The 144,179-nt window shown below is 40.5% G+C and overlaps 1 protein-coding gene, 1 long non-coding RNA gene and 1 pseudogene across 4 annotated transcripts; 2 read left to right on the top strand and 1 right to left on the bottom strand.

The window, feature by feature from the left end:
• Window positions 1-27,322: 27,322 nt before the first annotated feature.
• Window positions 27,323-64,630, bottom strand: LOC143681704 (uncharacterized). Of its 3 annotated transcripts, none has more exons than XR_013174791.1 (3): window positions 64,365-64,630; window positions 63,992-64,084; window positions 27,323-27,428 (listed from the first exon to the last, which is right to left on the bottom strand). It is a non-coding gene; the product is annotated as an uncharacterized LOC143681704 (long non-coding RNA). The 3 variants fall into 3 exon arrangements; XR_013174792.1 differs by lacking the exon at window positions 27,323-27,428 and adding an exon at window positions 36,814-37,089 and having other exon boundaries at window positions 63,995-64,084; window positions 64,365-64,629; XR_013174790.1 differs by lacking the exon at window positions 27,323-27,428 and adding an exon at window positions 36,814-37,089 and having other exon boundaries at window positions 64,365-64,628.
• Window positions 64,631-65,201: 571 nt separating this feature from the next.
• UBL3 (ubiquitin like 3) lies at window positions 65,202-143,379 on the top strand. The gene is made up of 5 exons (XM_077158952.1): window positions 65,202-65,637; window positions 131,529-131,637; window positions 135,298-135,384; window positions 140,241-140,318; window positions 140,649-143,379. The coding sequence occupies exons 1-5, from the start codon at window positions 65,611-65,613 to the stop codon at window positions 140,699-140,701; spliced, it is 354 nt and encodes a 117-aa protein (XP_077015067.1). The 5' UTR covers window positions 65,202-65,610; the 3' UTR covers window positions 140,702-143,379.
• LOC143679676 (BTB/POZ domain-containing protein 1 pseudogene) lies at window positions 95,217-131,508 on the top strand (annotated as a pseudogene).
• Window positions 143,380-144,179: the final 800 nt, after the last annotated feature.

Below are 144,179 nucleotides of genomic sequence, written 5' to 3'. Positions count from 1 at the left end.
ATGCCAGGAAGTTCTTTCTCCTGTGCAAACACATTAAAAAATGAGAGGTTCTATTACTACGAAGGATTAACTGGATATTGGAGCAACAACTAGCCGTCAACAAGAGTTGCCAAATCCCCTGCACACATCACGCTCAATGACTGAAATGCCACGTCTCCAACAGAAATATTCAAGAGGTTTCTATCAGACAGCACTTATCAGATTCTCTCGGTCTCACATCATCAAGTTCTCTGGTGATGGTTCCCATTCCAGCCACTGCTGAGATGACCAGCTCTGCCTGTCTGTGACCAGCTTTTCAATGGTCTGCCCATGCCTCACATCCTGGCTATGCATGAACAATTTGATGGTGCCACGTGCACTGCCAAACCTAGGGCTTCTCCTGTTGAGCCACCACGTGAGATACCAATGATCACATGATGTCCACACATATGCCACCAGGAAGTGAGGAGGAGTGAAAGCCAGTGGTCCAAACCAGTAGCCAGTGGAAGATGGGAGCAGGTGGGTAAACTCTCCCCATCTCTTCCCTACAAAAGGGCTGGGCTCAGATGCAGTCGTTCCTGTAGAAGCCAGCCTTAAGGACTTCATCAACAGCTGAGCTGAAAAGCATGCCCTGGCCAGCTCCATTAGACACCTTCTCATTGTCACTCTCCCTTTCTCTGCCTTTTCTCCCTCTTTCCTCACTTTTGTTTCCTTGGAATCATGCCCCCTAATATAATAATACCACATAAGCTTTTGCCTCAGGCTCTGCTTTCTAGGGAGTCCAAGCTAAGACAGATAATGTGCCAGTGAGTCTCTCTCCTCTGTCCAAACTCTCTTTCCCCAACCCCCCTGCTTCCTGGTGGCCAGCTTGGCCTGAGGGCATCTGTTTTAGAAATGTTCGGGAGACTATCTCAGAATAGAAACCAGGCTTGGCTGATTTCAAATGGAGGTCTGCATTGTCTAAGGTTTCCCAATCTTTCCAGCCCAAACAAAAAATCAACATCCCACATTTAACCAGTTTTCTGAGTAATTTAGGTAAAAAAAGAAAGAGTGCGAGAGAAAGCAAGAGCTTCAAAAAATTTTTCAAAAAATACTTTCCAGTTCTTTATGAAGAAAATTCAAGAAATAACAGTTGCTTGTACTTAAGGGGATTACATAAATTAATAGCCTTGAGTTAAGAAATGTATGTGGAAGTACTATGCACGTAAGGGGCATGATGTGTGCAATTTACTTCCAAATGTTTAGAAAATACATAGTTAAATGATGTCGATAGATGACAGATAGATGAAAGAAAGAAAGAGAAATAGAGAGAGAAAGATTTGGCAGATGCACCAAAATGCTAAAAGTTGGTGAATCTAGGTACCTGGTCTTTCATTAAATCTTTCATTATGTGCCTGATTGGCTGGACTCTAATTTCACAATAAAACTGAGTACTTTTTTTTCTCTAAATTTGTTTTCTTAAGCTGTAATAGGACAATTCAATTCCTACCCATAGTTCTGAGTTTGTGTATTTGTTGTATGTCATTCTACTTATTTATTTTATTAAAGAAATATTTTTATTGAGAAATCTTTACACACATACAGTCCAGATATAGGTTACAATCAATGAGGGCCCACAATTTCACCACATAATTGTGTATTCATCACATTCTAGCTAAGTCTATCAACCTAGCACTAGTTTAACAAGTTATTTCCTTAGGCAAAGATGTCCTTGAGACACGTTTTGGATTTAAGCTGTACCAAAATTGAAGGGCTTACTGAACTCTTCTAAGAAAACACTAACTTTATATCTTCCATCTTCCAGATCTAAGGATCCTTAGACACCATCTTAATTACTGCCATCACCCGAATTAGCTTATATATTAATTATAGGTAACTTCAGGTATGCAAAACCGTCCCCTAAACTCATGAAGCACCCTTCAATTACAGCTTTGTAATGACTTTCAGGTTGAAGATCTTGGGTCTCTACCAAACTGTGCCCGGTCAGTCCGCGTGTGTTCAGTGCATACAGTGTAAACAGAAAATTGCCCCAGAGCTGCCCCGCTGAGGGTGTGTCTTACCGCAGTGGCATCAGATTCATTCCAGGCTTGGGAGTTGAGAAAGAACAAGCTAAAGCAACATCATCAAGGGTAATAGGGTAAATTCAGCCTCTACTTGGGTTCTTAGGAGGAAAAAAAAACATCACTTCTCCTCCCTTGGCTCCCCTGGGCTGGTGTTTTCCTGAACCTGAGAAGCATATTTGCTCTTTAAACTCCCACCCTAAAGCAGTGTTGCAACGCAGCCAGATTTTCTGCTGAGCAAACACCAGGGTCCATGGCAACCACCCACCTGTGTGGCGCCTTCTCCAGCCTCCTCCGGGAGCATTAGCCACACACTGCATTTCCCAAAGCATGGCCCACACCCCCACTGCGTACAGGGACTGGAGCCCATGGCACCCCTGCCACAGGCAGCAAAGCTCCAGAGAGGAACGAAGCCTGGATTTAAACCCACCCACCCAGGTCTCCGTCTTCAAGGATGAAAGAAGGATGCCTTTATGGGAAATCCTGCTGCAGTCTTAGCTCCATGCCCATATTATTCCAATTCTCTTACTTCATGGAAAGAAAACACTTTGTTGAATTAATGCCAGAGATCTGGGAACTACAGAGAGGTGGATCCTAATTAGCCAAGCCGAGTTTCCATTTTGCAGAAAGCTTGAAAAGGAAGGGTCTGGGTTAATCCTGTACCGGAAGCCGTGAGAACCCAGAAGACTGAGCTGTCAGGACACGGAGGTGCAGTTCTGTTGTCAGTCAGCGAGAGAAGCACAGAAGGAGATGTGAAACCAAGGCAGAATGTCTGAGCAGAAATTTAGCTCAGGGACCTTCTTGTGGTCTCCACTCTACCAGCCTCTAATGTAACGTGATCAGTCCTGGGCTTCCTTTTTCTATCCCATGAGGGTTTGGGACTTGTGGTTTTGAATCTGCTAGTTCCCAGATTGCATGACTGTAAAAGGTGTGTCAGTATTTGATCAGTTTCAGGAGGTCCCCACTGAAAAACTGGGTTAAAAATCATTAGGAAGCCTTGTGGCATAGCTAAGGAAGGTAACGGAGAATCCAGAGAGGAGAGAGAGGGATCTACCCACTAAAGTGTGATAAATAAATATTTTAAGGAACAGAGGGTAAGCCCTAACAGAACTGTAAAGTAGCCAGAATTTATATCCGCCTCTTATGTAAGCCCTTTTTCTTATCAGTCTCAGTAAAGGATTTAAAACCAATGACTTCCTGTTTAGATGGGTTTGGAGAAGCCACCGTTTCTTCATCAAAGAGATATAGACAGCTAAGTTTAATTTTCTCTGGTGGAGAGAAAGCCTTTATTTTATTATTCCCCTAAGGCAAGCATTGTAGGCCTGGCCAGGTGGAGGGGTGAGGGGAAGTGTGGACTGAGGGCAGCCTCAATTTCTGATTTCCTTATTTCTGGTGCCAGGGTCTCTGTAGACCTTGGAAACATCTCTCTCTCTGTCTCTTTCTCTCTCTGTCTTTACGACTAATAGCTTGTGCTTTTCTGATGTGCATAGCATTATCCACAACAGCAAAAGATGAAAGCAATGCAAAGGTACATAGATGGGTGGGTAAACAAAACGTGGTATGCACACGCGAGGGAATATTACTTAGTCATGAGGAGAGAATGAAGCCTGTAAACTTGCTACCACGCACATGAGCCCTGAGCACATCAGGCTGGCTGAAATGAGCCAAACACAAAGAACTGCACGATTCTACTAAAATGAAATGCCTAGAATAAGCAAATTCATAGAAGCAGAAAGTAGATTAGAGATTACCAGGGGCAGGGGCGGGGCTGGGGCATTTTGTTTAATGGCTGCAGTGTTTCTGCTCAGGTGATGAAAACATTTTGGTAATGGATAGTGTGATGGTAACTCAGCCTTGTGAATGCAATTAACACCGCTGAATTGTACACTTAAGAATGGTTAAAATGTCCAATTTATGTTATATCTATCTATATATATACATACATATGTATACAACTGCAATTAAAAAAAAAAAAAAGCCGTGCACGCGTCTGGGGCCACACCTTGCTCAGTGGTCCTGCAGCACAGATGGCGCAGGTGGGCGGCGGGGGCGGCGGGCACTGCCCGGGGAAGGCTGCCCCGTCCTGCCCTGCCCGCGCAGCGCTGCAATGGCGAGGCCCTCTGCTCCCCGGCAGACGAGAGGCAGCTGGCCGAGGCCACCAAGGCCTCAGCTGTGCAGGAGCAGAGTGTGGCCACAGGCTCCGAGGTGCTCAGAGCCGACGCAGGCCACGCGAGCGTCACCGGCCCCCAGCCAGGGATTCCATCCGTGCCGGCGGCACCCAGGGGGTGTGGGGAAAATGCCCACTCCACCCCACTCCCACCTCCTAAACGGATTTCCTTCTCCCTTTGCGAGCAAGGAGCGGCGGAGGGGAATGAGAAAGTCATGTCCCCCCCCCCCCCCCCCCCCCCCCCCCCAGGCCCGGGACCTTTCTAGAAGCCCGGCTGGAGAGGAGCAGGAACTGGTCTCCAGCAGGGGCGCTGGACTGCCCTGTGCAGCAGAGAGGAAGGGAGCAGGGGAGGGCCGGCTTCCCAGCCCCGGGAAGGACTCCAGGGCCCTCGTGACTCAGGTGCTGTTGTCGCTGAGAGGTGTTCATTAGAGGAGCGGCTAAGACAAGAGAAATCCCAATCATGCTAGGCACTTAGGCGGCCACGTGCCTCCATAATCACACCCTCCGTCAGCCTGTGCCCTGAGCCATTTCCTGATGTAAAGCAAATATTTGCGTTTGAAGAGCTGAGTGAAGCGGCAGAGTGTTTTATGGATTTTTCATCCTCTCTGCTGCAGCTCGAAGTCTTGGCGAGTCCTGTTTGTGGCGGTCAAAACCAGCGCCTCCTGGCCTTCAGCAGTTTGCCGGTGACTTCATGCATTGGCAGAGCCTTGCCTGGCTGGTCCCGCTGTTGTGTTTGTGTATCAGGTGGCTAGGCAGGATTTTCAGCGGCGGCCACGGAAACTCTCAGGGCCAGGGGGCGTGTGCCCCAGCCGCAGCCCCCTCTCCGACCCTGAGGCCGCGTGCCCCCAGCCTGTGTGCCCAGCTCAGGGTGGCGCAGGTGGGGGCCCAGCTGCAGGGAAGCCCAGCTGCAGATCCCGTCCCCGGCAGGACATGCGAGCTGCAGTCAGTTGCTGCGTCTCTCTAGACAGTGTTCATTTCCTGAGCAGTAAAAATCCTCCCCAAGGTTCTGTCTGACTAAACGTTTAGCTCCTGGGGGGCTGGGTACGCCCAGGGCATTTGGGGTGGTGGGGTTCAGAGTCTGGTCCAGAGGTCGGCACCCTCTTGGGACTGTGGGGGGCGGGGGGGGGGGTGGCTCTGGAGTGGACGCAGGGAGTCCTCAAAGCCACCGCGCAAAGACACCGGGGGTGGAAGTGAAGTTCTCGAGCTTACCGGAAAAACAACAGCTCCGAGAGACTACCCAGAACTAGACAAGTTTAAAGTCTAAGACAACAGGGAAACAGGCTGAATGCCTTGGTACGGCTACTTCACGGCAGTCACCTTGCCATCGGACGTGGGTTTTCCCAACCCCATATGTCTAACCACCCCCCACACACACACACACACACACCCTCCTCGGAAAGCACACTTCCCCTGCCTTTTGGCATTATCTGCTGTGTCTCAAATTTAATCAGCCTTTTTTTTTCCTTCTTGGCAACAGAACCACCAGGTTCAACTAAAATTACATAAGTTCTATAGCCCAAAGAGAGAATTGAGTCAGCAGCACATCCCTGAGTAAGCATTCCCATGTTCTCTGCGGTGGGGCCAATTCTGCAATCCTTATTTTGGCGTGATTCCCACGGAAATTCAATGCCCAGTAAGAATTATGGGCTGTATACATATAATTATGAAGAAAGGTTTTTGAAAGGCTAAAGGGCAAGAGGTAGGTATCTGTATCTCTCTATCAGCAATAACCCTGTGTCTGTTATTATAATAACCCATCTGTCTGCAGAGGCAGGTGGACCATTCCAGACGGTGCCCTCCCCAAGACCCCGCCACTCACGGAGTGGGGTCCACATCCCATAATAGGCGCAAGTGGGCAGAGAGAAATGGTGGGACGGAAGGATTTTATGTATTCTTCATCCCCCCTCTGCTTACCACCAGGTTGTGTTTTTATTACTTAGCATGTTTTAAGTATTATCTTGAACAAATGCTTTACTCTTATGGGAGTAAAGGGGGAAACACCAAGAAGCATTAAAACTGCTGCCTCATCATGGCAGGGTGGAGGGAATGACTGTTTGTGGGTTTAGACAACAAAGTGAAACATTACATCACTGGGTGTTAACACTGGGATATTCTAGAGATTGGTTCCACCAAGGGTACAGCCCTTTGGTGTGGAAATAAAAGCTCTCAAATGACTTGCAGGGGCTTTCAGGCCAGACTCTAAATGAGAAGCATTTAGGAAATTAAAAAATAGTGGGGACTGGGCCCCCATCAATTGGAGCAGAATTTGGGGACGATTAATCCAAGCACCAATGTTTTGAAAAAGATTGCCAACAAGTCTTTTGAAAAGAAACCTGGTTTACCTGCACAGAACTGATTAATTCTGGGAGATCATTGAAGACTTGAAATGGGTTTTGTGGGTGTGGAATGAATGATGAGAATTTTCGTGGGTCCTTCTTACTGTAGGATTAAAATCAAGTCTACACTGTGTGATTGTGAAAACCTTGTGTCTGATGATCCTTTTGTCTACCTTATCAACAGACAAGTAAAACATATGGAATAAAAATAAATAATAAGGGGAACAAATGTTAAAATAAAGTTAGATTGAATTGCTAGTGATCAGTGAAAGGGAGGGGTAAGGGATATGGTAGGAATGGATTTTTTTTCTGTTGTCTTTTTATTTCTTTTTCTGAATTGATGCAAATGTTCTAAGAAATTATCTTGATGATGAATTTGCAGCTATGTGATAATACTGTGAATTACTGATTATATATGTAGAATGGAATGATCATAAGAATGTTTGTGTTTGTTATATTTTTAAAAAGTTAAAAATTAATTTAAAAATTGATATCAAAATTTAAAAAAATTAAGTCTACTTAATTTATCAAGTCATGTTCATGTCCTGATTTTATATGCTTGTATCTATCAATAAACATTGTGATACTGGGGTGGGGGGAGAATGTTGCCATATGATTTTGATGCATGGTGAGAGCTAAGAATATCAAAAAAGAGACAGCGCTGTCTTCTTCACCTAAAAAGGAAGTTGGGAGGTACTCCCAAAGCTGGAAATGGACAGTTTTAGGATTAAGTAAAACAAGGTGTGGTTTTGATAGCAGGTTGGTAGTCATAGCAACCAGCACCTATTGTGTACCAGGCTGTGCCCTAAACACTTTACTTGTGCATGCTCACTTAATTCTGATGATGTGTTATCATATACCCCATTTTACAGCTAAGAGCACTGAGGCTTAGGGAGTCAGTAGACTGAGCTCCCATCAGTGAAAGCTCTCTATGTCCAGTGGTTTGAAAAACACAAAGATGGATAAGACATGGGTCAGACCCTCAAGTCACCAACTGCTATTAGACAAGCAGAGACATACACATAAATGACTAAAAGTCAAAAGCAGGATGTGACAACCGTCAGAGAAACAAAGTGTGATGGACCCATGAGAGAGGCAGGTTAGTGACATCTTCATGGAAGAGATGGGCTGAGCCTTGACAAATGAGTCTTAGATTCTGATAAGCCATAGGGCCAGGGTTGAGAGGGGAGCAGGAAGTCTCAGGGAGAAGGTGGTGTGCATAAAAATGGCAAATAGCCCAGTCTGGTTAAGGATTAAAAGGAGACGTGTATAGGACAAGTCTAGAAAGGTGAGTTGCCCTAAGCTTTGGGACTTTAGATGATCCCATAGGGAGCGTGTGCTTTGTCTAGGAGGTAATGGGAAGTTCCAGAGGTGTCTGACCAGGTGTGTGGTGGCACTATGTTTCAGGGTTAGGTGTGCCCGGAGGCCTTGGGGAGGTCCTCTGCAGGTGGGTGAAGCAGACCCAAACAACCGGCCATCAGTGGGTCCAAGGAGAAGTAAAGAATGCCATTTCAGTTTCCCAGGCTGCTTAAAGCAGATACTATGAATTGGTTAGGCTTGAACTAAGGAAATTTATTAGCTTACGATTTGAGTCAGAGAAAATGTTCTAATCAAGGCATTATCAGTGTGGTGCTCTATTCCTGAAGATCAGCTCCCGGCAGTCCTTGGCCCCTCTGACACATGGCAAGGCACGTGGTAGCATCTGCTGGTCTCTCCCTTCTCTTCTGGGCTTCGTTGTTTTCAGCTTCTTGCTTCCATGGCTTTCTCTCTGTGTATTCATTCTGTTTATCAAGGGCTCCAGCAATCAGATTAAGCCCCATCCTAAATGAGGTGGGCCACACCTGAACTGAAATAACCTCATCAAAAGATCCTATTTACAGTGAGGCTACACCCACAGGAATGGATTAGATTTACAAGCATGCTTGTCTGGGGTATATTCAGCTTCAAACCACCTCAGGTACCAAAAACATGAGGCCAGGGTACCTGGCAGATAGCCCTAAGGTTCTTTGTTTGTTTGTTTGTTTTGAAATTTAAAATATATATATTTATTTAAAATAAATATATATATATGTGTGTGCGTTATGTATATGTGTATACTGTTACCTCCCAAATTGTTAATGCCACCACCCATTTAGGTATCCAGCTTATTAAACTTTGGGATGATTAAACCAAGAAAAAATTAGAAACGGCAGTTTTCTTTTGTTTCAAAAGCAAATCCCTAATAATTTTTTTTCCTTTTTATGAAAGACAGCATATGTATAAAAAAGGAACCAATTTCAAAGCGCAACACAACAATTAGTTGTAGAACAGATTTCAGAGTTTGCTATGGGTTACAATTTCACAATTTTAGGTTTTTACTTCTAGCTGCTTTAAGATACTGGGGACTAAAAGAAATATCAATATAATGATTCAGCAATCATACTCATTTATTAAACCCTAGCTTCTCTACATAACTCTACCATCACTTTTGAGCTTTCTCCCACTGTTAAGGGGTATTTGGGCTATGCCCATTCAAATATTTTCATGTTGGAAGGGACCATTGATAATATGGGGTAGGGAGATGGAACTAGCTGATGTTCTGGAGAGGCTGGGCTGGATTTCAGGACTTATCTGGTCCAGGGACCCTTCTGGAGGTTGTAGGTTTCTGGAAAGTTACCCTAGTATATGGAAACTTTGTAGAATCTTATATAATGCCCTAAGTGTTCTTTAGGATTGGCTGGAATGGTTTTGGTTGGGAGCCCTAAGGTTTCATCTTGCCAGCATTGAGTTCCTTCATCCTCTCCCACAAAACTTGCTTTGTTGACAGAGCCACATACTGGGCCTGGAAAACCACTGAACTGACCCAATGGGCCATTTCTCCTTTGGTATCTGTAGTTGTTAGAGTTTTTAACATGAAAGAGAGGGAGCACAGCTATCTTCTCTACATATTGTGGGTTCCTGTAGTCCATATATAGTATTCAGATTGTACTTTTTCTGAATGCCTATGATGGCACATATTTGAGTTTTCCATTAAGAAAGAAGTGAATAAAATAAGAATAGAGGATTCTGGGCCACGTGTGACTCCTTTAGGCTTCCATTAGGCAGAGTTTCTCAAACTTTCCACTGAGAACTTCTATTGGTATTTGGAATTCAAAGTGGCGGGAGGGTGTCTAATTGTGGACAACCAAAAGCATTCATTTCTTTGCCATCTTGTGTTTTCTTAGAGCTTTATGTAACTTCTGTGTTCCCAACCCTTCCTGTGACAATGTAGCAAGTTTAGCCAGTACAGGAAGGTGTGCCCAGCCTCTCCTGAGACTCTGAAGACAGCCAGCTCACCACCACTGAGTTTAGTCAGTTTGCCCTGAGTCCTGCCCCTTTGGTTCACTTGGACTGAAAGAGGGCCTTTCTCCTCACCAGTTCCTGGCAGTGGATTCATCTCTCCAGGACAAGGCTGGGTTTGGCAAGTTCCCCTTCTCTGGGGAACCGAGAGGCTCCTTCCCACCAGAGCCTTCCCGCCTGGGGACCCCGCCAGGCTCTTCCTGCCCCAGGACCTCTGCTTGTCCACTTCTCTTTCTTGCTCTCTAAGTGACCAAAAATCATGGGGACCTCCTTGGTGATGATTAGGGTTCGTTCTAAATATTCTTCTTTATGTTCCAATGGCCAGCCCATCCATTTCGATCCTCCGAGCTAACCTAAAACAGATTAGTCACTCATTAAATATTTCTTGATTCTGATATGCATCTCTCAGAGAATAGTAATCACAGAACCACTTGAGCATGAGCCAAGAAGAAAAAATTTTGTGGCAGCTGCCCAGTTCTAGGCTCTGGTCATCCGCTTCCTGTTTACTGAGGAGGGTTTGATGGACCTGTCTCTGCTCATTGCCCAGGGCAGATGAGAGCCACCAGACCCCCATGGAAGGAAAAGAATTGCTCTCCTTCGCCCTTGGAGACAAGCTTAGGACCAACACCTGCCAGGGTTTTGTCCTGCCCCAAGGAGCAGGGAATGAGCTAGAAGGAAGGCAAAAAGGAGAACACATCTATATCTGAGACATTCACATGAACTATCTCTTTACCTGGGAAAGTTTACAGTGAAGGAAACATCACTAAAGAGAATTGTCATTTGCTGGGTTTCCCTAAGCTTAATAAACTGTCCTGAAAGGGATTTCAGGGGACATCCTGGTTAGTGGATGCTATAGGCTTACGTTGGGTGTATTTACTGAAGCCAGGGCTGAGGTATAAGAGAATGGTTGAGTGGCAGGAGTGGAAGCAGGAGGGAAAAGACTGTTTCCTGGGAGAGGAGCTCAGGATGTGGGGAGAAGATAAGGAGAAATAAATAGTCCTGGGTCAATCTGAAAAAACACAACTACCCCAAGGCCCATGTCTTTGGTGGGTTCGGGTGTGGGCTGGTATCCTGGCCCTAACCCTCCAGTTCCTTGCAGGATGGGAGCGAGCCATTCCAGCATCTCCTGATCGCTGCATCTCAGCACCTGGCCCGGGGCTGCTCACTCAAGCAACAAGAACAGGGAAGCTGCAGAAGGTCCATGATGACCTTGGCACGATAGCAGGCTGCAGGAGAGGAGCGGCAGAGCTGGACCAGGCCAGATTTTCCTGAGCCCCCTTCCCCACCAGCTCCCAGAGTTCTGCTCATGGCAGTTGAAAAAACGATTTCCAAAGATGTAATGGGATGGAAGCTACATTGTTACCAGTTTTTCTAGAAAGCAACTTTAATGTTTTCTATCCAACAATGGAAATTTGTGAATGGTGGTTTCTTTCCAGAAGCAAGTGTGATTTCTTGAGGAGTATAGTCAAACCAACAAAGCTTTGTTTCTGGTTCTGGGCTTTTTTTTTTTTTTTTTTTGCTGGATAGGCTAGCTGAGTGAATTACATCAGGGAAGCCATTTAGCAAAGGCTCCGTTTATGAACACTCTGCATGAAAAGGGCCCTGAAATCACATTGTACAAAGAGTTTTTGAGGAAACCAGGCCTTCACTGATGCTGGCTTGGATGACTCACCATCCTCTACATGTGAATGGGATTTCTTGTTGTCTTGGTTACAGTTCAAAGTAAGAGTAATTCAGTTCAGCATAATGACATACGTACTTCAGTGGTGATGTCAGCTTTGACCCCTTTGTGTCTGAAAAGAAACACTAGTGCCTCTATTTTTGAGGTCCCTTTAGGGCATTATGAAGTCTTATGCAGCTTTAGGCTTTCATACATTCATTTAATTCGTACCTATTGGCAGACATGAGGCTGGCACTGGAGATAAGGAATGAATAGCTCAGTCCTTGCCCTTAGGGAGCTTAGAATCTGGTAGAGAAAATAAAACCAATTGGTCTTCCGCACAAAGTAAGGGTATCATGACCTGGAAGGCACGACAATGACCAACACGGAGGGAGTACACTTGTTCAAATAAGCAGGCCTAGTTCGTTTGAGTGCATTCATCTCCCATTGCTACTAACAGATCATCACAAACTTAATGGCTTAAAACAACACAAATGCATTATCTTCCAACTCTATTGGTTAGAATTCCAATGTGGGTCTCACTGGGCTAAATTCAAGGTGTCACACAGGGCTGGGTCCCTTTCTGGAGGCTCTAGGGGACACTCTGTTTCCTTGCCCTTTCCAGCTTCTACAGACCACTATGTTCCTTGGCTCATAGACCCCTTCCTCCATCTTCAAAGCCAGAAACATTACCTCTCTCTGACCGTTCTTCTGCAGTCAAGCTCCCTCTGACCACAGCTGGAATATTCTCCCCTGCTAAGGACCCAGGTGATTACATCTGACCCACCTGGGTAATCCAGGATAATCTTCCCATCTCAAAGCTCTTAACTTAATTACCTCTTCAAGACCCTTTGGCCCTGTAAAGTGATGATAGATTTATAGGTTCCAGGGATTAAGACATCCACATCTTCGGGGGACCAATAGTCTGCCTGCCACATTGAGAAAAATCTTGCCACCACAGACACCCTACACATTTCTTTTGTTTTGGATGCTGTTTTTGCCTTCGTTTTTCTAGGTATCGCCCATTGGAGATGCTGTTTGGTATCAAAAGACCCTTATCAATGGTGGTGGTGTGGGAATCAGATGGGCAGGGGGTAGGAGTGTGGTGGGGGTGGACGGCACAGAGGAGATTGCTTCAAAACCTCCTGGGCAGAATTCGAGTTTGGGACAACTCAATATTATAATATATTTAGAGTCATGTTCCCAGAATACAAACTACAGAAAGTAAAGCTCACCCAGATTTTCCTGTTCAGTGGAGCCATACAAGGAAATGCACTACCTCTGGTAATGCATGACTGGGAGCAGGATGGGAGAGGTGGGGCGGGTTAAAAAGGACAATTGCTTGGGGGGTTATGTCAAGATCATTCCAGAAAGGATTGCAAAGCACTTAGATAGGCTGCTATAAAAGGCTTCTAACTAACTAGTGTCCCCCACCTCCATGCTTTCCGCAATATGACCTGCTTTACATTCTCCCCTAACCCACCCCCAACCTGTGCCCCTTTGAAAGACCCCCCAAGCAACATGTCTCCTTCACAGCTGCAGCTCCCAAGCTAGTATTGGCAATGCTTGGGACAGGGCAGGCCAGTAGTGTTTGACGAATGAATCAGAAATTGCACGACTGTGACTCCCTTCACTCCCACTCAGAAAACTGCCCTCATTGCCCGTTATTGACTGAATAAAATCCAATTGTTTCAAACATGCCCCTAATTCCCTTCTGTTGCTGGTGCTTCCTTGCATATACTCTCCCCATGAACACATGCACACACGCTCACACACACGCTCACACACACATGCACACACGCTCACACACACGCTCACACACACATGCACACACGCAGCCGCCCTAGCAGTCCCATCTTTCTTCTGAATCGCCACGGCATTAAACGCTTTTCTCATGAGGCTTAGCACTTTTTGCCCTGAATTATATTTAAGGGGCAGGCTTTATTTCCTCTGCTGGAATATAAACTCCTTGCAGACAGGCTTTATCCCTAATTAATCTCTGCACCTCTCTCATGGCTTGCCAGCGTGCCTTGCATAGAGTAGATGCTCAATAAACATCTGATGAATGAATGAAGTCAGTGAAGGTAAGTATGAAGGAGGCACTTGAATTTAGGATATTCAGTGTATTACAGATGAATTCATTTCTTTCTTGGAAAAATAGTTCTTAGAGCACAAGGAAGCAGAATCATGTGAAAGTTGGTAATTAATAGATGCTTTCTGATAAGGCTAATGATGTCCATGAAAAAATCAGACTCGTTTCATAGTGGCACAATTGGGCAGATGATGGAGAGACAAAAGAGAATGTGAATCCTGCAGTTCAGAACACCAGTTCCAGTGCTACAATGCTTGGACTTGATCTCGCTTTGTGGCCCTGGAAAGGTTATCTGTGTCTCAGTTTCCTCCTTTACTGATTAAGGACAATAAATCTGCCCACCTCACCAGCTCTTGTGGCACTTAGAATTGTGTCTGGACTTAGCAAGCCCTTGGTGAATGTTAGCTCTTATTATTACCAGAGAGTTCAGGTGTTTTTAAAGAGCCACCTCTTCTGCCATTCATTCCTTACTCCTTAAAGGGGGATTGTTATATTTCAGTGCATACATATGACTATTTCTTCCAAAACATGACACTTCCACCCAAGGATCTGCAATTAGAGTGTGCATCATTCTCCTTTATTCATTTCTGGACATTATGTGGGGGATGCAGGTAGAGTTTGCTTGCGTAGTGGGTGGGTCTTTGTGAGATGTGACAGCCAAGTCCCTAATTATTCTTAGAAATGTCAAAACTCACTGGAAGCAATTGGGCTTGACAGTTCAAGGGCTAATTAACTCCCAGCCCTGCTTCTTGCATTGCCTCATTTGCAATTCCTGGTCACTGATTTTCTTAAGTCTTTTTAAAAATTCCCTTTGCAGTTTTGTAGGTGAGAATGCTGCGTGCAACCGATCGATGGGGAGGGGCTGCCTCAGACAGATGTGGGGCCTATACAGACAGGCGTAGGGGAGTTGTGGGTGTTTGGAGGTCCCTGTATTGGTTTGCTAATGCTGCTGGAATGCAATATACCAGAAATGGATTGACTTTTATAAGGGGATTTATTACAAATTACAATTCTAAAGCCATGAAAATGTCCAAACTAAGGCATCCAGAGAAAGACACCTTGACTTTGAAGAGAGGCCTCTGGCACCTGGAGCACGTCTGTCAGCTGGGAGAGCACACAGCTGTTGGTCCTTGCTTCCAGTGCACAGCTTTCAGCTTCTGATTCCAGTGGTTTCCTCGTTAGCCACCTGCAGGTCTTTACTTACCTTCTCCGGAGCAGACGCTGGGTTTCATCTCTTAGCTCAGCATCTCCAAATGTCTGTGTCACTTGGTTTCCTCTCTGTGCCCTCTATGTCTGCTCTGAGCTCTCTCTCTGTCCTCTGCCTTTTATTCGCCTATAGAGGGCTCTAGTGACAGGGTTAAAACCCACCTGGAATGGGTGGGGTCTCATCTCCATGGAAACAGCAGCTTCTGAGGCCTGACAACCAGCCACTTCGGAAGATTGACCTGGCACCTTATGGCCCCCGGGGAATCCCCAGCCTTTCACGGCCCACAGTCTCAAAGGGAAGTGGGGGGAGAAGTGCAAGCTCCGCCAGGCTAGCGAGGGGCTAGCAAGGAGGGGACAAGGGCCCCAGACTGGAAACACAGCGCCTCCCCTGCTTCTGGTGACACAGGGGCCGCTAACTACAGGCCAAAGTGGGATGTGAGGCCAGGTTTATTTTTAAATTATTATTTTTTTCCATATTTAAAATTTTACTTTCCTATAGTGGTAACATCTAGGTAAGATAACATTTGACATGTTAAACCATGTTAACATGTTTTAAGAGTATAACTCGGGGGTGGGAGCAAAGTCCACGACGTCGTGCCACAGCTACCACGTGGGTCCCAATGGTAGGTCCACTGTGGAGAGAGAGCCAGTGATGGTGAATGTAGCCCGGCCACCAGATGCATTTGTGTTCATCCCTTCTGCAGCTCCCACTCTGCTCCCCAAGGCCTCTGCTGGCAGCTCTGGTCCAGGAGAGATTTTTACTCTGCTCCTGTTAATTCACTGGTGGGTGCTTCGGCTGGCAACTCCTTGGCGCGGGGTCAACCATTTAGTTCATGCATAGCACGGCACAGCATGGCAGGGCACAGCACAGCATGGCACAGCATGGCTCGGCAGGGCAGGGCACAGCACAGTATGGCACAGCATGGCAGGGCACAGCACAGCACGGCTCGGCAGGGCAGGGCATGCCCTCCTTGCACCCAGTGTAAACTTGGAAGCTGCTTCTCATGATGTGGGGGTGCTATGTCCCTTAGATTTACCCCAAACTCGAAACTCACTCATGATAAAGCGAACAGATGTCTGATCGGTCGCCCATCTGCAGAATTCAATCCCGCATGGTCCCGTGGCAGAGAAGCATTTTGACAAAAATTGCCAGTTTTTTATTTAATGGTTCCGACCAGCCAGAGGTAACAGTGATAAGATGTTTATTTCCCCAGGGAAATTTTCTTCTGATTGCACATATAGAGGTTGGAGCCTTGAGGCATATGCAGATTGTGAGAATTTATTTTTCTACCTGAAGCCAATATTTTTGTTTTACTCTGACAGCTCAGAGTGTTTATTATGCTAGTTTGAAAAAAGAAACTGTCTCTCCATTTCTGTCCTTAGGTTTGCAGTCTTTTTGGTATAATGGGAGGTGGCATGCCCCCTGCATTTGATCGTGTTTCTGGAAGTTTCCGGAGTCCTCCTTGCTGTCCACAGCCCTTCAAGGGTTGGTAAAAAATGTGGGTGATTCTGTCTTATCTGGAAGAAAGGCTTCTTTTTCAGAGGCATCTTTTAAGGGTAATGACTATTATACGCAGATGGGCCATTCGGAGAAAGCTGATTTGGGAAGTGTCCATCTCCGTGTCCTAGTCGTGTTAGCTAACGGAGCGATGCACCCTTCATTCTTCATTCTACTTACCAAGAGTAAGTCAGTGAAGGGCCTAAAATACTCAAAAATTAAGACATCAAGATGTAAAAGTAAATTAGGTCAACGGGCGCCCTGGAGCCCTTTAGCCATCTGTTAACGCAGAACTGAGGTTAGCGACCCGAGCGTGTGAGAAATTCATTTTGGAGCAGTCACCAGGCCGGGGGTGGGGTGGGGGGGCGGTGAGGATCTAGTTTTCAGGGAACAGCCAGTTCTGGTTAGAGAAAGATCCAAATAAGTGCTGATGGGTGAGTCCGGTTTGGGTGGTTTTTTTTTTTTTCAGGCTACAAGTGATCGTAAGTAAGAAGAATCCAAGGGAGCTTTGAAAAATGATTCTAAGAGAATTTATATTGTCATGGGGAAATGCATATAACACTCCTTTAGGTATTCAGCTAAATAAGTCTATTCGTCAGACAAAATCAGCTAATTAGTCTAAATAATCATCACATTTGTTTAAATCAGCTTTTTAAATTGGAAAATTTTCAAATCAACTTTATAAAATCATTTTTTTAACTGAACTAAAAAAAAAAAGAAGAAAAAACTTCTAGCAACTTTACAGTTGAGAATTTTATGTGCCCTGGACTTAATGAGGGAGACAAAACAATTCATTGCAGGTCATTTGGCCTGGCAGAATGAAAATAGAATGTCTTTAAATTGGAAAAACAAAATAGCCTTCTTTTTCTGTAGAAAGTATGTTTTGCATCTAGAGAGAGCTATATAGATAGCTATGGATATAGATGGTAGTTAATAGATTAGATAGACAGCTAGACGACACGGAAAAAGATGATAGAAATCATCACATATATATTTTAGAAGCAAATAATCCCGAGCACAGAAACCGGGCTGGAAAGAACTATACAAAATGTCAGTGTCAACAGTTCCTTTAGGATGGTAGGGACGTGAATGATTTCTCCCTACTGTTCTCTATTAATTATAACAATATATAGTTCTATAATAATTTTGTAATGATAATACACATACTTAATTATTATTAAATAATAATTAATCATCTTAATGGTCTACAAGTAAATCTGATGCTATGTAATATGTCTACCGACAGCTGGGAAACAACCGCAGTTGACAGAACCTGCTGTTGTGCTGCTACCAAGGACAAAGGGGGCCCAATTTGGGGAAAACGGGTCACACTGAGGCCAGAAGACCAGCAAGCAGCCCCGGGCTGTGCAGGCGAAGGCCCCGATGGCCAACGGCCCAAGGCCAGCCTTCTCCAGGCTGCAGGGTCATGGAGTCCGAGCTGGCGCCGTTTCCTCAGCATCGAGCACATTTTGTCTGTAATCCAAGCCTGCTTTGATGTCTTCAAATGAAATGCAGAGAATTTTTAGAGCAGAGAGAAAGCAGTGAAGAGTCTGGCTCCTCAGTCTGTCCATCTGGACAGACACACTTTGAATCCGGAGAACTTTTGGCACCGTCACAGTGGAGAACTTTATGTGCCCTGGAATCAGCAAGAGAGATTGAACTACTTATCATGGGATATTTGGCCTGGCAGGATGAAAAAGAGTATCTTCGAATTGAGAAGAGCAGCCTTCCCTCACTTCGGGAAGTGTGCTCTGCAAAGGATATACCTCGAGGGCAAAAGCATTAGCCTTGAGGATATGAAAAAGGTCCTAAGGAGAACTTTCTTTTCTCTCTCTCCCACCTCCTCCCTTTCCCCCTCCCCTCCCCCCTCCCTTCTTTCTGTCTTTCTTTTTCCACTAACTTACCTACTCATTCATCCTTTACTAAGCGTGGCACCGGCCATTGGCCAGTGTGCGCCATCGGCCCTAAAGCACTGGCCCTGGAAAAGTGGCCCCAGGACCATAGCATCACCCGAGAACAAGTTAGGAATGCAAATTCTCAGACTCAAACCCAGAACTGCTGAGTCCAGAATCCTTGGGGTAGAGCCTCGAGATCTATGTTTTCACAAACCCTCCAGGAGAGATGGGGAGGGGGCGCTCAGGAATAACTGAGGGGCATTTCTAGTAGAAAGGCAGCAGCCCCGCAGGGAAGGAGCTCATGGTTTCAGGGAAACACAGCGGCAAGGTGCCCACCGGGCTGGCTTCCAGGGGATGTTTCCTTGCACTGAATCCCGGGTTCTGTGGCAGCTCCAGTATTTATTTCTGTGAGATTCAATAACATCACTCTCCTAGGACAGCAAACAATATACGGTCTCCTCCGTCCAATATGGTATTAATTTGAAGTGTCCTTTTCAATGGGCCTCTGGAAAGAAATAAAAGGGCCCAAATTTAAACTCTCTCTTCTCTTTCTCGTTGCTGGTCCCTGATGAGAGAGCCTTTACTGGGGCTCTTATGAGATGGCTGACGCCCTGCCGCCACGGCCCAGCACATATTTTCCTTTGGCCAAAAGATATTCAGGGAGCCCAAAATGACTATCAAAAATGCTGCCTCCAAAAGGTAGTTAGAGCCACAGGACTCGGAACAAAGAATTCCTGTTTACAACGGCATCCACTTCTTTTCCTCTCTTCCTCTTCTCTCCTTTCTTCCCCACTGTGCCAACTTCGGCAGAGAAGTTCGCACCTCTGCACACTGGCCCTCCTGCCCGACGCCTGCGGGCGTGGGCACAGCTGTCGGCGGCCCCCAGGTCCTCCCAGGTCAGGAGCGCTTGTCGTGCAGGAGGGCCTGTTGCGTCCCGAGTGCTTTTCTGCCGCTCTGGAGAGGAATGTCCAAGGGCACATGGCTGAGACTTCCCGCAACTCCGCAGACACCAGCGGGCCACTCCCTCGCTGCATTGCCTCAGGGTTCATTTCACATCCTGCCCAAAGCTCCATGTTTTGGACACAGACCATGAAAAGCGCTCCCGGACGTCTCCCGCACACAGGTTGCAACTGAAGGATGGAGGTTATGCTGCCAATGACTAATGCATGTCCTTATTTAAATTCCATCACAGGAGCATCTGCTCCCTACCACTGGTTACAAATAACAAAGCTCCTACCATTTCTTAAGTGCCTCCCACCTGCTGGGTGTTGTGCTATTTTTCCCTCTTGCGACCTCACAGTAACTCTGTGAGGTAGGTTTTATTACCCCGTTTCACGGCTGTGGAAACTGAAGCTCCTCTGAGGTTAAGTCATTTGTTCAGGGTTATACAGCCAGTAAGTTGCAGAACTGGGATTTGAATTCCGGTCTGTCTGACGCCATCGGGCTACGAGATGTGGGTAATAAAAGGATAAAATGGGGGCGGGCCGCGGTGGCTCAGCGGGCAAAGTGCTTGCCTGCTATGCCGGAGGACCTCGGTTCGATTCCCAGCCCCAGCCCATGGAACAAAAAACGGAAAAACAAAATACAAGAAAATGTTTAAAGATGTTTCCCTTTCTTCCTTCCTTCCTTCCTTCTCTCTGTCTTTCCTTTAAAAAAAAAAAAAAAAAAAGGATAAAATGATGACCGTCCATCTGGCTAAAGAACACACGATTCTGTCTTCTAGAATGTGCTCAGGCCAGAGCTCAGCCCAGTCTACACCAGTGGCTTTAACACTGAGATTTCTTATTAGCCAAATGCGGGTGAAATTAAAGGGGGATTTGCCAATTAATGACAGGTTCCAGGGCTAACAAAAGGGTTTCACCTCGTTAATTCTGATTATTATTAGTGGGTCCTGGGGCACTGTGTTGAGAAAGACGCTGAGGCCACATATGGGCCCAGGAGCAAGACAGCTCTGCTGACTGAGGAGTGTCTGGTCCGGCCCCAGGAGAGAGGGCAGCTGCAGTGGACATGCAGCTTTCTCCCTATCTTTGATGTATCCTGTCTGCATCAGGAAGCTGAAGATTTAGGTTCATACTTTGAATTGGGGCCATATCCTGGGTTAGTGATGACCACAGAAAATTTAGCATTATGAAGATGGCTCAGTAAAATGTGGTGTCACCTCATCAGCTCCCTGTGATGTGGGGGACAATCACACACCACAGTAAATAGGGATTGGAATGAATGGTACAGTCATGCCTCATTTTCAGGAAACCTAATTTTGAAAACCTGAACTCATTAAATTATAAACGCTTTTATAAAAGATTCTGTACCTTGCAGGCAATGGTGGTGCAGTGGCAGGGTTCTCGCCTGCCATGCTGGAGACCCAGGTTCAATTCCCAGTGACTGCCCATGCAAAAAAAATAAAAACATTCTCTACATAAGAATTGCTGAGATGCTTTAAAATACCACTATCACCTTCACCCCCACCCCGTATGTAATCAGTGTATTACAGTGGTTATTTCAAATCCCCTTCACAATGTAAGAGGGAGGCAGAGTAAGGACCTGAACTGTTCAGAGACACTACTTATTGAAGAGAAATCACGAATGACATCTAACAAATTCTAATGCCAGGGTCCTGAACAATGCGGATTATGATTTAATATATCTTTGATGGTTAATTTCAGGTGGGGATGGGGCTAGGTTATGGTGCTTAGTTGTTTGGTCAAGCTAGCACTGGCCTGACTGTTACTGTGAGCATATTTTGTAGATGCATTTAAATCATTAGTTAGTTGGCTGCATCTACGGCTGATTGCATCTACAATCAACAAAGGAGATGGCCTCAGCAAGAAGGTGGTCTCCTGATCCAATCAGTTGGAGAACTTGAAGTGAGAACTGAGGCTTTCAGTAGTCAGAAAGAATTTCTATTTCTACTTTAGCCAGTCAGTTTCTCCTGGGCAATTCAATGTCACCTTCATCAAGTTTCTAACTTGCAGCCTGCCCTATGGAATTCAAATTTGCCAATCCCCACAACCGTGTAAGCCAATTCCTATAACAAAGCTCTTGATATTTACATATATCCTGCCCATTCTGTGTCTCCGGAGAAAACTGACTATCAAAATTTAATCTCCATAAACTTTTTAAGAACATGTCTATCAAAGAACAGTTTAGTTTTCAGTATTCCCTAAGAGAAGGAAAACATCCGTGGGTGAGGAAAGAACTTTATACTAAATCCTTGCAGTCCATTCCTCTGGGCTGAGATTTGTAATGTGCCCCAGAACTAGGGTGCTGCTGCCTTGGGTGGGCCAGCGCCTCCCAGGAAGGATTGACACATTGGAGAATCACGTCACCATCAACCCCAAGGCCGTCAGGTAGATGGCTTCCCAACATCACTGACACCTCTGGGATCCACATGGAGCCATCGCCTGAGAGTGGCCTCGGGTTCCAGGCTGGACTTAATGCTATCTGTCCTGCACGCTGCAATTAACAACAGCTTTATGGACCTGTGCTCAGGACATTGTGGAAGGTTGCTCAGTTTTCTATCTGTTCCTGGTTGCTGAATATTTTTAACTATTAAAACTAGGCAAGTCATTGTTCACTGACTAACAAAATAATTTCATATTGAGAACATCTGGTCAATTCAAAATAATTTTGGGGTACTCATTTATGTAATGAGCTTTCAAATACATCTACAATGCACTTTTGACTACCCGAAGTAACCGGACAGCACAGAATCAGAGTTTTAAACTACGCAAAGTTAACGTGACATTTCACTTCCTGATATTGACATTACAGAGGCAACTTCCTTCCAGGCAATTGTGGGGTCCACCACATCCTTGATGTTCCAAGTGGGCCGCTGAATTAATCCTCTGAACCAGCCCCAAGCGTGGTTAGTAAACTTTCAGAGCAGAGAGTGATGCGGGGCTGGTCTGGGTGCTGGAAGCTGAGAAGGACATCTATAACCCTACAGCAATAGACCGACTCCCCAGTGATTTGTAAGAATCAACTGACAGGAAGTCTAAACATACTTATGGACATCAATTTGTACTCTAGTCATATAAAGGTCAGTCTTGCCCAAAATGCTAAGAAACATTAGGTTTACAAAAATCCCACTTGATCCACCGAAGTCCTGATTTATCCTCTTCCCTGACATCCTCCTTTCCTCTCTGCTGCCCTCCATGTCTCTAGCCAAAGATCACAAGAGTCAGTCCTCCAACAGGGGCTCTGCTATGACGTATGGTGAGAAAGACATTATATACTGCAACCAGGTGCACTCCTGTTAAACAAAAGTCTCATGAAAACAACAGGTATCCTTATGCTATATAACGCATTCTGACATTTTCCCTATGGTTCTGTTTTTTGAAAAATGCTGGAAGTCACTTTGGGGCATCACTGTCCGATAGAAACTTCTGTGATGATGGAAAGTTTCTGTATCTGCACTGTCCCTTACAGAGGCCACTACCCAGGCCCCTGTGGCTAAGGAGCATTTAAAACATGGCTGGTATGATTGAAGAACTGAATTTTATATTTTATTTAATTTTAAATTAAGTTAAATGAATAAATAGCCACATTTAATTTCAAAGAGCCATGAGGATAGGTTGGTTGCCATCATTCTGGACAGTGAAGCTTTGGAAAACTGTTGGGCAGTATTTACCAAACCTAAAGTACTATTACCCTAGATCCAGCAGTTCCACTTCTAGGAATGCACCCAGGGAGAATGAGTGAACATGTCCACCAAAGGAGAAGTGTAAGAATAGCACGAAACTGAAAATAACCCAAATGTTCCTCTAATCCTAATTCCAATAAAATAGAATTTATTTTGTAAGTGGGGTATACTCATACACTAAAGAAATATATAGCTTTAAGTAAAGAATGAACTACTGTCATGTGGACAGAATGCTTGGGTGAAATAAGCCAGACAAGGGAATATGTACTGTACAGTTCCATTCATATGATGATTAAGACCAGGCAAGACAACTCTATGGGGATAGAAGTTTAAAAAGTGGTCATCTCTGGGCAGAAAGGGTGGCCAGTGTTGCCTGGGAATGCACAGGAGGGAGTCCTTGCTGGAAATAGTCTATATCTTGATTTGGGTGTTGGCTGCATGGGTATATGCCTCTGTAAAAGAAATCGAGCTATACGTTTAAGATTCATATACTTTATTGTATGCACCCTACTTCAATTTAACAGTTTTAAAGAATGCTGGTTCTTATCCCCTAAACTGACTGCATGACCCTCTCATGGGTCGAGACCTGAGGTAGCCAAAACCAATCCCCTCGGTGTCTGTCCCAAGTGCGACTCCCATGGAGGTCTTGGTGGGAAGGAAGGGCAGAGGCATTAACAAGTTTCTTAGCCCCCATTGGATTTCTTTACATTTGCTGCCTGGATTTCATGGCTCCTGCATTCTGATGTCTTCCTGCCTTTGTGCAGAATTTCTGATAAACATGTATATGAAATGAAATCAATTCACCCATCATTTCCAGATCTTTCCCCTTCATATTCTATCATGCTCTCTGTTCTGCTCCTCCACCCCCCTTATCTCCTTTGCATGGTCATATAATGATATCGTGAGAATGGGAGCCATGAAAGCAGCAATAAGAAAGGTTCTCTGTAATCACAAGCTTGCAAATTATGTCACCTTCTCTTCTTCCTGCTGCCCAGGAGACCATGTACATCACACAGGGACTGGACTTGCCCACATACTGGCAGCTACAGGGCAGACCTGAGGCAGGAGGTCTGTCCTCCCTCCAGGCCATGCCAGCCAGGGTTTCTGGACCACACCTACCTAAGAACTGCCATCCTACCTGGCACAGCCCTCCCTTTGCACACCGAGGACCAACAAGACCAGATGTCCAATGCTACCAGAGATGTACAGGCCATCTGAAGGAAGCCAGAACGAGAAAGCCCAAAACAGGTGCCCATGTAAACACTGGGATAGGAAGAGATAGGAAGGAAGAAACAGTTGTGCCCAAGGACCAACTGGAAAAGAAGCAGAGATACGGAAGGTAGAGAGGAAATGCAAAAGTTGTAAGTGTGGAGCCCAGGAAAAGTGGAAGCGCACAGCGAAGGGGAGCGGGCTGTGGCCATGTGCACATAATCCATAGTCTGAATCGCAAGCCCCATTTTGGACATGTCCTTGCTGTTGGTGCCCGTCCTGGTGGATGGAGACCCTCGGCAAACAGCGCCTCTTGAAGACGGTACCTCGGTTAAGGTGTGGCCTTAAAGAAGCAGTTTGGGCTGTCATCAGGTTAGTGGAGTCCTTTTTTTTTTTTTTTTTTTTTTTTTAAAGGAAAGACAGAGAGAAGGAAGGAAGGATAGAAGGAAGGAAGGAAGGAAGAAAGGGAAACATTTTTAAACATTTTCTTGTTTTATTGTATTCTGTTTCTCCGTTTTTGTTACATGGGCTGGGGCCGGGAATCGAACCGAGGTCCTCCGGCATAGCAGGCAAGCACTTTGCCCGCTGAGCCACCGCGGCCCGCCCTAGTGGAGTCCTTTATAAGCAAAACGAAATCCAGACACAGAGAAAGCCATGGGAAGCTGAAAGTCAATGGAACCCAGAGGAGAAAGGAGCGGAGAGCGCCATGTGAACTGCCATGCGTCCGAAAAGCCAAGGAGCAAGGATTGCCAGAATGCCATCGTGTTCAGGGAGAAAATATGTCCTCACCAATGCCTCAATTTTGAACTTCTCCTAGCCTCAAAACCGAGAGCCAATAAATTCCCACTGTTTAAGCCAACCCATTGTGTGGTATTTCGTTTAGCAAATACCCCCTCGGAATAGAAAAAAAATGGGAAGCTGGCTAGTTGGGCCGTGAGAACTAGAGTTTATTGAATGCTTATTGAGTATAGAAACTTCAACACTCGTGATCTCATCACATCCTCAGTTACCCTGCAAGACAGATGGTATTCCAACCTCTTTAGAGATGAAGAAGTTGGGGCATATCCATGTAGAAGACCTTGGCCACATTACACAGCTCATGAAAGAACTGTGTCTGTCTAACTTCAAGCCTTCTACTCTATTAGGGGAATGACATCCCCCACCCCCATCCCCATCCAAACAGTAACTATTTCTTTCTACTTGCAACTCTGCCTTTTCAGAACACTCAGGGGGCCATTAGACTCAGGAAGTGGTGATCTATGAAGGAGCAAGAAGCACACTCCCTGATATTTGGCAAATCAGAACTAATCTTGTGTTGCTCAGGATGGTCAACTGCATGTTACTGCAGCAATTGGAGATCCAAGAGGATTTCTAGGTCCTTAGAAGTTTGAGACCCAAGACATCCAAAGAAACTCCGGTCCACTACAAAGAGGTCTGAGGGTCCTCTTCAATCTGAAAGGGTCTCTGGAGGTTGGTTTAAGGAGTCCCCATTCTACTATGAAGGAAGCTCTGGGAGGCATAGGGCAGGGTAACAGCCATTCCCAAGGTTTCTCAGTGACTTTGAAGCCAAACCTATGTCTCCCTAGAACTTGATCTGGACCTAGAGGCCTTCTCCTTCCATGACATTTCCAAAGGAGACCAAGCATCATGGGGATCCCTGCATTTACAGCATTCCTCAGGCATACTCCTTTGATCCAGGGTTGGTGACAGTGATTCAGGATCCAGACTCAGATTCAACTAACATTTATTAAGGTCCAGTCAGTACCAGATGTATTCGCATATATTATCTCTTTTCATTCTTCTTACTAAGAATACCAAGGACACATGATTACTCCCATTTTGTAGATGAGAAATAAAGGTCCAGAGAACTGTCCAACATCAAACCACTCCTCAGTGGCAGGGTGGCATCCAGGCCATGACCTCTAGTCCTATGTCCCATGCACATTTCAGCATATCGCTCAGCTAGGGGTTTTCTAGTTGAGGGAAATACACTATATTGTCGTGATTCTCATCTTTCCAGGCACTAAAAAGCCATGATAGTCCAATAGAGGAAAGATAAGATGCACTCAGCTCATCACCATTCAGGCAAAAATACAGTGTGTCATCTCCATCAGTGTACAATCAAGGGGCACCCATTCTGTGCATGGCCCTCAGGCCAAGCAAGAGCAATTCTGATAAATTCTGAAGTTCAGCTTCCTGCCAAGGATACAAATGGATGCACACTCAAGTTCACCCCAAGTTACTCCTCAATCTTTTTATCCGTATGATACCTTTGAGATCAGCCCAACAGAACCTGTAATATTAGAGGGTTATGTTTAGATCATTTCATTCCTGCTTATTGTCTTAGGGCTCCAAGAGACAGGCATCTGAAGGAACAGTCTAGTCCCTTAAATTGATAGAAGTTGTATTTTAATAAATTTTAGAAGAGGAAGCCAGAAAAATATGTGTGTGCTTGATCCCTATCTGAGAAAGCTTTGTAAAATAATAAAATTCAAATTATTAAAGTATTAACTGAATTTCAATATTTTCATCTCAATTTCTTCTAGAGCATCTTGCAACCAGATGGCAAGATTGTCCAATTTTGTTTAAGTATAGATGACGTAGATTATTAAGCAGTTAACAAATGAAATTGCAGCCCACCTTGTGTCATCGGGCTTGACTGTTCTTGAAACGCACTGAAAGATGGTAAATGCCTCCTTTCTAAAATCTTGTTGACTCCCAAAGGGCCTAAATGTCCTCCTCACTGACTATGATGAGACAGAGATTAACAGCGTTTGGAGGAAATGCAAACACTATTCCCTCCTAGCCAACAAGTAGTTGTTCCATAAACTCAGTGATAAACTTCCATTTACCACCCTAGAAGGGAAGCCCAAAGTCGCTTTTCTGTTAAATAAAAAGAGTTTTCCACAGTGAGCAGAGTAGTCCTTCTTTTTTTCAGTTAGAAACATTATTATAAATGCTTTTATTTCTTTTAAAAAAAAAAATCCAGCCCCTTCAGGTACAGAGTGAGCTATCATGGAAATTTCCGATAGATTCATGAAAACAAAATCAACGGCCTACCTGTGTTATAATCTATGTAGAATGAAGAAAATTTAAATTAGGTAAAATGTAAAGAAGCTCTATATTTTCTCTTTAAAATGTAATCAGTGAGGATCTAACATACAAAATATTGGCAGTAGAATTTTGTGACGATTGCCACTTACATAACAAGGCTGATATAGTTAAAATTGTTTAAAAATATAATAATCAAAAAAGCCATCACCTAATGTTGTAAGAGTTCTTGGTTTTCATTCTACTTTTCCTGGTACACTGAGATTTCCATTGTGTTGCTGATGGTGCCAGTTCACAGTGACATTTGTGGCACACCTGGGAAGTGAGAATGGTTGAATAAGGATAATGAGTTAAAACGAACTTGGCATCAATGGATGCTGTAGACTTTAGAAAAAAAATGTTTTCTTTGCCAAGAGAAGGAAGGAAACTAAACTGGGACTGGAACTCATAGGAAGTTCCTGAAACAGGGCAGAGCCACTCTAATGAGTTTGGAAGCCAGGGTTGCTGCTGGGGTGTCCTGGTGCTACCACTGAGAGTCAGCCTGAGTGGTACACCAACAGCGAGGCCCAAGGTCATGGCCGTAGGGGTCATCAAAGCCCTTTGAGCAGACAATGAACAGCGACGCCTGGGCAGGCCTCACTACAGCTCATTCAGTGGAAGGTCAAGGATGGATTTTGAGCAATTGCATCCGTACTCGTGGGGCTGAACAAAACCAGGCACATCCTATTCTGACCCAAACATCCTTTTCTTCTGTTCAGAAGAAAAGAAAACCTGTGCCTCATGATTTCCAATATTATCCAAGCAACACTGAGAGGAGAAAGATTTGTAGTCACCATTGCATCCTTTTCTGTTAGCATTCTCAAAACTTCAGTGAAACCTTCGTCTTTCAAGGGTGGAAAAAGAGTGCCTCCAAACTTAAGATTTTTTTAAATTCATGTGAAAGAGGGATTCAGGCAAAAAAAGTTCTAATTGTCCAGGCAAATGACACAGACAGTATCTACACAAGGGCAAACATATGTGGGGAAAGAAGAAATGAATTCATCCAGATGTCTTAACTGTAGAATTTGTAAAATTTCTCTGACTGCATTTTTCACTTTTCACTTATGTGTTTGATGTTGTACAAAGTCACAGATGTGAGAATAACGAGATGAAAATGAAAGGTGTACAGAAATACATCATCAAAAAGCATTTTTGATGATAATAATTTTCCCAGTTAATGTTTTATTCCCCAAGTAATATTTGATGAGCTTCATATTTATATCGGGCATATAATAGCATGTTTTCGGCCTTCAGGAGCTGCTGATCGCAATGTCTAATATTGAATGGGACAGAGCCACAGATTGAATTTTGGAATGTCCTCATCATAACAAGCTTGTTCCTGGTGGTCATTTTAGAAAGTAAGTAGTTAAACCAAAGTAGAAGCTAATGCAGGGAGTCTACAATGAATGGGTTTGGTGGTTTGAAACTGGAGATACACCAGAAAAGCATGTCCTTAACTCTAATCCCTTCCTGTGCATGTGAACTCCCAGTAAGTAGGACCCAGGGATGAGGCTACTTCAGTGAGAGTGTAGCCCACCTCATTCAGGATGGGTCTTAAACCGATTACTGGAGTCCTTTATAAGCAGAATGACTAAAGAGAGAAAGAAAGCCAGGGAAGCAAGAAGCTGAAGTAACACATGGAAGGGAAGGCAAAGACAAGCAGATGCCACCACATGCCATGTGGCAGAAGAGCATAAGATCTCCGGTATCCAAGTCTTTGGGAAGAAAGGATTGCCTTGATGATGTCTTGGTTAGTACATTTCCAAGACCTCAAAACTGTGAGTCAATAAATTCTCATTGTTTAAGCCAACCCATTTCATCGCATTTTCTTGGAGGCAGAAGTAGGAAAATTGAGCAGCACAACTGATGGCCCTGAATGTCTAATGGTTTGAAACTTTACTGTGGAGAACTCTGGATGCTGGGTTGGGTAACATGTATCATTTCACTAAGAACTCAGAAGCCATCAATATTAGTTTAAAAATGTACTGTGTAATAGTTGCTGTTTTAGTTTGCTAAAGCTTCTCGAATGCAATATAACAGAAATGGGCTGGCTTTTACAATGGGGATTTATTAACTTAGAATTTACAGTTCTTAGGCTGTGAAAATGTCAAACTCAAGGTATCAACAAGATGCTACCTGGACTTTAAAGACGGGTTGCTAGCACCCAGGACACCTGTCACATGGGAAGGCACATAGCCAGCATCTGCTGGTCCTTCTCTCCTGGGTTTCGTTGCTTTCAGCTTCTGGCTTCAGTGGATCCCTCTCAGTTTTCTTTGAGTCCTCACTTTGCTTCTTCAGGGCTTTTCCCTGTGACCTTCTCTTAATTTCATCTTTCTGCTTCTGTCTGTGTTTTATCCTCATATAAATGACGCCAGTAAGTGGATTAAGACCCACCTTGAATGAGGTGGGTCACATCTCAATCGAAATAACCTAGTCAAAAGTTCTCATTCATAATAGAATGGATTAAATTTAAGAACATGATCTTCTGGGGCAATATAAAGCTTCAAACTATCACAGTTGCCAATAACAGAATCACTCTGCCTAGTCTAAGCTGAATAAGAATTTCTCAAACAATATTGGGCAGCTTATAGATTCTTCAGGAAAACTAAACAGCCAGACTCTCTGTAGCTATATAACGAGAGCTGTGAAAACACATACCAGCAACATACCTGAAGATTCAGAAAACTCCAAATGCATTTGCCAGGAAACAGAATCCCTGTATGCCACCACCTCCTCACGTTCCTGAATTTTGAACCCATTCCTTTTGCAGGTGTTCTAGGCACCTGTAATTCACAGAACTGAAATCATACACCTGAGCCTTAGCTACAGGGAGTCTGAGAATAGGTAGTTTCCTGGTTTCTATCTTAGGAGAGCATGACTCAAAGGATGCTCAATGAGATGGGGCAGCTGCAATGACATTGGTCTGCTACAAGAATGATATGGCCATAGGTGAGCTTTAGGAAAAGGAATTTGGCCTGAATTGGGTAGAAAGGAGTGGAGTGGGAAAAGGCTGGAGATGAGGAGACAAGTTGGGGGCCTGTGGCATTTGCCAAGGGAAGCAGTAATGAGGCTTTTCACTGCAGTGTTGGCGGTGGGAACACAGGGAGGGGGAGGATTCTGGAATCACTAGAGAGAAAATTGACAGGACTTAGCAATGAGACTTGATGCCGCTAGCAGAAACAGGGAAGCCAGGAGGAGGCACCATTCTGAAGGGGAGGGTCTAGCACACATTCGGTTTGGGGACAGCAGGATCCTGCTGAGGACAATCCAGCAGGCGGCTAGAAGGTAGACCCGAAGTATCTAGAGATGCAGGTACTGAGCCACCTAGAGAAAGGTGATGGTTGAAAGTGCAGGGAGGGGTAGAGTTGGGTTTGTGTTTCTGCTCGTTTTGAAAACGAGTTTCTTTTTGCACCCGTGCTCTGGTGGTCGGCCAGAGCGGTCTAAGGAGAGCTTAGTTCAGGCTCTTTTTCTTTCCCAGAAAAGAAAGGACCAGTTGAAGTTTTACTCTTATCCAAATGACATTCTCTTCTGTTTTAAGGAGCTTATCACCTGGCTCTGAATGCTTCTCCTGTTCTTTGCGTAACCTGTGTCTTGGGGGTTTGGAGGATTCATTGTCTGTGTCCAGCTGAAAGGAGTATCATAAATAAGAAAAACTCCTCCTTAGTTTTACTGCAGTCATTTTTCACCTGGTCTGAGAAAACACTAATGACATTTAAAAAAAAAAAAGAAAAGAAAAAAATGTTTCCGAATCTTCAGCTTTAATAAGCCTCTGCCTGAAAGGAGAGGGGTGAGCTTTCCAGTGTTTGTGTGCCACGCAGGTGTGATGGTGCGGCTGCCCCATCCTACAGCTCCATGCCTCAGGGCCTCCCTGTTCTGCAGCTCCATGCCTCAGGGCCTCCCCATCCTACAGCTCCATGCCCGTGGCCACCCCATCCTACAGCTCCATGCCTGGGGCCGCCCCGTCCTGCAGCTCCATGCCCCAGGGGCCACCCCATCCTCCAGCTCCATGCCCTGGGGGCTGCCCCGTCCTACAGCTCCATGCCTGGGGCCTCCCTGTCCTCCAGCTCCGTGCCCTGGGGGCTGCCCCGTCCTGCAGCTCCATGCCCAGGGGCCACCCCGTCCTACAGCTCCATGCCCCCGGGCCGCCCCGTCCTGCAGCTCCATGCCCAGGGGCCGCCCCGTCCTACAGCTCCATGCCCCCGGGCCGCCCCGTCCTACAGCTCCATGCCCCGGGGCCACCCCATCCTCCAGCTCCGTGCCCTGGGGGCTGCCCCATCCTACAGCTCCATGCCCGGGGCCACCCTGTCCTCCAGCTCCGTGCCCAGGGCCACCCCGTCCTCCAGCTCCGTGCCCTGGGGGCTGCCCCTTCCTGCAGCTCCATGCCCCGGGGCCGCCCCATCCTACAGCTCCATGCCCCGGGGCCACCCCATCCTACAGTTCCGTGCCTGGGGCCACCCCGTCCTCCAGCTCCATGCCCGGGGCCTCCCCATCCTGCAGCTCCGTGCCCCGGGGGTGCCCTTTCCTGCAGCTCCATGCCTGGGGCCACCCCGTCCTACAGCTCCGTGCCTGGGGCCACCCCGTCCTCCAGCTCCATGCCCGGGGCCTCCCCATCCTGCAGCTCTGTGCCCCGGGGGTGCCCTTTCCTGCAGCTCCATGCCTGGGGCCACCCCGTCCTACAGCTCCGTGCCCGGGGCCGCCCCATCCTACAGCTCCATGCCTGGGGCCGCCCCAGCGTGCAGGTCCATGCCCCATTCTCCGAACAGTGACGGTTTCTCTGGGCCTTACAGAGAGACATCCTCTGGAAAGTGAATGGAGGGTTTGTTATCCATGAAGAGTAAACTCTGAAGTCGTGGCCAGCATTTTCTTTTTAAATCAAGGACACTTTGTTCAGAAGGACAAAATTGTCAAAGAGTAGCCAGAGCTGCCCCACAGGGACGGAGCCTCAGCTGCCTCTGCCCCCGACCAGGACTCAGGGCTAGAGGAGCGGATTGTTGGAAGGACCCAGCAGCCTGTGCCATCCTACAAGGACCAATGAGCAGTTCCAGCTTTTCGGCTTGGGCACAATGACACAACTGCCTTCCGTGCTTCTGAAAATTCACCTCCTGATACAAAATCCTTCTGGAAGATGCCGGGGAGAGAACCATCCAGATACAGGCAGCAAACCCCACAGCCCGGCCTCCCAAGGTGTCTCTTTCGTTTTCTGAAAAAAGAGGAAAGTCTGACTCAGCTTCTCTATGCCAAACCTTCTATTTCTCTCCACACTAAGGAGTCCCCACTGGGGTGAGCATTTAGAAGTCTGTCTTTGCAGAGGGCAGTAGCAGAACCTGGGGGTTATTTCTAGTATCCTGCAGCACCACAAATGTGCACCGTTCTGAACGGTAGCTGACATTGCTCCTGAGACAGAAAGAGAAAGGGTCCATCACTCAAAACACGCAATGGAACAGCTCAGCCTGAAAAAACAGTCAGGGTAGGGGGTGAGGACTGGATGCCTGAAAGGCTAAATTAAAATTTTATGTGTGGGGCGGGCCACAGTGGCTCAGCAGGTAGAGCTCTCGCCTGCTGTGCTGGAGACCCGAGTTCGAGTTCCTGTGCCTGCCCATGCAAAAAAAAAAAAACTTTGCAGGTGTCTCTGTGAGGGGGACTTTGCTCTCTAAGGTTTTCAAGATGGTTCCAGGCATGGCAACAAATGACCACGGGGAAAACCGAAGACTGTTTGGTACAGCGACTTCAAGGTCAACTGTCAGCACACCCCAAGGGTTGACCTGGGTCTTAGACTTCCCAGCCGTGATCTCGGAGGACACGGCGCCCTCGGAGAGAACATTTGGAGGACAAGGAAGGCAAAGAAAAAGGTGCTGTGGACTCAAGAGGCAAAGCTGAAGACGAGCAGGCCGGCGCGAGGCAAGCTCCGGGATGCAGTTGGTTGGTGGAGTGTGAATGGACAGGGACCATTTTCCTAACAAAATGGGCCACATTCTTAGACATGAGACTTCTGGGGGCTGACGGGGGCCCCAGCAGTGGCCTTGTGAACACCTGGGTCCTGCCGGTGTCCTTCGGGCTGAGCCCGGCCGTGCGCCCTTTGGCCCGAGGCTTGGTGAAGAAGGAAGTGACCTTCGCTGCAGGGGGCTGCACGGGTCCGCACGGTCCAGGAGCCTCCCCAGTCCACCCCCGGTGGCAGCGAGTCCAGGGCCAGCTCTTCGGCCCCGCAGGCACCACACCAGCTATAGGGCGGGAGGGCAGGAGAGTTCCCTGCCTGCCCTGTGGTCCCGCCAATTACGAAAGCTCCCCCAGATATATTTGGCTACAGCCCTAGAGGAGAGTCAAGATTACAGAAGACGAGAAGAGTGAAAAGTGGGAGTTGTCAGCTTTCTCCAGGATTGTCTAAGACAATAAAGAGACAAGGGAGGTAAAGCCGGAAACCTGCAGGGTTGTAGCTTGCACACCAGCCACTAAGCAAACATTCCTCCTTGGGTGGTCGGATGTGGGTGGTGGGTGGAGGTGGAGAGGGGACAGCAGGAGCACACTGACCTTTCACCTTGTTACACATGAGAGGGTGGTCTGGTCCTCTCTGGACTCCAGGAAACAAATACGCACGAGCCATTCCCACCGGGCGCACCTGGAGGTCCCCTCTCCACGCCCGCCCTCCTGCCTCCGTGGTAAACGTTGAGAACAGCGGCCTAATTCTGAACCGTTTTACAGACCACACAGCAGGTGTCCCGGTAACCCTCCCCGCAGCCCGGGGTCCCCGTGATCTTCTAGAACCTGTAGTCCCGGTAGGTTGAAAGACTTGTCCACCATGCTACAGCGTGAAGCTAAACATGCAGCATTCCCCGAGCACCTTCCAGCCGCCAGGCCTGGGATGAGAGTCCCACGTGGCCTGGCCGTGCCCCCCTCGCAGCAGCCCCAGGCCCCAGGTGTCCTGTCTCTGCTGGGCCAGGGGTTCGGGGCTGGGGTGACCTGCTGGCGGTGTGGCCCAGGCCCTCGGATCCCAGGTCAAAGTCAGGTTCTGACCCCACCTGCCCGGGGTAGGGCCTGGAACTCTGCATTCTTAACAAGCTCCCAGGAAGCAAGTTTCTTTTTCTTTTTCTTTTTTTTTGGACAGATATTTTTATTATCATCTCTGTCTGCAAATTTCATTGCCACCCCCCCCCAACCCCACCCCCCCGCCAATACCACTAGTGCCCCACCTGCTCCAATGCGCTTTCCCTTCAAATCTGACCTACTCTACGGTTGCCTCCACTAGGCAGTGGGCTTTACCAGGGATGAAGAGAATAACTGTTTGGGGAGCTTTCTGAGCCCCAAAACACTCGCTCGCAGAGATTCCGATTCAGCATGAGGGGGCTGGGGGTTACCACACAGTGGTTCTCGCCCTTTGCAGTAAATCAGCCCACATTGCTCACACTCAAGTGACAGGCGGCACAACAGCACCCAGAAAACCCGCCAGCGGAGGCAGAGCCGGGGCAGTGAACACTCGACCTCCACGTCTTCTGTCCCTCCCACCACACCTGGTGGCTGACCCCGCTGCCATCACCCAGTAGTGCACAGGATTGGCTCTCACACCCCTCACCCCCACCCCCAGGGCCTGAGCCCCAGTAATCTAGCTCTTCTGAAGACCCCCTTTGCTTTAAAGGGTTTTGAAGATGGGCTCCCCACATAATCATGCTTTCCCAAAGAAAACCCCACACTGTGGAAAACTAGAGGCTGGATTGGGTGACGTCCAAGTCTGCCGGGCATCCTCCCGCCAAATCCTTCATTAATCGTACTCAGGACCGACAGCGTTACAATGCAAAGGCCCAGGGAACAGTGGGGTCCCAAAGACACTGGGCTATTGTGTTGTCCCATTAAGTTGAAACAATGGAGCAGAGTCTTGAGCCTGTCTCCAGGGCAACAGAAAACGGCAGTCAGTCAGGTGGACCTCCTGATGAATTTTCAGAAATAGAATTTCACTGTATTTTATTTTCTTTTTTTAAAGATTGGAACCTCATGTTTTAAGTATTTAGAGAAAATTATAAATACTCTGAACAGGAAAAAATATGTTTGATTCCATTCCAAGTTTTCTTTGTTGGTATTTTGTTGCTGCATGGCAAAATACAATTTCTCATACTAGGGGAAAAAAGATCCCATGAAGAGATCAAAAGCTACATATCAGCAAAATGTAAATAAGATAAATCCATCTTATTTTTCAATCTCTTTTCGTATTTAAATTTCAGCAAATCAATTGTCAACAAAGCAAAATCTGCTGGGCATTCTGAGATGCAGCTTTAACCTCTCTCTCTATTATCACACTATTTCACAGAACATCAAGCCTGGAAATTCAAAAAAGGTCCGAGGAGATCTTAAAAATGCAGCTGCAGGCAAAAGGCAGTGGGCTCTGTTCAGGGGAAACTGCCAAGCATCCTACAGTGGCCACCAATCAGGTATGGTCACCCATTTTTCAGCATTTTTCCTGGCTGACTTAGCACTCTCTTGTCGATATGATTTGTTTGTTTGTTTTGGCCTGGGCAGGCACCAGGAATCAAACTGAGCTACCATTGCACCGCCCATCTGTCTATATGATTTTAAGTGCTTTTAAGTGTTAACCATTTATGGTTACTAGAGAGAGAAAATTCTAGAGCTGTACTCTCCAATGTGGTAGCCGCTAGCCACGTGAGGCAACTTACACTTCAATTGAAGTGAAATTGTTGTGAAATCCAGTTCCTGGGTTGCACTAGCCACCTTTCTACATGGCTAGTGGCTGCTGTTATGGACAGGGCAGGTAGAGAACATTTCCTTCATTGCATGAAGTTCTTTTGAACAGTGCTGATCTATTTCCAGCCCAATTCAAGGAGCTAACCAATTGGACTTTATCAATTTAATTTAAAAGCCAAGCCTGCGTCATATTCCAGGAATATGAAACTGAATTTGCTGACGTCTGGAATAATCTTGATAACGTTTTCTTGAGATAATTCCTGGAGTGGTTCAAAGTTCCTACAGTGACTCCAAAATACCTATAGTACCACTTCAATTTTCTGTATCTCCAAAAAGTCACAAACACTGGGCAGTTGGGGCATTAGTGAAGATTTAGGTTTAGGAGCTCACAGTAGCATGCAAGAGACGATTCGAAGAGAGTAAAATACCACCTTTATTATAACACATTTGGGCAGATCCAGCCTTTATTAGTTTGCTGCCTACCCACCCACCACTTTATTTGGCAAGGTGCCTGACATTCCACCATTAGAGATTCATTCCTTTGGGTCTTATGGGTATCTTTTTTCTTCTCCATACTGGGAGAGGTGCTTGGACTACACTTGTTGGGGGTAGGGGCAGGGGGAGAGTGAGGAATGAGGATGCACAGTATCACTGCTCTCACTTGACTTACTACCACCCCAAACCAACAACATTTATGGAAGTGGGCAAAGTGAGGCTCCAGAGTACCTTGTCATATCCCATAGCCCATAAGTGAGCAACTATTTTTAAATGAGCACATAGGTGCTCGATATATACTTGATGGGTTAACTATAGATAATTAGTTTTAATTCACTATGCATTTAAAATTAATTTTTGAAGTACCCAAAAAAAGTTTTCTTATACTTTAATTTCCTCTTATTAGACTAGTCATAGGTTTACAGAAAAATCATGTAGGAAATACAGAGTTCCATATACTCCTCTCCATAAACAATTTTCCCTATTATTAACATTTTGCATTAGTATGGTAACTTTGTTACAATTGATGAAACGATATTATTATTTTATATTATTAACCATAGTCCATAGTTTACATTAAGGTTCATGCTTTGTGTTGTATAGTTCTTCAGGGGTTATTTTTATTCTGGTAAACATACATAAAAAAACTAAAGCTTCCTGTTTTAACCACTTTCCAATATGCAATTCAGTGGTTGTAATTACATTCACAGTATTGTGCTACTATCAACACCATCCTTTGCCAAAACTCTTCCATCACCTGAAACAGAAATTACATACCAGTTAAGTGTTATCTCCCTATTTCTCCCCCATTCTAATTTCTTACTTTATGAATTTGCATATTCTATTTCATATAAGAGCAGTCATACAATATTTGTCCTTTTGTGTCTGTCTGGCTTATTTCACTCTGCATGATATCTTCAAGCTTCACCCATGTTGTAGCATGTATCAGAACTTCATTCCTTTTCATGGCCAAATAATATTCCACCATGTGCGTATACCACATTTTGTCTGTCCATTCATTTGTTGATAAACGCCCAGGCTGCTTTCACCTTTGGGCAATTGTGAATAATACCACTTTGGACGTTGGTCTGCAAATATCTGTTTGAGTCCCTGCTTTCAGTACTTTGGGTCTTTACCTAGAAGTGGAAGAGCTGGGTCATTCTGAAAAACCGTGAGGCTGTATTCCACGAGCAGCTGCACCATGTCACACTCCCACCAACAGCCTACTAGGGTTCCTACTTCTCTACATCCTCACCAACACCTGTTATTCTCCCTTTTTTTTAGTAGCCCTTCTACTTGGTATGAAATGGTACCGCATTGTGATTCTGAGGCTAATGATGTGACCATCTTCTCATGCGCTTGCTGGCCATTTGTTCATCTTTGGAGAGATATCTATGCAAGTTCTTTGCCCATTATTTCATTGGGTCCTTTGTCTTTTTGTTGTTGAGGTCTTTATATATTCTGAATATTAAGCCCTTGTCAGACACATTGTTTCCAAATATTTTCTCCCATTCTATAGATTGTCTTTTTACTTCCTTGATAATGTTCTTTGATGCATGTAAGTTTTTCATTTTGTTGAAGTCCCATTTATCTATTTTTTTCTTTTGTTACTCTTGCTTCTAGGGTGAAGTCTTTCTCATGTAGTTTTTTTTTTTTTTTGTTTTGTTTTTTTTAAGGAAAGACAGAGAGAAGGAAGGAAGGATAGAAGGAAGGAAGGAAGGAAGAAAGGGAAACATCTTTAAACATTTTCTTGTTTTATTGTATTCTGTTTCTCCGTATTTGTTACATGGGCTGGGGCCGGGAATCGAACCGAGGTCCTCCGGCATAGCAGGCAAGCACTTTGCCCGCTGAGCCACCGCGGCCCGCCCTCTCATGTAGTTTTAGATCAATCAGGAAAATGTATCTCTTCCACATTGCCATCCCAAATAAAACTTCTCCATTTGATGCACTCCCTTGTTCTTTATTTATTCAACAACTAGTTTTGTGTATCCACTGAGGCATGGGCCAGTCTCTGACGAGAACACGAGACTGATTAATACCGCCTTGTCCTAGAAGCTTGACGAAGACTCGCGATTTGGACCCGCAGCTTCCAGAATGAAAGGCCCTGACCTCGGAGGACCTCCACCCCGACTTCCTGAGCCCTAGGCTTATCAGCTAGGATTCATCTTGGGCGCCCAACTGAGGAAAACCCTAAATAACAGTGGCTTACACAAGACAGAAGTTCATTTCTGTTTCAGGTGCAGGACCTGAGGCTGCCTCGAGGATGGATAGGGCGGCTCCTGGGTTCTGGAGTCTCAGCTTCTTCTGTCTTATTGCTTCACCAACCTTAGTTTTTCGCTTTATGATCTGAGATCTGCATTCCGGGCAACAGAAAGAAGGGAAAGGAAAGAAGCGCATGGCCTGGCATGGCCTGGTCCTTTTAGGAGGCTCCCTCTTGATCTCATTAGACAGAACTCAGCCCTGTGGCCACACTCAGCTTCAAAAGAGGTTGGGAAAATTTCATCTTCTTGCCATCGTCAGCCTTCAGATACAAAAAAGGCTACAGCGGACTGCAGGGTGGACGCCCAGCAATCTCTGCCACCTTCCACAGGCCAGGCATAAGGCAGCGGCCCCTCCAAGCAGCCTACCTACAGATGCAGAAGCAATAACCCAGGCCCTCTGGCAACAGGAAGAGAGCCATTAAACCTGAACAATATTATTCACATCGCTAGCATTCCTTCAATCTGTGTGTATTGCAAAGTGCTAATCTCATCTCTTGCATGCTTCCAGGTTTCTATGAAATAGTAAAATAGATGTCAGTAGGCACAGCTATTATATACTTTGACGTATTTTAAGACAAAACCCTTATGGAGGCAATAACACAGTCATAAAGCTCTAACAGCTATGGAATTAGAACATCCAAGTTTTTTTAAAAAGAACATTATCAGTCACATTGACTATGGTAATTTAAACTTCCAATTAACCTGCTAATTGCAAAATCTTAGAAAGGGACACGGCAAATGAGGAAATAAATTAATGGCACCATGCAAACCCTCATTTTTTAGACCATAACTTTGAAATAATTCAGTGCTTTAGTTTTTTATTCATAAAAGGAGGAAAAGAGCAGAGTAGAAAACACCAGCATGCGTAATGCTTGCGGTAGCAAAGTCCACAGAGGCTTTGATGTTAAAATCTGACAGCTTTTTTTTTTTAAAGGACCAGTTCACATCTCACCTGCTGCTAATATTCAATGGGGTATAATTAACCACCATCAACTTTCTCAAGGGCGATAAAACACATTTTCCTATGTATAGAAAAGTGCTACTCTAGTTCTGCCCAAATAATAGCCTAAACCCATGTAAAGAGCTTCTCTTTAAATTGGGACTGGGACAAGTTAACTGTTTGTGACAACTCTTTCTCTTTCTTCTGCCCCAACTGCTAAAGCTGAATCTTCGTCCCCTCGCTGTCCCCAGGTATTTCTGAGTATTCCCAGGGCACCTCCAGGTGCTGGTGACAAAGCCTAGGCAAATCTCAAGGGGCAGCTGAGGTGCTACTTCTTTCCTCCGGACTCCCCTTTCCCCTCCCCCAGTCACTGACTGCCATGTCTGCAGGGTAATGATGGGTGGCCAAATCCATGGGGCATTGCCAGTTGCTGCTGTCCTCATAGGACTCCTTCTCCCACCTCCAGGTGACAAAGTCATGCCACTCACCCCAAATCATGTAGAGAATATTATGTCGGCCAGCTCCTTGAGGTTTTATCTCCAGTTAACATCACCCTACAGTGTCTTTCCATTCACAGGACTTGAGCTTGCATCGATGGGAAGTTGGGCTGGATGAGAAAAGGAGCAGTCAGACCAAGTGATGTCTACACAAGGAGTTCTCCAACACCAAGTCCAAGGTTTTTATTCCAGCTTGTCTGCTGGGTTCATTCTTCCCTCAGGAGAGCTTCCTTTCCAGCGGGATCTTCAGTGCCTCAGGCAAATAGACTTCTGGCCAGTGTGGGAAACAAAGCTGCTAGATACACTGAGGCCTGGCTGAGCAGTGGAATCAGCCTAGATGGGAGCTGATGAGATACTTTCTCCTAGTATCCATTCTCCTGTCCTTCCTCAGTAAAAGAACTCACAATTTTAGCTGTGCATACAGTGGCCCAAAATAATGGTCTCCAAACTCTGCAGTTAAATGTAAGACCTTCTGTTTAAGTTGTGGCCAATGGAAATAAAAGCAGAAAGAAAGAGACACGTTATGCCCTTCTTTTCCTTTTCCTTTTTGTTGGTGAGAATGGAGATGGAATGGCTGGAGCCCCAGCAGCTATCTTGAACCCTGAGATGATCTGGAGAATAGAATCATACATAAGGCAGAGCAAAACAAACAAATAAAAGCATTAAAAGAGTTTGGGTTCTCCTGACACTATGGATAACAATCTATCTCAGAACTAACTACTTCTGAACTTCAAGAACATTAGAGAGAAATAATCTCCTGTCTTGTTTAAACCACTGCTACTTGCAACCAAATTTAGTCCTAACTATGTGCTAAAGATATAGAGCTAGCCATGGTCAAAATGGAGATGAGGTGAGCTAGTTTTTAATATTGTGGGCCTCCTTTTGATCCTTTTCTCAGAAATCAGCCCCTCATCCTTCTGACCTCTGATGCCTGCCATTGGCTCTCCCACATTCTGGAATTTTCCTAGTCACTTGTCTGTTATCTAAATTTGCTAATCCTATATTCCATTCCCTCAAAGTCGTTGAGAAACCTGGCTTGGGAATCTGAACCTTAAATTTACTACTTAATAATGGGAAATAATGCGTGTTCTTAATTCAATATTGCATTCTAACGGGGGCTTGGGCCATCAGACCCCACTGTGACTAACAGGGACGCAAGGGGAGATAATTACAGTTTTATTTTGAGAGAGGCAGGCTTTTTGACACTTGATACAAGAAATATAGTTCTGCAGACTATTAGGCAACTCCAAGTTTACATACATAGCATGTCAGGTTCGATTAGGATTTCCAGATGTGGCCTGCTAGTGCAAAACCATACTGATGGTGTTCAAAATAGGATACGAGGATCTAGGGTATGAGAATGGTTAGGAGTTAACCATTTCAAAACCTTATAGGTTTCAAGAAATGGTATCCCTTTGGTTCTCCTACGGCAGACATCACAAACAGTACCGGAAAAGGGTGCCTGTGTCCCACCCAAGTGTCGGTGCTGCAGTCTTAGGCCCGCCCCCAGGGGTCTCCATAAACTCGCCGTCAGCTATGCCAGATAAGCGCGCACTCTGCAGGAAATCAGCGGCTTCTATGGAACGCAGCTTCTAGACAAGGACTGGACAAGGACTCCATTCCTTCCAATAAAATTGTGACCGCAGTGCCCTTCCATTTAGAAATTAAGGATCTACCCCTGGCTGACACAGTACCACATTTCTTACCTCTTCCAACCATCACAGTCAAATCTCCTAGCTATTTGTGAAGCAGTGATTGTTTGTTGTTATTTCAGGAGCTTGCATGAACGGGCTTTTCTCGTTTCTTATGTCTCACGGGGAACAGTGAGGGACACATATGAGAACACATAGGAGACTACCTGGGTCGTTAACTGCCACCTGAATAAACATTCAGCTTTCCTTAGCCTTGCTTGGCTTCACCTCCAGTAGAAAGGAAGTCACTGGAGCGTGTGTTCCCAACCCCAGAGCAGCAGTTTATGAACACATGTCCTTGTAAATCAACTTCCTTAAAGAGCCAATGCCTTGAAATGCAGGGCTGGCCTTGGAAATTCCGGAAGCAAGTAACCTCTTGGTAACCTCTTATCTTTCCTTTCAGTGCCCCTTATCTTTCTGTCTCCTTCCTTCTCCTTCTGTCTTTCATCCTACTTGTCTATACAACAATGGGTCCCCGGCAGGAAATAAGATAAAAAACAAACAAATAAAACAAACCTACCTAAATATTTTGAATTGTTCCCCCCCCCACTGCCCCTCTGATTTCCACTTTGAGAAATAGCTCTTACTGTATAATTGTTCATGGTTGCTTTTCTCAACCCTTACCTAAGCTCACCAAAAATAGAATGAAACCTTACTGAGATCAAAGACCCCCAAACACACAGCATTTAGAACCGGAAGCACATTCATTATTGGCTAGCCAGCACTCTTCTAGGTATGGCAGGGGCATATAAATCATCTATGACGGAGACAAAGACAGAATGAATGAAACAATTAGATAACAATGCCAATTGAAGTTAATTAATAATGGTGTCATGCTGTACATCAGTCCTTGAAATAGCAACCTACGCGCCTAAAAATAGAGCTCGGGTGAGTAAGGAGCTGGGGTGGGTGGCCTGGGCCGGTCCAGGAAGGGAGATGCAAGTCCTGCCCACCTTGCAGAGAGTTCTCAAAGTGACTGAAGGTCATCGTCTGGCCCAGAACTTCACCCTGTTGAAGGTTTTTGTGAATTTTCACTTTCAAGGTTTTCGAGGTTGAAAAGAAAAGGCCTCTAATGTGTGTCCCTTTTTACTTCCCTACGCATAGAAAAGCCACTCAGATAACTGCGTGGGAATGACCCATAAGTCCCTTCTGTTCCCACCTGCAAAAGAGCCTGGGGGGTTCTTCTCTGGCAAAACCCTTTGGAATGCAAGCAGAGAAAGGAAAATGAGGTACATCAATGAAAAGGCTATTAAAGGGAAGGCAACAGGAATGAAATGAGGTTTTAACCTTACTTCCAAGCCATATTATATGTATGCAATGTCTAATTCTAATCTTGTTGGTAAAACAGCAATAATTTAGAGGTACTATAGTAAATATTTAACTACCCATGAGTTCAAAGAAAATTTCCCTTTGCAGATGTAAAATTCTTGTCATTAGGAAGAAAACAGCAGTCTTACGTGAGTAATATTTTGCTTCTATTTCTAGATCTAAACAAAGGTTGCTTTAAATATGCTTGTAGTGGTTTGGTCCATCAGTTTATGACTGTGTGGAGTGAGATAGAGAGTATAGCATCTGGCCGTGGTGGGTGGTGCTCAGTAAATGTTTATTTATTATTCTTAACAAAACTGTGTAGTTAAGCTATAGTCTCCGGGAATATAGGTTTATTGAATATTCCAAATTTTTCATTAACTCACCACGTGTGTTCCCATTAAAATGGGTTTTGAATGCACAATGAGATGATTTGAGATGTTCACAGTTGCTAAATTATACTCGCCCCTCCCTATAACTCTTACCTCAAGATTCTGTATCAGAACTAATTCTCCTTAGGTTAGTAACCATAGTATCTCAGCCAAAATCTAAGATTTGTCCAATTATAAATATCTTACCATGTCAAACAGGTCTTCACTGACTGACAAACCTCTCTACCTCTCCAGGGTGGGGAAGTTTCTGTGCATATATGGTGGATGTCTACTGGTCATTCATTTTTCAAGAAATTGCTCTCCACAGCGATTGCAACAGCAGATATCTTTCAGACATTCTCCAGTAAGTGGTTTTAGTAAATGGTCTTTGGTCACTTGTGGAACATTGCTGGCTTTACCTAATAAAAGAACTCTTGGTATAAATTAAATGTAAGTAAGCCAGATTATTTTAAATGCAATAGAGCTGTCAAACAACCCCTCTAGTTGCTCCTTTGCAAAGGGAAGTCTTCTTTTATAAAGTCAACAATCACTTCTCAATGCCTGGGTTTTGCAAATCAGGTATTTAATCCATTAAATTTGCTTAAAACAGGTAGATTCTTCTTTATTTATTGATCTGAGGGCTGATCTTTGGCTTAATTTAAATTCAAAGAATAAAAGAATCAAGACCAGGTGGCTCCAGTCACACAAGTGTTTGGGCAGTTGATTAAGGCATGAAGAATAATTTGGTGTAATGGATGTATGGATGGAAGTGTGAAGATACAGGGCTGGGGGTGAAATTGGGGTGGGCTGGGAGGAACTGTGATTCAGCACAGCACAGTCAAGATAGCAGCCCAGCCACAGTTGAAGCTTTGATTTTCTTTTTAAATTTACCCAGCTGTTTGGGAGCTAGCACCCTGCAAAAACAAACAAAGACTCAATCCTCCACATAACTGAAAAGGAAGAACGAGCCTCCAAGTGATTCTGTGCTCAAAGTGGTAGCAACAAGAGTGCATGAAAAAAGCACAAAGAAGTATGTAGGCAGAGCAAGGAAATGCCTAAACTGAGGTTGTAAAACAAAACCACAGAGATGGAAAAGGACACAATTAGTTGTAGACGTCTGGTTTTCTAACCTGCAGAATATAAAGCTGAAAATAAGAACTCCTTTCCATCAAGAAAAGCTGCACCATGTCCTTAAAACTTTTTCTCTGTACCCCTTACCCACATGCTTTTATCTTGTTTTTGCTGCCACCGGATCCTCCAGGGAGAAAAAGAATCTGGCTTTGTCCCCGCCAGACCTTCAAAGCAAATGCAGCCCTTTGTTTCAGAGCTCTTTCACCTTCATAAAATGCTGATACAGTTTCTACAAATCAGAGGAAATCTGATGGTTGGAGTCGGGGCAGGATTTGCAGAAAAAGAATTTTCCTTCCTGCCACCAAGATACAGCAAATTTAAAGTCAGTCTCCCCCAGGGAAAAAGTTGTGTTGGTGGCTTAGACCAGCACACTATAAGGGTTCCTTTTCTGAGACTCTATGCCAACAATGTAGGAATTAGGAAAACCAATCTAACCCCCGATTGCTCTATCCCTCTAGCCATGTAAATTTTTCTCAAGATTTTTAGCTGCATGTTCTTCAAGGGGATGCATTTTCAAAAAGGAAACCTCCAATTTTGCCTACTTAGCTCAATCAGCTTCTTTGAACTTTCCTTTTAGGTTTCCCCAAAACCTCAATGTGCTTTAAAAATTGAGCAGGAGGGAGTTTCAAGGGATCAATCAAAGATAATAGGAGGGTTCTGAGCTTTTATAGTTAAAAAAAAATTGCTGTTTTCAGAAATCATGAATAAGAGCACTATTATGAGCATTTAATTATTTCTATGAACACATTATAAACTCCGCCATCCCTAGAATGTAATGACTAAAAACTGCCTAATAATGAAATTTAAATGAAAGTCATTTCATGAAAATAGGACTTTAAAATCAAACAGGCAGACAAGTACATTTCTTCCCCTACTGGTTCCTCAAAACTGTTGCTCCATCAAAACACAAGAGAGAGATTGTTTCCATCATGTGAGGCATGGTATAAACATATGCTTCATCACAGTCTCAAGACTCTAATTTTGTAATATTTTAGGACAGCTATGATTCCTTCAAGGATATCGTGAAATGCGTAAAGAAAACAAACAATTAAATGAAGTTTAATTCAAGTCAATTAAAAAATAAATACATTACATGAAGGAGTTTTAGGGATAGAAACATCATTTTCCAATTATACCAATATGTTTATTCTACTGCGTACCTTTTCAAAATATAAATCTTTGCCAATGGTCAAGAGCCCAAAGCCCTGGGGTCTGAAGGATGCTAGGTTGAGCTTTAAGTATCAAAAAAAAAAAATATTTTAAACATTCAACTTTGACAATTTAAGAGTTATTTATCTAATTTATAGAGTTTGCTCTTTTAATTTTCTTTCTGAAGGTACCTGACTGTGGGCAATCACTCCTTAGGATTTTCCCAAGATGGTGGTTTGGAAGGAGAGAGGATATGAAAGTCATAGTCCGGTACTCGTTCTAGTTTGGGTAAAACTGCTAAATAGAAATATATATAATGCTATATATAAAGTTTGACACAGCCTGATGATGGAAAAATATGCAGCCATTCACAACGATATTTACAAAGAGTGTGATGTTGTTAAAATGTTTATAGTAGTGAAAAAAAGAAAGGCTATAAATTGTATGAACTCAAATATATAAAAGAAATATAGAAAGCAAGACTAGAAGCTAGAGAGATGCTTCAAATTTTTAACAGTGGGTATGTATGGGGTATGAGGGTTAGGACTATATTATGGGTGGGAATTTTTTTTTCAGCTGCATAAGAATTTACTTTCATCTTTATGATTTTCAACAAAGTTTTTAAAAACTATTGATTCATTTCTATGCATTCTCTGGGCTCAGTCATTCTTAAATCCTTTTGGTGTTTTTGGAGAGGTTCGAGTTAAAGAAGCCCTTTAGGGATTGCTATAAATGGAGGAGTTCCAAAGACTTTGTAGTCACAATTCAGTTGCCCAGAGAGGGTATACCAGAAGCCTCACTTAGGCAGGTTTCTGTCCAGACACAGTACCTAGTCCATTGTCTGTCTCTGTTAAAGACTGACACTGATCATTAAGGGTTACATTTCAATGGGTAAACAAGAGATAGTCCTTTTATTCCCCCAGGAAAAGCCAGATGGCTTAGAGTCTAGTGAACAACAGCCCACAGTAAACAGAGAACTGTTCCAAAGAAGAGATTTGGTTTTTATTTCAATAGAGGCTGAGCATCAGAAGAATCCTTTTTTTTTGGGGGGGGGGGGGGGGGCAGGGAAGTTTTAAGTGGGAACTCAGCCAGAGCTGGGATTAGAATCAAGGGACTAGAAGAAATGCTGCCCTGGTGTTAGGAAGAAAAACTGGAAGAAGAAGTGTGAGATAAAGAACACAGAATTTTTGGGAGCCAGATAGGAATCAGCATGACCATAGATAAAAACAGACCTGACTTATGAAGCTGGGCAGAGCTGTCCAAGCCACAAGATCTGAGTCACCTGATATCCAGGAGTGAAAGTCTCCCTGGTGACATGGGAGAGGACTCCCAGGGATGAATCCAGACCTGGAACTGTGGGATCAACAATCCCATCCTGACCAAAAGGGGAAAAGAAGTGTAACTAATAAAGTATCAGTGGCAGAGAGAGTCAAATAGAGTCGAGAGGTTACTCTGGAGGTTGCTATTATGCAAGCAATCATAACCTGCCAACTCCCAACCAAAACCATCCCAGCCAATTCTAAAGAACACCTAGGGCAATATAGAAGATTCCATGCACTAGAGTAACTTTCTAGTTCCATCTCCCTACCCCATATTAGTGACAGACCCTTCCAACATAAAAAAGTTAGACTGGCCATAACCCAAACACCCTTAAAGAGAAGGATGGAAAGATCAAAGGTGATGGTGGTGTTATACAGAGAAGATAGAATTTAACAAATGAATATGAATGCTGAATCATTAAATTGATATCTCTTTTAGTCTCCAGTATCTTAGAGCAGCTAGAAGTAAAAACCAAAAATTGTGGAATTGTAACCTAGGTCAAACTTGAAATATGTTCTACAACTAATTGTGGTGCTATGCTTTGAAATGTATGGCTTTTCTGTATATATGTTATTTTTCACAAAAAAAACGAAGGAAAGAAAGTTGATTGTGATGATAAAAAAATATTTAAGCCCTCTAGCCTCCTATATTCTAGAGCAACTAGAAGGAAAAATCTGAGAGGATCGTATGGTAGCCCATGACAAACTCTGGGATCTGTCCTGTAACTACTTGTTGAAGACTGTTTTGAAAACTATTGCTTTTTTATTTCTTTGTTTTGTATATATGGTATACTATACAATTAAAAAAAAGTTAAAAAACAAAACAAAACAGATCTGAGTCATCTGAACCAAGCTAGACTCTGTTTTATACCCTATATCTAACCTGTTCCTGGACAGATTATACCTTATCAATGATTGTCATGGGGGGGAAGCTGTTTTCATCACTTTGCTGAAGACTGGCCTGGGTATATGCTGCAATCACAATGACCTACAGGGAGAAAATGACTGGGAGGGTGGGATATTTTTGGCAGAAAGAAGAAATGCAAGCTCTTCAGTAGATAACAGCAGAGTCACAGAACTTTTTGTGTGGCTGCAGCATGCTCCTGAGTATACCTGCCCCAAGCAGCAATGCTAATTAAATTAGTTCCTTGAGAACATTCTTATTTCAACTATCAGTCTCAGAAACAGTATCAACTGGCTTCTCTATAATCCTTCTTTCCCTTCTGTGACCACTTGCCATGGTTGTTGTAGAGGGGGAGGGTGGATTAGACTGGTCCTGTGGCTCTACCTTAAAATATATCCAGAATCCCACCAGTTGTCTTCCCCTGCCATCCTTAGATCCCCTGGCTTCCTCTCATGGCCTTCTATCATCCATTCTTCTTACAACAGCTGGAGCGACCTGTATAAAACCTAAGCCAGAAATTGACACTGTTCTTAAATCCTTATGGTTTCCCCTTGCTTCTAGTATCAATCCAAACCCTTTGCCAAACCCATAAGGACCTGTATAAACTACTTAACTTTGACCTCTCTGATTTCAGCTCATGCCAACCTCTCTCTCTACCATGCATAAACAAACTTAAGCTTCCCCAATCTTCTATCTGTTTCTGGAAACCACCAAACCTGCTTCCATCTTAACATCTTAACACTTGCCTATCCATTTGCTTGGAAAACTTTTCCCCCTACTCTTTGTGTGGCTTTCCTCCATGCCATCAGGTCTCAGCACAAGTGTCACTCCTCAGAGGAGCTTCTGAATGCCCGCTCAATCTAAGGTAGTCCAACGCCGGCCAGTTTACCCTATCTTCTTGCGTCATTCTATTCACAGTACGTAACACCACCAGAAATTGCTGTATGTGTTTTAGCTCTATGCACCTTTGTTTACCAGCTTATTTTTTGTCTCCCTATAGTAGAATTTCAACTCCACAAGAGCAGCAGTTTTGTCTCTTGTTCATGCTTTAACCCAGATAATAGTCGGTGCAAAAAGTTTATATTAAAACAACAAACAGTAAGTGATTTGTATCATTTTTTATTACTTTTCCTTAATGTACCTAATTTTCCAAAAGAATTTTATCTCCTAGACTGCATCTATTAAGCTTTTATTAGTAAACTTTCCCATGAGATAATCAATGCCATCATATTCTAGCCCAAATCCAAGAAATTTGACATTTGATTTCCCTGAGCAGACTTATCAGCCATAAATATACAATTTCTCTTTATCCTTTTAAAGCGTTGAAATTATCTCTGGCATTCCTTCTCCCTTCCCCAGTACATCTATCATTTCAGATCCTGGTATCAAGAGACCCAGGCTGGAGACCTGCAGATTAACCTTTGTGGGATTTGCCACTCCAAGTTTCTATGATTCTATAGGGTTCTAGAATTTGTCAGCTGACCAAAACCTAAATAATGTCACTCTCCTCTCAGGACCATTTTTCCCTTTGCTTGTGTATGTGGCTGTGCCAGTTTGAAAGGATTTATATACCCTAAATTATGTACCCTAAAAGCCATTTTAATCTGCATCAATCTTGTGGGAGCAACTATTTCTTCTAATCCCTATTCAGCACTGTAGATTGGAAACTTGATTAGGTTATCTCCATGGAGACATGACTCACCCAGTTGTGGTTATTAACTTTTAAATAGACGGAGATGTGACTCCACCCATTCCAGGTGGGTCTCGATTTCTTTACTGGAATCCTTTAAAAGAGGTAGCATTTTGAAGCAAGCTGGAGAATGCCAGGAGCAGCAGAGACACAAGAACTACAGAATCCATCAGCCAGCGGCCTCTGGAAATGAAGGATGACACCACTGGAGGAGCTTCATGAAAAGAGACCTGAAGAGGTAGCTAGCAGACGTCGCCATGCTTGCCATGTGCCTTTCCAGTTGAGAGAGAAACCCTGAACATCAATGGCTCTCTTGAACCAAGGTATCTTTCCATGGATGCCTTAATTTGTACATTTCTATAGACTTGCTTTAATTTGGACAATTTCACAGCCTTAGAACTGTAAACTTACAACATATTAAATTCCCCTTTTTAAAAGCCATTGTGTTTCTGGTATATTGCATTCCGACAGCTAGCAAACTCGAACAGTGGCTAAAATGAATTCAAGATGCACAGCCAGTAGGGCAAGTCGAGTTAAAAACAAAGGTAGAAACGAGGCCGTGTACTTGAGCTAAAAATGGTAAACTGTCCCATGACAAATGAGCCATTCCATAAATTGGAAGCCCCTATAGTTGCCATGAAAGCTTTATCACTTCTTGCAGTTGGCAAAATGTTTTTACAGGAATAAAAACAAACATACCCATGATGCCATAAATAAAAGAACAGGAGCCAGCTCAAAGGTATATGCCACCACTCAAGGCCAGAGAACACCAAGCAGCTGTTCAGAGAATCACAGCCCACACTGGCAGTGGAGGTTCATTTTATCACAAAGAAATTTAATTTCACCTTTGGCCTCATGAGGATTCTTGATCCAATCTATTTGTAAATGTGAGTCCTCCTATATTTGATTTTCCATAGGAGCTGGAACAAAACAGGATATACCCATGTAAGGAACATATACACAACACAATCAAATATAATTGGGGTTTAAATTTTAAGGGAAAAAAACAAACAAGAAATACAAGGCCCTCCCCCAAAGTATTTTTATAATGGTCCCAAAGGAGCAGCTTCTTCAGAGTAAAGTGGTGTGTGATTTAATCACCGCCCCGCACTAGCCCAGCAGAGCCACCGGCTGGGAGAGGGAAAGACACGAGACTCAAGCTTCCAACAGAATTGTTCTGTTTGATGCGCAGCCTGGACGAAAATTTGGATGTGAAATTTGACAAGTGCTTCTTTAGGACACTTTTAAAAAATGAGCTTTGGACCACTTGGGTAAGCTTAATGGAATGGAGTTTGCAAGCAAAAGGGTCAAAAGTCACTATATTCAGTCATGCCCCAAGAATTTCATAGTGTGCTGGTTTGAAAGTGTTGTATACCCCAGAAAAGCCATGCCCTTTAATCCCAATGCAATACTGTAGAGTGGAAAGCTTGGATTAGATTGTTTCCATGGAAATTGACCTGCACAACTTGTGGCTGTAACATTTGATTAAATGGAGATGTGACTCTGGCCATTCAAGGTGGGTCTTGATGAGTTTGATAGAATTCTTTAAAAGGGGAGACATTTTGGAGAAACCTCAGATGCAGAAACTTGGAGAACATTTGCTTCAGAGCCAAAACAGAGATGTAGATGTAGAAAGCAGACGCCTAGCCATGGATGTGTGAAGCTGCAGGGCCCAGCAGACGTCACCATGTGCTTTCTCAGGAGATACTAAGCTACCCAGAACCCAGAGTTAGTCCTGAAAGAGCGAAGTGAAGTCCCACAGATGCTTAGAGAGGAAACCTTCAAGATTAGAAGCTGGAAGCGACAGAACCAGGAACATGGACCAGTAGATGTCAGCCACCTGCTTCCCCATGTAACAGACATTGGCCTTTCTTGAGTCAAGATATCTTTATCCGGATACCTTAATTTGGACATTTTATAGCCTTAGAACTGAAAACTTGTAACTTAATAAATTCCCTTTTTAAAGCTGTTCCATTTCTGCTATATTGTATTCCAGCAGCATTTAACACACCAAAGCACATAGTGTCAGAAGATGTGTATGTTTGCCATTGCTTTATATTAATATAGCCATGGTGTGTTTAGTTTTTAAATACATGGGAAAATTTTATTCCAATTTCCTTCACTGTTTCACAATACAGAACTGTCTATAATCATATTTGTGTGGAAGATAGGGATACCTTTCCAGGAATGAGAGAAACCCAAGAGTGGATTTCATGGATAAATTAATTCTTTAAAAGAAAGTAAATTCAAAGGCCGGCTTTTACTAAGCCAATAGTTTATTTCTGGGTCCTGAAATAATATCTCTTTTTACTGTTTGGAGAAGAGTAGTGTATATGTATGAGCTAAGGAAAGTAACCCTGAGGTTCTCCTGAGGTTTTTTTTTTTTTTGCATGGGCAAGCACCGGGAATTGAACTCAGGTCTCTGACATGGCAAGCGAGAACTCTGCCTGCTGACCCACTGTGGCCTGCCCTCTTCTGAGGTTTTAATTCAACTTTGCCATCAGTGAGTTTGTGCAAACTGCCACATGGACCCTTTCTAATGGTCCCTGCCATTTACCTTAGAATTAACAGACCTGGCTGTCACCTCATGGGTTTGTTGCATTAATCCCATGAAATAAGTAGAGCCTCAAACATGGAGGTTACTTGGGGAAGGTTAGTGCCACCTAGCTTCTCCTGCCCCTCCTTCTTCCCAGTCTCCTCCTGCCCTTTCCTTCCCTTGTCCTCGCCTTTGACATCCTAAAAATGGCAGATGGGTGAGAGTCGAGGAAGGCTTGGTCAGGGCACACAGGATATTCTGTGTCCTTTCCCCCTTCTGCTGCCTGGATCAAAACCTTTGTGGTACTCTCTCCCTCAATGCTGTCTGTGGTGAGGTCAGCTGCTGTGTGTGCGTGTGTGCATGTGTGCGCATGTGCGCGTGTGCTCTTGCTGACCCCAGTGGTGAGGCTGCAAGTGTGGCCTGCAGCCCGCAGCCGTGGGGAGCCTCTGGGGGGCCATGTCCACACCCCAGCCACGCGCACGAGCTGCCCCAGTCAAACCTTGAAATCAGCTAGATGGCACCGGGGTTCCTGGCCCACAGAAACTGTGCTCTCCTGGATGTGTACTGCTTAAACACACACACACACAACCTTTGCAGTATGAAAAATCGCAGGTAAAATAGCTCCACGCATTCATTCATTTCGGGGACTTGGCAATCTGTGTGACTCCCCTTGTGCAGGCCAACTAAACAGCCCAGGCACGAGTCACAACCCAGGAGTTAGAGCAAAGAGGAGACGGATGGTGGATGACCCCTGCCCTGGGTGTGGGTGCCCACCTTGACTGTCCCAGGGCATGTCCCTGTGTGTTGCTACTGCACGCTGGTCACTTACTCTCTGTTATCTCTGTGTGGGCATCCTGGTGCCAGTTCTCCTCTGTTTGTGCTCAACTTGAATTTATTCCATGCAGTGCCCAGAAACATATGTAGGCTGAGGATGAGGAGCCAGCCAGAGGAAGGGCAGGAGAAATTACGCCAAGCGAAGGCAACAGTGTATGCAAAGACCTGGAAGCCTGGAAGAACCTATCTAATTCTCAGTTTTGCAAGATTTTTTGGTGTGACTGGAGCAGGCATTGAAGGGTGAAAAGAGATTAGAAGAAAATAAACTGGAGAGAGAAAGCAGAGGCCCAGTGCTGAGGGAGCCAAGGTAAGTTATTTAAGGTGTGAGTGAAAGACTTTTAAGCAAGGAGATAAAAAACATATTAGCTAAGACCAATCAGTGGCTTTTCAGTCAGTCAAATCTGTGTCCAAGTCTCAGGCCCTCCACTTACAAACTGGGTGACCTACTGTCCTGTGCCTCAGTTTACTCAACTCTAAAATGGGGATAATAACAGAACATATCTCATAAAATTGTCATGAAGATTAATGCAAGCAAAGTGTCCAGTCCTGTGCCAGGCACTGAAGAGCGTGCAGTCAATCTTAGCTTCGATTATTGTTTTGGTTTCCTGGGCTGCTCAAGCAAATGCTGTCAAATGGGTTGGGTTAAACAATGGAAATTTATTAACTCAGGGATTTGAGGCTAAAAGAAAGTCCAAGTCAAGTCATCATGAAGGCGATGCCTTCTCCCCAAAGACGGTGGCATTCTGGGGCTGGCTGCCAGTGAGCCTCTGTCCTTAGCTTTTCACATGGCAAGGCACGTGGCCACAGCTCCTGGTCTCTTCCTTGTCTTCTGGGTTCCACTGATTTTCAGCTTCTGACTGCTTCCTCTGTGACTTTCTCTCTCTCTCTCTCTCTTTCTGAATTCCGTTTTCTTACAAAGGTCTCCAGTAATAGGATTAAGATCCTCCTGATTGAGGCGGGTCATACCTTCACTGAAGTAGCCTCATCAAAAGGTCCCACTTACAAAGGGTTCACACCCACAGGAGTGGATTATGTGTAAGAACACATTTTTCTGGATTACCTATACCTCCAAACCACCACAATTGTTATTGGGAATAATTTATGCATAAATAACCATTAAATGTAATTTATGCACAGATATTTTTAAATGATTATTCAGGCATAAATAAAAAGATATGGCAACAATGTAGAGCAGATGTTGACGAGCTTTCAGATTCTATAACTTGAAAAACTGTTTGTTTTTATAAAATGTCATGGGGGGAGTACAAGGATAGTTCGGTGGTAGAATTCTCGCCTGCCATGCAGGAGACCCAGGTTCAATTCCCGGTCCATGAACTTCCCAAAAAACAAACAAGCAAGCAAAACAAACAAAAAACAAACAAACTAAACCTGAACAACTGATGCTGCAATAATGGGATACTCACATGGAAAAATACCGAAATATCACCCCACCATACAGCATACAAAAAAAAAATTGTCACTGCAGTATGATTGATGCACAATGAAAATGTCACTGCAGTATGACTGATGCACAATGAACTGCATATTTGTTAAGTATACAATTTGATAATGTTTTAAAGAAGTTTTAGAAATGACCACAGGAATGTCAACTTTTAAAAAATATATAGTAACAATGGCCTACTTTTAACCATTCCAAAAGAAATTATTTTAACACCAAAAAAGCAGGAAAGACATTCTTTCCAAATAAAAAGCAAATGTTTAAATTGAGAAAACAAAAGCCTTATGAGAAACTCACTGCATTATTTTCAACATTTTCCTGCAGATCAATTAAAAGTTCGCCCTCAATTGGTATTTGGGTACCTCTAATATTCAGACTCTGTATGAGGATGAGAATCTGGAGGCAGAGAGGCATCATGGGTGGCTATTGATCCCAAGAAGAACTTGTCAAGAAATGAATCAGGTTGGTGGAAATGGGAATACAAATGTGTGTAACAGACCCAAGAAATATGAAGAAAGTAGAATCAATAGGACTTTTATATTGAAGATGAGTGATGGGAAAAGTCAAGAATAGACATTTGGAAGAATGGTGATACAATTCAAGATGAGGAATAGCTTTGTTGGAGAAACTTTTGGTTTAGAATGTGTTGGCTTTGGGGTTCCAATGGGACTTGCCAGTTGAGAGATCTAATGGGCAGCTTGGATGCAGTCTGGAGCCCAAGAGAGCAGTGTATAACTGAGATATGACACTGGAAATCATCAGCTTTGAGGAAGTACTTGAAACCAGTGGGGTGAAGGATATGCAGAGTGAGAAGAAAAGGGAAGGAGAGGGGAGGAAAGGGGAGGAGAGAAGAGAGGGAGAGGGCAAAGATCAGCACCCTGGAGAACATCAGCATCTAAGAGACAGATACAGTACAGACAGTAATGAAGGAGATGGAGGCAGATCAAGAGGTCATTGGAAAACCTGGAAAGGTGGTAGCACAGAAAAGTGCATGTCATTTTTTACAAAAGGGTAATGAGCATTTCTAGAGTGCCTTATATGTTTCAGGCACTGAGCTAAATGCTTCTCCATCTATTTTATCTGCCTTCACAACAACCCTATGACATAGATGTTTCATAGCTAAGGAGCTCACATGTGACACAGATTAAGTCAACTTGCCCACGATGCTAGTGAGAGGTAGAGTTGGAATCCAATCCAAGTCCCATGCAATCTGACTTCAGAGCCATCCAAGAATGATGTAATGGCCAAGAGTGTCAAGAAGTCAAAGAACGAGTCAACGATGACAAAGCCTGAAATGTGTCCATGGTATATGTCAATTAAGAACTTTGGCTTGAGAGTTTGGTGATGTGTGAGGGAAAGCAAAAAGGATGAAATGGATTTATCAAGTGTGGCCTTGGTAAATGTGCATTGCATAGCTCTGGGAGGCTCTGCTCAAATGGATTAGGACGTACATGACTCTTTCTGTAGTTGTGTGATATACAACCTGCATAACCTGTGCAGCAGCCCTGAGTGGGGATTAAATGACACATAGGATGTGCTCCCATCTGCTTTTAAGAAGCTTGATGTTAAGGGAAGGAATAAGATAGGGTGAGAATTGGAGAAGAACATTGAGACATTAGAGAACCTACTTGTTTTTAAGATGAGAGATTTGAGCATATTGCCATGCTAAGGTGAAGTAGACTGGTTTGCCTGAGATAGCCCCAGCTATCTGTGGTCCAGAAGTAATTATTAACAGTGCTCACCTCACTTTGACTTGTTTGGCAATATATCACATGGTCACCATTGGAGAGGGAGAGGCAGAAGATCTGAGAGGGAAGGGCTGTGAGATGAAACAAGGTCCCTGAGATGGAGGGGATGGCTCTTGGGGAAGTAGAGGGCAGAATCTTGGAAGGGATGAGGAGATAAGAGTAAGAGCGAAGGATACGAGGTAAGGGGTTTGATGAAGATTTGTGAGATTTCTTTTTGATCCCTTTTCTCCATGAAGTGGCTGTCCATGAGGTCACAGCCTAGGGTTCTAATTCTTATTCCCGGTTTCCTCTTCTCTGTCGCCCAGGAGGCCAACTCTTCATAAATGTGGCTCTGTTGGTCTCTACAAGGAAAAGGGGATAGTGTGGCTAGATTTGTGGTGAGCAGAAAGAAGTAATTGAAAGCCAGTGTTCTAAGAGAAGTTGGTTTAGAGATGTTAATATCATACGTGATGTGATATGATCCCCATTTCATAGTTAAAATGATAGGTTCTGATTGAGAACTTACTACATGCAGGAATGAAGTTTTTAAATGTATAAATTTTAATGTAATGTTCTAAACGTTTGCATTTTTATACCTTTTTATTGCCCCATCCCCCTCTTCTTAATAGAAATTGAGTAGCTTCCCTGAGTTTACGAGTCTAATGAATGGCAGAGGCAGAACTTACATCCATGGCCTACACTCATAACCAATGTGTTTCTCTCTCTCACTCCAATCATCTATTTAAGGAACACTCATTTCAGGCCTTCTCCTTTAATTGCAGCATTAAGTCAAAGGTTGCATTGTAAGAAATGAATCACCTTTAAACCCCCAGAAAAGATGAGAGGGTAATCTGATATGAAGGTAGCTGGTGTGTAAGACTAGCTGTCCAGTTAGAGCAGTGATCAGTTCTTTATATTGTGACGCAGCTGGATGTCTGGCTCTTCTGTGAAGTTTCTACCTGGCCTGCTAGAGGAAGCACGTGCTAACTGGATTACTCAGTTTAGGAACCACCGTCAGGCATTTCGGCCCTACGGGCAGTTGCCCAATGAGGGCTGATTCAAGACCTGAATCAGTGATAACAGAGGCCACTCTCTGGTTCCAGCAGTTCTCCACTGGGGCCACCTCCCTGCCAGTGTGGTCCGTGGAAAGCTTGCCAGAGCAGATGGGCAAGGGGACTTGGCAAGGTTTCTCCTTGATTCCTTCTTTTGTTCATTAAATATAATGCCCATGTTCCAAGAAATGATCATGATGATGAATATGCAACTATGTGATGATATTGTGAGTTACTGATTATATATGTAGAACGGAATGATCAAAATAGGAATGTTTGTGTTTGTTAGGTATTTTATGGTATTTAAAAATATAAAATTAAAAATATATATATATATATATAATGCCCAGTATGTTTCATGATAGTGATATTACCTCCCTCGGTGAACATAGAAAAACACAATTTGAATGTTACGGAAAACTATGGGTCAATGAATCAATCGATAAAAAAACTTGTGTCAAAAAAACTATATGTTGTGACCATGCCAGCAGCTATTGGGGTACAGAAGAAATAGGATTTATAGTTCACATCACAAGGTTAGAGTTAAAAAGAGTTCTCTTGTCTACACTGAAGAAAATATAAGGCTTATATGGGATTTACAAATATCTGGATAGAGTTTTATTTATTTTGGCATTAAAAGCATTTTTTTGGTTGGATAACTCTACAATTAAGTGCTGATTTCCCATGACAATGAAAACCAGGAATAATGATTGTGTTTTATGATACCAATTTGATAATAAATTTTATACTCATGTCATATATTTGCCATGACTTATGAAATTATTTAATAATTCAACAATTACATAATGCCACTAGGAAATAATCTGTCTTTTTGTTTCTTGGAACATCTTAGAGGAAACTCATTCTCATGTACATTTGAAAATTACAGAGAAAGTGTGGCTGCTTCTCAAGAAGTTTCCATTTTCTCATTTTTAAAATGGATGGAGATGATATCATCGCTAAAAATCCTTCCAGCTTTTGCATCGGATGACTCGGTGACCCCCATGTTGTGTGCAAATTGGGGTCAGGAAGAAATTGTGGGCATCAGAAAGAGACAAAACACAAGCACTACTTTTCTGGTGGTCTAGGAATTCTTAGCCTGCCCAGCTCACATCTTTGCATGTTTGCAAAAATAGCTAAAACCATGTTCGCATTTTAAAAATGCAACTCTTTCTTTGTTTTGTCAAAAGTAAAATTCTCCTGCCTTCATAGCCAAACTCCCCTCCTTTGCGGTAACACATACTCCCTTAGTCTCGGGAGAATAGTTGGACTAAACCTTGACCACCGTCTATGCGTAAATGCGACACCCCTCTAGGTCTGAAGGTCACCTGCTGTCTCCAGGGCATTTATTGGCTTATTTTGGATACTGTTCACCACGTCAAGCCCCGGAGAGACAAAGGGGAACAAAATCCAGCCCCAGTCCTTAAGAAGTTTCCATGCAGTTGGGGACCCAAGGCACAAGCAGATCTTGTGAGATAAATAACAGAGCTGCCAACCTTAGCAAAACTGGTGTTGCCTCCTTCTCCATTAGCGACAGACTGTTTAGGTGCTGTATAATGCCAGTAGATAATTTGTAATTACAAATACAATTTCTGAAGTTCAGTGTATTGGTATTTGTATTGATATAAGTCTAGGGCCATGGACAGTGGGGGTGGAGCACCCAGCGCTCTCCCAAATGAGAAGTCTGTGCTGTCCTGTCTCCAGCCCTCTCCAGCCAGAGGACATGTCCCCACGCCCCCACGGGAAGCCGGGCTCCTGGAAGGAGTCCCACAGGGGTCCCACACCTGCTGCCCCATTTCTGCTTGTTCGGGATCAATCCATCAAAACTTTTGTTCCCTATGCACAGAAAAACACTCAATCTGATGGAAATATCAAAATGCAAAATGAACAACCATGAAGTGAAGTGCTTTTTCTTTTGTTTAAACTAATTAATTAGCATGCATATACAGTGACAGCTCCATATTTTCTAAATATTTTGGGGTTTCCTGCCTGGTTGGTGTGTGTGTGTATGTGTATGTGTGTGTGTTGCTGAAGCTGAGCTTGCATACAACACATGCTTTCACTTGGATTGTATCTTTAGAGTACAGTGGATGAGATGACTGGACAGGCTGAAACCTTCTCCCAGTCGCCATCTGCTGCTATCTGCAAGGGTATGCCTACCTGCTGTAATGATGTAAGGATGGCTGTGGATACCTACAGTGGCCTGGGTGGGGGCCAGTGTGGCAAAGCTGCTGTGCTCACACAGGGAGCACTGAAGCAGGTGAAACCCCCTGAGAAGATAATTGGGCTGGGGAGTTCAAGTGCCATGCAAGCACCCACAGACTCTGAACTTGGTTCTGAACTCTAGTTCAAACATGTAATTCAAAATACAGAAAGATTTATGTACACAAATAGTGAAAAATTACAAACAATCTTTGTTCCCCAAATAGAAAATGACTGCCTAAATTATAGCACATCCACTCAGCAGAATAGTATGCAGCCTTTAAAAAAAAGAGAGGTAGGATGTTTATGCAAGCCTTTCATAAAAATGAACAAGTTTTTAATTTCAAAAGAAGAAAAGAATTTTGTTTCAAAGTTTAAAAGAATTTTCTTTCAATGTTTACGAGAAAAAGAATTGCTTTGATGTTTAAAAAATGTATGTATACCATAAATGTGTAAAACTGTATACATAAAAAATGAAACTAGTTTCTCTAATTTCCAGAATGTTTATAATATTGATATTGCCCTTTATTTTTAAAATAAAAGAGAAAATACATTAACATATATTATGCAACAGAATGATTAAAGAAACTTCTTTTGTAGTTTTGTAGAATTTGATTGACATGGAGGGATATTAGAAAAATGTCATATTAGGAGTCACACTTGGTCTGCTATTAACCTGACCTCAGTTTCCTGATCTGTAAACTAGAGAATGGGGGTTGATGATCTCTAAGATCCCCTAAGAGCTTTTAAATGGTATGAGTCCAACAGGTCACACAGTATGACAACTAACCCAGAGCACAGAGAAAAAAATGCTATTGGAGTTCAGATCCCTCTATAAAAACAAATCTCATCATGACACTCCCTAGTTTAAAACCTTTCAGCGGCTTTCACCTACTTGGAAGTTTGAAGGAGTCTAAAATATAAAGCCCCTGGTGACCTGCCTCCAGCACTCACTCCTGCCGCATCTATCCTGCCCCCACCCCTGGCCCCACTCCTGCCCCACTCCCAGCTGCCACCTGAGCTTCAGTTACCTCCACCCCCTGCGACCATCTGGCCTCAAGTCCTGGATCTTACCAGTCTTCCAGGTCTTGGCCTGGCTTCAGGACCACCCTCCGTCTCCACTTGCCTTGGACTGGGTTAAATGCCAGACCCCTGAAGGCGGAGTTGGGTTTTCTCCCTGTGAACTTCCAAAAGGGCCGTGTGCGTATTTCTATGATGGAGTTTATCAATGCATCCCCCGGTGATTCAATTCTCAACTTCCCTGTCTGGAGCGCTTACTAGACTGTGAGCACGGAGGGAGACAACTTAGGACAAGGAGACCTGGGCAGTTGCAGGGGAGAAGGCGGCGTATCAGTTACTGAAGGAGGCCATGGGATGGGAGAAGGAGCTGCGCCATCCCGTTCCCTGGACTGCGTGACTGCGGCCATGGCTCACCTTACAAGCCCCCGGGGACCGCAGGTATTTCTCATTACAAAGGAAACTTGACAGGCCAAAAGGAAGGAAGATGGATGGAGGGAATTTGGCTTACACAGTGCTTCTCAACCATGCCTGGAAAGTGCCAGTGTCAGGCCCCAGCTCGGAGGTTCCGAATGAATTGGCCTGGGGTAGGGTACAGGCATCTGTCTTCTTAAACGACTCTCCCTGATTCTCAGGCGGACCCGGGTCGAGAATGTCTGGGGGGGCTGGAAGGGTTTGTAGTGTGTCCATGGGCCCCTGCAGGCCTGAGGACGGGTCACCCAGCCTGTCCTTCCTGTTCCCCGGCTTCACACCATTTCATGCTACTCTTCCCACCTCAAACTCCCTCCGAGCACAGTCCTCAAAGCCACAAACACGCACGTTCATTCTGCTCCGGCCTTCACCTTACAGAGAAAAGACGAAGGGAGAGAGTCCATTACTGAACCAGAAAACAAACGATCTCTGGTTTTGGAGGAAAGACCTTGGCCAGTTGTGGGAGGGAAGTGCCATTTCGGGAGACCCCTTCCACGCCGCCACACTGTGCTGGGGCCTCACACAGGCTTTCTCAGGAGAAAGGGAATGCAGTTCTTAGAAGTCAGCCTTCGAAGGCCTCTAAACAGGAAGCAAAGAGGAGACAGCTTTAGAAGAACCTCAGGCATATGGCTGGAGGTGGGGTCATTTCCACCACTGGCCCCATAACTCTAATGGCAGAGAGGGTCTCAGCTGCTCTCCGAACTGGGGTTTGGGGAGTTGCAGACCAGGCCAGCCCGGGGCAGATCTGGAGGGAAGTAGCAAAATCTGCCTTCACTGCTCCCGCCTCTGCTTCATCCAGACGTGCTTGCTGTGTCCCTGGGGTCCCCTGCCTGGTGTTGTGGCAGATCATTCTGTGCCTCGTGACATTTTTCCATTCTCTCATCTTTCATAAATGACAATGGGCGGTATAATGAAGTAATCAACTAAGTTAACCCTGATAAAAAAGTTACTGGTCTCCTATACAGCAATGCTTCCATCTAGTTTTAAATTCACAAATTTCCTTGAGAAGACCTTTCAGAAATGTTCCTAAGATAAGAATTGTTTCAGATCCCTTTGATGGAAGGTGGGGGAGATATATTTATTAACAGCTTTATTGAGATATAATTTACATATTAGAAAATTCTATTCACAGACTTGTGCACTATCATAGTAATCTCATTTTAGAACACTTTCATCACCTCCCCCCGCTCCCACAAATAACAAAACCAAAACCAAAACCAAAGCCACCTCATGTCCATCAGCAGTTTGCTGGGGGAGGTATCTTTAACAGGCTATAGATGTCACACACTATTCTTCCAGGTACAGACACTCAAAGACTCTTAAATAGATCTTAGTTTAAGATTTAGTTAAGCCTCCTCCTGAGAAGGAATTGAGGCTCAGAGAGGCACAGTATCTTGGCAAAGGTCACACAGCTTATTCATAACAGAGCCAGGTCTTTAAATTTCCTGTGAAATTATCTTTCCCAATACAAAATGCTGTGTCAGCTCACTTCCTTCAAATTGATGCTGCCAATAGATTAACAGTATCAAAAAGACGGCTCTTTTTCCTGGTGTGGACAGATGGGTTCCTTTCCACCTGCCTCCCTCTCACCTGCCTGAGTCAGGGGGTAGAGAGTAAAGATGGGAGAGTGGAGAAATCCACAAGCATGTTGGTTAATGTAAGGAAAGTGTTATAATGGGCTTTGTGGAGAATAATGTCTCGACTTTTCTTAGAAGAGTAAGAGGAAACACGGCCAGATGCAGTGAATTAACTTTAGAAAGATGGGGCCTTTCGTGGACGTGGCCAGCAGCCAACAGCAGTGTCATGTGTCAGGACGGTCAAGGTCTCGTGCTGACAGGGGGGTCTGTACTTCCCTGGCTGCAGGGCTGCTGAGTTGCAGCAGAGGTACGTGTCAGCTCTCTTCGCTGTCCCCTTGCTTCTGCCTTTCCACTTCCAGTAGCACTCAGGACCAGAGAGTACCGTCCAGAGAGGTCACTGGATAAATGATGGACTCAGGTATAGGGCAGGGGACTGATTTTGTGAGCGAGAGCCTTCAAAATGCGTTCCAATATTCCTTCTGAGGTCACTGACCAATTGAAGCATTTTCAGTGGCCGTTATTTGCTGGGATGCTGCAAGGGCTGAAGTCTCCGCGAGGGGCAAAACGTGGAAATGAGCAATCAAGGAACAGAGGGTGTGGGGAAGCATCTAAGTCCAGACTCAGAAACATCTAAGCAAAGTTCTGATGCCTAATCATGGTGCAACTGGTGCCCCTTACTCCCTTCTGTTTGGTTTCCTAGGGAATCTGCTCTGTCTTACTCCTTCCCTGCTACCTCCCTTGCCTCACCCCTGGGTGTGTAGGCCCCATGGACTGCTTGGAATGTCTCCAGCCAGGCTACTCCAGAGGCAGGTACTCCCAGCATCCTGGGTTTCCATTCCGATGAGACAAATGCCTGATGGCCATGAGAAATGACATGGGTTCCTAGACAATGAGGTCCCTGAGGACAGTGACTGGACCATTCATTTTTAAACCTCTGGTGCCTAGCAGAATGCCTGGCACATTTGTTTGTTGAATGAGGATGAGTCGTAGCATTTCATATCAAATGATGCATTATTATTTACCAAATGATTTCCCGCGCATGAAGTCACCCTCACAACTTGCCCCTACTTTACCAGTGGAAGGGAGGCAAGGCTGTTTTACAGTTGAGGTCACAGATGAGGTAGGAGAGTCTAAACTCATTGGCATTTCAATACAGGTGTCTCACCAAGACTGTCCTTCCGGTAGTAGTCAGCCAAAGGACTAGGAGATATGGACACAGAGATTTGGATCGATACTTGTGGTTTCTGCATTTGGTAGCTGAGTTTGGGGTGGACATATTTCACCCAAGTCTCTCAACAATGGCATTTCCCCCCTGCTACTTCTAATCAGTATAGATTAAATAGACGTTAGGGGTTAACCTGGTAAACTAGTGAATCTCCAGGTTGTCTGAAACAGCTATTTTCCTGATATAGATTTGGCTTGATATACTACTGTATCTAATGCAATTTTTTATAATTTCAATTAACTAGATTATAGCTTTATGGCTCTGCGTCTTTAGGAAACACATGTTGAAACATCCTCACCACTTAATGAGATCCTTGTTCCTGTTGAACTTCTCTAACCTTATTGGAAATCAATGCTTGCTTCTGATCTTCCAAATGTAACGGTGAAGAGACCTAGATGAAATCAGTACACAAAATGCTTTGAGATGGTAGGATGTGAGGAGCATGCTGTAATTAAATTATTCTGCTTAGAGGTACACCATATTATTAATAAAAAGTCTTATCTTTCGAGCAGTTTTAGGTTTGCAGGACAACTGCATAAGAAAGTACAGATTTCCCATATATTTTCCCCCTCCTCTCTAGTTTCCCCTACTATTAACAGCTTGCGTTAACGTGGTACATTTGTTAGATGAATGAACAAATATTGATACGTAAACTAAAGTCCGTGGCTTACTTTAGGGTTCACTCTCTGTGTAGACAGCGCTATGGGTTCTGACAAATATGGAATGTCATGCATCCACCATTACGAGGCAGGCCACATATTTTGACTAATCTCAGTGAGAATCGTGCATGAGGGAATCTCTCTGTGCGGAATTAATTTTCCCCCAAGAGTTCGCATTATCACAGGGGTCCCGTTCCCCCGCTGGGCAGGAGGGGGCTCGAGCGGGCGGAGGGAGCGTTCCTTCCCTAGCAACTGTTGCTGGGAACGGCGTGGCTTCGCGTGGCCCGCGGAGACTACAGTTCCCATCATACTCGCGGGCGGGCTCCGCCGCGACGCACGCGGGGCCGGTGGGGGCCGAGCGGGGGTGGTTGCGGGGGTGGGGGTGCGCTCTCCGCCGCGTCCCCTCCTAGCGCTCGGCCGCCGCCGCCGCCGCCGCCGCCATGTTGGCTTGAGAGGCGATGACAGGAGGCGGGCGCGGCGCTTCGGACTGAGCAGTGGCGGCGTTGGAGAGACAAAGCTCTGCGAGGAAGCCGCTGCCGCGCTGAGGCGAGGGGGACCCCGTCTCTTCCGGGGGCCGGCCGCGGTCGGCGTCGCCCGGCGCTCGCGAGGCGGGGGAGGGGCGGAGGGGGCGGGGGCGGCGGCGGCGGCGGAGGAGGAGGAAGGGGAGCTGCGCAGCCGGAGGCGATGCGCTCGGAGCCCCGGCTCGGCCGCCGCTGCTGCCCGGGGGCGCCCGCGGCCTGATCCCGAGGGACCCGGGGCACCCGCGCCCGCCTCGCTCCGCGCGCCGTCCCTGCGCTCCGGGCTCTCGCCGCCGCCGCCGCTCGCCGCCTGCCCTTGAGCTCGCCCGGCCGTTTCCCCCGCTCGGCTGCCCCGGCCCGCGCGCGTCCATGCGGAGCTGCCGGGCCCTCCGGACACCCGCACCGCGGCCTTCTCCTGCCTGATGAGGACCTGACTCGAGGCCGCCGGTGACTCATCGCCGGGGAGCATTTAACCCCCTCCCACCCCGTCCATGCTCGTGTGTCACTCGGCTCGGCCCACCTGGCGCGGCCGGTCCTGGGGCTGCTGCAGCCGCTGACGACGGGCCCTCCACTCCGGTCTCGCGCCTCCCGCCAAGGGCTCCTCCTGGGGACGCAGTTTACGAAGCCGTCGCCCCGCTTCGGGCTTGCCTCAGTGGCTGGAAGATCCCGGCTTGGAGTTTGTTGTCTCCTCTTTCCTTTTTTTTTTTGCGCGAAGCCCTGGGGACAGATCAGACGACAAGATGTCCACGAGTGTCCCTGCGGACATGGTAAGCGAGGCGCGCGGTAGGCCCGGGTGGGTGGCGAGGTGCCGGGCGGCTGTCCCCGGACGGGGCAGCGCGGGTGAAGGTTGGCCGGCGCGGGCGGAGAGCCGCCGCGCTGGGACATTTTGGAGAAGTTGAAGCTTCTGGTTTTCGCCGTTTTAGAAAGTCCTGCTTATAATATGGGGTTTCACAGTGGCCTGTGTGTGTGTGTGTGTGTGTGTGTGTGTGTGTGTGTGTTTTGGTTTTTAAGTCACCCAGGGACGGCGGCGAAGTAGGGGAAATGTAGCAAGATAGCTCGAAGTGGAGAAAACCTACCTTCGCTGGAAAATCCTCCGAAACCCTTGCCTCTTCTCGCCCCCGACCCCGACAGGGCTGTGCGCAGAGCCGGGGGACCCGGGAATCCTGCCTCTATCCCCCATCGCTGATGCAGTAGGCACAGACCTGGTGTTTTTCTAGAACAGGGATTTACTCCTCTTTAAGAAAAAGTACGCCAGAATTTGGATCGCCGCTGTGTGCTTTTGGAAATTTGTAGGTGAACAAGTATGACAAGAGGAGCGTTAAGATTTGGGGGAATGTTTGCAAATCTAGATTGCCCGCCTGTTAGCGCCTCGTATCAATGTTCCAGGACTCTTCCTACCAGATAGTTAGCTGCGTGACATCGTGAGGCTTTGGGAAACTGAGATATGTTATTGAGTCTTTATCAGGGCACATTTAGAACTTGAAACAAGGAGTGCTCTTGTTTATTGACGCTTTTCTTTTTGTTTATAAGGGCTAAGGTTCTGACTGTAGACTAATAGTAACTGTTTAGATTTCCAAGGCTGTGGGGTGGGATAGTGTCAGTGTGAAATCACGCTTTGCAGTTGTAAGGGCAACTATAACTGAATTAGCAGGAAGATGAATAGTCTTGTTTATGAAAGAATTCAAGTTAGTGTAGTTCTGCTCACTTGTATTAAGTTGACATTTGAATGTGTGTTCCAGTTGGGTGGGGGAACAAAATTGAACTTTGATAATTAAATTAAAAATGTCAGATGTTTCTGTAGAATCCAACCTTATTTACAGATTAAAAATTTTATTTGTACTGAATTAAACGACAGGTTTTGATCTTGGTTTAAAGGCATTTTGCCTGATGTTTGATTTTCCATTTAATGTGCTATTTAAATGCAAAGGATACACGACACTTGTCTCTTGAGTGGCCACACAGCAACCTTACACTTTCCTTCCTGAGTCTTAAAACTCATGTGTTGTGCTTTCAGTTTTCTTTTCCTTCATGGTGTGCACTGCACAAGGAGAGTAGACATCTGTCTGGTGAAGGATGGCCGGACATGGTTTCCTCTAAATGCTCTTGAAGTCGCCTGGAAGAGGTCTCTAGACAACTGTGAAATGCTCTGCCTCCGATTTGATGAGTACCCTATGGGCTCATCACCTCCAGCAAAGATTTGCTCTTTATAAAGACTCCATTTGATACCATTATAAACCCTGCAGGATATGCTCTCCCTGAATACTATTTATTCTGACACGGAAGTTGTAATGAAATAGATCTGTGTCATTAAAATAGTGCCAGTACTTTCTTTAGGCCCAGAGATGAAGAAAAGCTGGAATGTGTGTAGCATGGTTTTCAAATTGAGATAATTTGGGGAATGCTATTTCTGAGTCACAGGGAGGGATTGCAAGTTGATGTTCAGATCAGGGTACGTGGAAGTAGTGACTGGGTTTTGTTAAGAGCTGCAATTATATAGAACTATTTTACTTGTTTTCAGATGTATTCTCAGGTCTTTATGTTCTGTAGTGCTTTGAGATCCCTTGATTAAAGGTGCTATGCAAGGGCAAAGCGGCATTATGTAATGAACGTGTAATGCCTGGTGGTGCTGCTCCACAGCTGCTGCTCGGCTCAGGCACGTTGTTCTGAGCGGTTATCTTGTTTTCTCGCTGTTCAACTTGTTGGAGGGGTTGAGAGGTTTTTTTACTGTTAAAGTTTTTTAAACCTTCATTTGCTTCTTTGTTTTTTTTCTTAAGTGCAAAAATATAATATGTACCTAGAATTCTCAATTGTTTGAAATACAGCATGGTGAATGTTGGTTACAAGTTGCTGATTAAATACGTCATATTTAGTACATTTTTCATATCAGTAATTGGCAGTGAATTTGAGTTTACATTCACGAATTAAAAGTGAGAACAATTTTACCACTTTTGATCTTGAAAAGCCCCAGCCTCCCTATCCCTGCCGGTCTACTAACTAACATTTCCTTGCAGCAGGGCAGCTCTGAACTGATAAGGAGCAGGATACCTATAGTGAACTTGCAATCCAGTAAGGCATGCATTTTTGCATAGGTGAGGTGAAATCTTAAGGTTTCTAAGCATTGGCAGCTAGTATGTGCGACTTAGGAACAGATGTTACACTGGTTTCCGTTTTCATGGTGTTTGTCACTTGTATAGGAAAATCTTATTTGGGGGATGCGTTAAAGTTGTATTATAACCCCTTTTGTGTTTTGTGTTTTTCATTAGTGATAATTCAACCTGACATGCAGTAATTGCTGAATCAATCATGTTTTGGTAAAATCTTATGATTATCATTGTGACACTCTTTAAAATTTATTTTTTAGCATTTTTGTTTGTTTTGAAAATACAACATACTTTTAAAATTTATTTTTAGACATTCAGTAAATGTGTTTACTGTAGGGGGTCTTATATTTCTTTGTAATATAAATTTAGAAGTTAGATCTTTTTGGAGGGGGAGAGGCACTCTTAGTGAATGGATTTGCTGTAGTCATTAAAAATATAGTTGCACTTGGTACTTTTATTTTTATTTTTTGGCATAGGCAGGCTCCAGAAATCGAACCTGGGTCAGGTGAGAATTCTGCCACCAAGCCACCGTTGCACTGCCCTGCACCTGGTACTTTTCCAATTAACATTCAGTAAAAAATGTGTCCTATAAATATTATAAATATTTTTACAAAAAACATTTGTTATTCTTTTAAGAGTGATCAAGTTTGAAATAAGAGATTTGCTAACATAGTGTAATAACTTACTTGTGAAACATCTATATATTTGAACAGAGTATCTTTATGATACAGTGTATGTAAATGATTCATTTCCTGTTTTATTCCTCAACAAAAATTCATGGTTACTGATGGGTTGTTGTTCATTGTTTATGATCATAGTATGCATTATGTTAATGACCGTAGGTTTTTGTGAGAAAACATTAAATATGTTAGTGAAGCCTAAGGCTAGTTGGATAATATGGTAATTTTGTTTTCTGATTGGAATAATGATCAAGAAATATATGATTGCATTTATTAAAGTATTAAATACAGCATTTGAGCTACTATTTAGGGCTTCAGACTAAAATTATACTTTACGATATCTATAAAACTGAAAACTCTACCTAAGAGAGAGATTGAAAATTAATGTCCAAATAATGGCCAAGCAGTTTTGGTATTTGAAACATTTTGGTTAATGAAACATTTAAAGAAAAGTCTTGTTCTTTTAAAACTGTCAATGTATTATGTTGTAGCAAACTTTTAATTAGCAATTAAATGAGATAATGACAATTTAAGGGTTTTTTAGTACATTTTATTGCTTACTTAATATTTTTATTATTTTTGTTATATCTCTTCCATCTGTGGAAGAAATACTGGAGCCCTCTGGTGGACAGCAAATTACTGTTAACGCATTTCCTCTCAAAGTGAACTTTTATAACTTTTCCAAGTTCAAGTAAAATGACATATAGAAGAGTGTATCAGAGAAAAATACTGTGCTTGAAAAAACTACAGTGAATAGAAAATTTTAACACTGAAAGAAGAGTATATTGATTTCTGTGTCCAGAGCAATTTCCTGTCTACTTACAGTTCCTTTTTCCCCCTTCTCCTAGAGCTCTTATATAAAATCTAGGTTGGGATGAAGCTAAAGGGTAGATAAGTACCATTTACGTGTGTGAATTGATGAACAGTTTAGGAAATAGTATATCTCTAACTGAACAATTCTCTAAGTTTTATACAAGTGTCTTATATTTGGTATTTTAAATTAGACATTTTTATGAACAAAACAAATGACAAATGATTTTCTTCAGCCTTGAAGAAAACCTTTCCAGCCCTGGATCCGATGTGCAGCTCAGTGCCCTCTCTTCTGTGAGAATGGCTTTTAGTTCATTCTAGCCCACTGTGCTTTTTCCTCCCTTTTCGTATCGGTCTGCTTAATGTTCTCATACAATATCAAATTTATGTGGATATATGTCTTGTATTTATTGTATCTCCCATAATTTCTAAAGCAAAATAAAAGTTTTAAAACTGCATTGAATTATTTTCTTGCCTCATGAAGCATTACTTTCTTCGTTACTTAGGAAAAAAATAATATTGTTCCATATTTCCACGGCTCCTACTACTAACAATGTTAAAGGTGAAGTCTCTGATGTTTGCTTTTGTTACCATTTCGAATATGAAATATGTATTTTTTATATTAAGCTTAAGTTCTTTTGAATTAGTGGTTAAAGTGCTGATGGCTCGCCTAATTTTAATGATATGAAACAATATTTTAGAAGACTGAAGTATATTCTGCATTAATTATCTTTGATTTTTAAATTTTCTCATTCTGGAGAAACAATTTGAAAGTGACTGTAGATTCATGTTAATCTGTAAACCCTGGTAAATAAGTCATTCTGAATCAGCAAGTTTTCTGAATACATTATTCAGAAATTGAAGTTTTCTGAAATATCCCAGTCTAACAATTTTGGGTTATTTCCCTGTTGCTTAAACAGAATGTACTGTGCAAAATTTAGCTTTTTTGTGTGTGTGTGTGACTTAGAGTCATCATTTGAGCAATTGATTCAGTTCAGTTATTATTATTATCCTTTAAACTAACTGCAGCTGTGATAACCTCAGGGCCTAATGCAGGTTATAAAGCTTTTATGACCCTTCACTAGATCAATATTTGCGAAGTGATGTGAGGCTATAGTCAATTGAGGTGTGAAGAATAAAATTCTAGAACTTCTTTTGGTTTATTTGTGTCTCCCTCCCTCCCCCCAGTCCCCAGTGGAGGAGTTTGAGCTTTTGTATTGATATATGTATTGACTCTGAGGCGTTCCTGGGTTCGCGTTCAGGTGGTCCCAAGGAGGGTGGTTTGCTGAAGAAAGATGGGGGCACCACGCAGAGGCCACAGCACCTTGGGTTTCTCAGTTGTTGCAGTTTTTCTGTTATAGTTATTTTATCTGCTTTATGCTTTGTGCAGATAAAATATTTTATGCTTTAAAATACTTTTTCAAAAACTTTTTTTATTGTGAAATGTAACATATACAAAAAAGCAATAAGTTTAAAGTTCATTTTAACAAGTAGTTATAGAACAGATTTTAAAGTTTGGTATGGGGTCACAGTTCCACAGTTTTTCATTTTTTCCTTCTATCTGCTCCAAGACACTGGAAACCAACAAAAATATCAGTATAGTGATTCAGCATTCCTACTCATTTGTTACATCCTATCTTCTCTGTTATATTCCTCCACCTCTTTTTTTTTGTGTGAAAAATAACATATGTTGAAAAAGCAATAAATTTTAAAGTACATAGCAACAATAATTATAAAACAGATTACAGAATTTGGTATGGGTTACAATTCTGCAATTTTAGGTTTTTACTTCTAGCTACTCTAAATAAAATACTTTCTAAAAGAAGAATTTAGAATCCTTTGAATTGAGATGGGTAACAGAGGTTCATGGCCCGAGTATTTAAAAGAGTTGAAGAACTGAAGGAGGAATTACATGTTTGTATTTTACAAAAGACAGAAAATTCTAGATATGCTGACCTTTTTCATGATGGGCAAAAGGTTATCAATGGTATGCTATCTAGCAGATATTTTTGTAAAGACAAACACAGAGTTGCCTCTTCAAGACAAAACTGACATTTTTAACAATAAAAGAGAGAAGGTACCTCCTTTTGGGAAGAAATTAATAGTATGGAGAGAGCATTTTGAAAACATTTCAGTGTTTCTGATCTATTGAAAAATCTTTGTTGCAAAGAATTTCATTGGCCTTTGAGCCCGTTTATTGGAAACTTAAAAAGGAAAACTTTTTATGTAGTTTGTAAAAATATTTGACTGACATCGGAAGTAAAATTTAATAGCATTGACATCATGTTAACATTGACTTCACTTAAAAAAAATCATTGCCACTCTAGCCATTTAAAAGTGTACAATTCAGTGGCATTAATTACATTCACAGTGTCATTAATTGTGTTCCCATCAACATCATCCATTACCAAAATTTTTTTTCACTCCAAACCATTTTTTGTCATCCATTAAGCAATAACTGCCCTAAAAGCCTCTTAGAGGGAATTCGCTGAGATATCCATCTCAGTGAATCTTCCCATTCTAGATATTTCGTATAAGTGGAATCATATAATATGTGTTCTTTTGTGTCTGTTTTAGTTCTCTTAGCATAAAGCTTTTAATATTCGATCTTTGGTGCCTCACTTATTTCTCTTAGCATAATGTTTTTAAGTCTCATCTGTGTTGTAGCATGTATCAGAACTTCATTCCTTTTAACGATTGAATAATAATTACTTACATACCACATTTTGTTTATCTGTCCATCTGTTGGTGAATGCTTGGGATGTTTATAACTTGGCTATCGTGAGTAGTGCTGTTCTGAACGTCGTTGTACACATTATGACAGCTTTTAAAACAAGTGTCAGAATAATTAAACTTCACAAATTGGGAAAACAAGATTTTTTAAGAAGAGGCATATAAAATAATAGTACTCTCAGTATGTTAATAGTAGTGGTATTTTTTAGTGATTGCAAAATTAAAAGAAATTAATATTTAAAATAAATATGTAAAATTTAACATTAAGAAATTTTTTGTCTTAATTTCTATTTTTGTGTATGTTTTATAATGTACATAGTATGATTTATAAATGAATATGCTTTTATTGGAGGGATATGCACAAGTATTTTATAAGTGGGATATTCAATCAGAAAAATATTTAGAGACTACTGCAATAGATGACTTCAGATTTCTGAACATTTTACGTTTTTTTCTTTTTTAAGGAAAAATAGAAACTTTATTTCAGTTTCACCCCTTGAGAAATAAAGAGACAAATATGGCTACAGGATGTTGCAACCACTGCATCTTTTTTATTTTTAAGAAAAATTGTGAGTTTACACAACAATCATGCATAAAATGCAGGATTCCCATATATCATGCCTTGCATTGGTGTGGTACATTTGCTAAAATTAATGAAAGCACATTTTTATAATGGTACTATTAGGATTCACTGGGTAGTGTAGTTTCACCTATTTATTTTTCTTAATTTTTATTCTGCTACCAAAACATACAATCCAAAATTGCCTTTTTAAACAACATTCAGATACATATTTCATTGATGTTAATCAATTACATTTACAATGTTGTGCCACCATCAGTACCATCCATGACCAAAACATTTCCATCACTCCAAATGCATTTTAAGTTCTTATGTTTGATATTTATAGTTTTTCTTTTTCATGCCTTTTTGAGCCAGTATTTCTTTCTTTGATCAATATGCCTACCCATCCCTTTCTATTTGCAGTTGCTGTTCTAGTTTGCTTGGGTGTGGAAACTAGATTTCCAAAATTTATTAGAATAACACTTGTTAAAAATGAGCAAATGTGTCTGAGCAGGACTCTCACGGACTGCCCTAAAGTAAAGTGTATGGTATTTCATGGACTTGATCATACCTGTTTTGAATGGTTAGAATTATCTTTTCTCGCTCTTAGCTATGTTCTGCATAGATGTAGATTTTAGTGATAGTGAAGTACTAAAATCGCATGTTTGGCTTTGTTTAGAGTTCCTAGGGGAGAACTAATATTTGTTGTGCACTTGGTATTTACCAACCATGCTGGGCATGTTAGATGATAACGTTTCATGTAATCCTCACAATGACCTTGGATAAGTATAGGTGCTATCACCTCTTTAGAAAGGAACAAATAATGCCCACCAAGTAAAGACCATTGATTGGGAGTGCATCTGGAGTGAAAAAAAGTCAGGCTTATTAAGTTGCTGCAGCCAGGCAGGCAGGTACCCAAGGACCCATGTGGTATCTTGGAGGGAACCAAAGGAGTTTTGCCATGTGATTCTGATGAGCATCTGGGGAAAGCTGGCTAGTTGTGGGTTGAATGCTACCTACCACACATGAAGTAGAGGTGGTGTAATAATCTCTCAGCAGTCTGTGTTTAGGATGCAGCAGAAACCCAGGGGATTGGGGAGTCATTGATAAGGTAAGCAAGCAGTAGTTACTCAGGGAAAGAGAGGTGGTTAGTCATTTTGGACCATATTGTGGTCTTGGTAGAAACATTATTTTTTGTCTGTCTTACGTTGACCTCCCTGTGTTAGGAATGTCATTGATTATCAGCCAAGTTGATTTCACCTTCTCACAACCTAGATCAGAGAGGGTGAGAAACATGTTTGAGTCAGCAAATTTTAATTGGTTTTCAGTAATTTCGTATGATGAGCTTAGCATTGTAGATGCTGTGCCATAGGATATGTATTAAAATTTGGGGTGAGAGAGGGCACATATTTCGTAATTTTAAAGCATCCTTGAATTTTTGGATAAACCTTTTTCATTATGCATTTCCTTTTAATATGTTAGATTATATTTTGTTTAGAATTTATGCATTTTAATATTAACTAGAAATTTTAATTTCTTGCAGTCTTTGCCAGATTTTAGATATCAAGATTATACTAACTACATAAAATCAGCTGGGAAGTGTATTTTCTTAATTTTCTCAAATAGTTTGTGGAGACTGATTTTCTTTCATCCGTAAACGTTTGGAAGAATTCACTGGTGAAGCCATCTGGAGTTTTCATAAGGAATTATTGATTCTGTTTCTTTAGTGTATATAGGACTATTAACATTTTCTGTTTCTTTGTCAGTTTAAACAAGTTTTGCCTTTCACTTAATTTTTTCCATTTCACCTAAATTTTCCAAACTGGCTTAATGTTTTTTACAATATCCTTTTATGTTTTTGATGTTTTTAGTATCTGTAGTGATTTCTGCTTTTTAAAATTATTTTTATTGGTAATTTTTTGCCTCCTTTTAAAAAAATCTGGACTAGTTATTCAGAGAGACAGTTTTCAGATTTAGAAAGTCTGTTTTCTATTAATTTCTCTTCCACTTTTTTTTAGTTTAATTTTCTGTTCTTTTTCAACTTCTTAGTGGAAACTTAACATATTAATTATCAGCCTTTTTTCTTTTTTTAATGAATACATTTAAGTCTATAAAAATTACCTCTAATGCAGCTTGTCATGAGTTTGACATGTCGTATTTTTAGATTTCCATTGTGGTTTCTTCGTTGACCCATGGGTTATTTAGAAATATATGGTTTAAATATGAGGCTTAATCCCCATTTGGGGATTTTCTGGTTATATTTTTGTAATTGATACCTAGTTAGAACTGCTGTGGTCTCAATTTTGTGTGGCCTGGAAAGGGCCTTCTAACACTTTATTCCCATTCTCTTCCACCTTCTGCTTTAGTTTAAATCCCAAAAGACATTATTGTTGCTGCTGTTGTAACAATAACATTGTCGATAAAACAGCTGTTACTGCTTCCAGTTGGCCCTCACACGTATACTTTCTGGACGTCTTAGCTTCTATTTTACCGTATTTGCATCTGGTTCATTTTCCTTTTATATAGAGAACTCCCTTAATATTACTTTTAATATAAGTCTTTGAGCAGTGAATTCTGTTTTTATTTGCCTGAAAATGTGTTCCTTTTACCTTCATTTTTAAAGGGTTATTATTGTCTTCTGGCTTCCACTGCTTTCGTTAAGAAGCCAGCTTTTGGGCTTATTGTTGCTCCTTTGCAGTTATTATGTTTTCCTTTGGCTGTTTTTAAGATCTTGGTCTTTGGTTTTTAGCAATTTTACTCTGATGTGTTTATGTGTAGTTTTTATTGCAGTTATTCTGCATGGAGTTTGTAGGGCTTCTTGAGTCCATCACTTGCTGTCTTTTGTCACTTAGGGAAATTTTTTTTAGCTAATATCTCTTTAAATATTGTTTCCGTCTAATTCTCTCCTTCCCTTCTGGTGCTCTGTTAGTTCATTTCACTGTTTCCAACCCCCCTGCCCCCCGTGTGTCAGTTTGGATATTTTCTGTTGACCAGTCTTACAGTTCACTTATACCTTTCCTCTCCAATATCTTGCTATACCCTGTCATTGGTTCTTAATTTCAGTTTTATTTTCAGTCCTAAAATTTGCATGGATTCAAGTTCACTAGTGATAAGTTGTGTATGTTTTCATGAGTGTTTTAATCATAGTTGTTAAGTTACTGTTTGATGACTCTAACACCTAAATCTCCATGAACTTGCTTCTCTTGTCTATTTTTTGATTATTTGATCCTTTTTCCTAGGATATCTGGTAATGTTTTATTTAACATTGTAATGAAAGATTTATAGAGGATCTGAATGATGTTTTCTCTAGATAGGATTTAATATTCTCTGGCAGGCAGTTAGGAAAGGCACTGATCACTCTGATTCATCAGTGATGTGAAGCTGAATTCAGGGCACCCAGGAAATAGGATAAATAGCCTTAGCCCTAGTGCTTCAAAGGTATCAGTTGAAAGTTTGGGGTATTTATCAAGATACTGCTTCCTTGGCAAACCCTGAGTTTCAGTTTTCAACTCCTTGGTCTTGTGAGACTGATGAAAGCCCTGCTTAGCTTTTTAGTCTCTTTGCCACATCATTTTTGCTGTCTTTAAGGCCATGCAGTTCATGATTCAGCACACTCCTAAAGTTGAGTAGAATGTTGGGTTCTTTTCTTTGAGGTTCCCTTTTATCTGGAATCTTTGTCCCCCAATTCCTAGTTCCTTTGGTAGTACAGAATTCCAGTTTTTATCTCCCTAGCCCAGTGAGACTGACATAAGCTCCTGGGTTCTGCTTTCTGCTTGGCCTTTCTGTACTGTAGTGGTAACTGACAAATACCTCAAGGGGAAGAGGTGGAATTCACCTCACTGTGCTTCTCTTCTCTGTGGAATTTGATTTCTCCTGCCCTGGCTCTCTTGGTTGCTCTGCTATCCCTTCAGATAGCTTTTGCTTTTTTTTTTTTTTTTTTTAAATTGTTTTGTTTTTCGTATTTTATCCCATTCATAGTTGTTTTCAGTGGGAAATTTGGTTAGATAGTACTGTTACCTCATAGCTAGATCTAAGTGCCTTTTCTTTTTGTTCCTTAGTTTCATTTTTGCCGTTTTGTGTCGTGGGATCACCAGGTTCTTTCTTCATTATTTCTAGTAGCTAAGAATGACTGAAAGTCATTAAATACTTCCCCATCAGTCAAGCAGTTGTTTAAGGCAGACATTCTAGGAGTTATCCTTGGTTTTTCCATTTCCCTCATCCCCCAAATCCATTCCAAAGTATATCTGGAATCTGCCTCCTGCTCTGTCTCCGTGTTCCCACCCTCTAGCAGGCGTCTTACCTCTTCCCTGGAGTAGTACTGCAGTTAGTCTCGGTGCTAATCCTTCTTCCATTCACAGTCCCCTACAATATGGTTTCCAAAAGTAGTTTGAGTGATCTTTATGAGATGTAAAATGGATTATCTTTCCCTCTAGAAAAAAATGAAACTTCAACAGCTTTCCCTTGAAGCATCAGTTCCCATAGAATAAGGCTCTAAATCCTTATTGGGGCTTCTGGGTCTTGTCTGATCTGACTCCTGCCTGTTTTGATGATCTCATATCCTGTGACTTAGCTGTGCTTCTGTTACAGTGGGTTCCTTTCAGTTCCTCGAACATGCCACAAATCTTTCCCATGTCCGTAATGTACTTTAGCACATGCCAGTTCCTTTGCTCAGGACACTTTTCAGTACACAGCTATAGCTCATATACACGGGTAGCGCCTTAGCTTTTCTGACCTCAGAGACATTTTTCTTGACTATGTCTGAAATTGATTGCCCTCTGTTCCTTGTTTTCTGTCTTAGCACCTTATTGATTTCCTTCATGCGCGTATCATACTTTGCAATTTGTTTGTTTAGTTGTTTATTTTCTGTTTTCTCCAGGTTCCATAGGACAGGTATATATTTTTCATTTGCCACTATAACCAGAAACTACTGTGGTACCTTTTGTATAGTAGAGTCTTCATAAATGTTTGTGGAATAAATAACTCATAGGCACTGTGCCAAGGAGGAAGAGTGGTCACAACAGCAGATACTTGCAGGAAGGTGAAGAATAAGGACTCATCAAAGTCCGTTTTATATAATTGATGAAACATCTATGGTTTTAATGCTTTGCCAGCTATTTTGATGTTGGGCAAAACAGTATTTTTGATACAGTTATGATAGTTTTCCATACTGAAATGATAGACATAGAAGCATTCAAAAGGTCTACTTTTTTAAAATTATAATAATTTTTCAATTTTTAGGCCCATATGTACCTTTTTTCCAACGCTTGTCAAAAGATTTTGCTATGCTACTATATATTTAATCTGAACAAGCATTAATAATACTTGCTTTTTTGCTCTGAAATTGATCCTTTTAAATCCTACACAGATGAATTTCTTTCTTACCTATTAGTATCGGTTGTTAGCACAATAGCAAGCATTCAGTTCATGCTTTCATGCTGGGATCACTAAAATGTTGTTTCTTATTAAATTCTCTGTGCCAGAGCAAGACAGTTTTACTAACAATTTGGGACATCTTGCCACTCAGAGATGCTGTCAGTACCAAGTGGCATAGGAAGCAAGCACTTGGCGCTTTCGTTTCCTATAGCACTGTCTACTTCACTCCATAGAGATTAGGAGAGGCAGCCAAGAAAAATGAGAAAATAGGAGAATATTTTCCCTAAACACCTTTATTCTGAAGTAGGGATGGGCTCACTCAGCATGTATGTAGTGCAGAGTGCAGATGTGTGCTTATTATGGTGTTTTTGTCTTTAAAATTATGCCAGTCTGTGAGTCATTTCATGGAAGTGCTTATGTATCCCATTTCTGAGAACCTGACAGATTTACAGCTGAAGTCTTCCTGGAACAGTTCAAGTGGCCATCCCTGGCAGTACCATTTTAAGGTAGTAGGTTGGACAAAGGGAATAACAGTCTGCTCTGAAATTGTAGAACCCTTTTCTTCTTTCTCAGGTGACTTGAGTAACTTAGATAAGTTGGAATTATTCTAAGAAATGCACCAAAGCAAGCCACTCATGCAAAAGGAAGATGTCCCAGGATAGGTATAGTAGATATTACATAAGCAGGAACAGTGAACTCACTTATACTCTTCTTTTTTTTTGTATGTCTTTCTTCAGCAGAGTTTGAGTGGCTGTGTTGAGCCAAAGCTGGAGTTACCCAGGAGAGAGTGGGGAGCGAGAAAAGGGTGAAGGATGGATGATATTTTTAAGGATATGATGATTATAGTCATGGATGTTGGAACATCTGCTGTATTTTGAAAACCAGTCACATATATTTTCATATATGGTTACTTTTAGCTAGAAGTGTGACTTTAGAATTTGACCATCTTTGTTTTGTAAGCCTTGGAATGTAATATTTTAGAAATTAAGCAATTTAGAAGTCAAGGTAATCATAAGTACCCAGTATTAAGTAGGGTAATAGGGTAATATGATAACTGCTCATCAATAAATGAAATGTGATTTATCCTCCATAGTAAAACAAATAAATCACATTTTTGTTTTCTGTGATTTCTCAGTGAACTTGACCAATGGTTTCTAAAGGGAAGTATTTATCTGGCTGGTTTAATTTTGTGATTTCTTGGTTGTATTCTTTCCATTTTGCATTTCTGCTTTTAAAAATCTAAACTTTTATTTATTTTTGTTTTATAGAATTATTAGGAATTTTTTTACCTAATTAGAAAGCAGTGGGTTTATTGTAAACTTGTAAAATTTAAAGCATTTTAAAGAAAATGGTATCATTTATAAAATATAAATCATCCTATAAAGTGTATTTGTAGAAACTTTTATCCTTGAAGCTCTCTATAGATGAGGTTTGGGGTAGAGGGGTGGGAAAGGAGATTTTTATCCTTGATATATCCCTGTTATGGAGAGCTCAGATCTTTAATAGGCCCTTTGACATTGAAGTGTTGTTCATTAATCCTGCTGGGGGAGTGTCATTGGATTATTCTAAATTGTTTTTCTCCAGGTTACTTATATGGTTCCCTTCTACTTTTTTCTTCTTCTTCTTTTTTTAATGATGTCCTTTCTGGTAAAAGAGACATTTTCCTTTGTGAAAAATGCTCATAAAAAGGATATCTGCATGGTTTGCAATGCCCTAGTATATTAATACACTATTATCATAAATAAATGGCAGTTATCCAGGATCAGTTCAGAAAATGTAACTACTTTATTATTTCAAATAATCTAGTCTTCCTATCCAATGAATTGGTAGGTTAATTTTTCTAGACTTGTAGAAGAACGATTATAACAATCTCTTCAGTTTATGGGCTTGGCAGAATCTTAATTTAAATGTGGCTGTGTTTCTTTTGATCGCTGTGACCATGTTTCTTTATCCTAGGTCTGGTACATGGTGCAAAAAAACACCTTACGTGGCCGCTCTTCCTTTTTTATTCAGTGCATGTTTCTCATCTGTTTTTGTCCTGGAGCTAAACCAGCTTTTGTACGTGGGGTTTGGCTGAACACTTAAATCATTATAAGAGTTCATTCAGAGCGTCACTTAGAAGGGATTATGTAAACACTTTTAACTTCTGTGAAACATTTCAAACATACACAAACACAGAGTGATGTAGTGAACCCTGCATCCAGTTTCAGTAATCATCAGTGCATGGCCAATAATGTTTTATCTATATCCAGACCTACTCTGCCTCTCTTCCTAAATTATTTTAGGCAAATCCCAAACATGGTATTTTCTCTCTCTTTTTTTTTTTTTCTCATGGGCAGGACCCAGGAATTGAACCCAAGTCTCTGGCATGGCAGGCGAGAACTCTGCCTGCTGAGCCACCGTGGCCCGCCCCCAAATATGGTATTTTATTCACAAATATTTCTAGACACGTCTATAAACAATAAGGACTCTTTAAAAACTGTCATACTCTTTTCATACGTTAAAAATTGGCAATAGGGCGGGCCACAGTGGCTCAGCAGGCAAGAATGCTTGCCTGCCATGCCAGAGGACCACCCGGGTTTGATTCCCGGTGCCTGCCCATGTTAAAAAAAAAAAAATGGCAATAATTGCTTAATATTAGAAAATATACACATATAAAGCATATGAAGACAAATTTTAATGCTACCTTTTAGCAATTTGAACTGAAGGCACTGAAAATTAATATTTCAAAATGTGTTTAGCATCAAAGTGTTTTTCTCTTATGAACATGGAGATAGAAGGCATGGGAAAATTCTCTTTTAATCCTACTGTAGACAAGATTCTTAGGGTTCTTGCTTTTTTCTGTTTTACTTCTAAAAGAAGTAAAAAGTCTCACATTGCTGTCAGAATACACATTATACACGGGCCACTAATATCTACCACATGCACACTTGTGGCATACATATAACGTGAAGTAGAGCTAAATAAATTGCCTTGAGGTTTATGAATAGTTCCTGAACAAAGAAACTTTCTTCAGGTGATGGATTAACTTTAATTTGGAAAAAAAATTAAGTTCCTGTCTTCCTTTTTTGCTGGAAGAAAATAAAGAGTATTTGTTTATACATTGGTCAAGTGACCTAGAGTGTTTGCTCTCTTTTTCCTTTGCTCTTTGTGAGATTAGTAGTTATTTAAATTATTGATGTTAAGTGTATCTGAATTCCTGTGGTTTGAAGGCTTTGCAGTTATTAACTTTCTCTTCCTGACTGAAGAGGATGTGTGTGATAGTATCTTTTTTTCCTGGTCAATCTAAATTTAGACTTCTTGCTCATGAATTAGAAAGCTTGTGAGTGTATGTGAAATAGAGTAAAGATGGCTTTTAACCTCATTTTTACCTTTTTATCTTCCTTCCTTTTTTTCACCCCCATACAGTTCAGAGTGAATGCAGAGCTAAATGCTGGTGTAATGCAGGTTCTAAGCCAGAGCATTTGCAGATAATACTGCTGTTACTAGGGACTTGAAATAGGGACTAAAATTAAAAATCTGAACCCTACTCTAATTTGCTTAATTTGGCAGCTACATCAAATTTTAAAAATAAACTTTTGCAAGCAGTTCAGGCTAGAACAAGTTATTTTTCTATAACTATTGAACTAAATAAAAGCAAAAGTTTTAAAAAATATCTGAATCAAATCCAGTTTTAGATCCTAGACTTACAGAGAAAGCATTTCTTTATACCTGATTGTCGTTTACTGTCCTGGCAGCCTGGATCCGAGTAGGGAGTGCCTGTGTGCACGGGGTGTGTGCACGGGCTGTGTGTGCAGGGATGTGTGCGCAGGGGTGTGTGCACGGGGTGTGTGCATAGGGGTGTGCATGCGTGCCTTCGTGTACATGTGAGCCAATATGTCAGTCTTCCTTTGACAGACTTGATGATTTTTGGATTGATCTTTTGCTGACTGGATTTTTTTTTTAATCTATATATACTGTTTTCAAAGTTGGAGAGTAGATAAGCATTTTTAAAAAATCAAAAACATCTAGAAACCCTGTCCTTTTAGATTTTTTAAGCTATTTTTACTTTTGTTTCTTTAATGTTTCCTCCCCTGACCCCTTCTCTTATCCCCATCACTGTGACCAGTTTTTGTCCTCAGAGACCTACAGCCCCCTGAACTGGGCAGGGTGGGACAGGGGACACAAGCAGTGACTAAAACATAAGAGTAAGCCTAGACAGCTTAAATTGTATTTTTAAAAAGTCAAGTTTTTTTTCTGCCTTCTATATCTGTCACATAGGAGTAAAAGTAAAAGAGAAATTGAAGTTTAGTACTGACAATTTATATGTTCACTTTTTAGGACTTTTTTATTGTGAAAAATATATAGAAAGAAAAAACAATAATTTTGAAAGTACTCTTCAACAAGTAGTTACAGAGAGCAGCTTTCAGAGTTTGTTATGGGTTACCATTCCAGTATTTTAGAGTTTTCCTTCTAGCTGCTCCAAAATACTCGAGACTAAGAAATATCAGTATAGTGATTCAGCAGTCATACTCTTTTGTTAAATCTATTTTCTCTAACTCCTTCTTTAATTTTGATCCTTCTCCCAATCTATTGGGATCTTTAGGCAGTGCCTGTTCTGATTTTTTTCATGTTGAAAAGGAGTGTCGACACTAAAGGATAGGTGGATATAATTAGTTGATAATCTTAGAGTATATATTCATTTTAAAGATTCTAGTACTGAGCTGTAGAATAACTAGTAGCCTTTCCCCATAGTTTGAATAGTGATATTCAAAATCTAAGCTAGAAAATGTTTTTATTTTTTTCAGAATGAATAAGATGTAGCAGACAAGAAGCTAAAAAATATTCATATATTTCCCTGTTACCTGTTACTTTAGAGATTGAGGTTATTTTGTATTTAGCACTGGTACTTGGAATTGAGCAATCCTCACCACAAAATATTCAGGGATAAAGAGAAAACAGCATAGCAGCACTGCCACGATTTTTGTCTTGCTTTTGGGAATTGTTGCATGTAGCCAAGACAACTTGTGTTGTCTTGAATCAAGATATGATCGATAACCTAGTAGTTCGATACAGCAGTCTTAACTCCCTAGAGTTGAACACCAAGGAAATAACAGAAAGTCTCGAAATCGAAAAAAAATTCACACCAATTCCTATATATATGTATATTTATATATAATAAATTATAAATTATAAAATTTATAAACGTTACTCCTTGAAGATGTCCACAGTTCAGCACTGAGGACACATTTGCTCTTATTTTAGATGTTGTTTAACACTGGTTCTCTCAGCCCAGAGCAGGAGTTGGCTTTAGGTGGCCACTGTGAGCAGCTTGTATGATAAAATCTCCTGTTAGTTGGTTCCAGAAGTCAATTCCCTAAGCTCCGTGATAATATTCCATAATAATCCATGTCTTCAGTATTTTATGGCTTTATTTGAGGGAGGAAGAGGCTCTATATAAAGTAACAACAATAATAAATAACACTACCAAATAATTGCAAGATAATTAGAATATCTTACAGTTAAGGAAATACCTTCATTCATATTGTTTTATTTAAAAGTGGATAATTTCTAAATCAGAGTCTGCTGACTGAAAAAAAAATCCTTAAAAGCTGATAGAATTCTAAATGTAGGATTTTCAAAATTTAGGGGTAAAATATCCCTGAGGACTTACCTAAAAGGTCCATTGTGTGATAAATGATATTTTGGTGGCTCTGTGCAGAAATTGATTGTCTGTTTGATATCAGAGGGTGCTGAGCTCATTTCCTTTGGAAGTGTATAGACCATGCAACTGTTTACAAATTGAGGTGGCTCCAGAAAATAAAGCTAAGATAGAACTGTGTGATCTCTGTCTTTCATGGCAGCTATGCAGTTCTCCAGCCATCTTCCACTGAGTGCCTTTCTGTTTGGGTTGCAGTCCATTTAATCATCTGTCAGTGGTGTAAACATCTGTCAAGTGGTTGCCCAGATGTGGAAGGAAATCATCTAATAACTTAGAGGGAGATTTCTAGGTAGTTCAGGAAGCTCAACTCAGAATTTCTGTTCAATGTTAGTAACTTTGCCTGAATTTTTGTTTTGTGGTTTTGGGTACACTTTACCCAAAGCGTACATTTTAGGGGTACATTTTAGGGGGTAAATTGGCATTCAGAAGACCAATTTGTACATATTGTTTGGCTTCTGACCCTCACAAATTTACTTGTTGAGGAAGTTAATTAAATTTCTAACACGGACAAAGTAATTTAATATTAATATCTTTGATCCATGGCAGATTGGTAATATGTGGCCATTTCTCAAGGTTATGTGTATTTATACTTTTATAGCATCCAAGCTAGAGGATCTCAGAAGTTTAAGCAGGTTTATTATAGGTTATTTCCTATTTTGCCCCCTCTCTATGCCCACTTACCACGTCATTACCTCCTGTTTGAAGTCTCAGCGTAGGCGGCCCTTTCTTGGGGATGTCCGTAAGTCTGTATTGGTGCACACTCTGTGTGCCCCTGTGACACAGAGGATTTCTGTTCTCATTCTTAGTCATGCTGGATTGAAATTTCAGTTGCTTTTCTGAATGTTTTGCCCAGGGTCAAGCCAATTCATTTGGATTGGACACCACTTCTTAGTAATACTCTTTGAATATTTGTTCAATACGTATGTTTTAGTTTGTAAGCTGCGGAGATGTGTAATACTAGAATGGAACAGCTTTTAAGAAGGGAATTTAGTAAGTTTACGTTCTAAGCCTATGAAAAATGTCCAAACTAAGGCATCCAGGGAAAGATACCTTAATTCAAGGAGGACAGATAGGTCTGAAACACCTCTGTCTGCTGGTAAGTCACGTGGCTGGCATCTGCTGGTCCCTTACCCGTGGACTCTGTTGCTTTCAGCCTCTGTTCCTGTGGGGGTTCCTCACTTTGCTTCTCCAGGGCTGGCTTTCATCTCTTGGTTTCCCTTGGCTCTCTCCAGGTTCTGGCTTGCTTAACATCTCATGGTAATGTCTGCTGGGCTCCAAGCATCCGCAAACATCTGCGTCTTTGTTCTCCAAGCGTCAGTATCTGTGTCAGCTCTGCTCTGAATTTTCTGTTTGCTCTCCCGTTTCTGACTTTCTTCAAATTATTTCCTCTGTTAAAGGATTCCAGTAAATCAATCAAGACCCATCTGGAATGAATGGAGTCACATCTCCCATCTAATCATCATAGGTCACACCCACAATTTTATGGTCAAACATCTCCGTGGAGATAATCTAATAAAAAGTTTCTACCTACAATATTGAATCAGGATTAAAAGAAAAGTCTCCTCCCACAAGATTGGATCAGGATTCAAACATGGCTTTTCCAGAGTACATAATCGATTCAAACAGGCACAATATTTTTATGGAAGAGAGATATGCTGCTTTTCATAAAAATTCCTATATAGAAGCAAATTCCTTCCTAATGTGTTTTTACTGGCCAAAACTGGGTCAGGATTCTAAAAGTAATTAGACAAACATTTCCCAATTTTTGATCATTTTAATTCCTTAATTTTTATTTTGTGATTTCTCTGAACCAGGCAACTTCCTAAAAGTCATTTAAAATTTACATAAAACTTATTAATTCTGGAAAAATCCCTGTTCATTCAAGTTTTGAACTTGAGCTGACTGCAGCCCTGCAGGTCAGTAAGTTCCAGTGGTGTCATGGTGTCTCTTATAGGTCCTGCCCTGAGACAACAGTCCACTGGGCCAGACTCTAACTCTGGCCTCTTCTGTAGTACACATGCTATGCAAACATGCGACATGTGTATCATATTCAACCTTATATCTTGGGCCTGTTACAGTTATCAGAAAAGTGGGTGTTCAATAAATATTTGATGCAGTAAGGGCCATTAGTTTACCTCCCTGTTCTAGTTAGCTAGCTGCTGGAATGCAATATACCAGAAACAGAAGGGCGTTTAAAAGGGGGAATTTAGTAAGTTGCTAGTTTACAGTTTTAAGGCCAAGAAAATGTCCCAGTTAAAACAAGTCTATAGAAATGTCCAATCTAAGGCATCCAGGGAAGATACCTTGATTCAAGAAGGTCGATGAAGTTCAGGGTTTCTCTCTCATCCGAGAAGGCACATGGCAAACACGGCATCATCTGCTGGCTTTCTCTCCTGGCTTCCTGTTTCCTGAAGCTCCCCAGGAGGCGTTTTCCTTCTTCATCTCCAAGGGTCGCTGGCTAGTGGGCTCTCTGCTTCTCGTGGCTGTCGTTCTTCTCTGGCTCTCTCTGAATCTCTCTCATTCTCCAAAATGTTTCCTCTTTTATAGGACTCCAGAGACTTTTTTTCCTTTTATAGGAATCCAGACCCACCCAAATGGGTGGAGACATGTTATCACCTAATCCAGTTTAACAACCACTCTTGATTGAATCACATCTCCAGGGAGATGATCTGATTACAGTTTCAAACATCCAGTATTGAATAGGGGTTATTCTGCCTTTATGAAATGGAATTTAGATTAAAACATGGCATTTCTAGGGGACATACATCCTTTCAAACCAGCACACTCCCCTTTAGCCATTTGCAAAACTTGGCTTGGAGTCTCAGAAATAAAATTATCATTGTTTTTCATTACACAGTTGGTATATATCTCTGTATTGGATGATCTGGTCATGTGAACACTAGAAGCCTCTAGCAGGCTTTCATATGGTTACGGTGAATTCCTTTTCTAGATTATTTTCTATTTGGTAAAATATAAATTTGTTTTCTTTGATAACATCTGTAGGCCTATAGTCAGGCACAATTTTAGTTAAGGACAGATGAGTAAAATATGTAACTACTGAAAGACCTGGTTGTTAGTTTTGATATTTGAGATAATTAAAACAAACTATATTTATTCATACTGGCTGTAAGTAAATGAGATCATTTCACAAAATCTATAGCACAATGACATGTGTTTTTTAAAAAAGCTAAGTTAGACTTGAAACTATAGTTTCCTCTTAGGTTATACCCAATAACTTAGAATAGGAATAAACTTTCTTGAAAAACTTTGAGGAGCCTGATTTGTGATTCTGAACATTTCATTTTATGAACAGAACAGTGTCATATTTTCTAATGACAACTTTTTCCTCTGAGAATTTCATGTTATTTCAAAAGCTGCTCTGTTTCTCCTTCCCCAGAGTACATGAGAGTATTGTGATATATTGTGTAAAGGTTGCTTTATTTTCATTGAAAGGAATGAGTTATGCAAAGTGAATAACAAAATAGAAAATAGCAATTTGAGGAATTCAGTACAGCTTTTAGACTTTACTTAACTGTTTGCCTTTGCCTTATGTTGTTTTTAGTGTTTATTCAGGCTTTGAGTCTTATCAAAGATTATTCCCTGTCTCATTGGAGAAAAAATAAAAAACAAAAAGATACACAACTTTCAAAAAGAAAAATATGACCAAACAGAAAATACAGGTAGAAAAATAAGGGCTAGCCAGAGAAGTACTTGGCTACTTCTCTGTAGCCAAGTACTACAGAGTACAAATTTGGCTCTAAGCTTTCCATGGGCAAGGCAAAAAAAATAACTTATCAAGAGTAAAATTACCAAACTCTGAAATCTGAGAGAAATTTTTTCTGTAGGCCTTAATAAAAGAGACATATAGTGATACAGTGACTAACTTTCTCCAAGTCAGTATAATAGTGAATTTGAAATAGCATAACTCCTAGTTACAGTTGGGTAACCTTGATTCTCTAGGGAGAAATTTGTTAGCAATATAATACAAACAACTATGAAATTTCAGTTTTTCAGTTAGCCACATTTAAAAGGTTAAAAGAAATAGGCACAATTTTAATAATGTATTTTAACCCAGTATATCCAAAATATCACCTCAACATGTAACCAGTATAAACTTTTTCATGTTATTTTAAATTTGATCCAAACTAAGTATTCTAAATTCAATGTGTGGTTTTCATTTATAGTACATCTCAATTCAGATGTTAAAATTTCATAGGAAATAGCCTATATTTAGATTTCATAAAACTTAACACTTTAAAAAGTAAATTCACTTACTCAAGTTCCAGGCATGCTTTAAATTTTCCAGTAACTGAATCTCAAGTATGAGTATTTTAAATAACTTTTTATTGTACAATATAACATATATACAAAACAAAGAAAGAAAAAAGCAATGATTTTCAAAGCACACTTCAACAAGTGGTTACAGAACAGACTCCACAATTTTTCATGAACTACCATTCCATCATCTCAGATTTTTCCTTCTTGCTGCTCCAAAACACTGGAGTCTAGAAGGAATATTAATATAGTGATTCAGCAGCCATACTCGGTTGTTAACATCCCATTTTCTCTGTTTTACTTCCTCCTTCTCCTTTAATCCTTCTCCCAATCTATAGGGGTCTTTGGGCCTATATATATATATATATATATATATATATATATATATATATATATATATATATATATATATGTTTTTTTTCCCTCTGGACCCTCAAGGGGCTCTCCCAGTACTCTAATTATCAGCCCGCCATAGTCTGGGATGTATCCAGGTATTACATTAAACTATACAGAATTGCAGGGTCTCATTCCCGTCCTGGACTCCAGGAATTTGGGTTGTTTAAATGAGCTGTCCAGTCAGGTTGATTTAGATTGTGTGCTACAGAAAATTTAGGTTCTGAACATAATAAAACACTCTGCATTTGGTCTCATCAAATAGGAGTTTTTAAGTTAAATTAACTTCACGTTTTCAATAGCCTCATTTAGCCAGTTGTTAGCATATTGCTATCACAGTGCAACTCTAAGATATCCTGATTAGAAAACCTTACCCAAAGGTAAACGCTAGAATCACTGGGAGCCTCCAACATGGGTACCCTTAGAAATGATTCAGTAAGTCTGGGGTGGTGCCTGACTGTGTGCATTTTGGGAAAGTTTCCCAGAATTAGGAAACTTCCTAATTAGGAACCGCTGATCCCGAAGAAGAAATGAGCTGCATATACTTAAAAGTAAGGTAAACATGAAGTGCATTTGCAGCAAGGCTTTTAATAGGAGTTCAGCAGCAAGAACCCAGGTGTTCCTCATTGTCAGCCTGAAATTCTTTGAAGTGAATTTTGAATTGACTAAATACCATGCTGATTTGAAGAGGAGGGTTTATACAAGGAATGGAATAAGGAGAAGAGAGTGGTAAATGAGTGTGGATAAGTGAATAGAGAGAATGGTAGAGCTCAAGACATAGTTCCTGTGACAGGCCTCTAGGTAAACTTAAAGATGGGGAAATTAAGGTAGGCCTTTAAGAATTGGTAAAATTTAGATGGGAGAGCATTCCAAGTATGGAAATATTAGTACGATTTCAGCATATTGGAGTAGAAATCGTGGAATGAGATGTAAGAGCCAAATTAGGGAGAATATTTTTATTCAGAGGCAGTGTGAAGACACTTGGGTAGAAGATAGAGTATGTCAGAATCCTTTTAGCCACAAAAAATTAATTAATTCTCTTTAAAAACCTCACTGATAGTGACTTTATCAATCAAGATATTTAATTATCTCCTGAGAAGTCTGGAAAGGCAATCTAGGACAGGGGTATCACCTTAGTGATGGCATCAAGCAGCCAGGTGTTTTCCCCTTTGTTTTGGAGATGAGCTTTTCATCCTTGAGGATGTTACCCAGTGGTTTCAAGATGGCTGCTTTTGCTCCAGGTATCACAACCAATTCAAAGGCATGAAGGGTGGAGGAGATGGAGTGGAGGATTTGTCAAGGACAGCCCAGCCGCCATCTTCCTTAGCAGCCCACTCCTCTTATCAGCAAAGGATTGACTTTCCTAGGAGGCCCCATCAGTCTTCCCATTATTAGCAAGAACTAGGTCATGTGGCTACCTCTAGCTGCAGATGAGTTTGCTGTATTTGTAGTATTCTCTTCATGTGTTATACTTTGTTTCATTTGAAAATACTCTTAGGGAGGAATGAAAGGAAAAGGCATGTATCAGTTGTGTTGCATTTGGCTGTTAGTAACAGCAAAATCCCACTTAATGTAAAACAGGTTTACATGTCTCCTGCAACAAGAAATTTAGAAGTTGGATTCCAGGGTAAGCTCCCCCCTTAGCTTTTGAATTTCTCCTCCTGGTCCAAAGATTTCTATACTACCGAACACCACATCATATTCCAGATGGTAAAAAGATAGAAAAGAAAAAGACTTCTCTAGCAATACTTTGAGAAGAGACCTCCCTCTCCCGTTATTTTAACCTATACCCCCATTGGCCAGAAGTGTGTCAGAGGTCCACACATGACTTCCTGGAATATGATGGAATAGGATATGTCAAGTTCACCCCTGCTCTAAGGAACAGCTAGAGAAGTGACAGAAAAATGACTGGGACAGTGATACCAGGGTGTAAGTGACCTAAGAGGGTCTTCTACACCACATAAGGAGGCCCTGGTTGCAGAAACTAAACAATTGAGATGCAGAGAACCAGAGACCATCTAGCTAGAGCAAGCAGCCTAACGCGCCCCTTTCCAGATGGAGGCCCAGAGCCCTCAGGACTGTGTGAACAGGGAAACGGGGACCAGAAAGTTAAGCCAAACGACACTTCTTGAACGTATTACAACCACATGGGCTGCCCCCACCCTGCGACCCACAACTCCCCCCACACCCCATGCACCTGAACCCCATTACCTGCCCCGCAACCACACTCCAAGCATCCTCACCCCAACCCTTCCATGCATCCCCGCTGCTCACCCCTGCTTCACACACACCTGCTCCAGCTGAACCCACCTCTCCCACACCAGCTCACAGCCTTGCCTTGCCCCTCTTGAGACCTTCACACCCGTGCCAGACCCCTCAACTCCCACTTTGCCCTCCCTTCCTCCTATAGGCAGTCACCTGCACATCCGGGCTGCAGGTGATCACTTTCATACCCAGGCCATACCTGCCCCCAGCCCATACAGTTGTGCAACTCTACCCCCTCGCCCCCAGACACATGCACATGCACACCCCTGCCACACCCTCCCAGCTCTGGGCAAGCGCTGACCTGCACATCTTGCCCAGAGCTGGCCACACCCATCCCCAGCCCACACAGGTGCAACCCAACCCTGCTGCTTCTGAGATATGTGCACATGCACACCAAGGCACTGCTCCCCAGACCCACACATGCACACAGCTGTATCCTCCCTGCTGGGCACGCATGCATTTGTGTACCAACTTCTCGACCCCTCCACCTGCCTGACACACGTGCATACCCTTTTCTCAATTCTGTCACAAATGCCCTGTTCCCACACTGGGCGGGTGCTCATGTGTGCATCCGTGCAACATAGCCCCCACCCCGCACACATGTGCATCCCTGCCCCATCCCCACCCTGCACCCACGCACCCATGCCAGGGCCCCGCCGACTCAACATCACCTGCCCCTGACCTATGTCCTACAACCCTCATGACCTGAGCCCCACCCCTGCACACTCACACATCCACATCCCGGTCCCCTTGACCCCTCCCTCTGCACAAGGACACACCTACGCCCTACCCTCCCAGTGCTCCAACCTCTATGGACCATACCCCACACCCTGCCTCCCACATCCTGCCTGTGCATCTGCACTGCCACCCCGTCCACCTCCCACCACTTCCTACCTGTGTGTCCCCCATGCTGCACCCTGCCTCTGAGTGCCAGAGCCTGCCTGAGTTCACCCTGTCCCTATAGCCCCTGCACAGCACCTCCACAACCCCGCACCCCTTGCTTACAGGCACCGCTGTAATCCCCAACCTCTGCCTGTTCCTGTGCTGCAGCCCATCACCACACTGTTGTACCATGCCCCACACCTTAGGCCCACATCCTGCTCCACAGCCATTCCATAAACACAAAAGCTTTAGACTACTGAAGGAAATCAACTTCCAAAGTAACCCTATCAAGATATTTACATACCTCGAAGGCAACAGAAGATCACTAAGCATATGAAGATGTGAGCAGATATAGATGAGCATAATGACCAGATTAAAACACTGGGGGAGACACAGACTTTGGAACAACTAATCAAAGATATTCATTTAACTCTACTAAATAAAATCAGTGGGATGGCTGATGATATAAAGGAGATCAAGAAGACACTAGAAGAGCATAAAGAGGAATTTGAAAGAATAGATAGAAAAATAGCAGGTAGCACAGAGATTAAAGATGCTGTAGACCAAATAAAAATGTACTAGTGAGAAACACAATAGCAGATTTGAAGAGGCAAAAGAAAGAATAGTGAACTAGAGGACAAGACAACTGATGTCAAACACATAAAAGAGCAAATGACAAAAGAGATGGAAAAACTTGAATTGACTCTCAGAGAAATGATGGACTAAGCAAAGCACACATATGTAAAAATCATTGGTATCCCAGAAGAGAAAAGGGCTAGGAAGATTAATTAAGGATATAATGGGGGAAAACTTCCCAACCCTTATAAAAGACATAAATATGCAAATTGAAGAAGCCCAGCAAACTCCAAATAGAGTAAATCTAAATAGACTTACCCCAAAATACATATAATCAGTCTGTCAAATGTTGAAGAGAAGCAGAAAATCCTGAAAGTGGCAAGACAAAAACAATCTGCTGTATACAAGGGAAACCACATAAGACTGAGTTTGAACTACTCAGTTGGCCCTATGGAGGTGAGAAGGCAGTGGTATGATATATTTAAGATTCTGAAAGAGAAAGACTTCCAGCCAAGAATTCTGTACTCAGCCAAATTGTCCTTCAAAAGTGAGGGAGACACCATTCCTCTTGGCTCACACCTTTAGTACTGAAGTGACAGATCTGCATCCCCTCCTTTCAACTTATGTTCTCCTATTGAAATGATCATAATAACAATTGTCTCCTTTTCTGCTTTGAACTTACTATCCAAAATGAACTCATTTTACCTTGCTAAAATCTTTAAAAACCCTGAACCCCCTAAACTTAGGGAGACAGGTTTTGGGCTGCTAGGCTATCTGCTTGCCTACTATGTGCCTAGTAATACACTCTTTCTCTCTTTGAGGCTCAACAAGGAAATAGACAACTTAAACAATTTCATACATGAATTAGACCTAACAAACATATATAGGTCATTACACCCTAAAACACCAAGATATATATATTCTTCTCTAGTGCTCATGGAACATTCTTCAAGATAGATCATATGCTGGGGCACAAAACAGGTCTTTCTAAATTTAAAATATTGAAATTATTCAAAGCACTTTCTCTGATCACAGTGGAATGAAATCAATAACCACCAAAGAACAAGAACTTTCACAGATATATGTAGATTAAATAGCACACTCTTAAACATCCAGTGGGTCAAAGAAGGAATTGCTAGAGAAATCGGAAGCTCTCTGGAGATGAATGAAAACAAGAATATAACATACCAGAACTTAAGGAATGCAGCAAAGGCTGTGCTGAGAGGGAAATGTATTGCCCTAAATGCCTATATTAAAAAAACAAGAAAGAGCCAAAACTGAGGACTTGAGTGCTCACCTGGAGGAACTAGAGAAAGGATAACAAACTAACCCCAAAGCAAGTAGAAGAAGAGAAATCACAAAGATTAAAACAGAATTAAATGAATGAGAGAACAAAAGAAAAATAGATTTTTTTAAAGTTGGTTCTTTGAGAAAGTCAGTAAAGTTGAGCAAGGCTGACAAAGAAAAAAAGAGAGTATGTAAATAAAATCAGAAGTGAGAGGGGGATTGGTACTACCAGACCCTGAAGAAATTAAAAAAAAAAAATCATAAGAGGATACTATGGGCAACTATACACCAACAAACTAGATAACTTAGATGAAATGGACAGAATCCTGGAAGCACACAGACAAGCTACACTGACTCAAGAATTAGAGGATCTCAACAAAGCAATCACAAGTAAAGAGACTCAGTCAGTCATCAAAAATCTTCCTACAAAGAAAAGCCCAAGGCCAGATAGCTTCACAGGGGAATTTTATCAAACATTTCAAAAAAAAACCTAACACTAATCCTGCTCAAACTTCTAAAAAATTTTGAGGAAAAAGGAGCACTGCCTACCTCATTTTATGAAGCTGACATCACTTTAATACCAAAGCCGGGTAAAGATACTATAAGATAGGAAGTCCACAGGCCAATCTCCTTGATGAATATAGGTGCAAAAATTCTCAACAAAATACTAGCAAATCAAATCCAACAATGCATTAGAAGAATTATACACCACGACCAAGTGGGGTTTATACCCAGAATGCAAGCACAGTTCAGTGCAAGAAAATCAATTAATACATCACATTAACAAATCAAAAGGGGAAAATCACATGATTATCTCAATTGATGCTGAAAAAGCATTTGATAAAATTCAACATCCTTTTCTGATAAAAACACTTCAGAAGATAGGAATCAAAGGTAACTTCCTCAATATGATAAAGGGCATATGTGAAAAACCCATAGCTAGCATTGTACTCAGTGGTGAGAGACTGAAAGTTTTCCCCTTAAGATTGGGAATGAGAGAAGGATGCCTTCTGTCACTATAATTTTTCAACATTGTACTAGAAGTTCTAGCTAGAGCAATCAGACAGGACAAAAAAATAAAAGGCATCCACATTGGAGAGGAAGAAGTAAAACTTTCATTATTTGCAAATGACATGATATTATACTTGGAAAATCCTGAGAAATCTACAACAAAATTACTTGAGCCGATAAACAAATTCAGCAAGCTGGTGGGATGTAAAATTAATGTACAAAAATCAGTAATGTTTCTATACACAATGACCTGAGGAGTCAATTAAGGAAAAAAATCTATTCAAAATAGCAATTAAAAGCATCAGGTATCTAGGAATGAACTTAACTAGAGACGTAAAGGACTTCCACACAGAAAACTACATAACATTGCTAAATAAAATCAAAGAAGACTAAATAGGTGGGAAAAGACATTACCTGCTCATGGATAGGAAGGTTAAATGTAGTTAAGATGTCAATTCTACCCAAATTGATCTACAGATTCAGTGTAGTACTGATCAAAATTTCAACAACCTACTTTGAAGGCTTGAAAAAGCTGGTTAACCAAATTCACCTGGAGGAGGAAAGGACCCTAAATACCTAAAAGCATTCTTGAAAAGAAGAACAAAGTGGAAGGATTAACACTTGCTGATGTTAAAACTTATAAAGCCACAGTGGTCAAAAGAACATGATACTGGCAGAAAGGCAGAAGTATTGACCAATGGAACATCAAATTGAGAGCGCAGAAATTGACCACCAGAGCTATGGTCAGTGATCTTCAACAAGGCCCCCAAATCCACTGAACCGGGACAAAGTTGTCTTTTCAATAAATGGGCATGGAAGAGCAGGATATCAATAGCTAATAAAAGAAAGAGGATCCTTGTCTTACACCCTATACAAAAATTAACTCAAAGTGGCTCAAACACCTAAATACAAAAACTAGTACCATAAAACTTCTCAGAAGATGTAGAGAAACATCTTCAAGACCTAGTAATAGGAAGTAGCTTCCTGAACTTTATACCCAAAGCACAAGCAACAGGAATATTAGGTAAGTGAAGACTCCTCAAAATCAAATGCTTTTGTGCTTCAAAAGCCTTTGTCAAAAAGGTGGAGAGGCAGCCAACTCAATGGGAGAAAATATTTGGATATCACACATCTGATAAAGATTTGATATCCTGTAAACGTAAAGAAGTCATTCAACTCAGCAATAAGGAACAAAAACAACCCAATTATAAAATGGGCTAGAGATATGAATAGACGTTTTTCTGAAGAACAAATACAGATGACTGAAAAATAAGAAATACTCATTTTCATTAGCTATAAGGAAAATGCGGATCAAGACTACAATGAGATACCACCTCACACCTATAAGAATATCTGCTATTAAACGAACAGGAAAGTAAAAATGTTGGAGTGGATGTGGAGAAATTGGGGCACTATGCACTGCTGGTGGGAATTATAATTGTCCAGCCACTGTGGAAAACATTTTGACAGTTCCTTAGGGAGCTAAATATCGAGTTGCCCTATGACCCATCAGTAGCATTACTTGCTATATACCCAGAAGAGCTGAAGGCAGTGACACAAACAGACATTTGTACACCAATGTTCATAGCGACCTTGTTCATAATCGCCAAAAGATGGAAACAATCTAAGTACCCATCAGCAGATGAGTGGATTAACAAAATGTGGTATACACATACAGTGGAATATCAAGCAGCAGTAAGACAGAATGACGTCGTGAAGCAGATGACAAAATGGATGAGCCTTGAGGACATAATGCTGAGTGAAATAAGCCAGACACAAAAGGATAGATGCTGTGTGACTCCACTTTTATGAGCATGGTAAAGGTAAAGTCAGAGGCTTTTAATACAGAGTATAGGGGACTTAGAGATACATAGAGGCTAGAGATGGATGAATGGTTAGTTAGTGAGACTGAACTCAAATGTAAGGAATAGATAGAAGTGAAGGCAATTCACTAGTGAGTCTGTAAAGTAATATTACCATATTGATAGAAGTGAAGGCAGTTCACTAGTGAGTCTATAAAATAATATTACCATATTGAAGGTGAACATGATTGAAAAGAGTTGTATAGACCAATGTGTCTTACCAATTAACACTACAAATATAAATAAATTCTTGCAAAAACTACTGGAAAGGTATGAAAAATCAATTTTTAAAGGCCCATGCATAGGTGCTGGAAATTTGAATATGTATCTTTCTGGCCTTTATTGTAGAAACCTAAAATTCATAATTGCTAACAACGAATGAAAGATTACACCACCAACACACTAGCCAGCATTTCAAACAAAATTGCTTTGTGTACCTCTGTGTCAAGTGTGTGCAACTGTTTCTCCCCAAGCATAGTGCTAGCTTCCATAGTTTGAATTATAAACCGTATTGGTTCAAATATGACAAATCATGTTCTTTAACTGAATCCAAAATATATAATTCATATGTGGAAAAACTCAATCTTATACAGAAAATGCCTGTATTTTTACTCAGTACAATAGTAAGTTATTAAATATTTACAGAGGCTGTGTACAAAATATACTGCAGATCTCTTTTTCATCTTACTTGGTGTCTCATTAGCACTTACTATCTTTTCTTCCTTTCCATGATCCCACATAGATACTTGGGGCTAACTCATTAGCTACTGTCTCAGTTTCTTCTTATTTGATTTTTAAATGTTAGCTTTCTTCTGGCCTCTACAATAGGTTCAATTCCCAGGCTTTCAATACCATTTAAGTCCTGGTTACCCTCAAATTTATATTGCTGGCCCGAACCTCTCCTCTGAATTCCTTCCTCATATATCCAGTTATTTATTTTACAGCACCACTTTTTTTTTTATTTCACAGACATACCACATTTAGGTAGGACCCATATTAGAGATTGGCACCATCCCTCCAGTTGCTTAGAACAAATGTGTAGAATCATTTTAATTCCTATTTTCTCCATCATTTACCTTTCAGTACCTCAGCAATTTGTGTTGCTTTACCTCTAAACTGTGTATCTGATTTAGACATACCTTCTTTTCTGCCTCTTCCCCAACCCCAGCTTTTGTCATCTCAAATGAACTATTACAGCAGACTCCTATCTGGTCCCCCACTTCTGTGTTCCCCTGGAACACAGATAAAGAAAGAACACTTTATCTGTGCAACAGCCAGCATGATGTTAAATGAGAATTGGTTCAGTGTTCCCCTGGGTAGCATTCCACTTTAAGTAACATCCACAGGCCCCGTTCATCATGTGAGAGCTGACCCCTGTTCCTATGCAGCCTTGTTTGTGCCATTTTTCCTCAGTCACTCGACTATATCCTCCACCCTTATTGTCTGCCTTCTATTTCCTCACATGTGGCAGGTTTTTTCTTTCCTGCTTTGAAACCTTAAAATATATTAGTCTCTCTACCTATGTTCTACCACCTACTCTTTGCAGTTGGGGCTTCTAATTCAGGTCTCTGTGCAGTTATCATCTCAGAGAACCCTCACTGACGTTCCCGCTCCCCCATTCCCTGTTCTGGAGCGTGGTGCTTTGTCTAGAGCACTCTCCCACGGTTGTATTTTGCTTGGTTACTTGTTTGTCTGCCTTCTTCACTACTGTTAAGCTCTCTGAAGTCAGAGGCCTATGTGTGTGTTTCACCCCATGTATCCAGTGTGTCCATAGTAGCTGCGCAAAAAATTTTTTTTTTCTGAATGCGAAATTAATTCCATGGAGAAAATCTTATAATAATTATTTTGGGGAGAAGCCAGAAAGAGCATTTTATTTTCTATTACACATAATCTTAACTAAGGTAAAATGTTAATTGATAGTTTTTAGGTAAGAATCTTGATTTTTTTTTTTTAAATAACCTCTATTAGGAAAGAAACACAACTCTTCTAACTTGCAGTTTTACCTTCTAGGCATAACTTTACAGATCATTTAATATAATCATGACCTACCTCTCTAATGAGTTAGCGTAATAACACGCTATTTATATTATCGAATCTACAAAATGCTTTTCACCCATATTGTCTCATTTGAGCTTCAAAACAGTCTTCCGAGTAGATAGGGTATTTCTGTACCTAAGCCCTGAATGTGAACCCTGGTCTTGCTACCACTGTAGAATGAGAAAATGAGGGAGACTTGGGCATCCAATGAATTAAATATGTAAAAACATTTTGATAACTACAGTATTAAACAGATGTGGGTAGTAGTGTTATTACGCTGAGAGCAGTTGTAATCCCCAGATCAGTGAAGGGACATTTCTAAGATGTTATAGCAACTAAATCATAGGACTGATGACAAAACCTAGGTTGTATATACAATGGAAATATCCAGGGCTCTGAGTAGTAAGGTATTAGAATGCCGTTTTAAATCTTGTGTGGGTATGTGCGCACACGTGCATGTGTGTATGTTTGGATATGCATTCCCCGTTTTTTGCAACATGGTTTCCTAGAAATCATGTAATAAACTGAAAGTTATTTTCCTATAATAGTAAGCAATAAATAAGTAACAATAAGTAATAATAATTGCATCCCTAATTAAGAACTCAGGGTTAAGTACATTAAAATTTGGCCAGCAAAGTGTCCTAAAGGCACTGCCGGGGCCCGGCCTGGGTTATGGCCGGCGCACGGCGGGAGGATGGCATCGGCAGGGCGGGGGGCACCCAGAGAGTAGGTCGAGGCAGAGCTGGGTTGCGGGGCCGCTGCTGCCTCTGCAGGGGGAGCTGTTCTGTAACTGGCAGGCAACTAAGACATTGCTGAAGGAGCGCTTCGCCTTCCTCTTCAGTTCGGAGCTGCCTAGTGGTGTGCGCTTCATGCTGGGCAAGGGCCGTGGTGGTGGCGCGGGGGCCCGTGGCGCATCCTGCCCACCGCGCATCCCGCCCACTGCCTCATGCTGGCGGCCGGCTGCACCATCTTCAACGTCATGTTAACGGCGGCATGGCCACCACGTCCCCCGAGGTCGAGCTGCTGGACGTGGAGCCCGCCGCCTTCGTGGAGCTGCTGAGATTCCTATATTCAGATGAAGTTCATATTGGTCCCGAAACAGTTATGACCACTCTTTATATGCCATGAAGTACCCAGTCCAAGTCTTGGAAGCACATTGTGTGGAATTTCTTTCTAAACATCTTAGAGTGTATATAATGCCTTTATGCTTCTTATTTAGGCTGGACTATTTCATGAACCACAGCTTGCTAGTCTTTGTCTAGACACGATAGACAAAAGCACAACGGATGCAATTAGTGCAGAAGGGTTTACTGATATTGGTAGGGACATGCTCTGTGCAGTTCTAGAAAGAGACACATTTAGTATTCATGAAAGTCGACTTTTTGTACACGAGCTGTTGTACACTGGGCAGAAACCGAATGTCAGAGACTACAATTGGCTTTGACTTTGGAAACAAAGTTCTAGGAAAAGCACTTTCCTTAATTCGGTTCCCACTGATGACAATGGAAGAGTTTGCAGTAGGGCCTGCTCAGTCTGGAATTTTATCAGATCATGAAGAGGTAAATCTCTTTCTTTATTTTACGTCAACCGTAAACCCCAAGTTGATTACATTGACCAACTAAGATGCTGCCTCAGAGGAAAAGAATGCAGCATCAATAGATGCCAGCAAGTAGAGAGCTGTTGGGGTTACAGTGAAACAAGCAATCAAATCAGGTTCACAGCAGAAGAATTTCTGTAGTTGAATTTGGCTTATATGGATCTATTCATGGTTGCACCGATTATCAAGTGAATATACAGATCATTGAATATGAAAAAAAAAACAAACTTTGGGACAAAATGACACCGGATTTAGTTGTGTTGGGACCTCTAACACATTCAGGGTCATGTTCAAAGAGCCGATAGATAGAAATGCTACCCAACATGTGCAACACAGCCTGCCTGCGCCAACACTTAGTTGGGACCACATAATGGGTCCGGATTCCCACTGTGGCACAAAAGGATTGAAGAAAGTGGTACATGAAACACCTACTGTTAGCAAGACCATTTTTTTCTTTTTTTGTTCCCCTGGCAATAATAATGGCACATCAGCAGAAGATGGACAAATACCAGAAATAGTATTTTATACATAATTTAGCATTATGATACATCTTGGCTAAATAGAACCATATGTTCTAGTCTCAAAGACAAAAATTACTGGTCACAAAAAATAGTTTGAGTGTTATGAATATTTATCATTTTAAGAAACATTTTAGTTTCTTAGGGGAAGTAGACAAATGTTGACTTACTCTGCATGACTTAAAAGCAGATTTTCCATTTTCTTGTAACCTGAGGTGAAATGAGAACTAGGTTTAATTTTTAAAAACTAAAAGCAGCTATTTCAGCTGATTCATGATCTTTTGATAGTATTTTAATGGAAAGATTCACATATAACTGGTTTGTTTTGGTTTGATTTTAACGATTTTGAAGGTTAGATGAGGCGAGATGGGTCAGTATTCTTACAGAATTCATATAAGCTCAAATAACTTAAGTCAGAGAATTGAGAAAATGGACCTTTTATATTTAGAGTTTGAAAATATTAAACAACTGTGAAGAAATCAATCTGTTTGTTAACATTTGAAATAGTGCTAAAAATAGGCCTAATAAATACCCAAGAAAACTTAAAAAAAAAAATGTCCTAAAGGCAAATGTGCTGTAATTAGAAGTCTGTAATTATTTAAATATAATCAAATCACACTTTTAAATTCATTAAATGGGCATACATGCACTATGTTCATTGAGTATAACTAGAGCAAGTAAGAATACTGTGGCACTTTTTCATAAATGTGCAAAATGAGATTGCTAGTTATACATTAAAGATTTAATGAGTAAAACTTTTTTGCCCTCTTAAACTTACAAGGGCTTTTGGAATATGATTTTAATGGCCTGGAATGGATAGTTAAGTTTTCCCTTTAGCAAATAGAGGCTTTCAGAATTTTACCAGACACCCCCCAGCTCTCCACAAAGTACTATAACATCTGTTTAAAGCTTGCTTGTTAGTGATGATTGTGGTCTTTTCATAAAATGGATTATTATCAATTAAAGGTAATAGATAATCCTTTTAAAAATTAGGAAAATATAGAAAATATTTTTAAAGTGGCAAAAAAGTTATCACCCAAAGATGATCAATGTAATATATTTTGGTTTATTTCTTGCCAGTCTTGCAGATAATTATTAAAGTTAAGTCTTTTTATTTTTTTTCCACAAAAGAAAATTTATTCATTAAATACTTATTGAATACCTGCTGGAGGTGGGGGGGGGGGTACAAAAACTTACCACCCCCCAAAAAAGAAACTTGCCACATAGGTGTCCCACCACACAAAAACGATGGCTTTTGACATTTAGTACACCTGTGCTCTTTTCTCTACCTCCTCCCATTCCTGATTAACGTATTTTGAGACACATATTTCCTTTCTCCTGATAGCTCCCCTAATGCTACAAAACCTGCCTTTTCTCCTTCCTAAAGATGACTCCAGATATTTTCTTGTAAAAGGTAAGTCTTGAATTGCCTGTTTCCTTCTCTTCTTCAGAGGATTCCTCAGTTTTTTTTTCAGAAGTTAACAAGCATGACTGATTGTTGTTCAAGCAAATACAGTTTACGGTGATGCCAACAACACTATTAAGACTCTCTCCTGACACTATCTTTACAATTATTTAATAACTCTTGATTGAACAATTAAAACAATTACTGGATAGAAATTACTGGACAGAAAAGAACTTCCCAAACTCATAGAATTAGTAAGAGAAACAATGTAGAATTGTGGTCAATACCAGTTATTTAGTAGAAAGTAGAAACCTAAGGGATAAAGGCAATGAGAATTGAATAATGAGGTTGTAGAGTCCAGTGCTCAGGAGAGCTGTAAGGGAGCCAGGCTGATGAGGTGGAGTCTTGTCTGCTAGGGGCTGAGGGCACCAGGCCCTCCCAAGTGGAGTGGCTTACCCAAGACTGTGTAACCAGTGAGCGTAAAAGCCGGGCTGCTAGACACCACAGCTTCTGACTCCAGTTCAGTCTTCCTTCTCCTATAACCAAAGCAGCAAAAAGTGGACCTGACTTTATAGAAAGTGACATTAACATTCAGTATGTGAAGTTTGGGGTACCAAGTTTTCTTTAACAGTAGAGTTTGGTCTGTGTGAAAAGGAATGAGACTACTGTAAACTCATATTCAAACACAAAAAAATTGAAATTCTGGGTGGGCCATGGGCCATGGTGGCTCAGCAGACGGAGTTCTCACCTGCCATGCCAGAGACCCGGGTTCGATTCCCGGTGCCTGCCCATGCAAAAAAGAAAAAAAAATTCAAATTCTGACCAATTTCCTTGTTAGAATCATAGATCTTTGTGATTTCATCATTTTAAAATATATTTCATATTAGAATCATTAATAATTGAAGTGATTTAAGATGGTATAGAAGAAATACTAACTTGGAATATACAGCCCAACAGTAGCATAAAATATATATAACTTATTGTAAGGCCTGAAAATTGCACCATTGACACAAAGGCTATTGAATAAAGCATACAAGTCACAAAAAGACAATTAAATGAATTATGAGTATGCAATAGTGTCACTGGATCAGGGGAGAAGGCAGAGCTGGGGTCAAAATATCTTTTCTGGCAATGTGAAACACAGAAGCAAATTTAAGAGTAAAGTAAAGAAAATATATGTTTTAAAATTAAATCTGTATTTAAGTGAAAGAACTCCTCACTTAGTATTTATATTGAAGCAAAGATTTTGGCCCAATTCAACAAGGCATTAAATTGGGTCAGAAATTATGTGGCATCCTTGCCACTTTAGCTTCTGTGCGCCCCCTCTCTCCCACAGTCCATGACACACAACTCAGTTTACCTTGAGCCTAGAGATGACTTCAGAGTCCTTAATAGAGCATTTTTGGCACTCACTGTAAATCAGGAGGAATGAACAAATGTTAAAACATGTTTTCCTTGCTGGTATTAGATATTTTCTGGTTATTGTCCTTTCTAAAATTGACTAAAGGTTTAGTAAGTCAGTAATCATGCAGGGGGAAATAAACTGTCTGCTAGCCGAGTAAAGAACTTTTTTTTCCCTCCAATATACAATTTTATGTAATTGGGTGACTTGCCCATGATTTACTCATGTAGGATACAAGATGCTACTTTGGATGCATACCAGTTTAATTCTAGAATGGCACTTCTAATGCTCTTACTTTTCTAGAAACCCTACCAAGAAAATGGTAGAATTGCTTGTTAAGAATTTATTTTTATGTCAGCACTTGTGGGTGATGGGGGAGGGGTAAGGATTCTTTGTGGAAGAAAAGCAAATGTCTTCATATAGATTATGGTAGGGAAAGCATGTCTATTTATTTAGGTGGAGTTGTATGATGTATGAATAAAACTGATTAAAAATGAACAGAGAGAAACAAGTGCTAGAGGAAATGCAGAGAAAGAGATGTCCCCATTGACTGTCGGTAGGAAAGCTGAGAGGTGCAGCCACTAGGGGGACAGTGTGGTGGCTCCACAGGAGGCTAGGGGTGGGGTTGCCATAGGGTCTTGCCAACCCTGTTGCTCAGTATGTATCTTGAGGAGCTGAGTGGGGGAATGTGGAGTGGACCTTTCAAACTGGTATTTATGGCGGCATTGTTTGTGAGTCACAATGAATATAGGTGGCCTAAGGGTACAACGACTGAGGAATGGAAGGGTAAACTGATATATACATACAACTTAGCGGCTACAAGAAAGAATGAAGTTGTGAGACATGCAACTAGGTGAATGAATCGTAAAGACTGTATGTTAAATGAAATGTCAGAAACAGAAAGACAAATATCCTGCCTCACTTGTATGAACTAACTATAATACAAAAACTCAGTGAACTGAAGTCGAGAGCGTGGGTTATCAGGTTGGGGCCTATTATAAAGGGACCTAGATTGTAAGCTCTTACAGCAGGCACAGATATTCAGGGTTGTAACTGTTAGTTCTAAATTCTGAGCTACTGAGCTGTTTGTATATAACATGGTTGTTCCCAGAAACTTCAGGTATCTGCGACACCTGAGACTCAGAGTTAGAGCTCTGAAGCTATGAAAGTCAGCAGTACCCCATGCAGGAACTGTTTCAAAAGTTGAAAAAGGGATCAGACTTTGATTAGAGATATGAATGAAACTGATCTGAATCAGAGTACAGGGTAAAAGGTGGTATCCTCCATATTTTAAACCTTCAGCTTCTGTGTGAGACCAAAGGGACAGATGTTTATTTGGTGCAAAATTTGTATTTTGGGGTAGCGTATTACCTAATTTAGCTTGTGTGGTCAGTTTAGTTTAACACCACAAATACATAGAATCTTGAATAGGGCGTGAGATCTTGTTGGTTTGTCCAGGTTAGTGTGATGCCCACATATATCCCTGAATAATTTGGACAGTGAATGAAAAAGTATTTGCAAAGTCCCTTTGGGGAGTGGGGAGAAAGGAGGAAATATTCAGCTTCCCCATTTGGAGAATTCCTGATAGTCTCCCAAGCAGTAGGGACAGCCAAATCAATATGCTGAGCCCTCAATCTTGGGATTTGCCCCGGTGAAACTTACTCCTGCAAAGGATAGGCTAAGCCTACTTATTATTATGCCTAAGAGTCACCCCAGAGAATCTCTTTTGTTGCTCAGATGTGGCCTCTCTCCCTCTCTCTCTAAGCCAATTTGACAGGTGAACTCATTGCCCTCCCCCCTACATGGGACATGACTCCTGGAGGTGTAAATCTCTCTAGCAGTGTGAGATAGGACTCCCAGAATGAGCTGGGATCCAGCATCATAGGATTGAGAAAGGCTTCTTGACCAAAAGGGGGAAGAGAGAAATGAGACGAAATCAAGTTTTAGTGGTTGAGAGATTTCAAACAGAGTCAAGAGGTTACCCTGGAGGTTATTCTTATGTATTATATAGATATCCTGTTTTAGTTTATGGCGTATTGGAGTAGCGGCTGGAGGGAAGTAACTGAAATTGTTGAGCTGTGTTCCAGTAGCCTTAATTCTTGATCATATACATACAATGTGACTGTATGATTATTTTGTGCTACTGTTCCTTTTGTCAGGGTATGGACAGATGAGTAAAAAAAAATATGGATAAAAAATTTGTTTTTAAATCTAGGCTATGTATAATTTAATGTTAGATAATATGGATGTGGTGTAAAAGGAGGATTTTAAATTACCTTCCAGCATTTCAACTTCTTGAATATTGTGGTGTTTTAACCATTCCCATAGTAAAAAGCATGGAAGGACAAATAATCTGAAAATCTAATAACAATGACGTTCATAATATTTATTCTCATTGTGCCAAGAGAATGATCCACCCCACTTCCACCCCAAAATTGAGAGAGACTATTTTTTATGAAAAACATGCGCAACATGTATGACTAGGTTTCATAAAAAGCAGGTGATATAGGTGATGTAAGGCCCTTCCTCACAGTGACGATGCCATGCTTTCATCTCAGAGGTCACACAGGAGTCCTTGAAGAAGAGCCCAGGCCTGTAAATATAATTTTGAAAAGCTCCCCATATGATGAATTTTCCTGCCCTCCAGGACTACTGGGATTTGGAGACTTAAAAACTTTAGGTGAAAAACTGAGATTTGAGTTTGTTTTTCTGATACAATTCTAAAGTTGGGATTACTGTGGAAAGCTCATTTAATTCCTTTATTGTCATAAAATGAAAGGCATTCTTACTTTGATACGTGTTTTACATCAAGTATTAGTACTGGTGATCTAGAGATGTGAACCTTTTAGACATCCTGTAGTCATTTGATAGAGGTGATTTCTTTAATAAGTATTAGTTTACTTTAATTGAAAGGGACCCATGTTTCTGATTCAGATGGCAATTTTTGTATTTAATTTTCTGATTCTTTGAAGGTAGTTAAGGTACCATGTCTCTGGTGCCATATGTAAGCCAGTTGTGAAAATGTGTGAATGAATATGTGAGCTTTCCTGTGCAGTGCTGGAATGCATTACAGACTGTTTTCTTAGTCTTTGTGGTTATAGATATAAAAGTATATCACGCTCATTGTAGAAATTTGGGAAAATGTGCTTTAGTATTATTATATTTTGCCTTTTAAAATTAGCATTATGGGATAATCATTTTCTTAGGTTTTTAAATATTTTTTAACACAAATCTTGAGGCTTATCAATCTAGAAATGTATATAAATGCCTGACATACTGTTAAGAATTCAGAGTTAAGTCTCATGTAGTTTTCTGCCCGGTACATCAAACAAGTATTCGTCTTGCCCTGTGAAACCATACTTGTCTGGATGGGAAACCTGTTTCTTCATGATCTAGCCTGTTTGTTTTACTTCCAGCTCTGATTACTTGCATTCCCAGACTTGTCTCCCATTGGTCCCAGGTGCTCCCTGAGAACCGCCGAGAATTAGTCTATATACATTCTTCAGTGTGACAGCGTTTCACTCCTTAGGAAGATGACACTCATGTCTACTTTCCCCTGTGTCTTTGCTTCTTGGTGTCTCCCCCCCACACACACACAACTTTTATTTATTGTTCAAACATAATAATTAAAAAAAAATAAAAATAAGGTCATTGTCTCATTCTCCAGGTTGCTATGATAAGAACCACACAATGGGATGGCTAAACAGTGGGAATTTATTGTCACACATTTTGGAGGCTAGAGGCTTGGGGTTGGTAGTGTCCACAAGATTTGCCACAACATTGGGGTTCCTTGGCTTGCATCTCTGCTAGATATCACATGGCAGCGTCCTCTCCTTTCTCATTTCTGTGACTTCTAGGTTCTCTTCCTGAGGCCTTTAGTAACACAGATTAGGGCCCACCCTCATTCGGTTGGTGATAACATAATTCAAAATGACATCTTCAGAAGGACCTATTTGCAGTGGAATCACATACCCAGGACAGAGATTAAGGTTAAGAAGATGTGTTCTATTAGGGAACATAATTCGACCTACCTCCATCAATTAACCCAAAGTCTCCCCTTTACCAGCAAGTATTTTTCTCTTTATAAGTTTTAACTCTTATATTACATAATTTTAATCATATATTAAATTTAAATGTTCTACTTAATCCTAATTCTGATAATTTGGAGATTCTTCCTTTATCTTTCTCAACTGTCTGTGCAAAATACATCTTCTATTTTTAAAAGATGTGTTTAATAACTGTAACTGTTTATTGTCTTCTTTTAAGGAATTAAAAAAATTAAAACATACCAAAATTCTATTTTGAATAAACTTTCCACAGTTTTTACATTGACTGCTTTAACACCAGATGACACTGGTATAGTTCCAACACTTTCATTCATGAAAAGTTTAAAAGCTTTCATTTGTTTTTTGTTTTTTCTTTTCCTATGTTGAAGTAAGTCTTCTTACGTTCAAATTTTTAAAATCTTTTCCACCTAAACAAACACCATGCAACCATTGAAGTTGCTTTCCATGTTTACTGACTCATTTGATAGGAGGTCAGGCTGCATTTGTTCAAGAATCATATTGATTGTCTCCTGACTCCTAATTTGTCGCAATTTCAATACATCTTCATTCCATAATTTATTTGAATGAGTGTGTGTCATTTAGGGCATTGTTGCTCTGACAGGTTGGTAGACTACTGTGTGCAACCACACCAAATGGTTGACTTGTCTTCTTCTACCTATATTTTATTAAATTGCTATGTAATATTCCGCTGGATTGGTCTGCATATTTTTCTTTAATCTTTCCCTTTTGTTTCTGGACATATTAGGTCCATTTGCATTTTTTTTTCTTTGTTAGGCTTCAGAAGTAAACATTTGTATATGCCATAGCTGTTTTTTCCTTCAGAATCTTTTTTTTTAGTTATTTACATCATATCAATTTCCAGAAACAGGCTTTGTCAGTAAAAGAGAGGGGACATTTCTGACGGGTCATGATATTTATTGCCAGGGGGCTTTCCAAAGGGCTTACACTGTGGCAGCCCCTCTCCTTCCCTCAGGTCTGTCAGCCCTTTGGCCATCAGAGCTCATTAGTTCACTCAGGGTCAGAAGGGGAAGAGGCTGAGATTTAAATCCATGGGTTCAATTACTTTGTTGTTATCTCCTGTCATAAATCCAGTAGAGGAAGATGTCAAAACTAGTATGTCAAAAAGTATTAAAATTTTTAAAAATTATTTGTGAAGTGCAATGACTTGTGGTTTTGAATTACTTATAGGATGGTAGGAAAGTAAAACTTTTTAATAGTCATAAATAGAGACATGAGAGGTAATGCTCATTCAGTAATTGGGTTTTACAGTAAATTGAAGCATATGGGTAATGATATAGCCACCCCCACATGTCCTCTTTTTTTGTTTGTTTTTTAATGTACATCAGAATAATCTATTGTTTAATAATGTAAGTTTACCAGCAGATATTATAAGCAGATGGCCAGACAGGACTGGCCTGTATAAGTATTAAGAGATACTTAATTTTAGCCTCTTTCAGACAAGACTAACCATTAAGTCCATACCATTATCGTTGTAGTATTTCCCATTTCTTTAGGAAATGGAATTTTTTTCTGGTATCATTTTTCTCAGGAAAGGGCCACTAGAAGTAACTGCATAGAACACTATTTTCCTTGTCTTTAGTTGGATACTATTTTCTTTGTGTTAATCCATTTCCTTTGCAGTGACGGTAGCATTTTTCAATTTAGCACTAAGTTCTGGGTCAAGGTGAACAAATAATAAATTATTTGTTCAAAGGAACCAGGGATTATATCATACTTGAGATGGAGTTCCTTAATTCTCTTATGAGTCCAAGTCCTATAATCTTGGGGTTTAGTCATGGAAATTCGGTGTCAAGGAAAGACTGCCCCATCTCTACCCTCTAATTCTAGTCCATGTTGATGATCCTTGGTCATACTTTGAGGTGTGGATATACTGGGAGTTGAGGAAAATTCAGCAAGGATGACATCTATCCTAGAGTTAAAGCTACATTTTAGAGAATGTACTTCATATTCAAGTATTTTCAGGGGTAATTTGTGAATCTTAGTTAAGACTCTACTTTGCTGTGGGGAACAAATGTTCTTCCATTGAGAGGTGACTGTTTGCAGACACACCTGAAGTTCTGTCTCTGCAACTTGTGTCCTCTGTCTGGTGGTTGGAGACTTGTTATGAAATAGGGATCCAGCCCTGAGGAAACTGGGGCACTGTCTGTAGTTTGAACTAGGAAGTCTGATTGTAACACAAGGGAAACCCTCCGTGAAGTTCTGCAGGTCTTAGAAGTCAACAGAAGAAACATTCCAAATCTTCATGTCTTGAATGCTGGCCTCTGCTAATGATGGAGGTGATAGCAGGAAAGGAACCACTCTAGAAGCAGTAATCTTTGGCAAAATAGTCTTGAGAAGCCAGGTTACCCTGCATAAAGTTGTTTTTTAATATTTTTATTGAGAAATCTTCACTGCATAGAGTTTTGAGGCTGAGAAAAATATCCAGATCAAGCCATCATCAGGTCATGCTTTCCTCTTGAGCATGGGTTGTGGGTGAACCTGGACTCCTCTGTCACAGGGTAAGGCACATGGTGTCATCTGCTGGTCTTGCCTTTCTCTTTTGAGTGTCCTTGCTTTCAGCTTCTTGCTTCATTGGTTTTCTCACCAGTGTCATCTTAAGGAAACTTTATCCTCAATCCATGGATTCTATAAAATATAAAATACTTTCAAGTTTTGGGCTCTCTTAACTACCCACAACTGTGGTAAACTCTCTCTCGAGATTTGGACTGATTTTTAAAACAAGCAATATAATTCAAAACTAAATCTGATAAACAAAATGATGTCAAACTGTATATTATTGTTCTAGGCTTAAAAAGCCAAATGTGACAGGCAAAATAATAAGACAAGGTTTATGTATGTAGAGGTTGTAGAAAGGGAGGTGATGGAGAACCAAAGAGGGAGGTAGTCCTTCACTGGGTGTGAAAATACTTCCAAAATGTAAGTTCAGATTCTTTCCTCCCAGTGGCAGCAATTGTTTACATCTGGTCAAAGAGAATTCTTTATACGCATTTATCTGCATATAAAAAGTTGTGGATTTTGTTAAAGACTTAATTTTATAGTCTTTGTATGTGGAACCAAAGAAAATATGTGAGAATATAATTTATTGTGGTTAGATACCATTAAACCATTTTTGCTTAGCCATATAGTATCTTCAGTTAATTTTATTTTCAAATGGTTTGAGATATCTTTTTTTTCCTGAGTGGTTTAAAATGTGAAGTTATTCTGTTGCCCTAATTTTCTCCAAGAATGTGTTCCTGATGATTGAACAAGTTAAAAGAGCTACCCAGTGATTCTCAGCTAGGGTAATTTTACCCCGTAAGAAGCATTTGGCAATGTCTGGAGACAAACACTGCCACAGCTTTGGGCAGGCAGGGAGACTGCCACTGGCACCTCGTTGCTAGAGGCCAGGGATGGTGCTTCACGTTCTGCAATGCACAAAGCAGATCCCCACAACAAAGAATTTGCCAGTCTGAAATATCAGTAGTGCCAAGGTTGAGGAACCCTGGTTTAGTCTAAAATCTTGGGCTCCAGAGAAGGTCAAATTGGTAGTCAGTCTGCCACTTACCTGACACGGTGTGAAACCGCAGTTAAGCCTGTTTCCTTCTCTGGAAAATAAGGATAGTGTCTTCCTCATGTGATTAACACAATATCTAACACATGGTAAGGCCTTTATTATTTTTATTGTTATCAGCATCAATAATAACATCCAGCATGTCAAAAATTCTAGGAAGTTTTACAAGTACTATAAGCATCTTAAAGTTTTCGGGTTCCTTTGCTCAATTCCCTAGTTTGGGAAATAATTTCTACATACTGTATGGCATGGCTGTGCCACACAGCCTAGTACTTGTCTTTCACGTATTTTCTAATGACACTTGCTTCAGGCTACCTTATTCTGATTTAAATTATCAAAATAATAATGGTTATTAAGGGCTGTGAAGAATCTTTCAAATGATTGTGACTTTGGCATGAAGGTTGTTTGTAGGTCTGTGAGCTAATGCCTCGTCCCTGCGGGGTCGCCTCTTGGGGAGCTGAGCTGCTGTGTTTCGTCAGGGCAGCTGCGGTGGTCATGGTGACCGGCGTATTTTCCTCTTCCTCTCTGGTGGCTCTTGATGATTTTATTGACGCACTTTAGGGAGGATGGTCCGCTGACTCTGTACTTGTTCCATGCCCTCATTAAGGATATTTAATAATGCCACTGCAACAGCCCGCTCTGAAAAACTGGCTAATGGTGGAGAGGAAGTAAAAGAAAGTAAAGGCAAACGGTCCTGGGTGAGGAAATATAAGTTACATATGTGTGTAATTAATTCTCAGAGGATTACAGGTCTAAATATATGGGGAATCTGATATATAAGTTAGGAAGTAATTGAGCAAGGTTAGGAAAAGGACAAATCAAGGATAGTCATTCTCATTCATTGAAGTTAATTACTCTTTAAAAATATATAAAAATAAGACTAACAGTTACGGTCTTTAGAATTTACATTAAATATTCACATTTTAAAAATTTGATCTTTGCAGTATCCATGAAGGTAGTTAACATATAAGTAAATCAGAACATCTTCTAAATGCATGTGGATAATGTATCAAATGTTACTTAAATTATAGATATGAAAATGTTTAGGTTGTGAAAATAAATTGGGCAGTGTCAGCGTAGAATTAGAAGAGGAAGAGTAGGGCGGGCCACGGTAGCTCAGCAGGCAAGAACGCTTGCCTGCCATGCCCGAGGACCCGGGTTCGATTCCCGGTGCCTGCCCATGTGAAAAAAAAAAAAAAAAAGAAGAGTAGTGTTCTGTCTCCAACACTGTCCTGGCTGTTGAACACAAATATTTTAGGAGACTTTCAAAAGAAAAAGGGGGATTCACCAGATAATTACATCTTGATGAAAATATCCTATAAAGACATTAAATTCAATTTTGCTTATACTCTTCAAACCACATTTTACTCACTACCTAACCCTGTTTCCTTGTGAGCATAACATCTCTTTCACGAGATAACAAAGTACCCAGCATATAACTTTTTCTCCACTTTCCTTTTTTTCACCTGAAGAAATGTACAGTTTTGATGGGGAAGCAAAAGACAAAACAAAATACAGGGCATGGATAAGAAAAGTAGTGCATTATTTTTTTTTCCTTCAGAGCTTTTCAATAGATTGTGCTTTCATAACGCGTTTCTACTAACTAATTTGCAAATAATTAATTTATAAATACATTAACTTACTTATTCCATGCCACTATAATTGAAATGTCAGTGATTAAAGAGAAGATGCACTTATGAACCATATTCTACTAACTTCAGGTTTTCCCTTAAAACCTTCCTGTAATTTCCCTAAATCTAGATATGGTTTAGATTCACACCATATCAATGGCATCTTTTATTATTTTGAAAGTTTTTCATATGTTTATTATAATTACTAACTGCAAAGATAGGCATTTTGTGTTTTTGTTTTGCTTCTTGGCAACTCTCTGGCAATTGAGGTGAACATCACTAATAATATATATATGTATATATTTTTTTATGGGCAGGCACCTGGAATCGAACCTGGGTCTCTGGCATGCATGGCAGGCAAGAACTCTGCCCGCCCAGCCACCGTGGCCTGCCCCACTAATAATAGTTTAACAAGATGTCTTGTTCAGAAGCTGCTGTGTTTGAGGAAAGAGAACCTTCTCTTTTCATTTATAGAAGGACATCATTTATGTTAGTGACAGGCTGCTGAGGGGTCTCACTGTCATCTCCTGTAAGTTATGGAATCATTGGTGTAACTGCTACAGAACAGGCACAGCTGGGAGTTGTGGCTGCAGTCAGGGTTTCACCCTTGTCCCACCAGGACCTCTTTGATCTTGAAGAAACCTTAGCACTTGAGAATATAGCCCTAAAAATTACATGGGAAAGTTGATCTAAAAGTGTTTGTGATGATACAGTTGTTTTCTTATTAGACAAATATCTTTTACACCCAGGGAGATTTTTAATTAAATATAAAAAGAATGCATGGGATGAGCAATCTCTCCATATTAGTAGTTTACGTACTTTCCATATTTAAGAAAACTGTCTTGTTCATTCCAATTTTTAGGAGCTTTTCATTGTAGAAAATTCCCCCAGCACACATAAAAGTAAAGATAGTATAATGGATCCCTATGTACCTATCACCCTGGCTCAACAGTTAATCACATGACTAAATGATGTTGAACGTTTTCTCATATTCTTGTTAATCAATATAATTCCAATGTAAATACGTTATTGAGTTTTGATTTTGACTTGTGGGTTTTTGGTTAAAGTTTTACAAGCTTGTGTTCAGTGCTGGAATATTTATGAGAACTTAAAAGTTTAATTTATTGGATTTATAAGAATGATTAAATAATTGGGAAGCCTTGCCATTAGATAGGTGAATATCTAAAAAAGAAATAGAATTCATTCAATTTATAATTATAATTAATAATTGCAGTTTAAAACCTAAGTGATTAACCAAAAGCTACTAGTTACATTTTTGTCAGGTTTGTAAATTGAGTAAAATGTTAAAGCTAACTTTAAAAGCTTAATGGAGGTCCCTCACCTCCCTCACTTCTCTTTTTGCGAGAATGCCTGCTGTGCCGTTGAATTCTTTCTCACAGCATGGCCAAGAACCTGGAAGCCGAAATCCAGCAACATATTTTAGTGAGCCAGACAGGAGTTGCTTCTCTTCCCTAACCATCTGAACTGAGAGTCAACTCTGGTTTAGGCCCAGGAGAATTGGGTCCATTCCAATCAGAGTATTTGCCCCTGAAAGTTAGAGATGAGGTTGACAGGATAAGTGAAAGTCCCGCCTGTCTTGCTAGAAGTGAGCAAAGCCTTGAGAGCTGAAATGAGTGGTGCTTCCAGTTTTCTACTGACAGTCCTTTGGGGTTCCTGCAATGAAATTTGGATGAATTCCACAGAGCTAAAAAAGAAAAAAACTTATTTTCTATTGCCTGGAGACTGGCCAGCGTTGATGCCTGAATTGCAACACTCACCTATAGTCCTAAAATCTTTCTTGTAAAGCGGAGGGAAAATGGCAAAAAATTCTTATGTACAGCTTTTTGTAACCTTATATCAGAATAATCCATGAAGAGCTCTTGCAGATTATGTTATGCCCAGAAGGACCCCGCAAAGTTTATAGATGATTAAAAATATGGTATTAAGATATAAATTTTTAAAAAAGCTTAAGGGAGGTCTAACTTTGAATTTGTAATTTTCAAAAATCAAATTTTAAGTTTTAATGCCAAAACCAAAGTAAACATCTAAATAGTGTGTTCAAAAAACAACTCTCACTAGAAAGAAAAAAAACACACACAACTTACCTCCTCAGCCTTTTAACACATGGCTTAATTTTTATCATCCAGTTGGTTCTGTTATGGCACTCCTAATATGCCTTTTCCTTTACAATGGATCTTTCAAAGTTTCTTTGTCTTCTGTTCTTTTTCTTGTTTTTTGTTTGTTTGTTTTTGTTGTTGTTGTTTTCCTGGTCTCTAGCATCAGAATTGAGCAGCAAAACAATTATTTTTAATGCCATTAAGAGTACAATTTTAAAATTATTTCTTATTTTAAAAACAAAACATCTCACACTACTGCCATCACTGAAACACTTTTCAGAAATGTTCCTCAGTATCAACTTTGCATAAAATTGGAAGCTTTGACTTGATAGAGACCTTGGCATTTTAGTTTAACTTGTACTTTGACTAGTTGTCTTGGAGCAATCTCGGGCAAGTCATTTATGTATAAGAAGTGCAGTTTCAAGAATGCCAGTACGATTCACAAGGAGTTGCACACCATTTTGAGACACAAGTTATTATTCTGAAGCCAAGTTGCAAGTCAAAGGACTTATCCCTAATTTGCGGGTTCAACCAGTGGAATCATGGCTCTGTGTCCACTGTTCTGCCACCTGGAAGGCAAGTTCCAACTGCTCTTTCAGGTACACCTTGGTCAGGGAGAGGATCAAGTGTTTCACACTTTTGTTCCCACGCCAGGTGACCCAAGAACTTGAGGATTGTAACCTTGAAATTGTCTGCAAGTTGAGAGGGCATCGTGTCATACATGCTCCACCCCCGGGTCCTTGAGTCAAAGCTACTTTTCCCTTTCACTTCATTTCACTTCTCCTTTTCGTTTTCCCTTTTCTTTCTTTCCCTCTAGTTTGAGTCACCACTGGCTTTCTCTCCATCTTCACCCTTGCCCCATTCTTTTTGTCTTCACAAAACAGCTGACCCCACAGGCACACTGGTGAATCTTTCTCGTTTGATCCTGTGTTAACAGTTTCTTTGAATTTTTGTTTCCTGGGATGAGGTGATGGTGCTGCTAAGATTGCATTACCAAGAAAGCAGTAGTGGAGGAAGAGTTAGAGAAGCGAACAGATTAAAGAACAAGTTCTAACCCTACCCACAGTACATATAACATGCAAGGTAACACTAAGGAGTAGAGTCAGAGGTTAACTCGGTATACTTCTGGAGTGATTAGAAGAACTCATGGCAATATTTGCCCTGACAGTTAACTGAGATTTGTTTTTGTTTTTTATGTCAGAAAAGACTCTGGTTTGTTTGGGAAGCATTTTGAAGCAGATATTTAGTTCAAGTGCTCCAGCTTACCTAAAAGACCCTGACCATACAGATTTAGATGTAAATCCTAAGCATACATGCATGAGCAGTCCATTAAGCATCATTTGATTGAGTAAAGTGGTGAAATCACTTACCTTGAGGGATTTGTAAATGTTAAAATATAATGTCTTAAATATTCTGAAAATAAAAGAAACTCTAATATAAGAAATGAAGTGATAGAAATAGTGTTGCTAGTTCTTGTAATGAGTCCAGAGACTCATGTTCTTTTCCAGACTTTTATGTCTTTTTCATGGTTAGTTATTCTGAGTTCTTATTGATGTAGTGTAGCAACATCTGAAATTCTTCACATATTCTTGAGGACTGTATTTAATAGACATGAGTATAGGCTGTTAAAATGCTAAAAATAATACATTGCTGAGTATATAGTCCAAGTAAGAGTGGTGTCAAAATTCGTAGACCTGAACAAATTTTTTTGGACTTCGCACTATCTTGTTGTCTGTTTATAAACCATAGACAAATTTTTTAAAACTCTGAACCAAAGTTTCTAAATTTGCAAAAAGAATAGTGTGATATTTTCTAACCCAGTGTCAGAGATCCTTTAGTTTTTGAATTTGTTTTTCTGGTAAGTATGCATCTTGCTGTTTTTCCATCTGCATCTTTGTCTAACCTGTTGATAATGATCTTTCCTGCTTACAGATATTCCTCTTTTGCTTCTTCTGTTGATCATTTGCGTTTTCCCAGGAAGCCACCTCTCCTTTTAAGAATTTTTTCCTTTTTAGCTTGATTTTGTACTTTAGTACTCTGCAGTTCTGTCCCTTATTTTCTCTCTTTGAAGCCATCAGCAGCTATTTGTTTTGCTTTCTGTAAGGTAATACTCAATGTTTCAGTGCTGCTGTATTGATATTCTGTAACAAGTATATTTTATGAGCATCCAGGTTTTTTTAAGAATACATGAGTAGTATGATACATTCACCTCCAACGACTAGCACTCAATGATTATATTAACATTCTTAGAAAGTGTGCAGAATTTTATGTATGCTAATAATATATCTATTGCTATGTAATGACTTAGATACATTTGTCATATTGACCTACTTCATTCCCTGCTTGCTATGTAGAGTTCTGCTGCTAAACAATTTGTCAGACCAATCCTGAGTAAATTGATATATCGTTTATTAGTATTTTAAATTTAATAAATAATAATTAGTGAAAACACAATTGTACTAGTAAGAATTCAGGAGTGTTCCAGAGACATGAATTTATAAATGAAAATCTCAATATTAAGAGCACGTGACTATCTGGGGCACCACCAAGTGACGGTATCACTAGTCACAAATTGAGGCTAATTGTCTGGGGATGCTGAATAGGACTTCAGGGAATAGGCAGTGTGAAACAGTCCCTTTCTTCATAGAAAGAGAGAATGTATTCTTAATCAGGAGAGCTTGCTATCACTTTTGAACAATGAGTTGACTGACAAACATATTGTAAAGAATAGAGTGATTTTTAAATGTCTTTTTCTTTTTTCCCCCTTCAGGACAATTGTTTTTTTATTATCACTGTGCCCTGTTTCAAGGCTTGTATTCCATGAAAATTCTGTATGGAAAATAGTGAGTCTGTCATCCCCTAACTGTACACAAGAGCAAACAGTGTTAGAAAACATTTTTTCCCAGTAGTTGCTGGTAGCTCCAATTCCTGATTATACATAAAGTACCCTTTTCCATTCACATTGCTGAAATGTTTTAGCAGTGTTGGCTGTAATGTGGCGTACCCTGGTACGTTGTTTATTCATCTTCCAATATTTGAATACCTATCTTTTTTTCAGACATTGTGACTGAGGTTTACCATATGAATTAATTAAAAATGCCTTTTCCCCCTTTATTTGATCTAAAAACAGGATTTAGTTGGGGAGGGGGGAGCAATATAGCAAAAGATACCTCATCTCCAAAATTGTTCTGTAACCACACATGAAAATTGTATTTTGTGCCCAGAGAAATATTAAAAGTTTTAAGAGTCTTGGCCCTCAAAGACCATGATTTAATTGGAGAATTAAGATATATACATAACTGCATCTTGTCTACAATAAATGATGTGACATATATGCTGTGACTATAATTTATCATTTAAATTAAAGTACTTTTGAGAGCAAAGGCGACACTTGACAATAGTAGTGAGTTGTACATAAATCAGAATTTGCCAGGCAAACCTGGACATATGGTTGCCCTAACAACCAGGTGGGAATTCTGAGGAGGGAATAAGCTCTCCAGGCTGGAATGGACACGTGTGCTCCAAAAGGTCAGGCAGTCGTTCTAGTGATTCTTGTGAGGATGAACTTTATAACAGATCTGTCATTTTGGGTGGAATAGAAATTTGGGTGGGGAAATAGTCGCAGTTGAACTGAGAAATTTGAATTGTGAACTATATGACCCTAAGAAGTTAGTTAACCTTTTATTGTCCCAGTTTATCATCTGTAAAATGGAGTTGATAATATCAATCTCATAGTGATGTGAGGATTAACTGTGTACATCATGCAAAGTACTGCTTTGGTCAGTAAGTGTTACCTTTTTTAAGATTAACACATTTTAAACTGATGACACTTTGACAACGTGCAGGTTGGATTGGGACTGAGAGGTTGGTAGCAGAGAGAATTTGAAAGAATCTGGTAACTTGGTAAAGAGAGGTAAGAAAAAAAGGGCAGGGGTAATGATGGCTCTGAGCCCTCAAGTCTGAATGGCTGGGAGCCTAAGAGAATTTAGCAGCAATAAGGGAATCAGGAGGAATACCTGTTATTTGGAAAGAACTAAGCATAAATATAAACAAACTGATTTTGAGGGGACAGTAGAATGGCCAATTAGAAAGGGTCACCAGACAATTGGAGAAATGAAAGTGGTATTCCCTGGAGAATTAGTTTGAGAAATGTTCCAAATATTTGGCAATTAAATCCTTGGGAGTGGATGAGATAGAGTGTTGGGTAGAATGGAAATTTGTTAAGAGAATCTTGGGAAAGCTGTCTCTAGAATAAAGAGGAGAAAGAACTAAAAGGGAAGGATCAGAAAAGCAGGGGTGGCATTCCCCAAACTTTGTTTCACCAAAAACTAGGCCTGTGGGATGGTAACAGATAATATGGGAAAGAAAAGGGATTCTGTGGTCAAATGCTGCATCTGTGTTAAAAGTTAAATTTGGTCACTGCAAGAATTCTCTGGGCTTTTTTTTTTTTTTTTGCGCGGGCAGGCATTGTGAATCCGGCATGGCAGGTGAGAACTCTGCCTGCTGAGCCACCATGGCCCGCCCTCTGGGCTTTTAATATGTTAATGTCCATGGCAGATCTTCAAGAGGAGAATGTATGAAGCAATCTTTCCCAGATTTAGCTGATCACTGAATTCACCTCACGCCTTCCCCCATCCCCGCCACCCCCCAGCATATCTCATGAGGCACATGTTCTAGAAAACACACTTTGGAAAACTTGGTGTAGAATTATGGAAAGCTAATGAGGAAAGATTTTCAAGAAGAAAGGAATTACCAACTATGCCAGATGTTACAGAGAGACTATGGATGATGAAAAATGAGAAGAAACCTTTTAGTTTTTTTATTAGATGACCCTAAGTGACCTTTAAAGAGTACAGTTCAGTAGTGTGGCTTCATTCAGTCCACGCGGGTTTGGTTTGCATCATTCCATTTTTTTTAATTCAGTTATAAAGTGTGATTGATAGAAATAACTTGGTTATTACTGAATATTTATGTGTTCTATGTATATTACTTTTATTATACATAATAAAATAGTTATATTTATAAATAACATGCCCTTTTTATTTAATGTTATTCATATGAAATTAGAGCCAAAATTAACAGCCATCAAGAACAATCCTTCAGGGAACCATTAGTTTCCCTTCTATAGGACAAGGTACACATTTAAATTATTTTCTTTTCTAGCCACGACCATAGTGATCATGTCTGGAATTATGGGTGAATGGGAGGTTGGCTTCATATATACAGCAGCGATTGAACTGACAAAGATGGACACTACAAGGATGTGAAGGACATAGGTGAAAAAGGCCTTTCCATGCTTTCCCCTGGTTGGAAACTTGAGCATGGTAGAAAATATGTGAATATAAGACCTGGTAATAAATGCATAGGAGCACCCCCGAACCACTACTACAGAGGTAAAAATTGATATGTCATTGCTTGAGGTGTCAGAGCAAGAGAGTCAGTAGTGAGGAAATGTCACAGATGAACTGATGGACCATGCTGGAGTATGTTTCCAGTGTGCAATCCACAGTAGACCACACCACTGAGTACTAAAGCCAGAGTCATCTGGACACAGACTCGATGGTTCATGGAGAGACTGGCAGATGGCCACATACTGGTCATGGGCCATGATACTGAGGAGCAGCAGCTCTGCCCAAGCACATCATGAGAAGATTTGAGCTGCACATTCTACGGCGGAGATCATGCTGCTGTCAAGTAGGAAGATGGCACATGCCTTGGGTTTTGTAACAGAAATATAGCACATGTACAAGACAGAGTTCTAAGAAAGAAATACATGGGGGTATGAAGACTATGATCAAGTGTGGGGGCTGTGACAATGAGAAGATTCCCCTCAGGGTTCCCAAGTCCATCAGTAGGAAAAGCATGGCATGCAAGACTCTGTACTTCCACATATCAGAAAACCTTGTAAGCAAGAGTTCAGTAATCAGGGTAGATTTGAGCATCTTTGGGTAGTTTTACTTGATCCTGAAGAGGCAGCCAAGTTATCCCTCATCTCAGCACTCACATCTCAGCCCAGACCTTTGGAGATGCAGAAAGGAATCATCACCCCAGGGAAAGCTGTCAGAGCCCAGAAGCCTGGAGAGAAGACCGGCAGAGATCGCCCCAGCCCTTCCAGAGCTATGGCCACCGTCGCCATCTTGCGTCCATCGTGGCTGCCTTGTGAATGGCTGTTATTTGGTTTTTAAACAAAGAGGAGAAAAGAGAAACTGGGAAAGTCTATAGATAATTCCTTAAATGCAGACTTTTGGAACAGAGGGTCTTAGGGTCAGTGAATAGTCTGTAGAGGATCCATGAATATCTTGTACCACCATTCAAAATGTGATATTTATATACTTTTGTGGTTAGCTTTTTTTTCCTTTTTCATTGCTATATATTATATATTCACATACCACGTACTCATCCAAAGTGTATAATCAGTGGTTCACAATATCATCATATAGCTCTGCATTTATCATCACAATCGACTTTTTCTTTTTTGTGAAAAATAGCATATATACAAAAGAGCAATACATTTCAAAGCATGTCACAACAATTAGTTGTAGAATAGATCTCAGAGTTTGGTATGGGTTACAGTTCCACAATTTTAGGTTTTTACTTCTAGCTGCTTTAAGATACTGGAGACTGTAATGATTCAGCGATCATACTCATTTGATAAACCCTACTGTCTTTGTATAACTCTGCCATCATCTTTGATCTTTCTCCCACTCTTTAGGAGTATTTGGGCTATGCCCATTCTAGCTTTTTCATGGTGGAATGTGATTAGCTTTTTATATTTTATATTCTCGAGGGGCATTCTGCTCAAGAAAATCTTCATTTAAATTGCCTTGAAAGACCATCCTGATACAATACCTGAACTTTAACAAGTGTTTAATATTAATAAGTTCATTAAGAATATTCCGAAATGAGAGAATAAAGAAATATACAAAGAAGAAACTGAAGATCAACCTTAATTCAGAAATAGTGTTGTTGATACTTGGTACATACAAATTCTCCTAGACTGTGGTGCATGCATTTGTATGTGTGAGATGTACACACCCATGCTATTGAAACAAAGCTCTGCTTTTTATTTTAGGTCTAGAAATTGTCAGAAGAACTCGTACTTGATTTGAGTTTGTAAACTTGTGAACTGCTGTTGTTCCAGGGAGATGAGATACCAGCATGTTGTTTCAGGTTTCTGGAATAAAATATTTTGGCATTAAGAAGCCCTGATTTTGTTATATAAAATGACAGGAAAACAAAGTAGAGAAATTTATCATTTAAAATGGAAAATATAGTTAAATTTAGTCTTACTTTATACCATTTCTTAAACCTTTTAGTAAATAGTTTCTTTGTTCAGCCACCCATGAATATTCTGTATCTCTCTAGCTTCTCATAGCACTGTGAAGGGATTTATAATAATAGATGAATGAACAAAATATTTTTAAATCCAAAAAGTAGTTTCCCTTTTACTAAAAGCTGCTTCCCTTACTAAAGGGAGCCTCACATTTCTTATTTTATATTTTTCTCTCTGGAGTAGACTTGTGGTTTTTTGCTTTTACAATACTATTTTATAACCTCCTTTTTCTCACATAATATATCGTGGACATCTTTTCATGTCAAATCAAATATGTCTCTATCTCATGGAATTTTATGGTGAGTTTGTACTGTCATTTACTTTTATATATCCATATTGACGACATTAGGGAAAATAGAGTATGTTTTAGTTTCACCTTTACAAATTCTAAGAAGTCTTTTTTTTTCCTTTTTTTTTCTTTCTTCCTTCTTTATTTTAAAATATTATAACTTGAATAAAAGCCCAGTAGAAATCCATTTTAAACTTAAAAGATGATTCCAAGAAATAATTGAGTTCACGTCATATGTAACTCTTACGAAGTCTGAAGTTTTATTTCTTTCTGGTTAGACACATGTGGCTGCACTGTTATGAAGGGGATAGTTTTTCAGACAACAGCAACTAAATGGGCTCTTGTCAAGTGGTTTGGAACCATTGGAAGAGTCCATATAAATTCAGAGGATAATATGTATTTATCAATATTCATATATAAAGAGCACGGCCATGAATTATGATATACCTGTGAAAACTAAAATTCATATTGTATCAAGTACATGTCAGGTTCCTTACTTGAAGAATCACTGATTACTTATTTGCTGTAGGAAATAAATTAGATGGTGCTTTCTTCTAATTTAATCATTTTTGCAAACTGCTGCTAGAATTTTGTTCAAAAGGAACTTTTTGCCGTTTTGGGATCATATGACTTCTTTATAGCAGTGTGCTTTCATCAGATTCCTCTCCCCTCCAACTGTTAGGTTTGTAGCGTTAATTTTATTCTGGTTGAGAAAGGCAGTAAGAAATTCTTTGGAAAAGGACCTTTCATCTAGAACATAGATTACTTTTTTCTTCAATTTTTTATCTTTCAAAAACTTATTTACTGAGGAATAACATACAGGTTCTAGCATGAGTAGGAACCTGTTGTAAGTAAGCTCAAGTTGAATGCAGAATTATTTATGTGTAAACATTTTTCTAAGAGAAAGCGGTGTTGATGGTGGCGCTGGCGGTGGTGGTGATAGATAGGGAATCAAGGACCTTGTGTACTGATAGTTGTACAGTAGGTACCAGTGTATTCATTGTGAACTCTGCCATCTTAAGGATTTTCTGGTGTTTTTTATGAGAAAAAAATCAGTTACTGAAGAGGAAATCTTGGGTGACCCCAGGCACAGTTCAAACTGTACAATGATTCTCTTTTCTTTACCTATAAAGAATCCAGGCTAGATTGCCTTGCCCCACGGCTCAGCCCTGGACCAGACCCGTGTTTTAGGAAGCTCTTATTTACTTTCTTAGCAGAGGCCCAGAAGTATAGAAAACTATGTCTGTATTTTTGTGATTTAATGGGAAATGGTTTTTTAAAATAGCATCCAGTTCATCATGGCAGGCTAAAATTTTTAAGTCTAAATCCAGTAGATTTTAATTTTTTAATTTTTAAATTCTGTTATCCCCCTTAGGGTTTTCACTGTAAGTAAATCTGTATCCTTTGTCACACACATACCCCCAAGGAAATAAATGGCCATGCTGTTGAGATTAAAGTTGCTACTGTTATTAATTCTTCTATTAATCATAATAAAACTCTTTAAAATTATATTTTCTGCTTAATTTGTTTAGATCCAAAAGAAATTAATAGGATTGAAAGTTGTGTATAATTTTTCTCTTTATTTTTTTAAGAAGTAGTACAGTACAACTAAATTTTTTGTTTAGTGATATCTGCAGTCAACGTTTTTATTAATTCTGAAATAGAAAGTCTGTATTCCATAGAAATAGTAAAAACCTGCAGAAGTCCAATTCTGAAGATTCTTGAGGTAGTTGAATTAAAAGCATAATGAACTTTAATTCTGCTTTGTTCATTTATATATATTTTTCTGAAACCTAGTCTAAATGCTCCAAAGAGCTTGCTCTTTTTTTTTTTTTTTTAATAGAATCTTTATCTGGTCAGTGTTAAACATGTGAGACATATGGAAACCATTGCTTGTGAAGTAATATTGCAGAGATCCATTTATCTAGTTCCTTGCTATATGAATGATTTTCTTTCTGGGCCAAATGATTTTGGGGGTTTGCTTTCTTTTCCCGATCAGAAGACCTGAATATAATCATTCTATACTTATCCTTTTGTGTTCAGCTCGTTTCACTCAGCATTAAATCCTCTGGGTTCATCCTGGACCTAGGTTCATCCAGAACCTCAGCTTGTCTTCCTGCTGCGTAATATTCCATCATGTGTGTACACTGTACGCACCACATTTTGTTTTCTACTCATTGATTGATGGGCACTTGGCGTCTTTCCTTTTTTTAGCTATTATAAATAGTGCTACTATGAACATTGGTGTACAAATATCTGTTCACGTCACTGCTTTCAACTCTTATGGATGATCGTAGGGCAACTTGATACTTAGTTTTCTGAGGAACCACCAAACTATTTTCCACAATGGCTCTACCGTAATACATTCCCACCAGCAGTGAATAAGTGTTCCAGTTTCTCTACGTCCTCTCCAACATCTGTAGTTTCCTGTTGGTTTAATAGCAGTCATTCCTATAGGTGTAAAATATCTCATTGTAATTTTGACTTACAAATTATAGCTAGTGAAACATTTCTTGATGTGCTTTTTAGCCATTAGTATTTGTTTCTTGGAAAAATGTCTATTCATATCTTTTGCCCGTTTTATAATTGAATTGTTTGTTCTTTTGTTTTTGAGTTGTATAATTTCCGTATGTACACAGATTATCAAACCTTTATCTGATATATGATTACCAAATATTTTCTTCCTTTGGTTTGGCTCCCTCTTTACCTTTTTGACAAACTCATTTGAGGCACAGAAGCTTATAATTCTGAGGAGTGCCCATTTATGTATTTTTTCTTTCGTAGTTTGTGCTTTGGGTGTAAAGTTCAAGAAGCTATGTCCTATCAACTAGTTCTTGAAGATGTTTTCCTCTACAAATTTTATGGTACTCGCTCTTATATTTAGGTCTTTCGATCCATTTTGAGTGAATTTTGTATAAGATGTAAAATAGGAGTCTTCTTTCATTCTTTTCGCTATTGATATCCAGTTTTCCCAAGCCCATTTATTGAAAAGAGTCCGAATTCAGTGAATTTGAGGGCCTTGTCAGAGATTAACTGACCATAGATTTGATGGTCAGTCTCCATCTCCTCAGTTCCATTGGTCAATGCTTCTTCTGTCTTTTTGCCAGTACCAGGCAGTTTTGACCACTGTGGGTTTATAATAAACTTCAGTGTCAGGAAGTGTTAGTCCTCCCATTTCGCTTTTCGTTTTTAGGATATATTTAGCTATTCAAGGTTTCTTTCCCTTCCAAATAAATTTGATAACTACCTTTTCCAGGAATTCAAAATAGGTTGTTGGAATTTTAGTTGGTATGGTATTGAGTTTGTTGATCAACTTAGGTAGAATTGATATCTTGATGACATTCAACCTTCCTATCCATGGAATATCTTTCCATCTATTAAGATCTTTAATTTCTTTTTGCAGTGTGGTGTAGATTTCTGTGTACAGGCCTTTACATCCATCCCTAGTTAAGTTTATTCCTAAGTACTTGATTCCTTTAGTGGCTGTTTTGAATGGGATTTTTTTCTTAATTGTCTCCTCAGTTGAGGCCATTACTTGTATAGAGAAACATTGCTGATTTTTATGTATTAATCTTGTATCTGCCACTTTGCTGCATTTGTTAGCTCTAATAACTTTGCCATAGATTTCTCAGGATTTTCCAAGTATAAGATCATGTCATTTGCAAATGATGAAAGTTGTGCTTCTTCCTTTCCTATTTGGATACTTTTTGCCTCTTTTCTTCTGCCTTATCCCTCTAGCAAGAACTTACAGTACAATAGTGAATACAGTTGAATAATAGTGATGACATTGCGCATCCTTGTCTCATTCCCTATCTTAGGGGGAATGCTTTCAGTTTCTCATTGTTGAGAATGATGCTGGCTGTGGGTTTTTCGTATATGCGTTTTATGACAGTGGGGAAGTTCCCTTTGATTCCTACCTTTTGAAGTGTTTTTATCAGAAAAGAATGCTGTATTTTCTCGAATGCTTTTTCAGCATCAATCAATATGACCATGATTTTTCCCTTTTGATTTGTTAATGTGATGTGTTATGTTGATTTTTTATGTTAAACCACCCTTGCGTTCCTGGTATAAATCCCACATGGTTGTGTTGTATAATTCTTTTAATATATCATTACATTCAATTTGCTAAACTTTTGTTGAGAATGTTTGCTTCTATGTTCATTAGGGAGATTGGTCTGTAATTTTCCTTTTTTACAGCACTTTTATCCAGTTTTTGTGTTAGAGTGATGTTAGCTTCATAAAACGAATTAGGTAGTTCCTATTTCCTCAAATTTTTTGAAGAGTTTACACAGAATTGGTGTTAGCTGTATTTGAAATGATTGATAAAATTCCCTGTGAAGCTGTGTGGCCCTGGGCTTTTCTCTGTAGGAAGTTTTTTATTGTTGTTTTAATTTCACGGTTTTCATACAAAGAAAAGAGAGAAAAAGCAATAATTTTCAAAGAGCACTTCAACTAATAGTTACAGAACCCATTATGGAGTTTGTTATGGGTTACCATTCTCCTATTTCAGATTTTTCCTTCTAGTGCTCCAAAACACTGGAGGCTTAAAGAAATATCAGTGTAGTGATCCAGCAGTCATACTCATTTGTTAAATCCTATTTTTGTTGTTGTTGTAACTCCTCCTTCTCAAGAGCTTTGAGCCTTCTCCCAGTCTAAAGGGGTCTTTACACAATGCTCATTCTGATTTTTTTCGTCTTGGAAGAGGTGTTGACATTGAAGAATAGGGGGGATGTAATTAGTTGATAATCCTGGAGAGGCTGCTCCCTCTGACTTTCAGGATTTATCTGGCGTAGGAACTCTCTGAAGATTATAGGTTCAAGGAAAGCAAATTTAGAGCATGAAACTTTTATAGAGTCTCAGAGTGCTGCATGTTCATAAGAGTCAGTAGGAGTGATGTTGATTGGGTTTAGCTAACCATGCCCATTAGCACTAGCTAACCAAAGCTTGTATAAGAGTAGCCCCCAGAATAGCCTCTTGACTCTATTTGATCTCTCTTAGCCTCTGATGCCTTACTTTATTACACATCTTTTCCCCTTTTTGGTCAGAAAGGTGTTGTCAATCCTAGGTGCCAGGGCCAGTCTCACCCTGGAGAGTCACACTCCTCATTGACAAGGAGGCTTTCACCCCTGCATGTCCTCGGTGTAAATACCACTTGTGTATCTGGTAGATCTGGTAGATCTGGTGACCTTCAGATTCCCACTTGGAATGACCTTGGGCTGTGGGACTGGGTATTTCAGCTTCCCCAGCCCGTAGCCAAGCAAGTGTGCTGCATGTCAAGAGCCACGGAGGAGGGAGGGTAATGATTTTCCTTGCAGAGTTGGGCTTAGAGAGAGGCCACATCTGAGCAACAAAAGAGGGTCCCTGGAAGCAACTCTTAGGCCTTGTTATAGGCAGTCATAGCTTCTCCACTGCAGAAGTAAGGGAAAGCCTCAAAATCAAGGGTTTGATGGAGAAATATTCTGATAGCTAACTGAATCTCTTGTAATTGGTTCATTATTATCTTCTGTTTCTCCTCAAGTCAGTCTTGGTAGTTCGTATATTCTAGAAATGTGTCCACTTCATCTAAGTTGTATAGTTTGTTAACATATAGTTGTTCGTAATATCGTCTTATGATTTTTAAAATTTCTTCAGGATCCGTGGTAACAATCCCCCTCTCATTTCGGATTTTGTTTAATTTGCACCCTCTCTTTTTCCTTGTTTGTCAGTCTAGCTAGGGGCCTGTCAATTTTATTGATTTTCTCAAAGAACCAACTTTTGGTTTTATTGATTCTTTCTACTGTTTTTTTTTTTTTTTGTAGTTGTTGTTCTCCAGTTCATTTATTTTTGCTTTGCTTTTATTTGCTTTGGGGTTAGCTTGCAGTTCTTTCTCATGTTCCTCCAGGTGAGCAGTGAGGTTATCAAGTTTTGCTTGCTCTTTTTTCATATAGGCATTTAGGGTGATAAATTTCCCTCTTAGCACTGCCTTTGCTACATCACCTAATTTCTGATATGTTGTATTTTTATATTCGTCTCCAGGTATTCACCAATTTCTCTTAATTTCTTCCTTGACCCACTGGTTGTTTAAAAGTGTATTGTTTATTCTCTATATATTTATGAAAGTTCTGGTTCTTTAGTGATTATTAATTTCTGGTTTCATTCTGTCACAATCAGAAAAAGTGCTTTGAATAATTTCAGTCTTGTTAAATTTGCAAACACCTGTGTCCCAGCATATGCTGCATCCTGGAGAATGTTCCATGAGCACTAGGGAAGAATGTCTATCCTAATATTTTGGGGGTGTACAATCTATATATGTCTGTTAGGTCTAATTCTTTATCACATCATTTAAATTCTCTATATCCTTATTGATCCTCTGCCTAGTTGTTCCCTTCCATAGAGGAAAGTGGTGTATTGAAGTCGTCCGCTTTTATTGTTGAAACATCTATTGCTCCCTTCAGTTTTGCCAGTGTTTGCCTCATATACTTTGGAGCTCCTTGATTGGGAGCATAAACATTTATGATTGTTATTTCTTCTTGTTGAATTGTCCCTTTTATTAATTTATAGTGTTCTTTCTTGTCTCTTATGACATTTTTACATTTACAGTCTGTTTTATCTGATAGTACGGCTACTCCTGCTTTCTTTGTGTACAGCTTGCCTAGAACATCTTTTTCTATCCTTTCACTTTCAACTATTTGTATCCTTGGGTCTAAGATGAGTCTCGTATAAGTAGCATGTGGATGGATCATATTTTTTAATCCATTCTGCCAATCTGTGTCTTTTAATTGGTGAGTTTAGCCTATTAACATTCAGACTTGTTACTGTAATGGCAGTTCTCGAGTCTACCATCTTATTCTTTAGTTTTTGTTTGTCAGAGCTCTATTTTCTTTTCCTTCTCTGTCATTATGTCCTTGAAGTTACTGTTACTGATACTCTTCGGTATCCTACAGACCTCTCACTTCTGTCTTTTTTTTTTTTTTTCAGCTGACAGAACTCCCTTTAGTATTTCTTATAGGGCAGGTCTCTTATTGGCAAGTTCCTCAGCCTTTGTCTGTGAATATTTTAATCTCTCCTAAATTTTGCAGGACAACTTGCAGGATAAAGAATTCTTGGCTGGAAACCATTCATGTTCCGAATCTTAAATATATGATACCACTGCCTTCTTGCCTCCATGGTACCTGTTGAGTAGTCTGAGCTCAGCTTTATGTGCTTTCCCTTGTATGTAGTGAATCTCTTTGCCCTTACTGCTTTTATGACTTTTTGCTTCTCTTCGAGATTTGACATTCTGATTGGTGTATCTCTTGGAATAAGCCTATTTGGATTTATTTTATTTGAAATTTGTTGGGCTTGTTTGATTTGAATATTTATGTCTTTTATAAGGGTTGGAAAGTTTTCCCCCGTAATCCCTTCAACCAGCTTTCCTATCCCTTTATTCTACCCTTCTTCTGGAATACTGATTATTCTTACATTTTTGCATCTCATGTTTTCCGCCATTTCCCTGAGATTTAGTTTTATTTTTTCCATCTTGCTTGCCATTTCTTCTTTTGTGCATTTAAGTTCAATTGTCCCATCTTCTCGTTTGCTTATTCTTTCTTCTGTCTCTTCAAATCTGCTGTTGTGTCTCTAGTATACTCTTAATTTGGTTTACAGTATCTTTCATCTCTGTGAAATCTGCTATTTTTCTATTTATTCTTTCACATTCTACTTTATGCTCTTCCATTTGTTTTATTGATGTCCTTTATGTCTCTATGAACATTCTTGATTAATTATTCCAAGTTCTGTGGCTCATCTGGTGATTTCATTTAGTCATTTGGCTCAGTCACATCTGCCTGAATCTCCACGTGCTTTGTGATCTTCTTTTGCAAATGGGATATTTGATTGTCTTGATAAGGTTATTTTACAAGTTGATTTCTTTCCCTTGTCTAAGGCTTTGTATCTTTTTAGGTTTGTGTTGAAAGTTGCCTTTTGGATTTGGTTTGTAGGCCCTTCCCCACCAAACCAAGTCCCAGATCTCATGAGGGTATTGTACTTCTACTTGAAGCTTTATTGAAAGCTAGGCAGGCAGGCAATTTGCCAGACTGTACTTTCTGCTTCTTCCCAACAGATGGCGCTCCTGGGCACCCTTCTCCGCAGGCCCACTGCTCCCCAATTGCAGGTGCAGCTGCACTGAATGGAGACCCGATGTAATTCCAGCCAGGGCCTCTGGTCTCAGTGTGTGCTGAAAGCGCCCAACCCCGCGGCTGGGGGATAGGCAGTGTGCTCCTCGGCATAAATACCACTTATGTATCTGGTAGATCTGGTGACCTTCAGCTTCCCACTTGAATGACCTTGGGCTGTGGGACTGGGTATTTCAGCTTCCCCTGCCCGTAGCCAACCTGGAAATGTCTAGCAGCTACTCACAACACTCAGTTCGGCCAGCTTCTTCAGCCTCTCCTCCTCATCTGCACCCGTCTGAGGTCTCCAGGCCTCCATGGGGAAAGGGGAGTGATATTGGGAACCAAGCAAGTCTCTTCCCCTGGCAGCTGTTGGACTGGCACCACTCGGTGTCTCCCCGTCCTCCCCAGAGGAAGACCCTCCAGGCCCACCCAAACAGACCAGGTGCCCACAGCAGCCCATCTCCAGTGCAGGAAGCAGTTCTGTACCCTGGCCAAATGGTCTCTGTATGCAGGGAAAGCAAGTGTGCTGGCTTCTGAGTTCCCCAGAAGAACTCTGGAGGCAGAGCTGCGAGGGAAGATCTCCCGAGCCAGCTGTGGGGGTAGGCTGGATTCAGGGCCAAGCACCCGCACCCTGTTCTCTCCATCCTGGTTTCTCTGCTTTGCCATTCAGGGTCTCCCTGTGCAAGGTAGAAGACCCTCTCTGGTCACTCGCACCCTGGAACTACTGTTTCTTGTCATTTTTTTCTGTATCATCTCTCGTTACATGGAGCTAGGGTGAACTCAGCCTCTCCTCTTCCACCATCTTCCTTTGTTCATTTATTATGGCAAATATTATATGTATTTTAAAGAGTTGGAAATAAAATCATGCACTTTCATTCCCATTCTTTTTTTTTTAAGAAAATTTTATAGAATTTAAGTATATAAAAATAACCAGAACATGACACTAGCAGTAATTTAGAATGTGATTGAAATGCAAAGCCAATAAATTATTCTGTTTACTTTAAAATATCAAGTTTATATTTAAAGGAATTATTGCCCTTTTTTTTTCCAGATAAATTTGCGCCTCATTTTGGTAAGTGGGAAAACAAAAGAGTTCCTGTTTTCTCCTAATGATTCTGCTTCAGACATTGCAAAGCATGTATATGACAACTGGCCTATGGGTGAGTGTTTTTTCCCTCTTGAGAATGAGTCATGTAAATGCTTTATGTCCTACCTTGTTTCACAAAAATTTTGAAAGTTACAAATATATAAAATATAATAAATAAAAGTAATTGAAGATACAGGATCCAGTCTTAAGGGAGATCATTGGGTATGTCCCTAGATTTTAAACTTCACCTATCTCATTGCAAAAGATTGCTTAAAGTAGCTCAGTCTGCACAATCCCTGTTTTTGCCTTCAAACTTTTAAAATGTAAGTGAAAATATTTTGTTTTAGAGAAGAGCACACAGTAGTTAATAAATACACTTTCCTATTAATCAACCCCTCTGTGTCAAAACACAAAGTAAAAAAAAAGAAAAACTAACTTACCAGATTATATAGTCTCTTTGGTCTACTCTATATGTAGCCTTTTAAAATCGAGTTTTACACAGAGTCAATTTATAATTCCATGTCAGTTTATAATGTTCTTTCAACTACTGCAAAGACACAGTATCCATAACAAACAAGATGTGTGTGTGTGTGTGTGTGTGTGTGTGTGTGTGTGTATCCCTCCTTGCTTTCTTTGGTTCTTTTCTCTCTAATAGGTTTGTGTGTCACCTCCCTTAAGTGAATCTTTAGCTTATTCTCTTCCTTTGAGCTTCTTATATATGGGGCCCTTTTAGAGGAAGAACCTTCATATATATCCCCTAGTTTTCACTTGCATTATTTTTGTTATAATTTTACTTATTTTTAAATGCACAAACGTAAAAGTTGATTAAAACTCTTTATCCTTATAACTTGTATACAACCAATAAAACTAAACAGATGTGTAAAGAAAATGTAAATATTAGTCTAAAACTAATAATACTCTACTTAGCAACATTGAAGTGCCAGATGATTGGCTCTTTAACGAAATGCAGCTTGCACCATGAATGTGGCACTGCTGAGTTTGGGATGCCTTTACTCTTGCATGCTGTGTGCTGACTCGGTTATCTGCAGAGTCACCGCAGAAACTTTCTTCATACTGTGTACCAAATTGTCATTCAGCCTTCACTTAACAAGACATTACATATTAAGCCCCTTGACAATTAAAGTAGTACTGCTTGGTGCCAGTGTGATCCTAATCATAAATACAGATGTGGGTACTGAAATCTCAAGACTATACTGGGTTATAAATTTATTATTTAAATGATTTAGATCATTTCCTTCAGATTATCATTAAATTGAAAACAATTTAAAAATTTTTGAGAATATTCAGACCCTAAGGATATATGTATTTGTGGGTTCCTAGACCAGAGTTTAAGAAATGCTGAGTTAGACAAAAATGCTTTCAAGTAGTGGATCTTTCTTCGCATTAGTAGTCAAGAGGCCAGTCAGTGCTAGTTTCTAAATCAGGGAGGAACTGATGCCAAAAATTGTAGCTAAAAAGACTTTAAAAAGCTGAAGTAGACTAAATTTGGGGCTCTCAGAATATTGGGTTTTCTCCATAACCACTTGGTATAGATGACTATCAGCATGAAAAATATTTTGAAATACATGTCTAGTAGTGCTGTGGTGCTAGGGATATGGTACAGCAGAGTACTTTTTAGGCCAATTTTGACATCTGTGAATGTTGTAGAAAAATTATGCAGGACTGAAAGAGTATTCCCCCTAAAAAGATTACTTTCTTTGAGTAATATAACTTGAAGCAAAATAAATAATTTTACTTTCATAATTATTTGACTTAGATATTAAAATTAGTTTTAATTTCTTAAAATACCCTGATTAATATTAAAGATAGGGGCAGATCTTTGCCATAAATAATGTCTCATATGAATGAACCATCAATCAGTGTTTGAAATTCAGTGTATTAATCTTGTTACTTATTTTCACAAAAAAAGTTTTTAATTTCCAGTCTGCAGTTTTCCAAATCTATCACCATTTTGATAGATGCAGGGAATAAAAAGTAATTTCTTTTTTATTTTACATAAAATATTTAAATAATGAGATCTGGTTCTACATTTTATCATATAATGTATTGAAAGTCAATAAATGTAATTATTTTGTGATGCTAGTAATAAAGGTGTAGTAAGTATTGAATTTTCCTTAGTTTTACCCTTTTGCAGTTTAGTGGGAATATTGCCAATAGATAGAATAGTCTGATGCATAGCTATTGCAGTGTCAAAAATCCTCTAAATACGAATACTCATAATTTTTCTTTATCTTTTTTATGTTTAAATTTATCTTTAAACATTATCCTTCTGCAGGTTAATCTCTCTAAATTTCAGATCCTCTAAGAAGAAAGGGGGATAGCATATTAAATAAATTAAGCACCTGAAAATCATGACACTTAAATCTATAGAACACTTCCACCTAGATGAGAGATATTCTATTAAACAATAATAGGGGGAATGATAAATTCAAAGTAATCCATATTAAAATATTAGATTCTAATTTGATCTTTATTCTGTCAGAGTTGTGACCTGGGGTACATGAAGTTAGATGGCGATAAAGCAGTGCCGGTGGGAGAGGAGGGAAATGGGGAAAAGGCACAAAGAGGAGAGGCATGAAGACTTCAGAGCACTTTCTCCTCCCCCACTTTCTGCCCTGCCTGGGTCACCTGAGAGGCAGTGGGTTTATCAGATTCATGTTCACCATTTTGAATGTGCATACAGAGTAAAAAGGAAAAACATTCTACTTAACCTACTATCACTTACTCTTCTCAGAGTATTTAAAACTATTGTACTTAAAATTAGTATTTTAAACTATTGAATTGATAGCTATCATCTCCTGATAACAGGAGCTTCTATAAGCAACAAACATATTATACTAGAATTCTTGACAAAGATGACTAAGGAATTTGCAAGTCATTTTCAAAATCAAAGCTGAAATGATCACATCTTTAAACTAATGAACACTGCTAACCTCATACCCTGTCCTAGCAGCAGTATCCTTAAACCATCATTTGAATAGAGAGGTGTTCCGTATTTTACTATAACATAAGTTATGCATCTGTTATCTATCCTACCCACCAGTCTGATTTTTTGTGTCTGTGTATACTTTCCTAGCTTCCATATTTGTAAAATACCTTCTAATATATCTTTATTTTTCAAGTTTCTTCTGAGGATTGATTTTGGGTAAAGTGAGCTAAAGTTGTTCTGTAATATATACTAGTTGGCTGTGAAAAAACAATAACAGTAAATCAATATTATCCAAAAGTAAATGCTGTTAATTTTTTTTCTTATTCTCAATGTCAACATATTAATTCATTATAAAAATCTGTGTTAACTTGTGTTTCTAGCCTTGAATATACATTATAGATGGGTACAAATATTGGAATGTTATAATCTTTTTAAATTACTGATAATTGCAATTAATTTTCAAATATTCTTTTTACCAAGATTATCTTTTTACCATTTCATTTGTTTTAATTAGTAATTTATTTAATTGTGTAATTCAGGACTACAGGTTGGTACATTTTAGAATTCTTTAAGAGGCAAGAGCTTATTTTTCTGTAGCTCCCAATATTTAATGAGAAGAACAAATAAGAAATGAGACTGCAAAGAATGCATGAGCAGTAATTGAGTTATTAGGAAATTCAAAAGGTCTTCTTTGTTTGATTTGGATCTGACTTTTTACAACAGTGCAGTAGTACCTTAGCTATGTGTTGAATGCACCTAACCAGTTCCCTGGATTCTTTTCAGACTGGGAAGAAGAACAGGTCAGCAGTCCAAATATTCTACGACTAATTTATCAAGGGCGATTTCTGCACGGAAATGTCACATTAGGAGGTAATGTGATTTAATGTGATTTGTAATGAGATTTAACATGTTTCATGGTGGCGTTATTTTTGTCTTAAATGGTAATGTCTTTGGTTTTACTAAAAAATTAACAATTTCAAACTTAATATGACTTCTACCCATTTTTTGGTCAGAAAAATTTTAACCAGATTTGCACCTACTCCTTTACATTTTCGGTGTATTAAAAGTAATTTTAGCATTTTAATAAATGTTTAGTACAATATAAACGTAAACTTTGTCCTGTTAAATGGAAGTCCACGTTTATTATTTTATAAATGTCATTTTGTACTTCGGATAATATCATTTGAATGTGCTATTTTCAAGTTAAAAACATACACAAACTCAGAAAAGTTTATGATAATTGGTTTTCAGATATAATGAAGAGATGTTTTAAGTTTGATTCTAATGCAATGACTAATCATGTGAGAGTAAAAAGAAAGGTAGTGGGGTGTTGTCATTGAAAGCAGATTATAGAACCGAGCTGTTCCATTTGTGACCCTGCTCTGTTACTGGCTGTGTAACCTTGGGTAAGGTACTTAACCACTGTGTCCTCCAGTTTCCTCATTAGGAAAATGGGATAGCAGTAGTGTCTACCTCACAGATTGGGAGGGTTAAATGAGTTTATGTATTTAAAGCACTTAGAACAGTGCTTGGCTTCACACACACTAAATATTCAGTAAATGTCAATTATTGTTCCTTATATGTGATAGGAGAAATGTAGCTCAATGGTGCCCCCTTATGTCTACCGTTATCAGGGTTATTTTATTTTTAGTATCTGTAACTTCAAGTATATTCAGATAACCAGAAACTTGTAGACAAATGAAGAAAAGTGATATATTTAAATATATGCTTGTTTAAATATAGTCTTTCTTTTGTCTCTAAACCTAACAATGAAACCACCTATTTTTACTTAAAGGTAGAGTATTTCCATTGGCTCATTCAGCGTTTATTTATTGAATTCTTCCTATGTGCCAACACTGTGCTAAATACTTGGGGAAGCAGGATCGAACAAGATAGACTCTCCTCCTTCCGGGTGCCCTGGTACTGCGAAGGAGACGCAGATTAAAATCCACTGTTGACATAGTGGGAAGCCAGAGCAGATGTATACGTACAATACTATGACAAAATTAGGTAGACAGAACATTTTAGGATATAATCTCGCACATAACCAACTTCAGTGGCAGTGTAATAACTGGTATAAAAGGCACAGCTGTCTACTTAGATATAAATATAGCTTTATTTTGTTTGTAGTTCTTTTATAGCTCTTTGAATCCTTAGTTGGGCACCACCCCACTTCATGTAAAAATTTAACATTAGCTTCATGATCATATTGTACATTCATTAAGGATAGGGCCATGGTCTAGTCTGGTTTTTGATTCCCTGTGGCTCATACCGTATCTTGTTGAATGAACACTTGATAAGTGTTGATCAAGTAGAATCTGTTGACTATATGAGTAAATCTTGAGACTCTCCATTTTTCAGAATTGATCTGAGTAATTCCTCACCAGTGTTATTCCTTAATTATCTTTCTGTTCTGAAGTTCCAGCTTCATACTAGAGATATAAAATTTGTATTAAAATCAAAATTAGTGATTCATTCCCATTAAAGTATCTTTTTTTTTTTGCATGGCACACCATAAATTATTGGCATTTTACCAGTATTATTTTGGAATTTTTGGAGAATTAATAAATTGACATATCGTTAGTGTTGTCATTCTTTGTTGCCATCAGTCTTTTCAAAATCATCTTTGGCCTCAGTGACTTACACAAATAGCATTGAAGCTTAACCTTTAAGTTGTTCAGGAGCGTTGGATATTTGATAAAGGTTGAATGATAGCATTCAATTCATTTGGGGTTTTTTGGTCCCAGTTTTTCTTTTGAGTCTCCTTGTCCTATTGAATGTGAGAGCACCAAGGGGACAACAGCTGTCTTCACATATTCGAAGGGCTGGTGTGGAAGACTCAGGCTTGCATTGTATGGCCTTAGACTTGTTTTGTGTAGCTTTGAGAATTAGACCTCCAGCTGGTAGCTGGAATTCAAGAGCAGACAGATTTCTGTCCAATATGGGAAAGGAAATCTGAAAACACTGAGCTGGCTAAGGCCAGTTCTGGAAGTCCTCGTTATTGATGTTCACGCAGCGGGTCACCACAGGGTTGTAGAGCTGCATAGCCTAGGTGGGGTCACCACTGTGTGGATGGCCAAAGTCTCGGCCATTCTTCAGATTTTGTGGCTCAGTAAGATTCTCTTTTAAATTTTTGGTTATTGAGTCCTGAATCTCCTGTTTTGAGATGTAACTTGTTAGACTAGAAATTCTGTCCACTAAAGTAAAGGCACGGTAACAACCTCACAGTGTGAAAGAGAAAGAAGAGTATCAGCTAAAGGTCTGATGTTCATTACATCCAGATCATTGTTTTCCCAGATGTGGTTCTGAGACCATGGGTGTGAGAATCACCTAAGAGACTTATTTTTAAATGCAGATTGCTACATGTTCCACCCCACCCGCCCGACCCCATCTCTGACTCTCCTGAATCGAAATCCTGTGTAATTTTTATACACACCAGAGGTTGAAACTCTGTCCTGTGTATCAAGCACAGTGTCATGGTGGAAAGCCAGAGCATCCACAGTGAAGGAAGCAGAAAGCTTCCTCCTCCAGGAACCCTCTTCCTTCCACACCTTTAACACTGTTAGCATCAATCCGGACTACTTCTAGTTAAAATTCAGATTGCAAAGAAAAATAATAGTCCTTGCCAATCCGATGTTAATTTACTCAACAGCTTTCCAGTCCTTTCCAGCATTCCTTTAAATTTGCATCTCAGCTTGCTTATCTGCTCCCTGAAGTCCATTTTCACTGATATGTTAAAAGTGAAGATTTTCCTTAAGATCATGGTAATGGTTCTTGAATGCTTTCTTTGTGTCATGCCCTGAATCAAGCACTTTCCTTTGATTTATCAACACAACTGTAAGTAAGGGGTAGATAGATAGGAGAATAACTCCAATTTAGATTAGGGAAACTGGATTTAGGGAGGGGTTAAATAACTTGCTCAAGTTACACAATTGGTAAGTAGCAGAGATGCTTGTTTGTTTGTTTGTTTTTTAACCCAGGGCTGGCTTCCTGGAGGCAAGGAGCTGGAGTGAGTGGTACCTGGTTGCAGGTGTGCATTGCAGATAAATTCAGGGTTTAAAATGTTGATCAGTCTTTCTCAGTGCATTTGGTGAAATTTTAGTATTGTAAAATTTTAAGTACATTTTCGTGTAGATCAGGCCTAGGAGACTGTCCAACCAGTGCTCTCCTTCTTTTTCATCACAGTGTGTATTTATGTACTATCTTGCTTCATTTGAACTTCAGTGCTTAAGAGAATAGACCAAATTATGGCTGGCCAAGTTTATAGCAGGTGGAAACTCACCTTGATTATGTGAAAATTTTGAGTATAATTTGCTATTGAAGGTAATTTGCACTCTCTTAATCTACGTGTTGATCATCATCCTGTAAGGCAGGATTTAAAAAGAAGGTCAAATTTCATCGAATAGATGTGCTTCAATTTATCCACATTACAAAATATTGCAAAGGATATAGTCTTTATTATTATTATTATTATTATTATTTTTATTTTCCAAGAATACATGTGTAGAAATGGCACTACTGGGTCAACAAATATAAGTACTTTTTATAGCTTGATATCTGGTTTTCCAATCTAGATTAGATCATTCCCTCTATTTAGCTAAGCACACATTATGTTTCAGTAAAGAAGAATACGTCTACTCTTTACTCTATAAGCACTAAAGAAGGATCTGTCTCATAAATCAGCTACGTTTTATAAACTTTCTTACAAAATGGATACAAACAAATTAATAGGTTGCTTTTATAATCAAAATCATCAATTCAATGAAAATGTCCTCTGAAGATGTTTAAGCACTAACTTCAATTTCCAGAAGGACATCTATGGAATGAATAATCATAAACTTTAAACAGTCATAAGAAAAAAAAAATGAGAAAATTTCCCAAAGAAAAATGAATTGATTCTATATAAATCTATTTAAAAAAATAAAAAAATAATAATAAAAAGAAGGTCATGTTAGGGGCATCCTAGAGCTGGTGTGGCGTTTATGAAGAGAAAGTAGTTTCTGTGACAGAACAAAAACATCACAGCTGTGAAAACAACTCAAGAAGTTTGCTAGACCAGCTGCTTCTAATTTTATTCCTAGACTGACAAAGGAAGTTGGTATATGTTATGATGTGGCTACATGGGTGTTGTTATTTATTCTCCGCGTCTGAACTATCTCATAAGGAAATATTTTATCACTGTGAGCAAGAAAAATCTCTTGAAAACTTGATTAGAAAACATTGATTATTAATAATGCTAAGACATTCTTTTAAACTAAACTTTTACAGAAATTCTTATTGAAGAATAAAAAGTTGAGGATACATGTTTAAAGTTAAAAATGATATTTCTTCATTGTAGTAGCCTAGTTTATTAGAGGACTAATGTGTAATTAGATTTAGAAACAAATGTCTCTCAATCTAAACTTTTACTTAACCTAGAAAAAGTATTCTTTACAAAAATAAAAAAAGAAAAGCATTTTTTGTTCTTTTTCATTTTTCCTCTGAAAACTACGTCAGCTATTAACCAATTATGTATAATTTCACTTGTCTCCTTCCTTAACAGTTTTTTAATTGTAAAAGTCATTTCTGATAATGTGGGCCTTGTTTTGTGTTTTCAAGGAGGTGCACTATTTGGTAAGAAACTGAATCTTCTTAGGGAGTCATACAGAAAATCAGTTTTTAAAATGCTTTCAGTTCTGATTAAGATTGAAGTAAATGTCATGGCTTGTTTTCTGCTTTTCACCTAGCATTAAAACTTCCATTTGGCAAAACAACAGTGATGCACTTGGTGGCCAGAGAGACATTGCCAGAGCCAAACTCTCAAGGTAAGCCATGCACTGGAGAAGTTTCTCAATTGATCAGAAAGGCAGGCGTTGAAATGTGTCTTGGTTTTTCTTGGACCTTCTGAGGGAGAGGACATTTTCATAGTTTTTGAGCAGCGTTTCTTAAGCAAACATCAGACATTTTAGAAACAGGCTAAAATTAAAAGAACATTTATTAAAGCTTAACGATTTTTAAGAATGCAAACATTAAAAAAAAAACCTACTTCTTACTGTACTTGGTGCCCCCTTCACACACACACACACACACACACGCACACACACACACACCCCATCCTAATATTTATAAACCAGGTGTTTCTTCGTTTTCCCCAGGTCAGAGGAATCGTGAAAAGACTGGAGAGAGCAATTGTTGTGTGATCCTGTAACCGCCGTCTGCTGTGTCTGCTGAGTGTGATGTGATAGGCTTTGTCTCCGTGCTGCCAGGCAGAAGGGGCCCCACGTTGCTTCAGAAACCCTAGGAACAGCCTGCGCGCAGCTCCCTGGAACTGAGTTAGTCCATGAACGCTGCCGTGTTCTCTCATGAAAGTAAAAAGAACCAAGGACATTTTTCACTATGACTTTTTATTTCTAGTATCTTTATGTTGAGCAGTTTGAAAATGTATTTGTTTTTAAATGCAGTCAATCGCCAGGGGAAATGTTAACCAGTTATCTTCCATAGCAGAAACCATTTTGCTGCCACAAAAATTTTCATCACCAGAACTAACAAATCAAATGTTCAAATACAGTTTGCACTAAAAAGATTGACCTTATTTTCCTCATCAACAGAAGTTATAACATGGTTTGCAGTAACTACAAATGCTCATATATACAGTTCCGCACTGGAATACACTCAGTCAGCAATTAATGAAGTTAATTACTGGGCCAACTTGAGAGGAAAAAATGGAAAAGAAACTAAAACGTTTGGTGAATTCTATCATGGCACAGAATACTAAACTGAGGGTGACTCTTCACTGCAACAAATGAAAACACAAAAAACAAAATGTGCCTGTTGTTTAAAGCACTCAGTAGAGGGCTGATGAGACTAAGGTTTCTCTGCCACGTGCACTCCTCAGTCAGGCGGTAGCTGAGTGCTCGTTCATGTAGCACAGAAGGGGTAAGAGGGTTTCCTAGCCTTAATAGGGGAGGGGTAATTCCAGTTGTTCATTGGCTTTTATTTTTGTGCATACATAATAGAAAAACCTCATTTACTGATCCATTTTGTGTATTTGAATAGCGGCAAATTGAATTTTTCCAAAATTCTTGCTCATCTCTTAACTTTGTCCAGTGTCATGCTTATCATTAGAGACTTCAAATGCGTTATCAAAATTAAAAGAAGAAAATCTCCATAGTACTAGTTTTGTTTCTTTATGTAGTTTGCATTTGATAGTAGTGCTTGCAATTGTATTAAAATCAAAAGCTGATTTCGAAGACACACATGATTAAAGGTGTCATTCTTTTGTTTTGTACCAATAATTTAAAATTGATATGCTAAAAACAATTTGCACAGCACTAAAGCATGAGCTAGTTTCATCTAAACCTGTAAAAACAAAAGATTTTATATTTTTTCACTGGGAAGAATTCTTCCTGGGTGAAATTACAAATATGTGTAGAATATATTTAATAAAAACTTATAAAATACCTAACTATAGAACTTAAATATAGATTGGCGTGTAGTATATAGAAAAATATCCCATATAAATAACTTTAGCCTTTATAAAAATGAAGTTACAGGCTGACATTATGTTCTGTATTGAGTGTCCACAGTCCTTGCGAACATTCAGTGTAAATGGTTTCAGATGGTCAGCTTTGTTTAAAGGTAATCAAGTTATTTTATTCATTGTTAATGCTTTGATGAAAAGGCTTTATATGCAGTAGACCTACAAAATACTGTTCATACTGATCAGAATTAAATTTGTATAGAGCAGAGTTTTAAAACGAATGTAAATAGCACTAAACATTTTCTTTCTGCAACCTGTACTTAATAGACTCTTTCTGTAAACTAAATAAAAAAATACCGTAGTGCATTTTGTGGTAATTTTAAAGTCTTGATTCAGTTGATAATTGTTTAAGGACTCATTCATGTTAAATTTGTTTTCTATTTTTACTTCTAAATCTTTTAACAATTCATTTAATTAGTATTTAGCTGGTTTTTTGGGGAGTATTCCCAGTGTATCGTCAATATTTAACCTGGATAATTTGTGCATGGTCACAACAATGGATAGAATTATGTTATCACTAAAATGTTATGTTCTGGAGATATTCATGTGCTTTGACTGGAGCTTCAAAGTGAATTCTTCCAGTGTTGACAGAAGAAGAATCTGGTAGTTACTTAATTGGGCAATTAAGCCAATTATGGCTTTATTCTTCTTTTGTAAAAGGAACTACTGGTAATTATTGTTAATACCTATTTGGGTTCTAATTACTCTTCTGTTTTTCCAAAGTTAAAGACTCAATCAGTTATGATTGAGGGTTGAAAATATTCACTAAGGTTTTCAAAGTATTTTTCTGTGAGTTCCCGCAGTACATATTTTCCTCCTCTTTCACAGGACCTCAATTTAGTTTGCTAAATGGGATAAACTGGTTCATTAGGAGAGAAATAATTATGTCAGTTATTATCTAATATCATAATGTATGCAAGATTTTTTTTAAAAGAGTAAAAAGTAGTAAAATTATATACTGAAAACACCAAAAATTTAGATGCCTTACTAGCCTACACTTTTAAAATAGTTCCTTGGACTGCCTGATGGTTAATATATGATTGATCATATCCAAGGCTGCTGTTGAGAATCCCTCTGCCAAAAATCGCAGGCCCAGCGCCTGCAGATGAGAGCTGCGAGGATCCAGTGGTGGAGATAAAACTGGAACTGCTTGGCCCATAACCCTGCCCCACCCTCTGTGTCCGCTGTCTCTTTTCCTTAAATTACCCTAGATGTCATTACGTGTTCTGGGCAGAGCAACCCCTTTTAGTCTTTATTAGAACCTCACCGTGTCTCCCTATTTGGAACTATTTGTTTTCTCTCCAAAATAAGTTATCTTACCATTAAAATATACAGTATCTAATGTCGTCCTTCACATTAAATAGGGTTTTCTTATAACAAACCTTTATTCTTAGTTTTAATGAAGTTACCTTGACCAATGTTACAGGATTTCTGTTAGCTGATTGTGATAAACAATGTTTAATGTGAAAAGAAATTAAAACTTTCTCCATCGGTTGTAGAATATTTCCCTTCTTTTAAATGACTTCCATTCATAATTTTTGGTGTTATTTTCTTAGTCTTCTCTACTCTTTCCCTTTTTCCTTTCTTTGACTTATTTTATTACATTCTATAGTAAAATTCAGCCCCTGCCAGCCTTTCCTCTTTTCTATTTTATCAAAATCAAAAAGGAGTGATCAACCAAAATGGAAATTGCCTTCGTGCCTGCTGATTGCAGGCAGTGGCAGGCATGGCGTCACCCATCCTTTTCCATTATCATCTTATAATATAGCTGTTTGTTACCTACACAGAGATTGAGGGTGAGAGGAGGGCTTCAGAGAAGAAAGTATATAGCCTAAAATTACACTGCCGGGAGTTATCTAGGCACAAGTTCCATAGCTGAGATGGAGTTGGGGTCTGGGAGGTGGTCAGTAGGTGATCAGCTGTGGTTCCTAGCTTATCCCTCCTTCAATCCCCCCTCCCACATCATGTGTTTTCTTTTACAAACATGGTAAAGTTGGGGATGGGGAAAATGATTTCTGAAATAGTTCATGGTCCAAATTTAGTGAAAAACACTGAATTCTTGAGAGCAAAGTCTGAGTACTAGAATATGAAACATGTCATTTCTTAGTTTTTTTTTGGTCTTTTGACAATGATATCAAATGTTTGT

This window comes from Tamandua tetradactyla, chromosome 4, assembly GCF_023851605.1.
Source record: "Tamandua tetradactyla isolate mTamTet1 chromosome 4, mTamTet1.pri, whole genome shotgun sequence".
Classification (NCBI taxonomy): Eukaryota; Metazoa; Chordata; class Mammalia; order Pilosa; family Myrmecophagidae; genus Tamandua; species Tamandua tetradactyla.
The sequence above is the reverse complement of the archived record's forward strand: the minus strand, read 5'-3'. Positions and strand labels throughout refer to the sequence as shown.

Coding starts and splice junctions, on each gene's coding strand:
- UBL3 (XM_077158952.1), top strand. CDS start 65,611: ATGTCCACGAGTGTCCCTGCGGACATG. Junction 135,385..140,240: donor CGGAAATGTCACATTAGGAG/GTAATGTGATTT, acceptor CTTTTCACCTAG/CATTAAAACTTCCATTTGGC. Junction 140,319..140,648: donor GCCAGAGCCAAACTCTCAAG/GTAAGCCATGCA, acceptor CGTTTTCCCCAG/GTCAGAGGAATCGTGAAAAG.